At 37.7% G+C, this 144,179-nt stretch overlaps 2 protein-coding genes and 2 pseudogenes across 4 annotated transcripts; all 4 read left to right on the top strand.

Annotated features, from left to right (window-relative positions):
- The first annotated feature begins 6,375 nt into the window (after positions 1–6,375).
- ZRANB2 (zinc finger RANBP2-type containing 2) lies at positions 6,376–22,788 on the top strand. 2 transcript variants are annotated; one of them, XM_030865952.3, is made up of 11 exons: positions 6,377–6,567; positions 9,004–9,056; positions 9,147–9,255; positions 10,301–10,383; positions 15,447–15,523; positions 15,823–15,957; positions 17,119–17,288; positions 18,839–18,925; positions 20,884–21,042; positions 22,098–22,171; positions 22,691–22,788. In XM_030865952.3, exons 1-10 carry the CDS (start codon positions 6,512–6,514, stop codon positions 22,129–22,131), a joined length of 963 nt encoding a protein of 320 aa, XP_030721812.1. In that variant the 5' UTR covers positions 6,377–6,511; the 3' UTR covers positions 22,132–22,171; positions 22,691–22,788. The 2 variants fall into 2 exon arrangements, with proteins under 2 accessions (XP_030721811.1, XP_030721812.1); XM_030865951.3 differs by lacking the exon at positions 22,098–22,171 and having other exon boundaries at positions 6,376–6,567.
- Positions 22,789–37,806: 15,018 nt separating this feature from the next.
- On the top strand, positions 37,807–107,146 carry PTGER3 (prostaglandin E receptor 3). 2 transcript variants are annotated; one of them, XM_030865946.3, is made up of 4 exons: positions 37,807–39,105; positions 75,296–75,475; positions 104,302–104,393; positions 106,903–107,146. In XM_030865946.3, exons 1-4 carry the CDS (start codon positions 38,212–38,214, stop codon positions 106,904–106,906), a joined length of 1,170 nt encoding a protein of 389 aa, XP_030721806.1. In that variant the 5' UTR covers positions 37,807–38,211; the 3' UTR covers positions 106,907–107,146. The 2 variants fall into 2 exon arrangements, with proteins under 2 accessions (XP_030721806.1, XP_030721809.1); XM_030865949.3 differs by lacking the exons at positions 104,302–104,393; positions 106,903–107,146 and adding an exon at positions 81,477–82,262 and having other exon boundaries at positions 37,908–39,105.
- A 5,145-nt stretch (positions 107,147–112,291) lies between these two features.
- LOC132593819 (protein-L-histidine N-pros-methyltransferase pseudogene) lies at positions 112,292–113,411 on the top strand (annotated as a pseudogene).
- A 13,481-nt stretch (positions 113,412–126,892) lies between these two features.
- Positions 126,893–128,681, top strand: LOC115858263 (eIF5-mimic protein 2 pseudogene; annotated as a pseudogene).
- Positions 128,682–144,179: the final 15,498 nt, after the last annotated feature.

Raw genomic sequence — 144,179 nt, forward strand, 5'->3', positions numbered from 1 at the left:
CACCCCCATCTGATACCTTGATTACTATCTGGTGAGACCCTAAGCAAAAATAAGCCATACTCAGACTTCTGACCAACAGAAACTGACAGATAATGAACTGTGTTGCTTTAAGCTGCTAAATTTGTAATCTGTTAACACAGCACTAGAAAGCTGATATGAAAACCAACTGCCACCCCACAGGTGCAAGTCCCAGAGCTTCTCGGGGACCTGGTGGATCCCATGCACAGTGAGAGGGGGGTATTGTCGAGAGGGTCCTAAAAGGGAGAAACAGGGACTGAGGTCAATAAAATCCTGGTACAGATTTAGGGTGTCCTGCCCAGGAGGGCCTGCTAACCTGGCCAGTCCCCAGCAGACAACAGAACATTTCAGGGCTTCCATTTCCAGGACCCACACAAGACTAGGCTCTGCCTCCCAGGCCCTGCCAGATGGTCCCAGCCACCACAGAGGACTTAGAACATTTGGAGGAAGGTTCTCCAAAGTGTCCCCACACCCCATCCCCCAGAGGTGTAGGGCTGGGTTAAGTAGTCCCTACTGCTCAGGTCTAACGGTGGTAACTGCATCTGTCTGTCGTGGAACTAAGTAGCAGGGGAAACTGGTCAGTAAAAAGAAAATTATGTGTAAGCAGAGACAGCAACAAGAGAGGAGAAAGCATGCTGCTTGGATGCGAGATGACTTCTTTTAGTTTCCTGAATCTGTGCTGTATTCTTGCCTTCCTATTCCATCAAATACCTTCTCTTTATAATATTAATTCCCTTCCCCCTTTCGTGATTTAAGCTATTTTATTTTTATTTTTGTTACTTGTAAGCATACAGAGCTCTAATACAATATTCAAAGCCAGATTCTTAAGTTTGTAGATTCGGAAACTCAAGTTTATCATTTCCACCAGGGCACATTATTAACCTCTTGGGGATCAATATGTTAAGAGGACCCATAAAAAACTAATATGCACCTCAGAATGTCAATTTATCAATCTATAAAGAGAGCTTTATCTAGAAAGAAAAACTTGTATGGAGAATTCACTCTGGGTATTTCACCATGATAGGTTAAATGCACTCAGGAGAGGAAATTACTAATCACAGGGTTGTTTGGTGAGCATACACAGTTGTCCCCTGGTGCCCTCGGGGGTATTGGTTCCTGAACTCTAGGCATATACTAAAATTGGTGGATGCTCAAGTTCAATAGTTGGTCTTCCCGTCCACATCCGCAGATTCAATCAACCTGGGTTGTGCAGTAGTGTGTTTATTGAAAAAAAAATTGTGTATAAGTAGACCCGTGCAGTCCAAATTCTTGTGTTCAGGGGTCAATGATAATTAGAAGAGAATGAGTACTCTTGAGGGATTTTTCTTTCAAGTTAGGATAATTGAAATTCCTTCTCTACTCTAGGAATATTTCTCTTTGAAAATTTAGTTGTAGTCCTTGAACTCAAATAGCTTTCTATTCTGGTCATTGCCAGATATATTCTTATATTTTGTCTACTGTTATCTTAGACTTATCTCAAGTCACCTTTCCGTTAACATATGATTCTGCCATAAAAATTTTACTAACTATAGTTGATTAACTTTTTGGAACTTTAACTGCATGTTATTCACCACCTCTGGCATCTATTACCTGTGAGCCTTTAGTTGAATAATAATAACCATTATTTATTGAGTTCTGTTTATCAGGCACCTAAGTAAGCTTTCTCACTTAATCCTTTTAGCAATTCTAAAATACTGATACTATTACCATTGTCTCTGTTTCCTAGATGAAGAAGCAAAATACAAATAGTTTAAGTGATTTGCCTAAGCTCACATAGTTAGCAAGTAGTAGAGCTGAGATTTGAACCCAAGAAATCTGACTCCAGAGTCATCATATATTACACCTTATGGCCTTTCACAAGGTCCTTACAGTTTCTAAACCTTGATTTCTTATCTGTAAACAAAGCTAATAATATCCTTCCTAGGGGCTCCCCTGGCAGTCCAGTGGTTAGGATTCCATGCTTCCAAGGCGGGGGTGGGGTGGGGTCGGGGTGCGTGTTCCATCCCTGGTCGGCTGGTCAGGGAACTAGGATTCCACAAGCCATGCAGTGAGGCCAAAAAAAACTTTCCTAAAGACTGCTGGGAGTCTAAATGTGACAATGGATGTAAAGCTCTTAGCACACTACCAAATATACAGTAAACAGCTATTATTAAAATAATTCCCTCAGGAATATGGATTGGATTTGGGAGATTCCCGTTCACCTTAATATCACCAACACAAACCAGATTTTAGAGTGAGTTAATTCTATTTTCAGATGGCTGATCTAAACAGTCACATGCTAATCCTTCCAACCTCAATTCCAAATGATACTTTATTACCCAATTTCTAATTCTGAGTGCCTTCTGGAGGCCACAGCCACCCAGCCCTCCATCTTGCAGATTGCACATATTGCTCTAAAGCTCAGTCACAACTTCACACACTCCCCAACTTTGCCTAGGGTAACTGCTGTCCTAGTGACCTAAGAAGTGACTTTCACTTTCCACAAATTCCCAGATTAAAATTAGAGAATTACTTGGTTATGAGTATTAAGTTCACAGATTTATTTATTTATTTAAATTCCTTGTTCTTCTGAGTAAGACCTACTTATTTCAAGAACAAACATTTTATGGTTGCTTGTTAAGTTATAATTCCAGATATTTTAGAACACAAGGATTTATATATTATAATTTTTTAAAAAAATTCTGGTCAGTTAAAAAAGCATTATTTTAATATATTTCAATTGTAACTCATGCAGGGAAGTTAAGATTTGGAACTTTATAAAGTTATTTTTCATTGTTTTTGAATAGCAGATTTTTTTCCTGCATGTGTCTGAACATACAAGAACAAAATCTGCTTGATTTTTCTGTATTTTAAGAAAATTCTCTTAGTTTAGAAATGTAAACCTCAGAAGTTAGATCATTGCCACCTCAAACCTTCAGTTAACCGTAGAACTGAGAACATATCTTTTCTTAATAGCTTTGTAACACTTCTTGGTTTTTTTTTTTTTTGCGGTACGCGGGCCTCTCACTGCTGTGGCCTCTCCCGTTGTGGAGCACAGGCTCTGGACGCACAGGCTCAGCGGCCATGGATCACGGACCTAGCCGCTCCGCGGCGTGTGGGATCTTCCCGGACCGGGGCACGAACCCGTGTCCCCTGCATCGGCAGGCGGACTCTCAACCACTGCGCCACCAGGGAAGCCCTGTAACACTTCTTAATATGAGTTATGGCGGATTCAACATCCCAACTGCAAGAAACCTCAATCGCCATTAGGGCCAGAAGGTATCCCTGTATCAATCATACTCGGAATCTCACAGGGTGGTCTGTGATCACTCCCTTTGCCCCTAAAGTTAGTACAATATTTAGCCAGGATCTACTGAATGAGAAGGATAGATGGGATATGGTGAAATGGGCAAATTTATTTATTTGTTTACACTTATTGAAGTTTTAAGAAAATGCCTAAATCATAAGTGCCACAGTTAAATGAATTTTTATAAAATGAATATACCTATGGAACCAAAACCCAGACCATGACAAAGAATATTACCAGAACTCCAAAAAGCTCATGTCCCCTTTCAGTCATTATCTCCTCCCCACTCCCTAGGGTAACCATCATCTTAGATTAGTCTGGCCTGCTTTTGAACTTCATGTAAATGGATCATATAGCATGTGCTAGTGTGTAATTGGCTTTTCCAATTCAATGTGTGTGTGTGTGTGTGTGAGAGAGAGAGAGAGAGTAACAGCCATACTCTTCAATGTAGTTGCGATTTGTTTATTGTCATTGCTGTATATAGAATTTCACTGTGTGAACATATAACAGTTTATTTACCCAGGCTACCATTCGTAAGTAATTAGGAACTTCTAGTTTGGGGCTATTATGAATAGTGCAGCAATGAACATTATTATATACATCTTTAGTGAACATATGTGCATTTCTGTGGGGAACATACTTGGGAGTCGAATCTTATGGTCATAGGGTATGCATATATTCAGACTTAAAAGATTCTGAGAAACATTTTCCAAAGTAAACGATCAACTGACACTTCCACTAGCAGTGTATAAGAATTCTAGTTGTTCGACACCCTCTCTAACACTTGGTATTGTCTAAATTTTTCATTTTAATCATTCTGATGGATGCATAGTGGTAATTTGTATTTCCTTGACTTACAGTGCCAGCCAAAATGGAGTAAGTCCACTACCGCCTATCTTTCCTACTGATTACAACTAAAAGTTCAGGGCAAAATACAAAAAGCAACTACCTGAGGACTCTAAAAAGTAAACAAAAGTAAACAGATTGGGGAGGAGAGTCAAAACTTAGTAAAATGCCCTGTGTGGTTTTTTTCCTACTTTCTCTCACATCTTTGACCTGAGGTCTGGCACCCAGTGAAACTGTGGTTTCACAAAGGAAGCAAAAACAGAAAGAAATCCCATATTTCTAGCCAGATGAATGGGGAAAGGGAGCCTCTGTGGGGGAATACTTGGCTTTTTTCCTCCTTTTTTCCCTCTGGGTATGACCTGAGAGTTAGGGCCTAGGCTTGGACAGCTACAACCCCAAGAAAAACCCTGTCTTTCTAGACAAGGAAACTAGGAACAGGAGCTTCTGCGGTCCAAAGAATTTGGAGGGAATTCATGTTTTGTTTTGTTTTGCTCTTTTCTCTCACCTCTTTGCTCCAGTGTGGGCCCTAGTCAGATGCTGCAGCTATGGCACAAAGCTAAAACTCCAAGAGAAACCTCATATTTCTAGCAGGAAAAGGAGACTCTGCAAAACAAAGAATATGAGAGGAATATCAAAAAGGGGTGAGCTGGAGAAGGGAACTCCTTAATTCTATGTATGAATCCACATAAGTGCTCACACCTGAACTGACCATCTGCAGGGCAGACAAAAAGCTTCACAGCAAAAGATATGTTAACTGAACTACAATTTAAATTACTACCCAAGTTCCAAAATATTCCTGAGTGTTCTATGTATAGAACAGACTCAAAGAGCACAATAAAACCTTTGAAAACTGAACTCATATGGAACCAGCACCCACAAGTGAGATTCAACTTGAGATAGGAACCGAACTGAATTGACGGCCTCCTAAAACAAAACAAAACAAAAATCAACATTCCCCAAAGATTTTTATCAAGACCCAGAGTCTATGCAACATAAAATCAAAATGTCTTGGAGAAAAATCACAATTACTCGGGAATTCCCTGGCAGTCCAGTGGTTAGGACTCTGCACTTTCACTGCCAAGGGCCTGAGTTCAATCCCTGGTTGGGAAACTAAGATCCCCAAAGATGCGCGGCAGAGGGGCAGGGGATCACAATTTCTCAATATATGAAGAACTGGAAAAATACGGTCAGCTTTTAAGGAAAAATCAACAGCTATCAACTGCTAGATAACCAAGATGTTAGCTACCAACTGCTAGATAACCAAGATGTTACAATTACCAAAGACTTCAAAGCAGTTACAATTAGAGTAGATGAAGATATTGTCTCTAGATATATGCTGTACTCTAGAAAAATTCTTGCATTTTTGTATCCGAATTAATGACAAAACCTGTGAACCAGAAGGGATAAACTGTCACACAAAGTAACATTACCAGTGTAGAGCAGTAAAATTAAGTACAGCTATATACAAATGTATGCAACAACCTAGGATGATTTAAAAGCACATTGCTGAACGAAAAAAAGTTGCAGACGATTACATAACAATAAACTATCCTTGTAAAGCTCAACCGTTTATCAAAGTTAACATACATGTACACAAACTAAATTTTTTTTTTTTTTTCAGACCTACCTGCTAGTTCACAAACTAAATTTTTAAAAGCAAGGGAATAAACCCAAAATACACGAGTGTTACCTCTGGAGGAAAGCAAGGGAATGGAATGGGAAAAGACAGGTAATTTTAACAATACTGGCAATATCCTAGTTCCAAAATTGCTGGTTGGTTTCCACGTGTACAATGCTTATCTGGTATACCTATTCACGTACCCCCAAAAAATAAGTGTTTAAACGACATCCAGTGTCCATGGTGACAGAACAGAGTTCTCGAGCCTTTATTAAAATAACTTCTCCAGAAACACGAAGAGCTCATACACCTCACCCTCTTAATGCAGGAAGAGCAACCCGCCTTTGCCAGCAGATCACCGTCACTTCCGCCCCCGCCTCCCTAACTCCGCCCATCTGAGCAGAAGTACTTTCCTTTCGGGTCCTCCCGCCTGTAGGGGCTCTCCGAGGCTTCTAGTGCCACGGAGGCCTCCTTCCTAGGCTGTCCCGGCGGCGCCTGTTAGTTTAGCTCAGAGAATTTATTTGCATTGTAAGTCTTTCGGCTAGGAAAAAATCTCACAGGCATCTTTTTATGGAAAATAACGTTCAAACTCAATCCAGGCCGAGTGTTCTCACTGTCAAACCCTGTCGCAGTGATGGGAAGGAGTCAGGCAGCGTGGGGACAGCCCCGGAGTGCCCAAAGTCCCCGGCCCGCTTCCTCCTGTGAAGACGCAGCTGCGGGTGGCTGTGGTGGCGGCGTCCAAGATGTCGACCAAGAATTTCCGAGTCAGTGACGGTGACTGGATTTGCCCTGACAAAAAGTGAGTTTATGAAGGGTCCCGAATTGGAGCGGGGTTGATCGGTAGAGGTTTTCTCGAGTCGACTGGGCATCTTCCGTTTTTACGGTCTCTGGTACCACCAGCCGGGTGGAGGCGGTGAATTGCCGGCTCCCGGGCGGGAAGGAGGCTCTTAGTCTCCTCACTATGAGGTCTTTCGGGAGCCTTTGTTTTGAGTATGTTTCCAGCGTCTCCTAGATCATGTCTCTCCAAGTCAGCCCGTCGTTTTCGGGAACGAGATGGCCGCCCTTTTGCCCCACACTCCACCCCCGGCCCCCGACCAAGTTTCAGCGGTAAGGATATCTCCCTAACCGTGGCCACCTCGGTGTCTGATCTCCTCCACGTGACTTTTCCCTGCAGAACTTGACTCTTGTTCGCGGAAAGCGTTCCTTTCTTGAACTCATGTTTTTGCTGCTCATAATTCACCTTTTTTTTTTTTTTCTCCAATTTAAACTTTCCTTACTGTTGATACTTTTTCCTCCCGAACACTATCCTCTTTTGGTTGGGGACATTCTGATTTTTTTTTTATGACCTTTAATCACCCCACAAAAATTGGACCTTTCGCCTCGTTAGAGCCGAAACACATGAGGCCTGTGTTTTTGCCTGCTCAGCCCTGGAGAATGCCTGCTTCAAAGAAGCACGTGTTTAGTAACTCTGTTGAAACCAGTGTGCTCTATTAAATTATTAGTACTATTTTATTGACGGTCCTCAAGTAGGTCTGCCTATTTGGAGAGATACGAAAATTACTACGGAAGGTAATTGTGAGAAAAATGGAATGCACAATTCGTTCCAAAAAAAACATTTGATTTCTTGTCTCTAAGCTAGCCACAGATAGCATGTGGAGTTCATGGTAGTAAAGAGTAAAAGCTTTGAAGCAAATAAACCTAGGTTTAATTCCAGTCCTATTGCTTATAGATCATGGAACTTTAAATAGGTTATTTACCTTTGCTTAAAAAAAAAAAAAAAACCTAGGGTGGAAGAGCTCCTTTACAGTGATATAACATAGACTGTATGTGTAGAGCAATAAGATGTAGCAAATACTGATTGATAGCTGTGGATAGTAGTTTTAAAATCAAATGTCAAAGGAGAATAAGTCCTTATTTCCCCAGCATTTGTCTTCTATTCATATTTTAAGCAGTTTAAGTGAAGCATCATGTTTTTTTACATAAAAAATTGATGGCTCTCGATTGCATAAAGATGAAGATGACTTGAAGGGTCTCAAGTCTAACCATTTTGAATAGAACAAACAAGTGACTTTTGTGTTGTTGGTTACTTGTAGAATAATGTGCTTTTGACAGTGTCATTAATGACAGTATACTCAAATATTTGAGGTAGGTTTTTGTAAGAGTGCATTTCAACTCAGTTACAGATATATGAACAGGGTAACTTCTACAATGTGTATAAATCCAGAAAACATTTTCGGAATATATTTTCAATGCTTATTGGAGTCATAAAGATATTCTTTAGGGGGGAAAAAACAACCTAAAAATTAATTGGAGTGCTTCAGTTTAGTGTCCATTCTGTATTTCACAACTTTATTTCATGCTAGTATAACACCTAAGAAATAATCAGCATTTTAAAATTTAATCTGTACATGTTATTCAGAGCACTTAGCATGCTTTTACTGACATGCAGATGCACTGTGAAGACCATGTTAGTGAACCCAGTAAGTTTTTTGTTTTTGTTCATTAAATATCAGTATAAAGTGATAGGTTACTTGATGTGTTGAGATTATTGGTTGTAGTTTTTCAGCCAGGTTTCAGAGGTTGATAAATATCCCCCAAAACTCAGTTTTCTTTTAATTATTGAACCTATTTATATTTTTAGTCAGTACAACCTATCTCCCTTTGTTTTTTACCATCCCACCTCCTATTTCTAACAAGAGTATTTTATTAAGATCTGTGAAGCTGTATCTGACTTAACTCATTTTCTCCCCCTTGGTTCACCCTTAGGATTTTGTATTTCTTATAATTCTTATTGTATAATCTTATTTTCTATATGAAGAATTACTTTAAAGTTTTTTTGAACCGCCGGTGCTTCATCAGTAATTGTTCAAGTGGACTCACATCTCACTTAAGCTTTGTGAGGGGATTTCATTATAATTAACGATATGTGCTAATAGGACACTGAGGCACAGAGATCCTCAGTGACTTACCAGGATCACATAATTGGTAAGTGAAAGATTGGAGTTTCTTATCCTCGACTTGTGACTTCAAATCTTGTATTTTTTCCACCTAAATTGTGAGGGTTGGTTTTTGGGGTTTTTTTTGTTAACATTGACATTAACATGAAAAGAGATGGTGGTAGAAGTTCTGGACCCAGGTATATAGGGAGGACACATTAAAAAGTTGTGTAATAAGATTTTTTTAATTATATAAGTTTACTAGATGTCTGTATAAATTTTTTTTACTTTATTTTCAGATGTGGAAATGTAAACTTTGCTAGAAGAACTAGCTGTAATAGATGTGGTCGAGGTAAGCATTTAAGGAAGCTTCCTTTAAGACTGTGTATACAGATCATTTCTTTATTTTCCCAGATTCATACTTCATTTTTCTATTCTTCAGAGAAAACAACTGAGGCTAAGATGATGAAAGCTGGAGGCACTGAAATAGGAAAGACACTTGCAGAAAAGAGCCGAGGCTTGTTTAGTGCTAATGACTGGCAGTGTAAAACGTATGTGTTTCAAATTATCGTCCTCACTTTTTCCCATAATAATATATATCTAGCCACTACTTGTTAATATTACCTACTCTTACTAGTCACATTGACAAGCCAAAGTAACCTTTAAATTAAAGGTCTGTTGATTATTATTAAGTATATATCTGACATAGTTTAAAGAACTTTTAAATTCTGTTTTTTAATGGTAATATTAGTTGTTACTAAGATGAATTATGTATACCAGTAAACAGATGCTTAAGGTGAGCTAACATTCAAAAAAAGAAAGAGAGAAGGGTATTTAAAAGCACTAAAATCTATTTCTGTTAAAAAAAATCTCAAAAACTTTTAGCCTGTATCATTAATGTGAAATATACCACAAAATTTATTTTTCCTGTTTGCACAGTAATTTTAGAATCATAAGTTGCATACCGTAGATAATTATTCCTAATTAGGTAGGTTTCTTAATATTTCTGGTTTTCACATGCTGTATTGATTTTTCCAATATCCATCTTTTCTGTTAAGCAGATGAATCAAATACACATGAAAGGAGACTGAATCAGAAGAGGGTCTTACACAAATTTCTGGTCTTACAGATACTAAGTTAGTATTAGATAACTTTCCAGCAAGATTAGTTGCTGAATTTGGGATCCAGTGCTTGAACTGATTCTGCCAAACAAATTTTTTTTAACATTATTTGGAAGGTATAACCTCACTCTTGAGGTGAATTTGGAGACTGGGAAATTAGTAGAACCTTTCATTTAATGTGGTATCTTTTCCCCCCTATGATGGCAGACTCTCTATAGATATAATTTGTCATTGATTTCTCATAAAATGACAAAGGCAGTCTTCATGCTGTATAGGTTTCGCTTCTCTGCTTAAGTAGTTCAGTCTGTTGGAACCATACTCTCTCCAGAATACGTACATTGGTACATATTCTTTGTAGCATCCTTAGTACACATTCCTTTATGATAGTTTACTCTACTTTTTATTTTAAAATTTTAAAAATTTACTATTTGTCTTACGTTATAGTCTACTAATTTGATATTTTTCACTTTTAAAGTTGCAGTAATGTTAATTGGGCCAGAAGATCAGAGTGTAACATGTGTAATACTCCAAAGTATGCTAAGCTGGAAGAAAGAACAGGTAATATTCAAACACAGTCCAACTAAATGATTTTAAAAGAACTAAACATTGAAATTAATAATTGTACCACTTCATAAGAGCACAGTAAATGAAGATTGTTTATTCTGCCCTTTTTTTGTGAGGGGGGGCCGCCACGTTGGGTCTTCGTTGCTGCACGCAGGCTTTCTCTAGTTGCGGCGAGCGGGGTCTACTCTTTGTTGCGGCGCATGGGCTTCTCATTGCGGTGGCTTCTCTTGTTGCAGAGCACAGACTCTAGGCACACGGGCTTCAGTAGTTGCTGAGCATAGGCTCAGTGCTTGCCGCACGCAGGCCCTAGAGTGTGCAGGCTTCAGTAGTTGCAGACCATGGGCTCAGTAGTTGTGGCTCACGGGCTCTAGAGCGCAGGCTTAGTAGTTGTGGCGCACGGGCTCAGTTGCTCGGCATGTGAGATCTTCCTGGATCAGGGATCAAACCCGTGTCCCCTGCATTGGCAGGCAGATTCTTAACCACTGCGCTAGCAGGGAAGTCCCTGCCCTTTTTTTTTTTTACCTTGTTTTTTTTCCCCTCATCCACAAAGTCATCTTTTGTTTGATAATTTCACAATTTACAAAGTACAGCATCAGGAGGCCTTATCCTTACAAGTAGTCAACATTAAGATAGTTTTAGAAATGTTTTATTCCTCACTCTTTCCTCTGCTGGTCTAAATGTTTGTTATTAGTAATGATAGAGTAGTACCATTTTTTTAATTCATTTGATATCCTAGTATGACAAAAAAGAGCATGGGGCACCATTTAAAGTAATTGTCTAAAGTTTAGGCAATAATTATCAAATTTGGCTATACATTAGAATCATTTGAGAAACTCTAAAAATCCAGATTCCAAAACAGAACTATCAAAGTTCTTTCCGGGTGAGTCCCAAAAATCTTCAGGTGATTCAGATAGTGTTTGGTAATCATTGGCCTAAATAATAACCTATCATCTGTGTGTTGTCAGTAGTGGGGTGAAAATATTTGCTAAATAGAATATAGTTTTCCCATTATCATCAGTTAGTGCAACCACATTATCAGTGTACTTCACATCTGATTTTATCATTCAGCAACTTGTACAATCAAAGGCTCCATTCTATATATAGTCACCTTGTCAGACCTAGACTTAGTAAACTATTTCCCTGTTTTATTTTCCTCTGACTTTAGACAATTCCATGCTCTGTATAGACTAAGACCTTTTAAATAAGAGTCTCCCTTTTTTTCCTTCCCTTACCTCTTTAAGGTTTACATTTTTTCCCCTGTATTTTTAATCTATCCCCCCCACACCCCTCTGGTTGTTTATTCTGTCTCCTTTTTGGTTTTATTTTCGTGGCCGCAGAATGTTGGGGTTCTTCAAGGTCCAATTCCTGAGGTCTCTTTTTTGCTCTATATTTTCTAGGCATTTTCTTCTAAGCCCTAAGTTTAAGTGAGCATTGGCACACCAATGAGAACCAAATTTATGTCTCTAGCTCAGACTTCCTTGACCTGTATATTCAGCTGCCTATTCAGCATCACCATGTAAATGTCGAACTCATTATATCCAAACTGAATTCATGATTTTCCCCCAGGACATGGCCCTCTTTTAGTGATCTCTTTCTCATGATTAGTACCACCCACCATATGCTTGTTACATAAACCAGAAACTTAGGTGTCCTTCTTAATAACTCCTTCACCTCTCCTGTACCCCCAAAAGTCTTTTCCATCATTACCCTGGGCAGAGATACCACTATATCTTGTTTCTTGGAAAAAGAGCCATCTTGTTGGTGTCTGTACATACTCCCCTCCTGCTCAGTTGCAGCCAGGGTTTTTTTTTTCCAAACTAAAAACTCCATTTGTGTAAAACCGTTTTGATTGCTTTTAGGATAAAGTCCAAAATCTTTTAACAGTTTTAAAAATTGTAATTCCTAAAAGCCTTTTATTTATTCACATTCTCTTTGACCTATTTTGTGACTCCTTTAAAAGTTTCACTAATGCAAGAGCTGTAGTCTAACAATGGAAGTTGTCAAAGTTTGTTTGATAACCTCACTTTCCTTTACTCATTATCTTTTTTCTGTCATTCCGGTGTCTTGACTCTTTCCCATCTCCCCATATATAAGTAGTTGTCTTTTGCTGGTCACTGTTGAAGATGTGAGCTAATACATACTGTTGCTCTCTAGTTTCTCTTTACTATTTGTTCTGTTTACTAATTAATCAAAATACAGAATCATAGAATTTTCAAGTTAGTGTATCAGTTCTTCCTTTGAAGTACATGTTATATTCATCCCCTTTTCTCTCTTCATTTCCATTGTCACAACCCTAATTCAGGCCAGTTTTAAATCTGTGTTTGATCCTTTACTGGTCCTTGCTCATATTTTTCATTTTTTGAGACAAATTTTAAGATATGATTTTTATTTTAACACTTGCTAAAAACATACAGAGGTTCTTGGTAGCTTGTGTCATCTAAATTGTATTATAAAGCCTTTTAAAAAAAACAGCAAAACTCATTCTTTAAATGGTAGGAGAATTGTGGCATTTCCTATACTAATATATTGAAGAAGTATTTTTTGGCCATTGGGCATGTGCTGGGGATACTTGAGTGAGCAAAACAGACATGTAAAGGCAAGGATCAATGAAGTCTTCTTTGAGAGAGCAATGTTTAAGCTAAGAAATGAAAGTAGCAAGTTGAGAGATCACTTGTAAGCAAGAACAAACAGTTTGTGTGAATCAGGCCCTGAGACTTGAAAGAATTTAGCATATTGGATGAATTCCTAGGAGCTCCAGAAATCACTTCAGAAATAGGCAAAGGCCATGTAAATCATGGTAAGGAGTTTTATTTTATTCTAAATATAATGGGAAGTAACTGAAGGATTTTTAGCAGGGAGTGACACGTCTAATTTTCTTTAAACATTACTGGTTTATGGAAAAAGAATTAGGGGGTAGGAGTGGCAAGAGTGGAAGCAAGAAGACCAATTTTTACCATATTCCCTGAAGAGCTTCAAACCAGTAGAATGAAGGAAACACACATAAATAAGCCAGTTATTCCTCTAACTCACTGATCCTGAAGTTTTTTTTATGATAGAGCTATATTTCCCACGTATAGGGAAAGAGTTTGTGAGGTGTATTTGTTGTATGGATTCAAACAGCATACCTTAATAATCTCTTTATTGTTAGCAGATTGTTTAGGTTCTTTTTTATGGCCTATGTGAGTGAACATGAAAATAGCTTTGTATTTGCTATCAAACTCACTTTAAAGTAATTTTACTTACATACCTATGCAAAATCTACCTATATGAGTTACAGTTCACTTTCTAAATCTTGGTATAATTGACTCTTTAGCTCCCCATATTTGCCATACCATTTTTTAGCTTTAGATTACTGACTAAACAAAGATCTCTACTAAAAGCCTTTTAAATAGGATTTTAATATAGGATTGTTTTAATATGTTTACATTTCCACATATAAATAGTCCAGTTTATCAGGCATTTTTCTGCACTGGCCTTAAAAACAATCATTCTGTTGTATCGTATTTTTTCTTTTTTTTTCTTATGTGAATCATTTTCCATCTAGATCCCGTGAATATTTTTGTCTTAATTTTTCACCAACTTCAAAGTATTTTAAGGTTTAGGTCTTTACTATTAGTCATCTCTTACAATTTGTTTATCAAACAACTCGTACCTTAGTCTCAGGACATACTGATATAATATTAAACATATATGTAGAGACAGGAAGTTGTATTGTTGAATTATAACTTTCTACAGTGTTTATATTCCAGAATTAACATTGAATTTGAGCTGTTTTGAGGTGAATATATACCCAGTTGTACTTGTTTCTGTTTCTTTATATTTGATACTCTGAAAAACTAGAGCCAAGAGTTTACTAAGGAAAAGTTGTTATTGGTATTTAAGACACTTTTCACTTTTGTATCATATTCATAAAAACAAAAGGAAATTCTTGTGTATTACAGTTGGAGTCTGTTTTGTGTCCAGAACAAGGGTGGAGGAGGAGGAAAAAAGGGATGATATAAAGTGATATCCAAGGATAAACACTGATACATTGCAGTTTTCACTGGTACAAAGTACAGTGAAGAAAGGAAGGATTTTGTATTAACGTGATTTTTTTTTAAGAAAGTTAATTTTATTACATTATTTTGTTGGGGCAATTACATGCTCTCTACTATTTGTTTGTGGCTCTTTTATGAAATGATGAGAGGGTAAGTGATGAGTTTTTTTTTTTTTTTAATGTCCGTGATTGACAGATTTAAAGTCACAAATCTTGAATTTTTAAAAAATACTTTTTTATCTATAAGTTTATTTAACGTTTTGCTGGTTCATTAAATCCAGGAATCACTCTGTGTGCTAGTACTGTTCTGAAATATGAGGTAGTTAGATTATGTTACTTTTAACCACATCTCCATCTGTCAGTCTAAATTGTAGATATTAGTTGTGACAGCAAACAATAATGGTTTGCTGATCCTGATTGCTTTTTAGTAGCGTATTTTCAGTTGGGAAGTTACTGGCTTCTTCAGAAAACCTGAGTGACTTTTAACTGTATTTAAAACCAATTTGGATGTCCTTTATTGTGTCATTATATTTGTCTATATAATTAAAAATTTTCCAAGCTCTAGCTACATTTTAGCCCAGCAAAATTTCAGTTATCAAAAGATTTCAGACCATTTTCAACTAGTAAACAGTAAAATTTGATAGTTGGTCCTTATTGAACCCACTTCTCCCAGAAGAATTAGGATAAACTACAGAGGAAAGTCCTTTTAAAAGTTGGTTATAGCAGAGGTTTAAGGAGCTGTTTTCCACTCATTACATGCATTACTAAAATCATATAGGACGTTTTGAAATTGAGAAGAGCTGTAAGTGTAGCCACGGGACTTTTCCAGCTATGGTATATAACTTGGAGACTTCTCTATAGTGATTTGGTGGTTTTTTTTTTTTTAGACCAGTAATTTATTAAAGGGATAGACAAATGTCTTTGATAAGATTTTCTTTTTTTCTATTGCTTGTAAGTGATTCTGACATGTTTTTGTTACTTTGATGAATTCTTATAACAGTATATGCCCCCCCTTTTTTAGGATATGGTGGTGGTTTTAATGAAAGAGAAAATGTTGAATATATAGAAAGAGAAGAATCTGATGGTGAATATGATGAGGTAAGCTATACATTAGTGTGCAGGTTGAAAGCAGCTTAGAGAAACATGTTAGAAAATACCTTGCAAAAGGAAACTGTTAAATGTATCTCATTTTTGTAAGTACACTTTGAGTCTTTTACAGCAGCTTACCATTTTGTAGGAAATCCTAATGGATTTAAAACATATAACTGACATAAAAATGTATGTTAACCAACATAAAAATGTACATTAACCTAAATATATAAAAGTAATTTCTTTGAAAAAAAGTATTTATATTAACAGTTTCAGCTAACAGAAGTGTTATGAAACTTTTTCTATAGTTTGGACGTAAAAAGAAAAAATACAGAGGGAAGGCAGTTGGTCCTGCATCTATTTTAAAGGAAGTTGAAGATAAAGAATCTGAGGGAGAAGAAGAGGATGAGGATGAAGATCTTTCTAAATATAAATTAGATGAGGTAAATTATTTCCTTATATTTCCCCTTTGTCTTATTCAGGCTATGGGATAACATGTGAATGTCTTTGACAACCTTTGGCCTATGGTGAAGATGCGTTCTCCAATGTAATCATTTGTTTTCACAAAGATTTTGAGCTTCTGCTCTGCCAAGCATTATTCTGACTCCGGAGATACAAAGTGACTGAGACACAACCACCCTTCTCTTAAGGGAACTTAAATTCCAGAGGGGGAAAGGCATAAATGAAAGATAATTTAAATAGCAATACTGTGGTGTAGACACATGTTGTGATAGCAGAGCATTAGAAGAGCTACTTTGTTTTTAGTGGTTGGGGGATTTCTGAGGCAGTGGAATTTGAGCTGAAATTTGAGTGACAGAATGATATGAAGGAGCCTGCTGTAAGAGCTGGGGTCGGAGCACTTTTAAGGCAGGGAGGACAGCAAATAAAGTTTCCCCTAGCAGGAAACAAGCCAGCACCATCCAAAAAATCATACATAGGCTAGTGTGGTTAGAGCAGAGGGAAGAATGTAATGGGGGGGTCAGCAGCCACATTAGGTCTGGTGATGTTTTTTCTGTGGGGCCTGAGTGTAAAATGTTATGGATGAATAGATCCAGATTAAGGGTACTTTGGGGACTGAGCATAGGATGCCCTTGAATGCAGCTGAACAAATCAATGCAAAACAAGTTTTAAAAACAAACAAATAAGGTATATTTATCTGATCTGTGTTTTAGAGTGATGACTGTCAACATATTGAGATACTTGGGAGGCAGAATGGATTCGCGGTTAGGGAGACTACCTAAAAGGTTATGGTAGTATACTAAAGAATGAAGTTCTGAACTAAGACTGAGGGAGCTGGATTCAAGAACTTTTAAGGGAGTAAAACTGAAAATTCTTGACAGCTCATTTGGAAATACATTGTGATGAAAAAGAAAATAAGTATGACTTCTACATTTACTTCTTTAACTGTCTGAGACAGTCATTAAGTCTCTTTAGCTGAGGTGAGGAATGTAGTAGTCAGATTTCAGGACTGAGAATGAATTTGCTGAGGTGTTAGCTATATAATAAATCCATATGGAGATGTCCAGTACATAGAACTATTCATCATTCCTAGATAGCATGGATATCTAAATGTCTAAATATAATTGACTCTGAGTTTTCGTTAGGATGAGGATGAAGATGATGCTGATCTCTCAAAGTATAATCTTGATGCCAGTGAAGAAGAAGATAGTAATAAAAAGAAATCTAATAGACGAAGTCGCTCAAAGTCTCGGTCTTCACATTCACGATCTTCATCACGCTCATCCTCCCCCTCCAGTTCAAGGTCTAGGTCCAGGTAAACGGGTACAGGTCAAGGGTAACACCAGTCAAAATGTCAGTATCTAACTTCTTTACTTATAAATTTTGTTTTTCTTGACTAAATAAGCTTTCCTTTTATTTCAGAGTTTTCATTCAAGTCATCTTTTATAAGATAATTTTTTCTGTCTTAGTGCCATGAAGTTATTGTCCAGTATTTTCAGAAATACAAAATTTTAATATGAAACTTCCTTAGTTCCATTTTAACACCATGCCTTTTATTAAAATAGACTTTAAAAATTCAATTAAATCATTATATATAGTGATACTGAGTTATCTAAGGAGATGGTTTACATTTAGAAATTTTAACGTAAATAAAGTGAAGATTTACATTTCCACTGATGATTTTAAACACTAGTACAAAAATTTTCTAGGCATTTAAGTTGTTGCTTACTATTACTACACAGTGTTTTATTTGGTATATGTGTTCTGAATAAAGAAGCAAATTCATCTGTATTCTATTATCTTAATGCTTATACTTTAGAGCTGTCCAGGAATAAATCAGAAGATTTAATTTGTGTTGTACTTGAATATTATTTTGTTAGTAATGTAAAGTTTTAATTGAAAAGTCCCTCATTGTGCAGTTGACAATAAAAATGAAGTTTTGGTTGAGAAAAAGTAATACCTTATGTAAGCAATCTTCCCTTGAAGAACTATTTAGTTAAGTGAAACTATGTGCAATGAATTTTAACTGTATTGGGGAATAAAATATTAGCTAATTGAGTAATTAATAATTAGATAATTGTTAATTGAGTACTGTAAAGCCTGAAAATTTAAAAGAGTGATTATAAAGATAATTTTAAGGTAAAAATTATTGCTTTTCTGCAGATTATTATTTTCAGGGACAAATTAAGTATATAAATTAAATGAAATTTATTTCATTTCTTGACTTTTTAAATTCAAATGGACCATATCTCCCCTATGTCATTTTTCAGTAATATAATTACGTAAAACAGTGACAGGATTGTCAATGTAGTTTCTCTTTAATTCTCTAACCTTTGAGTAGACAGAAAAACCTGTGGATTTAAAAATGTACACATATCAACATTTAAGCTTTATGCTAGATAGTGACTAAGAAAATAGAAGGATTTTTAAATTGGAAAAGGGAAATTGATGGAAATATTTCACAGAAGTTAAATATAAACTGCAACATCCAGTATTTCTGGATGTGTAAGTCCCGGGATACTTCTAAATATTTGTGAACATATAAAGTATTCAGTGTTAATAAAGTGATAATGCTGGACGTTTTTATTTGTACAATCTCGAATGATTTTTAGAGAAGTTTTGTCAAACTTGGAAAGTAATAGTTGATTATTTTCAAAAATTATTACCTTAAGTTTTGACATAAGTATTAATACAGAATAAAAGTTTAAAATAAACCTTAAAATACTGTATTTTGAAAATATATGTCCCAAATAGTATTCTTACTATATGAAAATGAATTCTAATACATATTTTTCTTTCAGTGTTCGTATCACAAAGCTTAATTAAATGGTCCTGGAAAAAAAAAATCCTTCCATGTTGTTCCAGGTCCCGTTCAAGAAGTTCTTCCAGTTCGCAGTCAAGATCTCGTTCCAGTTCCAGAGAACGTTCGAGATCTCGTGGGTCGAAATCAAGGTGAATGAGGTAGCTTCTCTCTGTAAAGCAGAGAGAAAAAATATTTAAAGGCTGCAGAAGGCGTTGCTTTTTTTCCTCTTATTTTGCTTCTACTTGTCAATTTTATTTTAGCATTAGAAAACTAATGCACTTGCCTCAGCTTAATTTTCTCACCGTGAGACGTTTCCATTGCCAGCAGTGTGCCAAGACATTCCCATGATTGAATTAACATGGTTATTTTGCATTATGCAAGGTTTGCTATTTTTGTGCTAAACTGTGATGAAGTAGGAAGATGGAGCCAAGTTTTATCACCAAATGTCTGTTCATTAAAGTTATTTTGCAGTAGTAGTTAAAATAAATTGAGATATGCAAATAAAAAGTTTACTCCATATTTTAAAAGGAAGAAAAAGAACTGCCTCAAAACAAATTTTGTTTTGCATGGCAATTGTTTAAATATTTATAGAAACAATTTTTTCATTTATATTAGATGAAGTTTCTGGAGGGTTTTATTTTCATTTATCTGTAATATAACACAGAATATTTTACACAGTATGTATAGTATGTAAGAAATATAGACACTTCTTAAATTCCACAAATTAAATCAAGAAGTTTGGTTGGTTAGTCTAAGTAGGATGTGATCTTAAAGTAAGCATTCTTGTTAACTTCAGGTTGCATTTAGTTAGACCTGCAGAGGGAAAAAAATTTGTAGAGAAGCAAGTGAGAAACTAGTTTTTAGTCTCTTGAAGTTTTTTCTAGTCTTGGTCAAAATATACTGCCTTTCTTTTTAATTTAATTTGTTTATCTATTAAAGGCAGCTAACATGAATAAGAGAACAACGAAAATTCCACTTGTGTGGAAAACACTGAAGTGTAGTGGTAGCTATTTTGGTAAAAATAATTGCTTAATAGCTTATTTTAGAGCCAATCTGTAGCATTAGAGGGCAACTGTAATTTGAGAACATTAAGGAGAAAAGAATGATATGCACACTTGTATTAAGCCAATACAAAATAGAGAGTAAGTGAGATTATTGTTATTATTATGTATTATCAATGTTTCATTTCTTTTATTTGAGTGCTTCTTAGGTGAAGATCCTTAAGTCCTAGTTCCCTTTGGGAAGCACTTTAATTAAGGTTTACAGAACAGCCTTCATAATTCTTTTCAAACATTTTTTTCATTGCTTATAACTTTCCAAAGAATTCTCCTTTTGGGCTTTCTGATTTTATTTTAAGCCCAAAGGTGAATTTTTTGGGAAGTTTGAGCTAAATTACTTCAACCAAAAAATGTAAATGAAGAAAAAAATTGTATTTAAACATTTGTGCATTTACCTCTGCCTGAAACATGTGAATGTCAACACTTCATACTTCATGGATAGTAATCCTTCATAAAAATAAATATTGTTAATATAAATCAAGTTTTAAAGTTATTCATTTTATTTTCCTTTGAATACTTAGCAATTTAATAGCTACTGTTCTTTGTCATTTTGTTCCCCTATCCCTGCTTTTTCTACAGCAGCTTAACTAATAAGTTGCATAATTCCACAGCAAATTGTTATGCTTACTTTCCTCAGGAAGTTGTATGATACATATTTTTTCCCCAAATGGAAGGATGTAGTTTCTAGACATAAAGTCATGCAAATGCCCACCTGTTAGCTTTGCTATTTATGTATACTTTAAAATGAAAGCCTTAAATTTTAAAAGAAGTATTTAATTCTACTTTAATACATTAAGCTGGTTTTTAATTGTAAGTAATGAGCACTTATCTTAGAATTTTTTAAAGTGATGAAATTAAAGTAAATTGTTTAAGTAGAATTATTTCATGGTTGAACCAGAGGTCTTCTGTTGAGTAAGCAGTAAGTATTCTTCCTTATAAAATTTTTATAGTTATAAATTCTGTTTGTTTATTTTTGGAGCTATTAACTAAACCGTCTGCCTGACTTCTTCTTTTAATGAAATGTTTGATTTGTTTCTCAATCAATGAAGATCCAGCTCCAGGTCCCACAGGGGCTCTTCTTCCCCACGAAAAAGATCTTACTCAAGTTCATCATCTTCTCCTGAGAGGAACAGAAAGAGAAGTCGTTCTAGATCTTCTTCATCTGGTGATCGCAAAAAAAGACGAACAAGATCACGGTCACCTGAAAGGTTTGGGTTTCTGTAGAAATAAGAATGGGTGTTCTTAAGTGTGTTTAATAGAGTAACTGAACTTCTCAGTCAAGGATTAGATTTTCGTTACCTCCTTCGTTCCCACTTCAAATTATTCTTTTCAACTTTGGACTTCAAAAAACAGATAATTACTTTGTTTATCCTTTGTTCTTTGATCAGGTTGTTTAGAAAAGATCAAACCACTCTCTTCCACTATTTGATCATTTTGTTTAAATTTTTATTTTCATATATAATTATTATAGCCAACTCTCGGTTATTTCTGTCTCTTCAGATTTTAATTCAGAAGCTGTGTGTTGACGTAATTTAGAGGTTGATTTTTATCGGTATTAATTTATGCTCTTGATTTTACATTAAATATTAGAAACCGTAGGATTCTAGGGCATCTAATAAGAAAATTAACTATTACAGATCATTGGAAATCTGTCCTAATTTAAATATGTATCAATGCATTTCCACAACAAATTATTGTTTCATGCCCTTTATAAGGAAATTGTTCTTGTAGCTAATACATTTTTCATCTTTCAGTCCAAATCCTTTTTTTTTTGTAGAGAAAGACCTTTACTAGATTACTTTATCTGTGTTGACATTTTTAAAAGTGGGAAAGTGTGTCATCTGTCAGCCTTTTCTGCAGCAGGCTAATTATTCGGATTTATTATTTTTCTCTTGGTTCTCAATGTCTACATAGTCATTTTAATGGCTTCCTTAATAATCTTTACAAATTTTTATATCCTTTCAGCTTGTGAAAGTAAGGATTAGATAAAATCTGATTTTTGCTGTGTTCAGTGCTAGGATTACCTCTCCTTGTACATAATGACTGGTTTTGCATCTTCCCATTTTGGAGTTTAGATGTTAAGGTTACACACAAGTAGTCTCATTTCTGTGCATTTGTTCCTTTGTAAGAAAATTACTCCATACTTCAATGAAACTCATTCTGTTGCTTTTTTTCCACGTCTGCAAATTTTTATCTTAGCCACATATAATCCCCCTAGTTTGTTGTCATCTAAACTTAATGAACATGTTCTCTATTCCATAAGCCAGGTGATTGGTGAAAACACTAAACAACCCTGAGCCCAGGGCCAACCCCTCGGAACACCACTACTTTACCCAGGTTGATATATTGCCTTATTCATATTAGCTGCATGAATATAATCCTGTAACTAATTGTACAATCATCTTGTGTGACCTAGATTTCCAAAACATAATTATTTATGGATATATATTTGCATACACAGAAGCCTTGCTATATCTATTTTACATATAGACTTACCACATTATATACAGTGTATCACAGAGAACGATTAAGTCACGCTGCCATCACCAAGTTTATATGTCTTTGTTGTATTAATCTGTAGTTTTATACAATTTTGCAAGGCTTTCTTTCATTACCTTAAATAATTGAGAGGTGGCTATATCGAGAGATTTTTAAATTATGATTGCACTGCTACTGGGCTCATATCCAAGGTCTAAGTACTAGTTAATTTTATGTGTATAAGTTTATATCTCAGATTTTAATTATTCCTCTTACCAGTGTAATGAGGTTTAATTTTTCATATTCTCAAAGTTTTACAAATGCTGATATTCAGCTCCAGCTTACCAGATTACCTGCTTTCTCCATTATGTCTTACAGGCACCACAGGTCACCTTCTGGATCATCCCATTCTGGTTCCCGTTCAAGTTCAAAAAAGAAATAATGAATTAAAATTTACATCTTAAAAAAAAAAAAAAGTACAGTGCATGAAGCATATTTTTTAAGAAGTTGGTGTCTTACTTGGTCAGAAGTGCTAAATCTGCTAGTAGAGGTGCATGCCTTTCATTGCTTTTCAGAACAATACAGCTGTGTTTATTTGTGAAATTAAAAGTAAATGGTATTTTAAGCCATAATGTCCCAAAATAGATGCTTTGTTTATCATTCGTTATTTACAACCATTTGCTTCATTTAAAACCATCTCAGCTATAACAAAGTACTTTGTTTTTTAATTTGAACTCTTGTTTTTCTCATCTCCAAATATGAGCATTACCTAGACTTGTCTGGACTTTGGGCATGGAAGCAAGACTGTGGTAAAGTAGTTGGAAACAATCTGTTTATGTTAATCCGGGAAAAAAAGTCAACCTGTTTATGTTAACCTATGTCGAAGTGATTCTTATTAACTAGTTGTAAAACAGTCAACTGGAAATTTCTTTATTTTAAAATTCCCTATTTTAAGGGTGCCTTAGAATCGTTGTTTCTCTTTTATCCAGTTTTACTTTTTGCACCACCAAGTTTAATACAGAAAAGTTTTGTGAATTGGAGAGGAGAAAGGTGTTTATTTCTCCTTTCCTGACACGTAATTTGGAGCAAGAATGCCAAACAGTTCATCTCTACTAATATGGTTGATGAGAAAAACATCTTACTTTAAAATGTTTAATATTTTTAGGAGTTTTGTGTGATATCCTTTAAAAATCTAGTTATCACATTATAGGGTAGACAGTTAAATCATAGTTAATGAGGGACAAATTGAAGAAAGTTTTTGAAGTATATTTCTCTTTGGGTGAAAGACCAACAGACTTTGTGAATTTAAGTGAACATTTGCTTTGAGATGTTTACTTTTAAACACATTGCATAAAATTTTCTTCTGAGTTAAAGATGAATGCTTATTTCCTCATGACATAAGCAGAAATAATTGTTCCTATTCACTTGAAATTACTTATGGCTTAAAATACTTTCAAGGTTTATTTCTCAAAATTAAAATCTGGTCATTTGAGCTCTGTTCTGTCTTCTGGTTTTAAAAATGGTTTCTCTTAACAGTATCTTCAGTGACAATGCAAGGTAAGTATATTAAGGGAAGTTGACAATTGTGCTTGGGAACTTTTTGTCATGGAGATCAGTATCCACATTTTTTGTTTTGGGTGGGGGGTTTGTTTGTGTTTCCATAATATTAATGTCTACTGCAACTAAAAATTAAAATGTTTTAAGGTACTTAGTAGACAGAGCAAAATGATATTTGTTTTTTTATTTTGAAACGAGTGATTTTTCTCTTCAACTCATCTAAAGATGAAAGCGAAATAGCTTAAGTAGAAATATTTTGATAATATTTTTACAATGAACTTCCCCTGCTTTTTTTATGTCTTAAAATTTTCTTTGCTACATTTACTGTAGGTTGCACAAGAACTTTACTCTCTTGTAATTGTGCCTCAGACTTCTTGAAAGTCCACCTTCTAAATTGCCCATATGATCTTCTAGATTCTACATGTTATCGTTGGTTTATTCTTGTGCTTTCTGTATTTAAAACTTTGGCTGTACTAATAAGTAAATGCAAGGTTATAAATTTAGCTACTAGTAGTTTACAGACAATTCAAATGATTATGATTTTATTTGGTTTAACTAAGCTGTACTAGTTCATTTCGTAAGGAAATGATGCTGTAGACAAATGTAAATAAAGCTTGTGAGTCGAGCATCAAGTGGTGTTTGTTAGAAATAAATTAGAATTTTTAAGCTCTGATTTAATGTTCATTTTTAAGCTATTTACAGTCTGGTTTGTTTTTTGATTATGCATCTTAAACTCCCTATATTCACTTACCCTTTATGTAAGGTCACCTTATTTTTATATATGAATGCTTGGTTTAAAACATTCCAAAGCCATGATCACTATAACCTTGGGCACTGAACAATTTTTGTGACTTTTTTAAACAGAAGAGTACCCAAATTAGTTGAATATTTTATACCAGAACATAACCTTATTCCATGTGGCAAAAAACATGCCATAGTGTGCTTCCATTAAAACTGTCACTTTATAGCACTCAACAAGTATCCCTTTTAACTGCCAAGGGTTCTTAAATTTCCATGTAGAATCCTTCATCTAAACAACATTGAATGGTTGGTATCTGATAACAAATGTTCAAGTTCAGAGCAAGCTCTAAGCATAAGACCATCTCTAGGCATACTTACCAAGGTAAAACTAATATTTGATTTTTTTTTTTTTTTTCTCATGTCTTCTTGATATTTGGCATCCACAGCTAGTGTTGTAGATGCTGGTGAGAAGGTAGGGAATTTCTCCCTTCTGCCCCACCTAACAATTTTGACATAATCGTTAGTTGTTTTGTTTTGTTTTTTAATAGAAATAGCATTATAGCTTTCCTGAACTGGAAATAGTTTTATTTCTGGAAAACAGTGGAGAGTTTTAATTTAAAGACAATTTAAGGTATATAATAGTGATTTGCAGGCTAATTCTTCCTGTCACCTTTATACACTATAGTATATCATCCCCTGTTTTACAAAAAGGAAGATTACAGTTTAAGGAAATTAAAAACTTGCCCAAGGGAGCCATAGGAGTAGCATAATGGGGATTCAACCCCAAGTCTGATGGCAGATTTCAGTATTACCTCTAGTAACAACCAAATAACATGTTTGAGAAGATAAATGTTAAGCCAAAATGGTCAGATGTTTTTTAATCTGATTTAGTAAGAAGGTGTTAATTTCAGTCATTTATAGGTAGGCAGGTTGGTAGACAGGCATACTATTTTGAAATATCTTTAAATATACAGGAAAGTTGCAAAGGTTGTATGGAGAGTTCCCATATACTCCCACCGAGTTTCCACCATGGTTAGTGTATTACCCTGTGATTTTGTCAAAACTAAGAAACCAACATTCATGTATTACTGTTACTTACAATCCAGATTTTGTTTGAATATCAGCATTTTTCTATTACTCTAATCCAGGATACCATATTACACTTTTTTGTCACGTTTCTCCAGTCTCCTCTGGTCTGACAGTTTTTCATTCTTTCCTTGCTTTTGATGACTTTGACAGTCATGAGGAGTACTGGCTGGGTATACTTTAGAATGTCCCTCATTCTGAGTTTGTCTGGTTTTTCTTGTGATTAGACTGGAGTTGTTGGTTTTTAAAGCAAATACCACAGAGGAAAAGTGCCCTTCTCACTACATCATGTCAGGGATACATGATATTCATATGACATCACCGGGGATGTTAACCTTCATCACTTGATTAAGGTAGGAATTGCCTGAAATCACCATTGTAGTTCATTTTTTTCCCTTAATTTATTCCATTCTTTGGAAGCAAGTTACTAAGTATAGCCCACCTTCAGAGTAGGGATAGGGAGAATTCAACTCTACCTCCTGTGGTGGAAGGCTGTCTACTCATATTTGTAATTCCTCTGTTACAAAGATTTGTCTCCTATTTATTTACATCTGTATGGACTTCCACATATTTATCCTTTAAGTGAAAGTTCAATGCTATGTTGTTTTATTGCTCAAACTGTTCCCAGCTTTGGCCGTTGAGAGTCCTTTGACATGCCTCCATTCTCCAATAGAATGGAAGGAAGGAAAGGAAGAATTGTTGAAGAGGGAGGTTTATCATCAAGTAGGTGAGGGAATAGAATCTAGACCTGTGGTGGTGGTAGTAATGATAGCTTTGACCTTATAGTTTCAGGAAGGATGAATCCAGGTAGCATTAGAGCCAAGTTTATAGTCACTGAGAGTGACCAGTAAACACAGTTGTTTTTATTTCCCCAGCCACATTGAACCACATGGATACTTACAGGAGGGTAGAGGGTGTTGAAGCATTGCACACAGATAAAAGATGAACGTGTGATAACTCATAGTTCCCAAATGCCTGTATTTAGCAAAATAAAAGGTACTAGCATAAGAAAAATATTTACAATAACTGGTAAATTCCTAAATACATAAATGAATGATTAAAGTGTATCTAAGATGAAGAATGCTATACAGCATTATCCAAGAGAATAAGACCTGGGGTTTGAAGCTAAAATATATATATGACAACCCCTTTCGCATAATCTCAAATCTAGTGGGGGAGTGCTCTTATAAAAATACTTCATGGTAGAAATGAAGTCTGCTAAAGTGGGAAAAAAAATCAGTCTTGTCTGAATGAAGAGGCAAACTCTTAAGGAATTGACTTGAGCAGTCTTGAAGGACAAGTTTATTGATGAATAAGGTGAGCTTTAATTTCTTTGACTCCCCTGGAGTCAAAGAACCAGATTTGAATTTTTACATCATGGTACCTGTATGACCTTGGACATCGTTATGCCTTGCACACAAGTATACAGCAAATATTGGCTATTAATTTCACTCCCTACTTAATGTTTTCAGTTATTTCATATATACTAATACTCAAATGTTTATTTCCTACTTACTCCTTTCTACAGCACCAGATCCATTTCTCTCAATGCCTACTGTGTATCTCCTTTTAAATATCAAACAATTCCACCATACCTAAATTCTCCCCATGCAATCTCTCCATCAAAACTAGTATATTTCACATCGATAAACACCATTATCAGTGACTTTGGGGATCCTCTTAGATTTCTCTTTTGCCTCCCAACTCCATACCAAATAAATCTGATTTACCCCAGAATCGATAGTTCTTAACCCTCAAGCCTGCACTGCTCCATTACTACTATCACTGCTTTGGTTTATGGGCTAAGATAACTACAGTTGCCTCCTAAATGGTCATTTGGCCTCCAGTCCTGTCTGGCATATATAGTAGGTTTTCCACAGTATTTGCCAAATGCTATTTAACCAAGCAGTGATCCTTTCATTACTCATACCAGAGTGGTCTTATTAACAAGCAGTTTCTGTTCATGTAATTTCCTTGCTTAACATCTTTCCTATGGGTTTCAGGATTAAACTGAAATCCTTTGTGTCACCGTCCCTTCCCCCAGCCCTGTCAATTCCAGCAAGCTTGGGCACATAGCCTATATAGCTAGCCACATGAGCCATGCTGAACTACTTGTGATAGATTTTCACAAGAATCTATCACAAGATAGATTTTTCCTATGCCTGAAATGCCCTGCACACTCCTCATTACCATCCCTTTTTCACTTGGCCTTCATGACAATTCAGAATACTAGGATGCCGTCCCTGGTTCCTGAGTTTCCATAGGAATTAGGTGAATTTCTTGAAAGGCCTTACCCAGTATTTCTGGCCCTTTCAGTGTTCTCTCACAGCAAGCACTTGGTGTTTGGCAAGGGTGTCAATATCTGTCATGTTTCTTACAAGGTTTTAGTAATTTGTTTTCATCCAATGCTACTAATGAATGCTTATTCTTTACTGGAAAACATTTGATTGCAGGAGTTTTTTCCTGAAGTTGTATCATGACAGCCAGTTACCAAACAGGTCTCAATTTTTTTTTTCTATTAAAGTTTAATAGGTCCATTTCTTCACAAGCTGATAAGGTTTGAATTTACTTATCCAGCTATGCTTCAGTGTAGTATAGAATCTAGAAATTGCATGTAAACACTGTTCATTGTCCTCAATGTTCTATTTAAAGTATGCCAACTTACGTTTATTGTAAACAGCTTAGGTAAGGTTGGAAACAAAGCCTCACTGGTATACATTTTGAAATCTGTTTTAGTTTCTTTTTATATCACCAAGGACAGAAGCACTAAAAATTTTTCTGGAAGTAAGATTTTTTTTGTCAATTATTGGTTTTTTCCTAACATGCCTCTGCAAAAATACTAACCTAAGCAACTTTGCTTATGAATTGGTAAATTGAGTTCCTTTAGAATGTATGACTCTTGAACTAAGTGCATTGGGGTGCATCATATGCAAAATAAGCAGTGAATTTAAGAATTAGCCTTAGTGTTCTGGTGTAGGACCAGATAATAGAGGTCAAAATGGTTTAGTGTGTATTAAAATAATGTCATAAATGTACTTGGGTATTTAGAACAGTAAACGTATTACGTACTACTTATAACCATGTTTAATAAGTTTGGCTTTAAGGCCTTAAAAGCTTTTAGTAGAAGAAAATAGTGTAAAATATTATTCATTGATAACTACACCAGTGAAGTTCAATTTACTGGCAAAAATGATTTGGACATTTATTATTAGAAAAGTAAATTATGAGTTATTTGCTCATTAGTGAAATGAAAACCTGAAAATCAAAAATGGAAGTGGTTTGGATGAAACGAGTGTGACAAATTAGTCTTTAATTATATTAATCCTCTTAGTGACATTATTATCTCTGTATACAATCTACCTGTTGACTTCAAGCCTGCTGAAAATGTTGCCTTTTCAATGATTAAATACTTCACATCAGAATTCTGAGCAGGAGGATAAATCATCTGCATTCTTGTAATTTGGAATCTGCGGCTATTAGAGCTTAAGAATTTTAATGTGATTCTAGTGACCATGATCAGAGAAAATGAAATATTTGCAACTCTGTAAATGGTGTGGTTGGAATCACAAAATTGCGTTGCCCTATATTACACTGTTCTTAATACATTGGAATCACCAAAAAGGAAAGGTCAAAAAGTGTTTAGTTCATTTTCTACCAGAAATGAAGACCACATAAGTACTTCTCAGGCTACGTATTCAGTGCTGCAGTACCTGTAGTACTAAAACCCTACAATGGAAAAAATGCTGAGAGAAGATTGGGACGTTTCACTTGTAGTAGTTATGTTTTAATATTTTCCCCAAATTAATAAATGAGTTTAAATCCTTTCAATTAAGTTAAATCCTTGAGTTTAAATGCTTCTCACAAAGCATTCCATATCAAGGTCTAAGCATAGACATGAAGAAAATTAGAGCAGAACTATTCATAATCAAATTGTTCAAAGCCTGTGATAAAGATGAAAAGCAGCCAGAGAAAAAGATGTTTATACAGAAATGGTAAGAATGACAACCAACATTGTCAGAGCAATGCAAACCAGATCGTGCAATTATCAGCCTATTCTATATTTACTCCTTCAAGAATATAAAAACACAAACTTTTCAGCTACTCAAAAGCTTTATCTCTAATACAAAGTATTGAGATTCTTTTGGCAGAAGAAAACTGGTATCAGATGGAAATTGGGTCTACACAAATAGCACAGAAAGTGCTATGTGGCTAAATATAGTTATGGGGTTTTTTCCCACTTACTATTTAAGTCTCTTTAAAAGGTAATTGTTTAAAGCAAATACACTGTGAGACTTCTATGTACGAGTAAAATATACAGCAAAAATTGCTCACAGGTCCAGAGGGGAGAAATGGAAGTGAGCTATTGTAAGGTTATATACAAAGTTGCAGACATCTTGAAGGTAGTCTGGTTAAGAGAGATGCTATAAAAGCAACCACTGAACATAACGAAGAGTTATACATAATACACTTATAAAGGAAGGAAAAAGTGGAATCACAAATACTCAATGCAAAAGGAGGTAGAAAACAAATAGGCTTGTAGGTTTAAACCCAACCACATCAATGATTGCATTAAATATAAATGATCAAACACCCTCAATTATGAAGTACTGATTGTCAAACTGGATAAATGAAGCAAGACCTACATGATCTTACAAGAAACCCACTGTAAACAAAGACAAATAGGTTAAAAGTGGAAGGGTGGAAAATACTATAATTCTACTAAAAACTGAGAGCAAAGAATAGAGGTAAAGAATGTCACGTCATATTAAAGTCAATCACAAAAGCATAGCAATCTTAAACGTTTATGAATGTTGTAGTCTTAAAAAATATATGAAGCAAAAATTGATAGAACTGAATGGCAAAAATAGGGAAATCCACAATTACAGATTTCTACACTTCTCAGTAATTGATAAAACAAGCAGGAAAGTCAGGATATAGAAGATGACAAACTATCAATCAACTTGACCTAGTTGATATTTATAGAACACACTACCCAATAACAGAAATCATTCTTTTCAAATACACGTGGGACATTTATGGAGATAAACTATCTAGAGCACAAACAAGTATATACATACTGTATGATTCCATTTCTATGAAGCCCAAGAACAGACATTTAATTGTTGTGATGGAAGTCAAAATAGTGATTACCTTGTGGGGCATTGTGCTGGTTATTGATTGGGTAGGGGCACAAGAAACCTAGGTTGCTGGAATTGTGTATAAATCTGGATGGTGGTTACAACTGTGTATATATGTTTTTAACAATCACTGATCTATAGAGTTAAGATTTTTGCACTTCGTGTATGAATGTTATACCTCAAAATAGTATTCACCTAGAAATACAAATAGCAGAATAGAATAAGGAATTACAGAGAAGAATACACACGTATATAGGAATTTTAAATAACTTTATTTGGGGAATAATTTTAGATATATAGAAAACGTACATACCCTTACAGTGTTAATATTTTACATTACCATAATACATTTGCAAAAACCAAGAAATCAATATTCAAACATTACTGTTAACTCCAGATTTTTTTTGAATTCCACCAGTTTTTCCACTAATGTCCTCTTTCTATTCCAGGATCCAATAGAGGGTGGTACACTGCATATAGTTATGTCCCCCATTTTCTTCTGGTTGGTGACATTTTCTCATTCTTGTTTTTCATGACGTTAACAATCTTAAGGAGTACTGGCCAGGTATCCTGTAGAATGACCCTCATTTGGGATTAATCTGTTACTTTCTTTTCGTGATTAGACTGGAAAGATTACTACAGGAGTGAAGTGCCCTCTCCTCATCACATATCAGGAGGTGCATAATATCCACATGACATTACTGGTGATGTTAACCATCACTTGGTTAAGATAGTGTTTGCCAGATTTCTCCATTGTAAAGATACTATTTTTTTCTTTTCATACTATATCATTTAGAAGTACAGGCATACCTTGGAGATGCTGCAGGTTCGATTGCAGACCACCACAATAAAGCGAATATCACAGTAAAGTCAGTCACACAAATTTTTTGGTTTGCCAGTACATATAAAAGTTATGTTTATGCTATACTATAGTCTATTAAGTGTGTGATATCATTATATCTAAAATAAAATGTACATACCTTAATTTTAAAATACTATATTGCTAAAAAATACTAACCATTCTCTGACAATGCAGAATTGCCACCAACCTTCAATCTGTAAAAAATGCAGTATCTGCAAAGCTGAATAAAACAAAGTACAATAAATTCCTGAAAGTCATGAAGTCAAGCATACCCTCAAGGCACAAGGGGAATTATACCTCAGTTCTGGAGGGGGTAATATCTACATATATTAAGGAGGTTTGCCTCCTCTTTCCCATTTATTTAATAAATCAGTATGGACTTAATGTATATTTATTTTATATCTGGATTACATTCAATATTACATTATATATTTTGTTGCTCAAATTGTTCCAGTTGGCCTTTGGGAATTCTTTCAGGTTGGCTTCTGTGTCCCTTGCACATGTCCCCATCCTTTTGTCTTTTGAGCACTTCTTTAATTTTTGGTAATACAAGATGCTCTAGGCTCATGTTATATTTTCCCTGCCACAGCCATAAGTCAGCCATTTCTCCAAGGAGCCCTGGTTGTTCTTACTGGAGAATGATATTTAGAAAGCAAGATCTAGATTCTAGGCTATATGGAAATGTATTATTTGATAAAATGGTATTTCAATTAAGAGAAGAATTATGATTTAGCTAATAAATGGTGCTAGCTATTCATATAACCCATCAAAAAAATTAAGCTTCTGTCTTATTACCATTTGCTAAAATGTAAGAATTTAAATCTATCTGATTAAAAGGTATGACTATTAAAGCAATATTTTACAAAATGTAACTTGAGTGTAGAAATTAAGAAGGAGAAACTTTCTTAAGCAGTAATCCTAAAAATCATAAAGGAAAAGATGAACATTTTTCTGAATAAATTTTTTAAATATGGTAATAGACAAAAAGTAAAAAAGGAAATGATAAGGTAGGAAAATGAGAAACAGGCGGTGTCTAACTATCCAAGGAGCTCCTGCAAATTAATAGCATAATGATAATCCAATAGGAAATGCACAAAGATCAATTAGTCGAAGAGGAAGTTAATAGACATGTGAAAATGGATTTAACTTCACTAGTTAGGGAGATCCAAATTAACCGTAAAATATATTTCATTCAGATTGTAAGTATTTCAGACAGCAATAATATACAGAGCTGGCAAACAGAGAAGCAGAAACCCATGTATTTTGAGTGGATATATCTTTGTATGAGCATGAAGAAAAATCTGAAGGAATATACCCCAACCTGTTTATATTGGTTAATTTGGGAGTGAAAATGAGGACGAAGTAGAAGATATCATTAACTTTTAAAAATGTAATCTACATGCTGTTTAAACTTTTTTTGGTTAGCTTATTTTGTTAAAATTTAAAATGATAAAATCAAGGTAATTAAAAAAAAAAAAAAGATTGCAGTAGATTAGGTAAACGATGGTAGTGACCTGAACCAGGATAGTAGCTGTGGAGATGGAGACAAGTGAATGTACCTGAGATATATTTTGGAATTAGAATTAATATTACTGGATGATGGATTGGAAGACAGTGATAATGGAAAACAGACTCAAGGATGGCCATTGGATTTCTGGCTTGAGTAAGTGGATGGTATTATTATATACTGCAATGGGGAATCCTCAGGTAGAACCAGGAGTGGGGAAGAAAATTTGAAGTTCCGTTTGAACATATTGAGGTGTCAATGGGCTATCCAAATGGGATGACAAATAGTCAGTTGGATATATGAGGCTGGAATTCAAAGGAGAAGTATAGGCTGCAGATATAAACTTGGGACACATCAGTCCTCTTCTAAGGATTTATCATGTAAAAATAAGCCGCACAGATATATACACCAATATATACAAAAATGTTATTGTACCATTGCTGCTTATAGCAAAAATTATAAATAACCCAAACATTCAGAAAAAATTTGTTAGACTATTCTTGGTATTTAAAAAGATTATGAAGAATTTCTATACAAACTGACCAAAGAGATAATCACATTTTGTTAAATTTTTAAAAGCAAAGGACAAAAAGTAAGTTGCAGAGTACTTCCAGTAACAATGGGTAGGTAAAGAAATCACAAGGATTTTTCTCCTGTTTTAATCTAGAAGATTTATAATTTTAAAATTAAATGTAATTACACTTCATGTATAACCCATTTTGTGTGTGGTGTAAAATAAGGATTGTATTCATTTTTACTTGCATATAGGTACTGTATCCAGTTTTTCCAGCACCATTTGTTGAAAACATTTTTCTGTGTTGAATTACCTTAATACTTTGCTGAAAATTAATTGAATTTGTATTTACATATGTGTGTATACATATCTTTGTATCAATATCTCTGTATATATTTATGTATCTATAAAACCATATACTAAGAAACAGCAGCAGCTATCACAGGAGAGAAAATGTTGGCATTTTGAATCCAGGCACTGCCAGAAGAAGCCCCCCAAATCAATAATCCTCAGAAGAAAAAAAGTGGAATCCACGGTCACTACAGTATACGAACTTCAATGTCCAGTTTTCAATTAAAAATTACTAGGCATGTAAAGAAATCGGAAGAAAAGTTTGGAGAAAAGGCAGTCAATAGAAAAGGACTCAGGGTACCCAGATGTTTGATTTAGAAAAGACTTAAAGCATCTCCTTTATTTTGTTGAAGTGCTAATTATATTGATTAATGTTTGAGTGCTACATCTACCTTGGGTTCCTGAGATAAATCTTATTTGATCATGAAAACTACGTATTTTTTCCACTTTTTCATGAAAACTGTACATTGTTTTTAAAATTGTGTTTCATATAAGATCCTACCTCCATGGCAAATCACAAAAGCCACTGAGATTAGCATTCTTTCTTCTGTTATTTTGGGTAAAAAAAAAAAAAAAATCAAGAGTTTTGCACTAAAATATCAGCTCCATAAATGTAGAGACTTTTGTGTTTTGTATCCCTAATGACTAGTATAGTGTCTGACATAAGAGTAGGTGCTCAATATTTATTGAATAAATGACTTAAAAACATGCTGAAATTAGTAGTTGGCTCTGTGGAGTAAGAATTGCAGAAAAGGGCCTGATTGTATGAAACTAGTTATTAATTTTTTTATCTATATTTTAAGATTTCTTAATAGAAGTTCAGTAGAAGTAAATAGAATAAATTCATCAACACTAGCTAAATATTGACATATGTCGTGAATTTTTAAATTTATTTATTTATGGCTGTGTTGGATCTTCGTTTCTGTGTGAGGGCTTTCTTTAGTTGCGGCAAGCGGGGGCCACTCTTCATCGTGATGCACGGGCCTCTCACTATCGCGGCCTCTCTTGTTGCGGAGCACAGGCTCCAGACGCGCAGGCTCAGTAATTGTGGCTCACAGGTCCAGTTGCTCCAGGGCATGTGGGATCTTCCCAGACCAGGGCTCGAACCCATTTTCCCTTCATTGGCAGGCAGATTCTCAACCACTGCGGCACCAGGGAAGCCCTGTCGTGAATTTTTAAATGTAAGATACAAGAGGGGATTTAAATTTATGGATTAAAATTACTTCTAGGGCATAATATCAGTTAAAAATATATAATGGGTGACTACATGGCTTTAAAATATTTTTTAAAGTTTTTGAATATGTGGTCTTTCAATTATCTGACTCTATAACTTTATAGTTATAGTCTATTGATACTATAGTTATAGTCTATTGATTAAGCAGACACTCAAAGGAAAACAATGACCACAGTTACGTATTAATGATTTAGGCCCCTGCGAAAGATATCAGAGGTTGCTAAGCAAAGCATATATTTGTTATTTACAGATTGCATAGCATGTTATTAACCTTTTGGTCACTAGAGGGTACTGGTGTTTCAGACCCACAATTCAGACTTTTTCTACTCTGACACCAAAAAAATGCCAATCAGAATCCAACTGCCAGCATTCTATTGTGTGACTCTTCAGATCCCCCATTACTTGTTTGCAAAGTGAATAGCTACAACTTAGGATGGGATGAAGCAAAAAGGAGGAAAGTGTTACACAAAAGATCTTAAATGCAACACATTTAAAGCATTGGTGTAGAGGTGAGTTAAGAGAGGCTTAATTCTTCGATAACTGTATGTTCTTATGCTTGTATCTCTTATGAAATCTAATTTGTGTATACTGCAATAGGGGAAACAAGTTTCAAAGAAGTCAAATATTCATAAAAATGAGAATAATTTTTGATGTAACTGGCTTTGCTTTCTTTGATGTATGAATCATAAAAAGGTCTTAAATTTTAAAATAAAATACATAGTCACACTAGAATTTTATTGCTGTAACATTAAATTTTGACATGTACTTTCATCCCATTGTTTTGGATAAAGCTTGTACCTAAAAATACCATCAAAATTATTTTACTTTTCAAAGGACATTTTAGAAAAACATTTTCCCAAGTATGGGTTTGAGAGTAATTGAAATTAATAAGACAAAAGTTTGGGGAAAGATTTAAAAGGCAAACCACTTCATTCCTTCCTAGCTATTGTTTTCATTAGAAACATGACATTTTAAAAGAGAAATAGATTTCAAAAGTGTAAAAAAATTTTAACAGTAAAACGCAAAGTGAAATTAGTGATATGATTAATGTATGTTGTTAAAATAGAGTTTACATTACATTTTTGCTTTTTTCTCCTTTTAAAACTATATAGCCCTATAATGATTTTTTCTTTTTTCAAACTCTCATAAAGAATCAAAACAACAGCATAGAAGGAAAGAATGCAGGGGAACATATTCCATTCTCATTTCCTACCACTGATTTACACCCAATAAGAATATCAACATGAAGAACTGAACTGACCGGGGCTTGCTCTGAAAGTCAAGCTGAAGTCTGAGTAATGGTCTTCATAGTGCTATATGATTAGGTCTAATTTCTTAAATATGAGGAAAAATGAAGTTTGTAAATTTTAAGATCTTTTCATTTCCCGGTCAAGAGGCAGAAAAACCAGGCTTTCCCTAGATTTGCGAACAGCTGGTCTTACCACTGATTTTCACCTGTTGAGAGTGGTTATGGTACCTATGTAAAGAAAACTGTGCTTCAAATAAGAAGATGGAGAATGGAGAATTGCTGAAAGACTTGGGCACATCCTTTAACTTCATGGAGCCTCAGTTACCTCACCTTAAAAGGGGAATAATAATAATAGCAACAGGACCTTGGAGGATGTCTGAAAAAGAATGGGAAAATGGTTGTGAAACATAAAATATTGGCTTAGTAAAAGATGTTACTAGGCGATTATGCCCATTTTCACTAAATGTGAAGGCCTACATAACATCTAAATGCAGTTTCCAGTCCTAATTGCATAGGAATGGGCCAGGGGTGGAGAAAGATAGTTGGAGACTTTGTAAGAACTCGCCTTTTCCCTCCGCCCCACCCTGCCTTCACTCCCAAGGGCAAGCAACCTTTGATTTCAATATCTCAGATGCACTGAGATAGTGGAAGAGTGAGGTAGTGAGTGGCTGCCACCTGCCTCTAGTCACTTTTGCCCTAGCTAACTTTTTTTTTTTTTTAATGACGGGGAAGAATTTAGGCGGGGGATGGGGGTAGGTTTGTAGTTGGGATTTCTTTATTTTTGAATTCGACCATCTGATTTTATTTTGTTTTCCTGTACCTATCCCCTTAAATCTCGAGGCACTATTAGTTTTATAGTTTCAGTGTGCCCCTGGGGACAGAGCAGCTTGGTCCGCTCATGATCATGCTAGAGTCCCGAAGCAGAAAGGGAAAAATGTTCAGGCTCATCTATGCAACGGGAGAGTGTTCTGCTTAGATTGCTCAGCGTCAGGTGAATGACACTTGCCAGGGTTACAAAAGAGCTTCAGGAGGAAGACCTGGTCCTTGCACAAGCTTCTGTGGATGGAGAAGGGGGAGGGCCGGCGCTCAGGTCCGCCTTGGCAACTTGGCTGAGGTGGGGTAGACCAGGGAGACACTGTAGCCCCCGCCGCCCACGGACGCTCCTCTGGCAGAGAACCGGAGGAGGCGCGGAGCCGGGCACGGCGGCCTGGCTGGGCGTCCGCTCTGGCCAGGAGTTGGAACATTTCGAGAGGAGTCCTTCGGGGGATTTGCCGAGCCCAGGCGGCCAAGGCATTGGTCGCGCAGCAGCCGAGAGAGGCGCTCAGTTTCTGCCGCATCCCCTCCCACAGCACTTTGGCCGACACCCACGGGCGCCCCGCCCCCCTCGGGCTTATAGGACCGGCCGGGCACCTCCACACGCCTGGGAGCCGGACGCATCCCGGAGCCGACTGCGCGGCTGCCTGTGTCTCCGGAAAGACCCGCCGCCGCTGCCGAAGTGGCGAAGTGAGGCGGCGGCTGAGCCCCGCATCATGGAGGGCAGCTCCGCCGCGGCCCCAGCCCCAGCCCCAGTCTCCACCGACAACCGCCGCCTCCCGCGTCCAGTCTGCCGGCTCTCGTCGCTGCTCTCAGGGCTCCGTTCCTTCCTCACCTCGAAGACAGTATGAAGGAGACGCGGGGCCATGAGAGTTCCCCTTCCTGCACGCGCCTCAACCACTCCTACCCCGGCATCTGGGCGCCGCAGCGCTCCGCTGAGACGCGGAGCAACCTAACGCGTCCCGTGGGGCCCGGCGAGGATTTCGGCTCGGTGTCTGTAGCCTTCCCGATGACCATGCTGATCACTGGCTTCGTGGGCAACGCGTTGGCCATGCTGCTCGTGTCTCAGAGCTACCGGCGCCGGGAGAGCAAGCGCAAGAAGTCGTTCCTGCTATGCATCGGCTGGCTGGCGCTCACCGACCTGGTCGGGCAGCTGCTCACCAGCCCGGTGGTCATCGTCCTGTACCTGTCCCACCAGCGCTGGGAGCAGCTCGACCCGTCTGGGAGGCTGTGCACCTTCTTCGGACTCATCATGACCGTCTTTGGGCTCTCTTCGCTCTTCATCGCCAGCGCCATGGCCGTCGAGCGGGCGTTGGCCACCCGGGCGCCGCACTGGTACTCGAGCCACATGAAGACGAGCTTCACCCGCGCCGTGCTGCTCGGCGTGTGGCTGGCGGTGCTCGCCTTCGCCCTATTGCCGGTGCTGGGCGTGGGTCAGTACACCATCCAGTGGCCCGGGACGTGGTGCTTCATTAACACCGGGGCAGGGGGCAATGGGACTAGCCCTTCGCACAACCGGGGCAACATTTTCTTCGCTTCTTCCTTTGCTTTCCTGGGGCTGTCAGCGCTGGCAGTCACCTTCGCCTGCAACTTGGCCACCATTAAGGCCCTAGTGTCCCGCTGCCGGGCCAAGGCCACGGCATCGCAGTCCAGCGCCCAGTGGGGCCGGATCACGACCGAGACGGCTATCCAGCTCATGGGGATCATGTGCGTGCTGTCGGTCTGCTGGTCGCCGTTGCTGGTAGGTAGTTGCAGGGCGTGGGGAGTTCGGGGTGGGAGCGTGCGCGCCGGCGGGCAATGGAGACTTTTGGAAATGGCAGCACCTGCAGGGATGTGTTTGCAAGCACAGAAGTTTGGAGAGGGCTCTGCCTGTGCCATCTTGGTCGCGGGTTCAGAGCTGAGCTCCTCACTTACTTGCTGAGCCCCTTCCAAGTGCCAGGCATCGCATTAGGCTCTGATTGTACACGCATGGGGACCACAGGTCTGCTCACGTTCTAACCGGAGAGAGTAAGAGGATACCCAGGTATCATTTCAGTGCTTGTGCAGAAATAGAGGTTTCTCCCGGGTGCATTGGGAGCAGGATGGCGATGACAACGGTAGCTCGGTGCTCTGGGTGTTCTCCTATTTCAAATACCTCTCACAGGTTGAGTCGATTTTCAGTCTGCAGAAGTACTTTACCTGCGACCCACTGCAGACAGGCACAGCCGTCTTGCAGTCTCTGAGCCACTGCTTGCCCTCCCGGAGCAGCCAGCGCTCACGTTGCTTACAGGCTCACTCCTGAAGGGAGGCAGGACAGTGAAGAAGCATCCTGCCGTTCAGGCAGCCTCAGCCCCTTCGAATTGTGCTGCATCCTCTCCCTCTAGGAAATGCTTGAACCGACAGTCAGCCAGTGGGCCCTGAGACTTGGTAACTCCCCCTGACCAGCCTTTGCTTGTCCTTGTGGCTACCGCGCAGGGCTGATGGCAAGGCCAATCCTGGGATAGGAAGTAGAGGTTCCTGCACTTCTTGGCTCCCCACGAGGGCCACAGCTCGGGAGCAAGTGAGTTTCCACATGCTCCTAGTCTAACGCTCTCTCTTACATTCGTACTTTCCATGTTTTCCTCTGGGATACTTTTAGCTAGACATTTTGTGTAAGTGCTGTTTACTAATTCCTGATGAATGGTTGCTTTTTTAGGCCCCAAGCAGCCTGGTTTAGTAGATGTTCCTGAAAGAGCGATCTGGTCACTGTGACAGGGTTATAACAGGTGATATATTGGACCTGGAAATTTATTAGACAGTTGTGAAAAACTCCTGAATCCCATGGCACGGTTTTCAGAACCCACCCACGTATATTTTTTCTTTTTGTTTTCTTTTCTTTTCTTCTGTGTTTTAAATTTTTTGGACAGGCACAGCGGCACCCAAGATCTTACTTCCCCCCACCAGGGATGGAACCCGTGCCCCCTTCATTGGCACCATGGAGTCTTAACCACTGGACTGCCAGGGAAATCCCATAGTTTTCTTTTTTTAATTGTGATAAAATACACATAACATGAAATTTGCCATTTTAATCACTTTTAAGTGTACAGTTAAATGGTATTAAGTATATTAACATTGTTGTGCACCATGTATAGTTTTAAATCCCTGCTATTTTATAAGAGAACTGTAGTTCCTTTTCCCTCTCACCCTCCCCTGCATTTGACAACAAAGATATTATAAAATACCTGTATTTAACTGGTGTAATATATTTAGAGCAGGAGTCTTGGCTCCCAATCAGTAATAGATGGTGACAAGGAGAGTTATGTTGGAACCTCATAGCCCACAAATCGCTGTAAGGTCTCAGTTCTGCATTCCGGGAGCTAGAACCTAGGCTGATGTCATCACCATGGCTTATCAAAGCCAGCACCAATTTTAGACATATTTACTTCTGTAGTGTGTAGGTGGCCAAATAGAAGGAAAAAAAGTTCTAAATAATAAGCACTTTGCTAAAGTTGATAATTAACATAACTTTAAAGGCAAACAGAGTATTTGAATTTTTCACAACAGTCATTTGAGGCCGACATATCTGAGTTTGTTCTATCACACTCTTTATATCTGTACTCTATATATCCAAGAAAAAAGGTAAATGATACAAATAAAATGCTTACTCATACAGTTAACCAGACTTATAGTTGATTTTTTTTTTAAGTAGAAGAGAAACTATGTAGTGTGGTTTTTATTTCAAAACTTTTGATCCTAATATGATAAGCATAGCAACCTTAGGAAGACTTTAGATAAGTTCTGAAAATTGCAATCTAGGATGGCCAAACTCACTCTCTTAAGAAAGACTGTATTTGGAATTCATCTTATTTAATTTCAATTAATAGCTGCAATTAAAATATTTGTTGGTTTGCTGCATTTTATCAGATACTTTATTCATTCAGTTCTCATAAAAACATTAAACTTAAATTCAACATGTCATCGTATCAAAGAGAAGAAATTCGTGGTTTCCAAAATAGGTATTTTTTAAACTAAAGGAAATTATTCTATCTTCTGTTTTGTGCACCATTGAAATTAAATCTCCAACTATCTTCAGAAAGATATACAGTACAAAGTTGGAATTATTTCAAAGGAAAGAAGCTGGCAAAACTGCTTTCTTAATAGGTTAGGGAATTATAAGAATGAAAACACTAGAATTTAGTGAATTGAATTTTCAGTGTATTAATGTTGAAGTGAGAGATTGTCTTTTATACTTTTTTCTAACTATAAAACATAGATTCCCTATTAGCTTTCCCTGAATTGGGCATAGGATACTAATCTAATTATCCAAACTCCTTACTTAAAAAGACCCTGAGTATATCTTATCTTGGAAAACTATCATGACTATAATAATATTCAGTTGTCATTGCTGAAAAACTTAGCAGAGTAGAGATACCATAATAAGAAAACATCCCAACTGCTACAAGTTCCTGCTATGCAAATACTTAAATTGAGGGTTTATCTACGGTGCAAACAAAAGCTTTTTTACCTTTTTTTTTCCCCAGAAACTTTACAAAGTACAATAGAAAATGTGAAATTAAGTGAGACTACAGTGGGAAATTATGTCACCGTTGGTAGATGGACTACAGTTCTTAGTCGATATTTATATGAGGCATCAAATTCTGTTGGAATCAGACAGTTGACTCAGCAATGCAATCTGTTTGACTTATTATTTTCGTTACATTTTTTGATGAACTCACCAAATAGTCCAGCTGTTTGACTTGAAGCCAAGTTTCCAGAAGCAGGAATAACCTGAGGCTGTTGTTTAGAGGAAGCCATGACTACATTTTATACTTTTGTACACCTGGTACTCCTCAAACAGGTAGAACGTGGGCTGTAGCTGTCTTAAAAATAGTAGATGTAAAGCTAACTATCAACATTGTGAAAAGAGAGGTATGAGGAAGAGTTTCTTGTCTACAACTTTGGAACTGGATAAAAGCAGTCTTAGAAACTTTTGCCTTTAATCTTGAACTAGCAAATTCCCTGCTCAACATCCACAGATGCCGACAGGGATGCTTTGATTCAAGGAGATGTTTTGCAATATAGATGTAAGTTTTCTTTTAATTTAAGGTTATATTTTGACAAAGGAAATTTGTCTTAAATATACTTCATGTGATAAATAGATGCAATACATTATTTTACAGAAGTAATGCTATTTTATAGTATTAAAAATATTATCAAATTGCTAATTTTCTCTGCCTATTAATTTCTGCCATGTTCAGGATGTTGCTTCAGGGAAAATGATTAAACATGTGAATCGACATTATAGGAAAAAACTTCTATAATTTGTTTTTATAAGAATTGAGATTACTCAGACTTTTTTTTTTTTTGAGTTTACTACAATACATTTTAAGCACTATGGAAGGGATATTAAGTAGACTTATTAACAACTGGTCAAAGCGTTATAATCTGTTCAGAGAAGTAGAATTCCTACATTTATGAGTGAAAAACTTAGAGAACAATACAAGATTGGATGTAATTAATAGTGCCTTTGGCTCTGGGAAGAAAGTCTCTCTGAATTTGCCAGAGTAGGCTTCCAGGAAGAACTGGGATGGCATAGCTTGACCTCATGGCTGAGAATGTGTGTGTCTGTGGACCCAGCCCATGAATACAGAGGGTGCACACTGGAACCACGGGAGGAATGGTTTGAAAAGGTTCCTGTGGCCGGATTGAGGTAGTTAGGATGAACACAGGATGAGGACTGTGTTCTCTTGCCAGTAAGCCATAGAACCTTTATTTTGGGTTTTTGAATAGGGGGATGAGTTTTGAAAACATTGGCAGGGCTGTAGTGTGTGGATAGATTTGGACTGGAAAATGGGAAAGTGAGATCAGTTACAACTTGCTTCTGCAGGTGGGTTAGGCTCTAAGAGTAGATACTGTGGGAAGAGATAAGTCAGAGAAAGAAAGGTAAGAGAGAACTAATGCTGTTAGAAATGGTCAATTTAAGGAGTGATTGATTCACCAAACATTTCTTACACATCTACTGTGTCCTATTCTTTGAGGTGAATATTTTCACATATATTACCTCATTTAACTGCATGCTGTGAGATTGCCACTATTTTCTACATCATTCAGATGAAGAACTCAAGTATAAAGAATATTAGAACCAGATTTCTAATTCAAGATATCTGACTCTGAGTTTATTTTTAATTTTTTATTGTTGTCGTTGATCTGTTTGTTTAGCTTAGATAAAGGCCAAGAATTCTGATCCTAATAGTAGTACTGGGCAAGTTATGTATCCTCTTATCTGTAAAGTGCAAAAGTAGAGCTGATATCTAAGGTCTTTTTCCATTTGTTATGCTCAGGAGAATTATGAGAGATTTGGGAGAATCATAGTTTAATGATCCAGAATGAGAAGTTTGGGAAGGAGACTGCTTGGTCAATTGTTTTTTTATAAGAATGGGGGCTTCTAGGGTTTTGGGACACCATGCATATGGAGATGGCAGATTATCTAAATGATATATCCAGAAGCAAGTATAACTTGAAAATTAATGGCATAAATCAGGGCTTAAAAATGTAGATTTTTTAAATTTTGAGTTTGTCAGAGAGAGCCAAGAATTAAACAAATTAGTAAGCCATCATATTTGAAGAAATTCAGATGGTCTAGAGTTGTAGCATAATTGTGACTCCCTGCCCTTTCTCTTTTGAAAAAGCTGTAAAGGTCAATAACTCAATTATGAAAGTTTCCATAGGATCAGTTTTCTGGGAATAACACTCAGGAATATGCACTACAGGCATTTGTAACAGAGGATGATTGATGATTCGTCTGGGGGAGCCGAGAGGTAGTAGTGAGGGGTACTGGGTGTCATGTTTCAGTTTTTAGTCCTTGCCTTACAGTGTGGGAAAGCAGGGAGGGAAGTCCTCCCTCAAACTCCTCACATACGGGTAGCATTTTTATAATCCACCAGGATTCGACATGCATCTCATTCTTGCCTTGCAACTCTTAAGATCTACAACTGTAGCATGTCACATTCTGAATCCCCCTTTTCCCCTCAATTCCTTATCATAGAGGTAAGTAAGAAGTTTGTAGTTCAACTCCTACCATGCTTCTTGAGGATTATTAGATGGCCTCTCAAGTCCCCATTTTCCCTAGAAAATGCCAATTTTCATAGATTAATGAAAGTAACCAAAGAAGGAACCTAATTTTGGGGATTCCTCTTATATCTTGTCTCTTGAGTATATGTCAACTTTTTATAGTAAACATAGTAATTCATTCTTACATAGAAATGACAGTTGAACAATGTGTGACTTTTTTCATGAGAGGGACACATGCGCACAGAAGTAGCACTATGGAATGGTGAATCTGTTCCCTTTACTCAGAACACTTTTGTCTCCATTTTCCCACTTTACACTTCACCCCTCAATCATTCAGCTATTGCTGCTGAGCAGTCACCCATCTTGTACTGGTTAAGTTCCCAAGTTAGCAGTCACTTTGTTAGAGGAGCCTTGATTGATCCTCTCTAGAGGATCTTATTAACTGACTATCTGAGCACGTAAATCAAAAGACAGCGTCTGGTCCCAGTGACATACGTAATTCATTGTGTGACCTTAGACAGTTTACTTGATATCTTTGGGAACTATTTTCCTTTTTTTTTTTGTAAAATAAGAGTAAAAACACCTACTCAGCCTATTTCACAAGATTGTAATGAAAACCAAAATAAATGTATATGAAAATAATAGGGAATATTTCTTCCGTATTAGGAATACTACTATGATGTTTTACTGGATGATAATGTTGACTTTTTGTCTTCAGATAGACCTCCCCCCCAGGAAACTGGAGAAAAGAGACAAGTGATGTTTCATAGCTTGATTAGTTATAGTTAACTGGTGGGGAAATGTGGTGGAGAATGTGACTTTTGAGAAAAAAATAGAGAAATGCAAATCAAAACTACAATGAGATATCATCTCACACCAGTCAGAATGGCCATCATCAAAAAATCTAGAAACAATAAATGCTGGAGAGGGTGTGGAGGAAAGGGAACCCTCTTGCACTGTTGGTGGGAATGTAAATTGATACAGCCACTGTGGAGAACAGTATGGAGGTTCCTTAAAAAACTAGAAATAGAACTACCATATGACCCAGCAATCACACTACTGGGCATATACTCTGAGAAAACCATAATTCAAAAAGAGTCATGTACCAAAATGTTCATTGCAGCTCTATTTACAATAGCCAGGAGATGGAAACAACCTAAGTGTCCATCATCGGATGAATGGATAAAGAAGATGTGGCACATATATACAATGGAATATTACTCAGCCATAAAAAGAAACGAAATTAAGCTATTTGTAATGAGGTGGATAGACCTAGAGTCTGTGAAGTAAGTGAAGTAAGTCAGAGTGAAGTAAGTCAGAAAGAGAGAGACAAATACCGTATGCTAACACATATATATGGAATTTAAGAGAAAAAAAAATGTCATGAAGAACCTAGGGGTAAGACAGGAATGAAGACTCAGACCTACTAGAGAATGGACTTGAGGATATGAGGAGGGGGAAGGGTAAGCTGTGACAAAGTGAGAGAGAGGCATGGACATATATACACTACCAAACGTAAGGTAGATAGCTAGTGGAAGCAGCCGCACAGCACAGGGAGATCAGCTCGGTGCTTTGTGACCACCTAGAGGGGTGGGATAGGGAGCGTGGGAGGGAGGGAGACGCAAGAAGGAAGAGATATGGGAACATATGTATATATATAACTGATTCATTTTGTTGTAAAGCAGAAACTAACACACCATTGTAAAGCAATTATACTCCAATAAAGAAAAAAAAAGAAAAAAATAAAATAAGAAAAATGGTGCATAAATTTTTACAAGGTACTGTAATTCATTCCTCCTCTTCTCCCCCTGTTGCCATCAATCTTCTGCATTCTCTCAGCTCTGGAATGCTTTTGCCCACACAGCTGCCAGGTAACCCTCTAAATCTAAAACATGCTGGATCCCATCTCACCCTTCCCTTGAACGTGGAGGAGTGCCCACTACCTCGTGCTCTGAAAGCCTCTGTCTAGAATGTGTCTCTTGTCTTTCCAGTCAGAGACGTGGTGTGCTCAGACCTGTCCTCATGTAAATGAGTCAAATTAATTGTGCATCTAGTTGCTGTCCTAGGTCAGATTACTCTGCAGACCTCTTAAGGATAGAACCTGTGCCTTGGTTGTCCTCATCTCTTCACAGGTGATCAGGAATGTTGGGACTGCACAGAATCTCCACCACTGACTCACAGCCCAGAACTGTGTTCACACAAGCCTTAAATCGGACCACAGCATGAGAAACACAGAGTTGTAAACTGCCTCACAGTTAGACCAGGTCCTGACAAGACATTAATATTATTTGCAATCTGCAAGTAGCACAAAGTGTAATTTTCCCATCCAATGGCCCTCCCAGACTCTTGGGCAACATTTATAAGGAGGACATTTCAGTGGCTGATCTTGTCACTTATTCAAAATCTATATATTATTTTACCATACTGATTTTTATGATAGGTGTTTGAGGACTGTAAATCTAAAAATGAAAGACGCTGGCAGAGACAGAAGAGGAGGTTTGATTTTTCACACTTTAATTCTGTTAGAAAGAAGGAAATTAGATACTAATTAAGGTAAGAGTCATGTAATATAAGTATAGGATAAATTCTACACCAAATAGCATTACTATTTTTAAAAATTTTGATAATACAAAGACAGAAGGGCAAATTGGAACTGGAAGCCTATTTATTTTAAGCAATTATTGATCTAATAAAAATAAAGTATAATTTAAAAAATATACTTTTTACTAATCTTTTATTTCCTAAAAGTAAATTTGATTTTTCTGTCCCTCTTTCTGAATACTCAGTGTGTCATTTTCTGTGGTTGAGAATATGCTGCTCTTGGTGAAATTCATGAAAATTTGGAAAAAGGAGTATGCTGTTAATGCTGAAAGAGAGATTCTGAAAGATACGGCACGTCTTGAAAAATTCACCAGACAGTAGAGTGGAGCTTTCATTGTGGTCTTGATGTATGAAATTTCCCTGATAACATCCTGCTACCAACCACCTTGTTTGGGTCAAGTAGAGCACACACATCCGTATTTCCCCAAACAGACTATTGCCTCAGCAGTCAAAGGCACAAACAGCAGTTAGTGACCTCTGCCTGTGTTTCGTAAGAAGAACAAGAGAAAGTGGTTGCTTCCATGTCCTGGCTATTGTAAATAGATCTGCATGGACCTAGAGTCTGTCATACAGAGTGAAGTAATTCAGAAAGAGAAAAACAAATACTGTATGCTAACACATACGTATGGAATCCAAAAAAAAAAAAAAAAGTTCTGAAGAACCTATGGGCAGGACAGGAATAAAGACACAGATGTAGAGAATGGACTTGAGGACACGGGGAGGGGGAAGGGTAAGCTGGGACGAAGTGAGAGAGTGGCATGGACATATACACACTACCAAATGTAAAATAGATAGCTAGTGGGAAGCAGCCACATAGCACAGGGATCACCTCGGTGCTTTGTGACCACCTAGACGGGTGGGATAGGGAGGGTGGGAGGGAAGGAGATGCAAGAGGGAGGAGATATGGAGATATATGTATATGTATAACTGATTCACTTTGTCATACAGCAGAAACTAACACACTATTGTAAAGCAATTATACTCCAATAAAGATGTTTAAAAAAAAGAAGAGAAAGTGATGGAAGAAGCAGGTGAGGGCCACAGAATAAGGCACTGGAAGGCAAGAGCCCAGGGTTATCGTCTTGGCTTCTTTACCACAGGATAAAAGTCACTGTATCTTTCTGGTTTTCCCTTTCCTCATCAGTAAGATAAAACAGTTACCACTCTAACCTTCCTTCCGGTTCTGACTTCCTGTGGCTCGAAATAAATAAAATCGTTCCTTTTGGACATACTATATTAAATATGTGGGGGAACATACCAAAAGACTTCTTAAGAAAAATCATAGAAATGTATGCAAATGGACAGAGTAGATCATGCATTCTGTTATACAATTATTCTGTGAATATTTACTGCTTGCTACGTGCCTGCCACTCTGGTGATACGGTGGTGACCAGGGCTGACGCCTACGGTTGTAGGTGCTGAACGGTTACATGGCTCTAGGGGGCACTCTTCACATCATGTTCTATGTGCATGACAGTCCTTGTGGAGCAGGGTGCCATCTGTGCTGTACTTGGTAGCCCTGAGAGTGAGCCAAACAGACATGTTAGCTTCTTCCATGAAGCTTTCAATCCACTAAGGTAGACCGACAGTGAATAAACAATCCTTCCAATAAACAAATGTAACCAGTCTGATGGGTCATTACCCTGGTTGCTGTCATTGCCACGTGGTACAGCTTTTGCAGGTTGGCCTTGTCTGGGCTGAAGGGCAGTGCTGGTCCACTGCTGCTGTGAGGCCCTGATGGATCACGTGCCTGTCCAGGCTGTAGTGGGTCCGTGCTTGGGCGCAATCATTAGAGAGCACATTAATTCACACCCATAACTTCAGCCCCAAAGCTCACCAGCAATTCCCTGGAGCACAACCACTGTGCTACAGGGTAAGGACCCAGAGAGTAGCTGACCTCAGGCCACATACTGCCTGGAACCAACCTTCCCTCTTAGGTCCTTAGGCTCTGGGTTGTACTCAGATCATCCCCACACAAGTTTGTCTTTCTCTTCCAGTAAATTTTCTTTTAAGGCTTTCCATGTCTTTTCCCTCTACTGAATGTAGCCAAAGTTACTGTGCTTTAAGTTTCTTGGCTTCAGATATTGGGAGAGGAGGTTAGATTTCTCAGCCTCTTTTTTCCAGAAAATATGATGGTCTACCTCTTCCCAAGTGATCAGCAGTTTATACCAGGTGTGTTGCATGGATTTTCCTTTGTTGTACCACACAAGTTTCCACTGTGTAAATCTACTCATTCTACATTTACCAAAGTAAATGTTTCTTACTTCTGTAACATCTGCTCCAATGTGACTTGCTCTGCCCACTTGAACAGAGAAGAGGGGGCAGCTTCTGACATTCCCTTACATACATCATTAAAACAATGGGTGTGTTATGAAGGCAAGAAAAAGGTGCTTTGGGAAAGTGTCAAAGAGGACCTTCTCTTTATGTATTGGTGGATGCAGTGGTGGTTAAGGAGAGCTTCCCTAAGAAAATGTCATTTATGGTGAATCTTGAAAGATGTTACTTGAGGAAGAAAGAGCAGCTTGCAAAGCCATCAGTGTAGGAAAGAGCTGGAAGCATTAGAGTAACTTAAAGAGGGCCAGATGGGTACATTAGAGTGAGTAAAACGGGTGGTGACTTTAAGGTGAAGCCAGGGAGGTAGACAGGGCCAAACCATGTAGAACCCTGTCATTTTTGTTTGGGAGTTTATAGATTTTTATCTCAAGTATGATGGAAAACAACTAGCTTTGAGTAAGGGAGTGATTTGTTCTGTTTTGTGTATTAAGAAGATCACTCAGGTTGCCTTATGAATTAGAAAAGTGAGGCATCAGAGCCCTTGAGTACTGAGGTCAGTTGGAGATGTAGAGACATTAATAAGGATAAACTTTTTTTCCTTAAGTGTTGCTTTGAAAGAAGGAGAGACATAGCTTGGTATAGAATTGGCAGTGGGAGTGAGAGTCAGTGCAGAAGCACAGAGGGAAAAGTTGAGCCAGGTGTGCTGGAAATAGTAAGCAAATCTGTTTTTGTTGAAGTATGCTTGAGAAAGTCAAGAAATATTATGAGTCAAATAGTGACTGAGGGATAAGGGAGGGAGGAGTGTGTTGGTAGATTGCCTTGAAAATTAGCAATAGGAATTTGTATTTAATCTTGCACAAGCTGTATTTCTTGTCTATACTTCTGTTGTATGTTTGTAAAATAAGAAGGTTGACCTTATAAAATCTCTTGGTTTATAAAAGGTCATTTAGTAAAACAAATGTTTTGTTTGATCTCTTTCTAGAATATTCTTGGTGAAATTGTCCAAGCTTTGTTTGAATACTTTACTTGTAGGAAATGTATTGCTTTTTAAGGGGCACAAAAAATTTTCTTAGAGGTAAGCATTGTGCTAGGTTCTTTCTTTCCTTCTTTCTTTCTTTTCCTTTCTCTCTCTCTCTCTCTCTCTCTCTCTTTCTTTTATGATCAAATGTAATAATATATGTAAAACACTTAAACATCATATCACACTAATAAGCACTTAATAAATGTTAGCTTCATTATCCCACTTCCAACTTGTGACAGATACTTCTTCTCCTCAATTTCCAAAAGTCATCACTATTATGATTTTCCAGAATACTGTTTTAGTATTGTTTGTGTGTATATTACAAAATGGTGTCATATTATACATATTATTCTGCAGTTTGCCTTTTTTCAATTAACAGTGATGTTTTGTGATTTATCCATGTTGACACAAATGAATCTAGTATATTCATTTTAAGTGTTTTTAATATATTATATAAAATATAAATACTATATATTTATTGTATAATACAATATATACAATATAAAATACTACTGTGTATCTTTTTTTCTTCTATTTTTAAAATGTATTTATTTATTTATCTATCTATTTATTTATTTTTGAGGATCTGGAAACAACATTAGGCACACAGTAAATTCTCACCCTCTAATATATTCTTTTATTATTATTATTAATTTTTTTCTTTTTACCTTTTGACCCATTTCTCTCACCCTCACCCTTACCTCTGTTAACCACCCATCTGTTCTGTCTGTCTCTGAGCTTGGTTGTTGTTATTTTTTTAGATTTTACATGTAAGTGAGAACATACGATATTTGTCTTTCTCCGACTTATTTCACATGGCATAATGCCTTGGAAGCCCATGCATTTTGTCACAATTGGCAAGTTTTATTCTTTTTTCATGACTGAGTAACTGAGTAATACTCCATTGTGTGTGTGGGTGTATCTTCTTTATTCATTCATCCATCAGTGGGCACTTTGTTTCCGTATCTTGGCTATTGTAAATAACACTGCAGTGAACATGAGCATGCATATATCTTTCCAAGTTATTGTTTTTGTTTTCTTCGATAACTACCCAGAAGTGGAATTGCTGGATTGTATGGTAGCTCTATTTTTAATTTTTTGAAGAACCTCCATACCATTTTCCACAGTGGTTGCACCAATTTACATTCCCACCAACAGTGCACAAGGGTCTCCTTTTCTTCACATCCTCACTAGCTCTTGTTAATTCTTATCTTTTTGATAATAGCCATTCTAAGAGGTGTGAGGTAATATCTCATTGTAACTTTGGTTTGCATTTTCCTGATGATTAGTTATGTCGAGCATCTTTTCATGTGCTTTTTGGCCATCTGTATGTCTTCTTTGGAAAAATGTCTATTCAGATCCTCTGCCCATTTTTAAATGATTGTTTATTTGCTATTTAGTTGTATGAGTTCTTTATGTATTTTGGATATTAGTCCCTTATCAGATATATGAATTACAATTTTTTTTTTCCATTCAGTTGGTTGCCTTTTCATTGTGTTGATGGTTTCCTTTGCTGTGAAGAACGTTTTTAATTTGATGTAGTCCCACTTGTTCATTTTTGCTTTGGGTGTCAGATTCAAAAAATCATCACGAAGGCCTATGTCAAAGAACTTACCACCTATGTTTTCCTCTAGGAGCTTTATGGTTTCAGGCCTTACATTCATGTTCTGGGCTCTTTCTCACAAATAATTTTCTTTATTTCTTACAACAACCCTATGAGGTTCCAATATACAGATAACGAAGAAACCAAAGCTAAAAGAGGTTGAGTGATTCATTCAAGGTAACACTCAACGTAAGTAGTCAAACTGGGAATCAATGGCCAAGCTCTTTTCTCCAAGCCATGGTGACTCAATGTAGCCCAATTCATCTTGAGCTGTTCTTTCTATTAGAAAAATTTAATTTCCCTTATATTGGTTGAATTGGAGTATTGCTAATTCTTGTCCTTGGTTTATGTGGAACAATACTAAATTTAATTAGAGATATCTTTTATTTTTAAAGTTATATGACACTATACTTCTAAGTTAGGTATCAAGGAGTTCTACTAAATCAGTGTAAATAAACAGTAAAATAACATGAAATTATCTTGACAATGTCAGGGGCAGGAGCCATGATGTGTTAATTCATTTAAGTGACACTTTATTGAATATCAGTTGTGTGCGAGGCACTGTGCTACAACCTGACAGAACAATGGCATGGTCCTTGTCCTCAAGGAATGTGTTGTTTATTGAATGATTCCCTGGAGAAACTTGAGGTTGTGACTCAAAAAAACAACATTATTTTCCATGTCAATTTTGAATATAGGAAAAAAGCTGGGGACCATTCAGAATTTATCCATTCATGCATTCAGTGATTGTTTATTGAGTAACTACTATGTGTTAGTCACAGTTCTAGGTGCTGGAAATATAGTAGTTAAATAGGCAGACTAGTTTCCTGCTCTCGGGGAACATGCATTCTAGTGGAAGGAGAAAGTCAATCACTAAATTAGATGAAAGCCAGATTGTGATAAATACTGTTGAGAAAATAAAGCAATGTGATGTGATAGAGGGAGCCTGGGAAACTTTTGTAGATGGGGTCTTGAGAGAAAGGTGCCTCTTAAATGAGAGGTAACATTTAAGCTGAGATCTGAGTGAAAGGAAAGAACCAGATATGAATGATCTCCAGGAAGAACATTCTAAGCAGAAGGAACAGCAAAGGCCCTCACCTCAAGGTGGGCTCAAGGGATAGAAAGAAGTCCAGTGTGGCTGAAGTGAGATGAACATGGAGAGAGTAGAGTACCATGAATTGAGATCAGAGACCGTGTTGGGATCCAGATTGTGTGAGGCCATGCAGAGGAGTTTTGATATGATTTTAAGAGAACACTGGAAGACTTGAAGCAAGAGAGTGACATTATTGGATTTACATTTTTAAAAGACCCTTCTCAAAGCTGTGTGAAGACTGGATTGCAGAAAGGCCAGAGTGGGAGCAGGGAGACCAGATAGAAGGTGTTGAAGTTCTCCAAGTGAGGGTCGATGACAGCTGAGGCTGGAGTGGAGAAGTGGATATATTCACATAGAGCATTTTGGAGATAAGAGTTTATAAGACATTCTGTGATTTCTCTAACCCTTGTCCTGTAACTATGACAAGAAATAGGGTCCTGTCTTCCTCTCTGAGCCTCTGGTAGGGAGGTGGCTATCTGTCCACAAATGACTTTCCTTGTGACTCCTTAAAATGGAAGTGACCGCGCTAGGCTTACACAGCTAGCAATGGGCAGATTTAGGATTAAGTTCTATCTAATGGGCGCTATTTTTTTTTTTTTCTGAGATGTGAATTGGAATAGTCAGAGAGAAAGGGAAATAAGCAAAGTTTGCTTATACAATAGTAGGATGTTATAAGAATCATTATCCCCAAAGAAGATCCAGACCAAGCTAAAGCAAGCTAGTTTAAGAAAAAAAAAAAGGGTGGGGGGAGGATTTCTTGATTTACATAAATTGCTGGGGGTGCCCAGAGTGGAGGTGGCCTTGTGGAAGACAGAAGCCAGGACTCTGTCTTTCTGTATCTCTCACTTTGACTTCTTGCCTGTGTCAGAATCTCCAATTCAGGCTCTGCTTCTAAGGAACCAACCTAAAATACAGCTTTGCAGCTCATTGGCCAAGTCCCATATACTTTTTTTCAGAGCTTTAGGTTAATAGGTTTATATTTACAGCCTGCATGTAGGGGTTTAATTTTTCCTTTGTAGCAATATAGTATTTCAGTGACAATGTCTTCTTGAAGGACTGTTTCAACAAATTTCTTTTCCTTCCTTCCTTCCTTCCTTCCTTCCTTCCTTCCTTCCTTCCTTCCTTCCTTCCTTCCTTCCTTCTTTCCTCCCTCCCTCCCTCCCTCCCTCCCTTCCTGCCTCTCTTCCTCTCTTCCTCCCTTTGGCCCTCCCTCCCTCACTCCTTCTTTCTTCTTTATTATTATTATTTTTTGTAAGTACAAGAAACAGTTATACATGACATAAAGTTTCAGGACCGCACTTCATCTTCAAAGACTATTGTGAGTTTTGTTAAGCTATGATAAAAGACTTAGGCTCAGAGAATTGTCCAGAAGTGAGCTAATAGTGTAATGTGAAGTTTCCAATGGAACAGAGGTAGCTGTATAAGGCTCTGAAAGCTCACAAATATGCCATCAACACCACAGTGAGGCAACAGGAGAAGAAAAAGGAAGCTCTTTCTTGATTTTTCCATGAAGGGTGAATTGCAGTCTGGGTTTGATGTTAATCTGTGACTTCCTCTTTATAAATCAGTGGATGTGCTAACAGCCCACAGGCTGGGTGGCATATTTTTGAATTTACTTAATGGTAATAATTTCCTCCAGAATAGATTAAGGATTTGGCTGGATCCAGAAGTAAATTTCTTAATTTCTTCTCTTTTGTTCTATAAAAGATATTAGGGACATCTTGATTTTTTTTTCTTTAGCATCTATTTGTAATTAAATTCTGCTGTAGATCAATTTCAGGAAGTGTGGAAATATCCTCTGACATCAGATCTCTTGTCTTCTCCCTCAACTTGATTCTTGGTTGCAAACAGCAGAATCTGACTCCAAGCACAAAGAGCCTATGTGAAAAGGATATCGGAGGGAAAGCTGGCAGGCCAGGTTTAGAAGAGGCAGGACACAGACTATTCTAGATACTGAACATGAGGCCACACTGCCAAGATCTTGCTGCAAAACAGTTTGCTGCATGCTGCTAGGATGAACTACAAACTCCATTGCTCTTTGTGTCTCTGTGTCCTGGGGGCAAACCTGACTGCTTTTTTCCCCCCCGGCTATATGAAGGGGTTACTAGAAGAAGGATTAGGCACGTGCAGCAACTTGTTTTTGAAGTAGGAACTGATAGTGAGAGGTATATGCTGAGATTTCTCTCCCACCCAGAATATATAGGAAAAGTTCGTCAAAATAGGGGCATTAATAATAAAAGATGGGAGTTCACTGTTATCATCTAATTCATCCTTAGAAACATTATGACAGTAATATTGTATCTTTCAACACCTGTATGTGTTGTGTGTATGTGTGTGTTCATGTCATTTATTGGGGAGTTGGAGTGTAGTGAGACTGGTGGAGAGGAACCTGAAGAAACCCACAAAACAAAAGGACATATTTATTGAATGCCTACTATATGCAAGTACTTGAGAATTAGTTTATTACCTCATTTAATCTTCACAAGTTTATCAGTTTGGTATTTTTATCCTCATCTTTTAGTTGCACATACTAAAATTTAAACAATTAAAAAATTCTCCCCAATCCTACCCCTAGAAATTGGTAGCAGCTAGATTTTTTATGCTGTAAAAATCTCTTTCACGTTGGTTGTCTTTTCTTTATTAGTTTACTAAAACGTTTTCAAGTTACTTCATTGAAAATGTCACACAAAAAAGAACAGATTGATTGAGAATAGTCAATAATCACAGAAACTGGATGGGTCATATAATTACAGTGATTAAAGGTTTCCTGCAGTATCTTCGTTCATTCATTAATTGATTGCCCTTCTTAGGAGCTTGGGTTTCTAGAGAACATACTGTCAAAATCCCTGTAGAAATGACAAGAAATTTTGCTTGTCCTACAACAGACAGTTAAAGGATTCCATTCAACATGATACCTACAATTTAGGAGTTTTTTTCTGTTAAGGGGCAGCATCAATTTCAAGCTGTCTGTCTCTTCAGGTTTAGAACACTCACATACAGTGGTAAAGTTTTACTAGGCAAATATTTTTCAGCTAGTACAATTCGCAAATATTACTCTTTTTACTAAACTATTTATAAAACAAATAAAACTGTTTATTGAGTTCTCATTGCTTAGTGGGGAAGTGTTTGACTAAAGTCAAAATTAGAAAATTTGTTTTGACAGTCTTAAAACTTCTAACATGATACAGTACAATTGGGATTCTTGCAAACCTGCTTTCGTCTTTTTTTTTCTTATAATTATAGAGAAGAAAAAGAGCCTGAACCTTACTGAACCTTAGTGTGTTCACAGTGACTCTCTAACATGGAATTCAGGCATGTTTCCATCCAGCACCCTCTTACCCAGATTAAAAGGCTTCAGATTCCTTAGTTTAATCCTTAAGATCTTGGATTTGGCCACATTTACCTCTCATTTTCCATTCCTCCTCCAGCATCCCTATCTTCAGTCATAGAAATCAATCTGAAGTTCCTAGAATGACTCGCACAATTTCACACTTAGAAGTGTGAACTCGGTATTTCAAAACTCTCCAGAAGCTTCTACTGTTTTAGGGGACAGAGCTTCCCTAATCCTGGAGACTGATTCAAATGCTCTGCTTCTATACTCCATAGTGCATGCACATACCCTTTTTACTTAATTATGCACAGTTATATTTACAATTGTCATAGTGTTTATTATGACAGTGAGGATGATTGCCCACAGTAGACAAGTGCTTGCTTTACAACAGGCACTGAGCTTAGCATTTCACAGACATAATCTCATTTTCTTCTGTCAACAGCACTACAAGAGGATACTCTTATCTCCTTTTTCAGATGAAGAAATTGGTTTTGAGATGTTAAGTAACTTTCCCAAGGTCACAAAGTTAACAAAAAGCAGACCTGACCTTCAAATCTAGATTTGTCTGACTTTATAGCCTATGTAATGAACCGCTAAATGAAATGGCCTCCCTCTTGTTAATATCCATTTATTCGTCTGATGTACTATAAACTGTAAACTGCTAAAGAGCAGAGACCTTGCCATATTTGTCTATAAATCTTCGTAGCCCATAGCAGGCACTCAATAAATGATTGTGGAATGAATGAAGAAATGAAGTTGCAATAAACTGAAGAGGACGCTAGATTTGGAATCAGAAAATTGAGGTTTAAATTTGGCCTTAAGAGTTTTACATATGTTACATGGTTTTTAATCTTCACATAAATTTTTCAAGGTAGAAGATATTTATCTATTTTATTTTATTATATTACTTTTTCATTTGCTGGGTAAGAAACTTGCTTTAAGTCCCACAGTTGGTAAATGGTATTGAGCAAATCAAACCCAACTCTTTTTTATTCCAAAGCCACCAGTACAGCTTGTACCTAGTGAAAAATGGTACTAATTTATGCAGTAAAACTGTGAGCATATTTTAAAAAACTCTACACCTTTCCTTTTATTTGTTAACTTTTATTGTTTCCACATCGTTCTTAGTAATAAAAATTCTTGGAAAGACTGAAAAATACAAGGATGGGAGAAATGGCATTGTTTTTGTAAAACAAGAGAGAAGTTATTTAGAAGCAGTGGGTAGAAAACAGCTGTTCCAATGCCTGGTATCCAAAGAAGAAAAAAACAAAAAGGATATTTGGAAAGATGTCCTGGGGATAACATTTAAACAACGAGGAATTTTAGCAACAATAGGGAAACAATAAAACTAACAAAGGAGGGGAAAAACATGCTTCAAAATATGCTCAAAAGTTTCAGTATATTTATGTTGCCCTCAGTTGTTATTAGAGATGGTATAATATGGTATCTTCAGAATAAAAAACATAACTGCAAACCCAGAGTTGAGGCAGCCTTTAGAGTTGATTAATCCAGAAGCTCAGCATTGTCATCCAGCTTGCCCCTTCTTTTGCAGTCTGGCCTCATCCTATGGCTTGTTCCCCTCAGGTAGTAGGATGGTTGCTAGTATATGCTTCCTAGTTCACCTCTAGCAGGAGAGAGAAGCTGTGTTTTTTTCTATGGCTCTCCCCTAAAAATGAAGAAACTTTTCCCCACATGTCCTTAGGGAACCTCCTCATGGGACTCATTTCCTAGTATGGGGTCATATCATCATCCCTGATGCAGACACTTCCAGTAGCTAGGGATGGGGTCAGCCCTGAAGCACTTAGTCTTCAATGAAAATAGATGTGATGGGAGAAGCAGAGATGGGAGACTGGATGTTGAACAGGCAACCAATAATGGACACTATAGTGATGACATCTATGCAGTTTAATTGAGAGAATACAGGTGGAAGGCCGTCAAAAAGTATAAAGCACTAGACATGCACTGTCCCATATGGTAGCCCAGAGCACTTGGTTATTGGACACTTGAACATGAATACTCCAAATTGAGATATAAGTGTAAAATACCTATCAGATTTTGAAGATTAAGTACAAAAAGAAAGTAAAATATCTCATAATTTTTATATTGATTACATGTTGAAATAATATTTCAGATATATTTGATAAATTAAAAATATTATTAAAATCAATTCTACATGTTTCTTTTACTTTTTAAAATGTGGTTACTATAAAACTTAAAAGTATACATGTGGCTCACATTTGTGGCTTGAATTATTTTCTTTTGGACAGAGCTGCATTAGACCAATGATCTTCCAATTGATTTATCTGGGAAAACTACTTCAATAAGTATCTTTAGAGTAACACATACAAACAAAGCTGTTCTGGTTCAATGGGGTGGGGAGCTGGATATTTCCAAGTTCCAATAATACCTGTTCACTAATTCCTGCAAAATTATTCTTGAAAATATTTACATCAAATATAGGTTTTTAAATGAAATCAACAAAAGTCCCTAAGATAATAACAGGAATAATTTTACAATTACTCCTATTAATTTTTTAAGATCTCCCCTGGGAAATTAGTACTGCAATAAAATTCCTCTCGGAACTCACAGGTTAAAGAGAGAGGGAGCTAATGGAGGATCTGTTTATCTTCCCTAGAAGCATATAATTCTCATAAGAGTTTGGCATTTGAGTCATGGGAAAAATAGATTTCTTCCTCATGTTTGCTTAATTCTGGTTCCTATTATTTACTTTGCTGTTGGACCAAATGGTATGAATCCAATTAAATCAACAGATGAGAAAAAAGCAGCTGAATGGGGGAAAACATAGAAAATGAACAGGTTACAAGTTCCATGTTCCTGCATTACATATAATATGAATTTAATCTTCCTCAAACTTTGCTCAAATCTGGTAAAAAATTGTAAGTGTTAACTATAATTTATGTGATTTTGTAAAGTCTGATTTCCTGAAAATGGAAAGGAGAATCTTTTCAGAAGAGTATTTTGAAAAATAAAGTTTATCATTTGTAATGCAAATATCACATGGTACTTGATGGTGTTCATCTGCCATCTACATAGTGCCTGAAAGGAAAGAGTGATTGTGAAGATGTATTAAAAGGCTGCTACATAAACCTTAATGGATGATGGAGTCAAAAAGGAACTTGTACCTCTACTGGACATGGCAAGTTACCATTCTGTCGTGTGTCATAGCCACATTCTTCTTCATTGGAATTCATGTACTAGCTAAGAGGTGACAGTGAAGGGACCTTTTATGCTTCCTTTTATTATATTTAACATCTGAATGTTAATAATACCACAACAATAACAACTAATACTTACACAGTACTTACTATAAGTCAGGTTACAATATACGTCCATATCTGTTAACACAGCAAACCTGGAAGGTGAACGGGTTGCAGGAATCAATGTCTTCAGTGCTGCTACTTGGAAACCCAAAAGGATAGTCATCAAAAATTTTGGTTGTCACTTTCCCCCCTCACAAAGGCCAAGCAATAAAAGTGGAAGTTAAACCCAGTTAACACAGTTCTCTTTAAAAAGGTTGAGGCATTGGAGGCTGAGCTTCCTGTCACAGTCAGGAAATCATAGAAAGTTCTTCTTAATGTCAAAGAAAAAAGGATGCCACTGTGTGACACTTTACTCCCCTCAAGTTGTGGATCTGGCATTGCACAATTACCTAGCTCCTATTTATAGTCAACAACAGAATGAGAATTAACTATAAAGAAAGCTGGTAAATTTTATGAAGGAGTGTTTTGTGTTGGGAAAAAGAAAATAATGTCAGGAAGTTCCCATGCTAATACTAAAAGAATATATATATTCTTTTTCAGATTCTTTTCTGTTATAGGTTATTACAAAATTTTGAGTATAGTTCCCTGTGCTATACAGTAAGTACTTGATGGTTATCCATTTTATATATAGTAGTGTGTATATGCTAATCCCAACCTAATTTATCCTGCCCCTACCCCTTTGGTAACCATAAATTTGTTTTCTATGTCTGTGGATCTATTTCTGTTTTGCTTTTTTTAATCTTTTTATTTTATATTGGAGTATAGCCAGTTAACAATGTTGTGATAGTTTCAGGTGCACAGCAAAGGGACTTAGCCATATGTTACATGTATCCATTCTCCCCCAAACTCCCCTTCCATCCAGGCTGGCCCACAACATTGAGCAGAGTTCCCTGTGCTATACAGTAGGTCCTTGTTGTTTATCCATTTTAAGTATAGCAGTGTGTACATGTTGATCCCAAACTCCCTCACTATCCCTTCCCCCCATCTTCCCCCTCTAGTAACCGTAAGTTCATTCTCTAAATCTGTGAGTCTGTTTCTGTTTTATAAATAAGTTCATTTGTATCTTTTTTTTTTTCAGATTCCACATATCAGTGATATCACATGATATTTGTCTTTGGCTTACTTCACTTAGTATGATAATCTCTAGGTCCATCCATGTTGCTACAAATGGAATTATTTCATTCTTTTTTATGGCTGAGTAATACTCCTTTGTATGTACATATATACGACATCTTCTTTATCCATTCATCTGTCTTTGGACATTTAGGTTGCTTCCATGTCTTGGCTATTGTAAATAGTGCTGCAATGAACATTGGGGCACATGTATCTTTTCAAATTATAGTTTTCTCCAGATATGTGCCCAATATTGGGGCTGCAGGATCATACGGTAACTCTGTTTTTAGTTTTTTAAGGAACCTCCATACTGTGCTCCATAGTGGCTATACCAATTTACATTCCCACCAACAGTGTAAGAGGGTTTTCTCCACACCCTCTCCAGAATTTAACACTTGTAGACTTCTTTGATTTTTATTTTTTATTGAAATGTAGTTGACATACAATATTATGTTAGTTTTAGGTGCACTATATAATGATTTGACATTTGCATACATTAGTAACCACCTGTCGCATACAAAGTTATTACAATATTATTGACCATATTCCTTATGCTGTATATTACATCCCTGTTACTATTTATTATATAACTGAAGGTTTGTACCTCTTAATCCCCTTCAACTATTTTGTGCTCCCACCTCCCTCCCTTCTGGCAACCAATTTTTCTCTGTATCGATGAGTCTGTTTTCTATTGTTTTTTTAGTCTCCATTTCATTTATTTCTTCTCTAATCTTTATTATTTCTCTTCTCCTAATAACTTTGGGTTTTGTTTGTTCTTTACTTTCTACTTCCTTTAGGTGTAAGGTTAGATTGTTTATTTTAGATTTCCGTTTGTTTGTTTCCTGAGATAGAATTGCATTGCTATAAACTTCCTTCTTAGAGTTACTTTTACTATGTCCCACAGATTTTGAATTGTTGTATTTCCATTTTTATTTGTCTCCAGGAATTTAATTTCCTCTTTAATGCTTCAGTCCCCCATTGGTTGTTTAGTAGCATTTGTTTAGCCTCCATGTGTTTGTGTTTTTTGCAGCTTTTTTCTCTTAGTTGATTTCTAGTGTCATTGTGTTGTGGTCAGAAAAAATTCTTGATATAATTTGTTTTCCTAAATTTATAGAGACTTGTTTTTTGGCTAGCATGAGATCTATCCTGGAAAATTTTCGAGGTGCACTTGAAAAGAATGTGTATTCTGTGTTTTTTAGATGGAATGATCTATATATATTTATTAAGACCACCTGGTATAATGTGTCATTTAAGGCCAGTGCTTTCTTATCAGTATTCTGTCTGGCTGTTCTATACATTGATATAAGTGGGGTGTTAAAGTTCCCTACTATTATTGTGTTACTGTCAATTTTTCCCTTTATTTTTGTTAATATATGCTTTATGTAGTTAGGTGCTCCTATGTTGGGTGCATATACATTTTCAATTGTTATATCAATCTCTTTATCATTATGTAATGTCCTTCTATGTCTCTGCTACAGTCTTTGTTTTTAAGTCTATTTTGTCCCTTTTATAAGTATTGCTACCCCACATTTCTTTTTGTTTCCATTTGCATGGGATGCCTTTTCCCATCCCCTCACTTACAGTCTGTGTGTCTTTAGATCTGAAGTGACTCTTTTACAGGCAGCATATGTATGGGTCTTTTTTTCTTTTTTTAATTCATTCAGTCACTATATGTCTTTTGATTGGAGCATTTAGTCCATATACATTTAAATTAATTATTGATAGATATACTTGTTAATTGTGTTCTGGTCATTTTTATAGTTTTTTCTTTCTTTCTTCTTCTTTTGCTCTCTTCTGTTTTTATTTGATAACTATCTTTAGTGTTACGTTTAAATCGCTTTCTCTTTTTTGTGAGTGTATCCATTATAGGTTTTTGGTTTGTGATAGCCACAAGGTTCATGTTTATTATGTTATACATGATTATTTTAAGTTGATGATCTCTTAAGTTCAAACATATTTTAACAGCCCTGTACTTTTACTACCCTCTACCACTTTTAATGTTTTTGACATCATATTTTACATCTTTTTGTTTTGTATATACCTTAACTACTTATTGTGGATATAGATGATTTTACTACTTTTGTCTTTTAACCTTCCTACTAGCTTTATAAGTAGTTGATCTACTACCTTTGCTGTATATTTGCCTTTACCAATGAGATTTTTCCTTTTGTAATTTTCATGTTTATAATTGTGATTTTTTCTTTTCTTCTTAGAGAAGTCTCTTTAACATTTCTTGTAAAACCAGTTTAGTGGTGCTGAACTCTTTTAGCACCAATAAACTCTTTATCTCTCCTTCAAATCTGAATGATAGCCTTTCAGGGTGTAAGTTTTTTCCTGTCATCATTTTGAATATATCATGCCACTCCCTTCTGGCCTGAAAATTTTCTACCGAAAAGACAGCTGATAGTCTGATGGGAGTTTCCTTGTACATACCTGGTTGCTTTTCTCTTGTTACTTTTAAAATTCTCTCTTTATATTTAATTTTTGCCATTTTAATTATAATGTGTCCTCATGTGGACCTCTTTGGATTCATCTTGTTTGGGACTCTCTGTGCTTTTTGGACCTGAATGTCTGTTTCTTTTCCCAGTTTAGGAATGTTTTCAGCTATTATTTCTTTAAATAAGTTTTCTGTCTTTTTCTCTCTCTCTCCTTCTTGGACCTTTATAATGTGAATGTTGGGATGCTTGATGTTGTCCCAAAGGTCTCTTAAACTATCTTCATTTTTTAAATTTCTTTTTTCTTTTTTATGTTCAGCTTGAGTGATTTCCACTACTCTGTCTTCCAGTCCACTGATCCTTTCCTCTGTATCATCTACTCTACTCTTGATGCTTTCTAGTGTATTTTTTATTTCAGTCATTGTATTCTTCACCACTGTTTGGTTCTTCTCTGTATTTTCTAACTCTTTGTTAAAATTCTCACTGTGTTCATCCATCCTTCTGAGTTTGTTGAGCATCTTTATGATCATTATCTTGAACTCTTTATTGGGTACCTTGCTTGTGTCCACTTCTTTCAGTTTTTTTTTTTTTTTGAAGTTTTGTCTTGTTCCTTTGTTTGGAATATATTCTTCTATCTTCTCATTTTGCCTAACTCTCTGTGTTTATTTCTAAGTATTAAGTTGGTCGGTTACATTCCCTGATCTTGGAGAAGTGGCCTTATGGAGGAGATGTCCTATGGGGCCCAGCAGCACACTCCCATCTGCTCACCAGAGCTATATGCTCTAGGGGTACCCTCTCTGTGGGCTGTGTAGGCTCTTCCGTTGTGGCAGGGCCCACTACCATGGGTACACTGGTAGGCAAGGCTGTCTCTGACCCAGGTGGCTGCTAGCCTGCTGGTGGCAGGACCAGGTCCTGGGGCTGCTGGCTGTGGGGAACTGGGGTTGGGGGGTGGTTCTGGGCTGGTGCAACACACTGGTGGGCAGATAAACCCCTGGCATTAATAGGCCAGAGAGGATTCCAAAATGGCACTTTTCAGCACCAGTTTCCTTGTGGTAGAACAAGCTCCCCAAAATGGCTGCTGCCAGAATCTGCTGCTGTCCCCAGAGGGTGTCCCAGTTGCCTCCTCCCTCTCTGGGAGGCTCTCCAAGATCAGCAAATGGGTATGACCCAGGCTCCTTTCAAATGCCTGCCTCTGAGCTGGGATTTGGAGAGTGTGAGATTTTGCATGCACTCTTTTAGAGTGAAGTCCCTGTTTCCTACAGCCCTGTAGCTCTCCCATACACAAGCCCTGCTGGCCTTCAAAGCCAAACATCTGGGTGCTCATCCTCCCAGTGCAGGACCCCTGGGCTGAGGAGCCCTATGTGGGGCTTGGACCCCTCAATCCTTGGGGAGAACTTCTGCAGTTGTAATTATCCTCCTGTTTATGGATCACCTACTCAGGGGTATGAGTCTTGACTATACTGCATCTCCATCCCTCCTACTTGTCTTGTTGTGGTTCCTTCTTTATCTCTTTAGTTGTGGAAAATCTTTTCTCTAGTCTTCAGGCAGTTCTCATAGATAGCGTTCTGTAAAAAGTTGTAATTTTGGTGTGCCTATCAGAGGAGGTGAGCTCAGGGTGTTCCTACTCCATCATCTTACCCACACCTCTGTTTTATTTTAAATATTTGCTTCTCCTGTTGATTTTATAGCCCAACCCTCCAGCCTCTTCCAGGTTACTGCTGTAGCTATGAACATTCTAGTTAAAATTATGAGTAATAAGATGTGCTTAGTTCTATTAATACCTAAATTGAAGCTGTCATCTTGGCTAATTATAATAACAGAAAGGAAAAAAAAAGAGACCAGAGTCTTGAATAAGGATAAATATTAATGAATTTGTTCATTAAGTGAAACTAAAATCTGTTACCCACAAATGGGTACTAATAATAGTAGGATACACTCTACTATTATTAATCATTCATTTGTTAATTCAAAACTATTGATTTATTTTTTAAAGATTTATTTACTTATTATTTATTTATTTATTTTTGGCTGTGTCGGGTCTTAGTTGCGGCATGCAGGATCTTTGTTGAGGCATGCAGGATCTCTCATTGTGGCACGCAGGCTCTTTGTTGTGGTACACGGGCTCCTTTATAGTTGTGGTGTGTGGGTTTTCTCTTCCCTAGCTGTGGCACACAGGCTCCAGGGCACGTGGGCTCTGTAGTTGTGGTGTGCAGGTTCCAGAGTGCATGGGCTCTGTAGTTTGTGACATGTGGACTCTAGTTGAGGTATGCGAGCTCAGTAGTTGTGGCATGTAGGCTTAGTTGCCCTGCGGCATGTGGGATCTTAGTTCCCTACCCAGGGATCGAACCCGCATCCCCTGCATTGCAAGGCAGATTCTTTACTCCTGGACCACCAGGGAAGTCCCTCAAAACTATTTATAAATCTACAGTGTAATATATTCTGGGCTAGGTCTGTCCTGAGATATACCTAAAAGGATAGAAGTAAGCCCTACTCTTGTAACAATTTTCATCTACTAGAAGAGGCTGGCAATTAAGCAACAATATAAAGTGTGTAAGAGTGATAAAAGTAGTCAAGAATTTTGGGAGTACATATTACGAATTATCTGCTAGGCTTTTGGCAGAGGAAACAGCAGATAAATTGATTTTTCAAATATACACAAAAAATAAGTTGGAATTAGTCAAGTAAAGAAGAGGAGAGTGAGAGTTATAGGACCTAGGGATCCACATTTATAAAAGTCTAGAAGAAGGAAGAACTGGCACTTTTAAAGAACTCAAAGAAGTTCAAAGTAATTGGAATATAGGTGTGGGAGTAACAAATGGTGAGAATTTAGGCTAGAAAGCTCTACAGGGGCCAAATGATAATGAGCCTTCAATGCCCATTTTAAAGGGTTTAGACTTTATACTCAGGGCAATTAAAAGCCATTGAAAAAACTTTTCAAAGTGGAATAACACAGTCACATTTTCATTTCAGGAACATCTTGTAAACAGCACGGAGGGGCCCAGAATGGAGGCTAACGAATCATGTAATAGACTACTGTGGTAGTTTATATAAGAGATGATGATGGTCTGAATTTAGGGTCAACGGGAGTGAAAGTGAAAGAAGTGATAGATTTTAAAAGTATTAGGAAGTTCATTGGAGAATTTGTGATTGATTGGATGTGAGGAATACGACTAATGAGGTGGAATGAGAGAGAAAAAGCTAGACAGAGAGGAACGTATGGAGATAAATAAATCAAGATGAAGCAAGGATAACTCTTCAGTTTCTGTTTCAGGGGACTGGGTTTACTGAGACAGAGAAGATTAGTGGAGGAGCAGCTTTGAAGAAGATAATGATTTCAGTTTGAACCTCTGCTGAATTTGATGTCAGACATCTAGGAAGATCTGGGCTTTAGGCAGCTAAATCAATCAATCTGGAGCTCAGAGAAGAGGTACAGCCTAGAGCACATAGATGGGTTTTGAAGTCATTGGGCTAGAAGAAATCGCACAATGAGTTTATGCGTAGTAGCTCCCTCCCATTATATGATATAGGACTGAAAAATGCTAACACTTTCAGGATGGATGGAGAAATAGGAGCCATAAAGGAGACTGCAAAGGGGCACTCAGAGAGGTACCAGGAAAATTAGTAAGAAAATCAGAACAAATGGTAATCTGAATATTTGAGAATATTTGGGTAATGGCAACCTGAACTTATTTGGCAACCTGAATCTTAGGGAAGAGAATGTTTCAAGAAAGGCTGATAAGTGTCTGGTGGATTTCAAAAAGCCCTTCTTGAGGATTTATGGGCACTGAGGTCAGGCTATAGTAGGTTTAGAAATAAATTTGAAGATAAAGAGGATAGACGACTCTTTGGAGAAGTTCAGCTGTAGCTTCTGGAGCAGTATGTGTAGGGAGGTAAGAATTCCACAGGACGTTTTATTTTCTCAAGGTAGGATAAATTTAGATATGTTAAAATGATAATGGGAAAAAGCCAAAAGTTAAAGATAAAAGAGGAAGGAGATAATTGAGAAAATAAGGCTTCTAACATTCATGAAGGATAGGATCCAGGGCACAGACAGAGGCTGGTCTTAGCTAGGAGACAGGACACGTCTTCTGTTTGAACAAAAGGAAAGGAGGAATGGAGAGCTACGATGCTGAATTTGGTCCTAAGAAGGTGAAAAGACCCTAAACAGCTTTTTTTTTTTTCTGTGATGTGAATTAGGACAGTAGAAAATGTGTAAAATAGCCACTGTGGTGAATGAAAGCGAGAGAGAGAGAGAGAGAGAGAGAGAGAGAGAGAGAGAGAGAGAGAGATGAGCTAACTAGGGAATGAGATAAGGAGGCTGGGGATCATGGATTCAAAAACAGATCCCAGTGTGCCCATATTTACCCAGTGCCCATCCCAAGTACATCATGTGTCTATTTGGATCCCCCTATGAGGTAAAGTTCTCCCACAGCACAGATCTAAAACTGAGTGTCATTTTGACACGAAACAAAGTTAAATAAGAAGTTATATCAGGTTAGAATCACAGTATTAGCCTGTGTTGTATACTTACTCTGGCACAAGAGGGGATTCTTTTGCATATCATGGCTGTACTGTCCGTGAATCTCAGATGCCAGTACTTTACCAATAAACATCACATTCCCTTTAATAAATCAAACTGAATTTGTCTATTAAGTTAAATGTTTTGACCCATTGTAAGAGTGTCAGACTGTTTACCTATTAGTTGTTAAATTAGTCACACGTTGACTACCTAAGAATTCAACTTAAAATGACCACGTGATGGTTCTAGGATGGATTGTGACGCTAAAATTTTGCCAATAAATTATATAGGAGGTTATTTTTTATACCTAAGCTTTCAAGTACTCTAATATTAATGCTTCTTTTCGAAGTGTGAAAGTAACACATTTGTTGTGGAGAATTTGGAAAACAAAGAAAAATATAGATAAGAAAATAGAAATCACCCTAATTTCCTACTCAGAGTTAACTGCTTCTAGTATTTTTCTATATATACACACAGAATTTTTTTTAATTGGATTATATTATGTAATAAACATTTGTTTTTGCCTTTCACATCCTGAACATTTCTTCATGTTATTAAATATTCTTCAAAAACATGATTTTAAATGTTAACATTGGAAAGCATACTACATATTATGCACATTGAGAGATGTTCCGTAATTTGAACATTGTCCTTTTGTTGGCCATTTAAGTTTTTAATTTTCTTTTATATTGAGGAGAATATCCCTGCACACAAAACTTAGCCCACATCTCTGATTCCTTCCTTAACCATTTAGCTACTCTTACTTGTCACTAATACTGTGGTTCTCTCTGAGTGTAAGATAGTAGGATAAGAGCATTTGGGGTTTAAATGAAACTATATTTTGGAAGAAAACAAAACTATCCTAATTCTAAACATTTGTAAACATTAATGTTCCTTAAACCTTGACAAAGACATATTGTCTAGACTCTCTTGATACCTGAGATACAAAAGTTTGAAATATAATAAAGATACCTCTTCTGACATGAGTATTACAAAGCTAATCTATCATCCATAATCCAAGGAATGAATGTTTTTATAGAGTAGATTTTGCCTTCCCCCTTTCAGCCAGAATTTGAATACTTGTTACTGACATTTTTTGACTATTCTAATAGAAAGATAAATATCTATCTAGACATATGTACTGAGCTATACTGAGCCACACAGATTTCACAGTTCATACTAATTGAGAGAAGAAAGTAATTCTTAGGTACCAAATAATGTGGTGGCAGGCTGCAGCCTTCTTTACAATTTTGAGTTCCCCTGTGTAGTGATTGGATAATTCTGCATTACCAAACATTTTTAAAGTGCAAATTTGAAGGTTTTTTTGAAATAACTCTACTAGGTAGAAATTTAAGGAAAGCAGACTTATAGATCATACATTCATTTCCTTGCACTATTCCCCTAAGTGTCCCCTATTCTTTCTTTGAACCTCAAAGCATTCTGTTTCTAGAAACCTATACAATAGTGCAGTAGCTTGGGGCTTGGGGAGAGGTATGCTGTGTAGATTGAAGGTGTTAATTATCCTTACCTCATTTTAATTTTCACAACTGCACTACTAGATGGAGAAGATGCTTAGTAAGCATGTATTAATCATGTTTTAGAGAAGAAGAGAAATGAAGATTCAAAGTTAGGTAACTTGTTCCCAAACTAGAAGCAGAGCTGAGTCAGATTTATGGCAGGTCTTTAACTCTTGATCAGTGTGTTTGCCTAAGCCTGAACTTCTAAAATATCTCCTCCTAAAGTTTCATGAATTCTTGTCCCTTGTCTTCTTACACTGTCCACTTTCTAACTTTGTAGTTTTCCTCTCTCTTCCATTTCCCAAAAGACACAATTGGGGTTTTCCTGCAGAAGAGTTTTGTCTTTTGTTCCACATTTTTTACTTTTCAGTTTCTTTTCTTTTTCAAATTAAATCCTTATCCATTTTCCAGTTTTGCCCCAGAATTCATCAGAAAAAATTTAGCCATAGAAGTATATGTAAGAGACCATCCAGTCCAACCCCATGGTTTGCTAATAAATTTAATAGAGCACAGAGAGTAAATGACTTGCTTAAATTCAAAATTGGTGGCAGAGCCAGGGTAGGATTTGCTTCTTCTGATTCTTAGTCCATTGTTGTTTTGAAACATTTAATAAAATTGCATAATAGTAAAGATGAAGTAATGCAACTTCTAGTAACTTTTCTTAATGTGTATGAACTGTTTATTTCCAACTTTTCCAGATTAGATAAAGAGGAGAAGCTTCTGAAACAAAGTCTAGAATGCTGAGATGATTTGGCAATCTGAGAACAGAGTTGTAACCAGATTGAAAAGACTACAATTATTTCTTAAATCTGCAGTGAAACTTCTTCTCATGAAAGTCCTTCAAATTATGTAATTAAGTGGTTCAAAGCTCCCAGACTGGTTTCAATGTATTATAATGTAGCACATTTGTCAAACTATACAGGGAGTTTCCAGTGGAGCAGGTTATTCTCCCGTAACCTGACAACCGGAGATTACGGAAAACAAAACATCATAAATAAAAATTGGCTGTGAGGAAAGTTCTCTTACACATTATATTAGGAATAATCTAGAAATGCATAAAAACCACGTAATGGAGCCTAAGGGAAAATAAAAATTTTATTCCCTCCCCACAAATTAATTTTTCTGGGTTTTCTCATTTATCATCTTCAATAGATATATGTAGCCTATAGCCCAAGGCATATTTGAACCAAGAAATAAAGTACTGAAGGTTTTTAAATGTGTACTTTTAAATCCTACTGTAGTAAAATAAAGTCCAAATGCAGAATATTAAAAACAATCTTCCGGGGATTCCCTGGTGGTTCAGTGGTTAGGACTCCACGCTTTCACTTCCAGGGCCCGGGTTCAGTCCCTGGTCGGGGAACTAAGATCCCACAAGCTGTGCAGTGTGACCAAAAAAAAAAACCAAAAAAAGGTCTCCCTGGTTAGTGTTTTGTACATTTAAAAGATCATTATCACTGTGGAAGGGACAAATCGGACAAATCTTCCTTTAGGATGGAGAAAAGTAATTGCCCTTGACACTAGGCAGGGATGGAGAATTTAGGGGTTACTGATGTAGTTGTGTTCCTCGCTATCACGGTACAAAAAGAACTCTCTCTTCCTGCTGATAACCGGAGGAGAGGCAAGAGGCCTGGGAGAGTCACATGGAGCCTGGAGAAGATGCTGACAGAAGAGCGGCAGCTCTGTTTAACCACAGCTGGTCTCACGGCTCCCTTGACCAGATTGTTATATGAGGCTGTTTAGAAGGAGCAATTGTGCAGCGTGTTTGCTGAAAAAATAGCTTCAGTGGTGGCCAAGCATCCTGGTTTTTGTTTGTCCCTTCTCCCTTGTAGAATGGGACTAATAGGAATAATCTACCAGAAGTCTATATATTGATGCCAAAGTTTTTCTCCCAAAGTCTCATCGTCTAAAATATATTTGCAAAAATTCTCATCACTGTTCAGCTCCTTAAATAGAGGGATGTCTAATATAGGACACCTAATATCAAGGTGTCCACAGGGCTCTATTCACTGCTGGAAGCTCTGCAGGAGCATCGGAGACTCCTTTCCTTGCTTTTTTCATGGATGTTAACTTGCATTTATGTTTAAAATTAAACAGGGAATTAAGAGTTCTACTTCCATCCCTGCTGCCATTTGGAAATGGCGATATCATGCTCACTGCCTCTAATTCCAATTATCTTCATGCTGCACATCTCATGAGTTCTGGGAAAGCTCGAGTGTCTCTTCCCATGTGCCAGCTATTGCTTACAGAGCTTGGTTTCATAATTTCATAATCAGTGCATTGTCATTAGAAAATTATGGGAAATTACAGTGGACTAGCCAATGTAAGGCATATGAAACCTGTATTAGCCTAATAAAAATAATTTTAAATTATTAGCCTCATAAAAATTAATTTTTAAATAATCAAGGAGGACTGTGTAAAATGACTGAAATTCCATTTTAATAAGTAATTTTATGAATTTTCCTGATTATAAAAAGTTGGAGAAATCCAACACTTTATTTTGTAAAAGAAAATGAAAATGTAACTTAAGTGAGTTTTTAAATCATTCTAGATGAGGCTCAGAACACTTCCTGAAAGATGGTAAGTGGTCAAATATATTTAATTATTGGATGAGGTGAGGGACTGAAAGAGTTAGCACCAATAGCTTATAATAAGAAGACAAAAGAATTAATAACCACGTGTTTTTCTTAAAGGCAACTGAACTGAAAATACAGTTTTATACCTTTTAGTCAAAGACTGAGATCTAACTGATGTAACTTGAATAACAGGAATGCATTTTTACATGTTGCAAATATAGAAATTGAGATAATTTATATAAGAGTTAGGATGAAGTTTACTTTTACTTTATGTTAAAAAAAAAGTTTCCTAACAAAGTGTACAAAGTAAGGAAAATTGCTAGGATGTTTTATCTGTGAGAGAGAATAAATTGTTTTCAAGCTCATACCTCCCCATCCCCTTTCAGCATTTGTTGAGAACTCACTCTGTGGGAGTATTAGTTTTCTACTGTAGCTCTTTAACAAATTACAAACTTGGTGGCTTAAAACAATACAAATGTATCTTACAGTTCCGTAGGCTGGAAGCCTGACATGGGTCTCACTGGGCTAATATCAAGGTATGCACAGGGCTGCATTACTTTCTGGAAGCTCTGAAGAAGAATCAGACTTGTTTCCTTGCTTTTTTTTTTTTTCTTTTCCTTTCAATTTCTAGAGGTCGTCTATAATTCCTTAACTCATGGCTCCCTTCCTTCATCTTCAAAACCAGCAACACTGCATCTCTCTGACCGTTCTTCTGTGGACCCATCTCCCTCTGACCACAGCTGGAAAGGTTCTCAGATTTTAAGAACCCGTGTGATTACATTAAGCCTACCCAGATAATTCAGGATAATCGCCCCATCTTGAGGCCCTTAACATTCATCACATGTGGGAGGCAGTGTTCAGTTCACAGGGCTCTGAGCCAGCATCAGAAGATACTAATGTAGATATATTTATTTTAAATAATTTTGGTGTATTTGGTGTATTCATATTTATTAATGAAGGGAATAATCAACTCCCTTTAAACAAAAGACTTTCCTAAATTGCTTGAAATGTTTTTATGTACATAAAAAATTTAAAATAATTTAATAATTGTTTAATAATAATTCCATTGCCTTCTGCAAGTCTACATATTTTACATAATTTAATTGTAATAACAATACAATTATATATACATGATAGTATCTTACATTCTGTTCTTTTCACTTACTTCATATATATATTATTAAGCAAACAGGCTGTATTTTATTAAACTTTACTCCTGATACTAGAGATTTATTTGTTTGCAGTTTCTTACTAGATTAGATAATTCTTCACTGAACATTCATTTATTTGTCCAGCTTTTTCCTTTTATTGAATAAATCCCTTGGAAAAAAATTCTTTGAAAGGAATTACAGAGTCAGAATGTATGCCTACCCATTTTTCTCTTCTTATTTGTCTATAGAGCCATAATTTTGTTCAGGTATTAGGTGGTAAATTGGTCAAGGACCAGAGTGTAAGCCCCAGAGAATGTATTTGTCTTATAAGCCAAACCTGGAAATTTCCATCTCCTGTGCCAGTGATTGGTTTAAGAATTACCTGTGACTTAATTCTGTCCAGTAAGACCAAGCTGACATTTTCATAGCTGGTGAGGATTTGATCAGAGCCGAGATTTAGAACACCGAATCTGTGTAGTGCTGACATCTATTTGCACCATCGGGGTGTTTGTTATCACTATAATTCAGATGAGAGGAGGAGCTGAATGGGGATGAGACTGGAACAAGAGCAAATGGCAGTGCAGAGGACAAGGCAAAAGAAGGATTCGAAGGTGACTCTGACGTGTTGAGCCAGGGTGACTGTGTAAGAAAGAAAGTGCCATTGTTGGGATGGTAGGTTTGTGGGTGTTTGGGATGCCCAGGGATGTTGGGACCCCTTCAATTTGGGATGTGTGACCTGAGGACAGAACATCCAAATAAATGTGAGCCTTAAGAGAGAGACATTTTGGGTTCAGTAGAAATGTACCGTGAGCAACACATACAAATCACATATATAATTTTAAATTTTCTAGTAATGTCGTTTTTTAAAAAGTAACAAGTGAGGCTAATTTTAATAGTGTACTTTATTTAACACACTACATCAAAGATAGTATCATTTCATTAGTCATTACATATCCCAGCATCTCAATTTTCTCCAGCCACGTTTCAAGTGCTTAATAGTCATGTACGTCTAGAAAGACCAGTTTAGGAGCTGGTAATAAAGTCAGCACCTTTCTTTGTTTGCAGGTGTGAACCCATGTTCGGGTTGTTCCTGCTTTTTTTCTGCTGTTACGAACAATGCTGTAATGAACAGTCATACACACAACTTCTGGTGCAGCAGTTAGGGGCAGTGTACTCTTGGGAGTGGGACTTGTGCACAGCAGCAGCAGAGACAGGCCTCACTGTCTTCCCAGGTGGCTGCTGCAGCTCACGCCCCTGCTAGTAGGATGCAAAAGCACCCACATGGCTCCACACCCCAAAGTCACGTTTCATTTTTGTCAAGCTAGTGGGTGTAAAATGGTTTCTTACTCTGTCATAATATTCATTTCTCTGATGATTAATGAGCTTGAATACCTTTCCAGATCCATTTGAATCTTCATTTTGTTCTCTTCTGTGGTAATCACAAATATTTATTCATTCAAATATAAGTATATTTATATTATGTATGTTATAGATGTCATATATTATATTTGTATATGGATCATATATTCATTTACAAATGGTTGTTGAACACCCTCTGCTAAATACTGGTCTAGGTACTGGGAATGAACTAGTGAGGAAAAAATGATATAGTCCCAAATTCTGCCTTATGGAGTTTACATTCTAGTGTGTGTGCAGTGACCAGGGAGAGACCAAAAAGAGGTAAAATGCTGTTTGACGTATGTCAGTGAACCTGGGTTTAAGTCTGGCTCAGCCATTTTACGTCATTAAACCTTGGTTTCTGCAATTGTAAAAAGGAGATGGCAATAATATTTATCTTCTGTTGTTTATTAAATACATATGAAGAACTTGACACAGTGTCAGGCAAATTGTAAGGATTCGGCAAATGCTAATGACAAGAAGAAGAAGGAGAAGAAGAAGAGGAAGAAGAAGAAGAAAAAGAAAATATAACTACTATTTTCCCCTTTCTTGCTTCTATTTTTTCTGCTAGGTTTTTTTTTCTTTTTTTCCAGTTACAACTACTGAAGTTTCAGATTACATATGTTTTGTTTTTTTTTGAAGCATTGGCTCTCATTTAGGTGTCAACCTCCTGGTATTTTCTGCAGCAAGACAGACGACTTTGGCTAATTTTGAGATGTGTTGTTTTCCAACTTCTTAAATCCCAAGAACAAAGAGCCTGAGTACATGTACTTTTAAAAAATCTGCATCACGTTGAATAGGCAAAAATGTGGGAAAATCCAGAGGAATATCTTATATAATTCAGGGCTGTGTTCTGTGAGTATAAGTGTTGCTTGAATTGATCATTTCAATCCAATAACCAATTGATTGTTAATTTATGTGCAAAGTACCGTGTAGGGAGATGCATATGACTTTATTAATCTTTGGAATAATAATTTATCCCTTTTTCTTAGATAATGATGTTGAAAATGATCTTCAATCATACATCAGTTGAGCACTGCAAGTCGTACACAGAAAAGCAGAAAGAGTGCAGCTTCTTCTTAATAGCTGTTCGCCTGGCTTCACTGAACCAGATCTTGGATCCCTGGGTTTATCTGCTGCTAAGAAAGATCCTTCTTCAAAAGTTTTGCCAGGTAGCAAATGCTGTCTCCAGCTGCTGTAATAATGGAAAGAAAGTACAGATGATCTCACTATCCAATGAAATAACACAGACAGAGGCATGAAAGAGAACTCTTAATCAACTTGCATGTTCACAGCTTTTGGCAACAAATAGCCCTAAACCTTACTGTGAATTTAGGCATATCTGGCATGCCACTGTTTATACGTTGAAGTAGAATTTTTGATATAAGGCTAAATGGTCTCAGAAGCATAGATAATCCCCTATGTGCCAGAAGTATTCAAACACAAACAAAGGAAAATAGATTAATAATAGTCTAGTGTTTGGGGGACTCTGTCATTTGTAGCTGAATATGTGATTATTTATTAGGTGAAGACTTTTTCTTCTATATAAATGATCTTGGTCTGTGATGGGGGTGGGATGGGAATAGTTAATATTCTAGTATTCTGAATACATGGGGAATTTAACGCACAGATCGTTGAAGACAAGGTTTGTTTTTGCTCAAAACCTTGGCCTTCTGCTTTCTCTTTTACTCTCTCTTTCTCTCTGTGTCACTCTTATTCCCCTTACATTTTTTTAAAAAGTTGACTTAGGAGTAAAAAAACATCTATAATGTATCCACAAGTGTTCATTGGTACTGATGTTATTTAAATACTGCTCAATTTGTAAATTAGCTGCTAACCTTACAAAGTTTAAGTTTTGGTTGGGTTGGTAATTAGGTTTATTCATTATCTGAATAAGAGTCAGTTCCATTTATTTCAAAAATGACAGAGTTTGTGACCATCCAAATTGCTAAATGTTCTTCCTTTTGATTACATTTTTAATTCCTACAAGCCTGCAGAAGATTCGTAAAACTGTGCTTGGGAGTCAGTGAAGTGATTTTTCAAAATGCTATTTAAGGACTGATTTGAGCACTAAATATACGTACTCTGGCTAATTATCTTCCCTGATTTTCCACCAAAAGTATTCTCTTCAGTATTTTGGGTATTTAAATACTAACTCTGATTCTAACACCAATAAATATTTTGAAGCTTCCATAAAGACTTTCCATAGTTTGGCCTATTTATAGGATTAGGAAATTAATAATATTGATCCCTCACAGCACTTTCTCTGCCCTCTTCTCAAAGTAGCTCTATCTAAATATTTATTCTTAAAATGTTTCTCTCAGGGTCTACATGTGTACAAACCTTGATAGCTAAGCTTGATATCTTTTTTGGCACAAGTAGGTCACTACGTTAAGTTTTGAGAATTACACTTAAACAGAAGATTTCCCCAACAAACACAACAATCTTTCAAATCAGACCTACATAATATGTTCTTCATACTCTTTAGAGCATTCATTTTGCAGACTTACTAACATTTTCTTATGAAGATTTTAATTTGTTTTTTCCTTTATTGCCTTCCTAGTTTGAAGAAACTTGAGATTTATTTATACTCCTTTATAGTAACTACATTTGTGTTTGTGTTCAGTAAGCATTTGGGGAAGAATTAATTTTAAGAGGTACAAAATATCTATTAGATTAATAAGTACACCACTCTAAGTCAATCAGGAGGAATCAATTTAAATGACCATGTCAAATTGAGTGAGACAGCAAGATCTGCTGGGAGCAGAAATAGAGACACAGATGTAGAGAACAAATGTATGGACACCAAGGGGGGAAAGTGGCGGAGATGCGGGGTTGGTGGTGGGATGAACTGGGAGATTGGGATTGACATATATACACCAATATGTATAAAATAGATAACTAATAAGAACCTGCTGTATAAAAAAATAAATGAATAAATATAATTCAAAAATTCAAATAAAAGAAAAAAATCTGCTGGGAGCACTTTTGTAACTCATGATCGTTCCACTAGTCTAGGTTTTGGAAAAAATGATGATAAATAACCTATACTAAAACCCCATTATAAAATCTCTCTATGCCATAGAATTGGATTATCCTACAGGTCACCTCATGGAGGATGAAACAAAACTACATACTTTTTTTTTCAGGAAAAAAGTGCACTTAAATGATCTTATAGTGAAGAGGTTTTACCTCTTGAGTGGTCCTCAGACCCTAGGTTTAGATATACACATAGTATAGACCCAAGTGGTATGAGCTTGATTGGGTTATTTCTTCCAGCACCTAGTACAGCACTTGGAATATAGAAAGTGTTCAATGACTGTTTGCTCAGGGAATGAATGAATCATTATCTGCCAAAACAAAGTGCACATTGGTGGGGCCCCACAATATGGTTGAAGCGCTTCATGCCATTACAGACCATCAAGCTGATACAGTGAATGATCTCTGCTTGTTTAATTACAGAAACACAAATTTATCTTCAGATGTGCAGTGTCATATTGTTGCATAACAAAGAGCGTTATTTGTATTAATAATTTAAGAGACTGCTACTCCCAAGTGGTAATTGAGATTATTGTCAAAGAAATAGCACTTTTCATCAAACCACAGAAATGCATAAAGACAAAACAGCCTAAAACTCATGCTTAACTACAAAACAAATTCCTGCCCAGGGATACATGGTAGTTGTGGATGATGGCAGTTTTTGAACAAGCTTGAAAAGGAATCTAAAAAAAAAAAAAAAAGAGGTTCTGAAGAACCTAGGGTCAGGACAGGAATAAAGACGCAGACGTAGAGAATGGACTTGAGGACATGGGGAGGGGGAAGGGTAAGCTGGGACGAAGTGAGAGAGTGGCATGGACATACATACACTACCAAATGTAAAATAGATAGCTAGTGGGAAGCAGCTGCATAGCACAGGGAGATCAGCTCAGTGCTTTGTGAACACCTAGAGGGGTAGGATAGGGAGGATGGGAGGGAGACGCAAGAGGGAAGGGATATGGGGACATATGTATGCATATGGCTGATTCACTCTGTTGTACAACAGAAAGTAACACAACATTGTAAAGCAATTATACTCTAATAAAGATGTTTAAAAAAAGAAGAATTAATGAATAGGTAAATAATTGAAACAAGTAATTCTGGAAGAAGGATCTGGACATAAGAGGCTATCTTTTTAGTAGAGACTTTAAAATATAATATTATTGTCAAAAAAAAAAAGGAGATGGAAAAGGAAGAATTATGTAAACAGCATGTGAGTTTTGTTATGTAGGCAGCCATTTGTTAGTACGTGGAAAACCTGATAAGAAATATAAGTCCTAAATGATATCAGTCTTTGGATGATAGCTGAAGTTAGATTTCAGAGATGTTGTTCAGAGGCCCTAGATGTGGTTAGGAAGTAAACATCTAAAGTCACTGCAGAAGAGTATGTCAGTTTCCACGTTTAAGTTCATTGGCCTTTAAATTCACTCGCATATACTTAGTTTATCCATGCATATATCTGAGCAGGAAAAAAATGCATGCATAAATTATGAGAATTACAAAACTTCTCAGTATTGGTTAAAAAAAAAAATAGAGACCTAGGAAACTAAATAGAAAGTAGTGAGTGAATGCAATGTAGAAATATATGTAATGTCAGCTGTCGTAGATTTTACGAAACAGTTTTGATTTTTCAAACAGTGAATTTATACCGCTATGTTGTGTCACAGAAGAGAATGATGACATGTCAACCAATTAGAACAGTTTACTTTTCAAATAAAATAAGTATGGTGGATATCTTTAAAATATTTTAAATTGAAGAAACAAAATGTGTTATCCCAAGTTTTATCAAATTTACCTAATGCTATATATGAAGTTATTTTAAATCATGCCAGATTTAAATGATTGTCAATTTTAAAGTGCACATATATACTGAACACTTCTTTATTATATAAAAGACCTTTTGACCATGTTATGGAATAAAATTGTGGAAGCTCATGTAAAAGTTAACTATAAAAGACCCTGTGACCACACTGGCATTGAGTAATAGACAAACTAAAAACTTTGACAAAACAGTATTTTAATAAGGTGGACAATCTGTGGCAATATTCTAATATTAAATTTTCAAGAATTAGGAATTTTATTTATTTAATACTTTATATGTTTTTTGTTGGTTTTGACCCCAGATTAGTGATCTGCTTTCAGTCTTCCCCATGTCAGTTATCATAGTTCTTTGTATTGGGATTAAGTCAGCTACAGAAAATAGGAAAATTTTGTTTTATGAAATTTTAGGCACATATATTACCCATTTATTCTCATATTTTAACCCCAAAGCTTCTCTTGAAATATACAGATTACTAGAAGATGAGTGACACAGAGAGACTTTATTACTACAGAGAGTATTTATTACTACAAACATATAAAAAGCTTAGTATGGAATAATTAAAATTTCCATGATTTACCTCTGTAAAAATTTAGGTCGCCAACCATGCCCAATCTTCATAACTGCTTGTTTATTGCTAGCTTTGTGATTGTGTTATGTCTCAAATCTGCAAAAATTGAGGTCTAAATAAATGAAAAGAATTGTTCAATGAATGAGATTATAACATTTTTTAAATGAAGAGTAATATTGTGGCTAAATCGACAGAACTGTTTTCTGAGTTGCAATACAATGCTAATAAGAGGTGACATAATCTGTGATGTTTCCTAACATAGGTTATGATAGAGTCTATTTACAAAATTTGGAAATCAGTCTAAAACTCACATGCAGATTTGTTAAGAAGCTGCTATCTGTTCAGAATTCTAAGACTACTGACAGGTGGTGATTACGTATGAAGCATGAAACAGAGAATTAGGGAAAATTCAAAAATTAAACTCCATTATACTGGTATCATTAATATAGTTACTAATTACATGTAAAAGTTCATTTCCCCTAGATTTCTCTCATGCAAAAGGTTTCAATTTTATAATGATTCATGTTGTAGTTATTAAGTAAAATTTTTCACATGCCTTCCCTGAATGCCTTTTTTGGATTGAGTCCACCTATAAAACTGAAGAAAGTAAAAAGAATAGTACAAGGTGACTTTGTTCTCAAAGTGACAAAGGGAAAACTGAAACTATACATATTTATGAAAGACTTCAACAAGTCTAGAAGTGAGGCATTTTTTTTTTTCTAAAAGAGGTCAACAATTATTTTTTTGTACGCGGGCCTCTCACCGCTGTGGCCTCTCCCTCTGCGGAGCACAGGCTCCAGACGCGCAGGCTCAGCGGCCATGGCTCACGGGCCCAGCCGCTCCACGGCATGTGGGATCCTCCCGGACCGGGGCACGAGCCCGTGACCCCTGCATCGGCAGGCGAACTCCCAACCACTGCGCCACCAGGGAAGCCCCCATATAGTCTCTATTTTATAATTCCTAAAGTGAGGATTCTATTTAAAGGCTTATAATTTATACAAGTTGAGTTGTAAACCATTACATTATGATACCACAAGACAAGTACATTTTGATTCTCTAGAAATGCAGTTCAATCAGACATATACCATATTTATTCATATATAAATCACACTATCTATTGAGAATGAAAATTATTTTATTTTCAGAAGTTTTACATCAATCTATTTCAAAGCATAACTCAAATATCCACTGGAATGCTTATTTCCTCATTAGGAACGAGACTGTTTCCCCAGTGCCCTTGCCTCCAGCCTGTTTTTCCATTTTCTCACGGAGAAAAAGTAACAGAAATATTTACTATGGTGAAGCTGGGATTGTTTTTAAGAGAGAGAATGGTTTCACATTTCTAATATGCTAATGTCCTAATATATGAAACATCTGAGTCTGCTTTTTAATATCTGCTTTGATGAAATAATTTTATTATGGGAGTAAAGATAAGAAGGAAAGAGATTACCATCAGATACAAATTAGCCTTTTCAGGCTTTCTGAGCATTTTAGAGATGATAGCACTTCTAAATTTTTTTAGAGCAGATCTTAAATCCTTTTGTTAATTGTTTTAGAATTAGAATATTTTGACTTTTTAATTAAAGTGAATCAGATATCTAGCCAAAAGCTAGCTAATCACCAGACTTTAATAGTTATTTGAAAATAGTTTCTTTCTATGGTTTTCAGTTTCTGTAGAAATCAAAGCTGTAATGTTCAGCAGGAGAAAATGTGTATGACTTACTGATGGACTTCAATGTTCTTTCAGCTTTTGAAACGACACTCATATGGAACAGGCATGGAGGGTGGGACAGAGAACAAAGAGAAAGAGGTGAAGGAAAACCTGTGTATTTCTAACTTGTCAAGATTCTTCATCCTTTTAGGCCATTTCACAGAAGCAAGGAGAGGAAGAGGCCACATTTATCTTTTCATAATTGAGCATCAGTAGGACAAAGCGAGGAGTGGCCAGTGTTCTTTTCTGTAAGAGTGAATGTTAAATTCACTCAACTCATCACTGACTGCTAAACTCTTTTTCTTCCCAATCTTCCTGCATATATATGAAATATCTTACCTTCTCCCTCTTCTTTAACCAAACAATTTTGTACAAATAGCATAAAGTTGAACATTTCTTTAAGGAAACAAATTAAAAATAGGCACTGATTATTTTGATCTGTTTACAACAAATGAATATATTATTTTCAAAATGTATCTAAGTAAGAATTGAAATCATTGGCACTTCAATCAATCATGTAAAACTCAGTATAGAAAGTGTACATTTCTCCACCTCTCCTACTCAGCACCCCATCCCTACACACTTGGTTAAATGGGAAGGTATACTGTTGTCACCTTTATGTAGTTAGTTATCTTAAGTGTATTTAAACATATCTTCCAGTATGTTTTAAAGGGTAGTCTTCAATATGGTGGAGACGAAAAATAAAAGAGACTATGAAAAGTACATCAGAATTTTGACGGCATTCTAGTCAGAGCCAGTCTGTGTACTTAACAAATGTACGTTATTTATGTTGTGCTTGTCAATGGAAAATAAAGTCGAATATTCTGAAATGTCCCTGTCTTTCTTTCCTGATGCCAACTCATGTCAGGAATGTTTTACTTATAATCACATTAAGCATTTTGCTAAAATCCTATTTGATGTGCTTTGCCAAGATAACAGCACAATGTAATGCAATAGCATCATCCTATCTGTAACATTTAAATCATTTTGTTTTATATTCCATAATAACATATAGTACAAATTATCACTGATGTGCTATAAACTTGAGAGGTGCTTTTCAATATGATACCTAGTCATGTTATAATCTCAGAATTTTTGTTTTTAATACAAAAACACATTTATAAATTATTCTAAACTTAGTTCTCCTACTTTCTTGTGGCTTTGAGTATAATCTACAGGCAGCCAACATGAGAATTGCCCTTGTTTATAGTCAGCTCCTTCAGCAGACTTGTACCTGTGTATTGGTGTGAGCTGATTACTGGTAGAGATGTGTTGGGCTACCCAACTACCCTATTCCATGTGCTTATTTAGCTCAACTCTACTTCTTCCTCCCTCAGTGATGGGAGAAGTTCTGTAGAACATAGACTGCAAAGCCAAGCTCATTATAAGTAACACGCCGAGCTCGCCCTCCTTCCTCCTAAGAAAAGGCATTTAGGGAGAGTTCTGCTGTAAACCGCTGACCAAATCTTTTTTTTTTTTTTTGGCTCCACTGGGTCTTTATTGCTGCGCACGGGCTCTTTGTTGTTGTGGTACGTGGACTTCTCTAGTTGTGGCGCACAGGCTGCAGTGCGCACGGCCTCAGTAGTCTGAATAGTTGCGGCACACTGGCTTAGTTGCCCCACGGCATGTGGGATCTTAGTTCCCCAACCAAGGATCAGGCCCACATCCCCTGCATTGGAAGGTGGATTCTTAACCACTGGACCACCAGGGAAGCCCCCGACCAGATCTTATGATCTCTACAGTCTTGTAGCATTTGAGGTAAACATCATTATGGCTATCTTCCGGTACACCAAGAATTTCCACTACAACGCTGATGAACCTACATGCCATGGAATGACATTGCCCAGTTTCATGTTCTCAGAGGACAAGGCGTCAGGCATCTTTAGATATCTTGGAGGTTGTTGTGCTCACCTAAAAGTCTTGAGTAAACCTATTTTGGAGGAAGGTGCTCAGAATCCAAGCCAGTCCTCCAGACTTGTTCTTTTCTTCAACATATATTTGTTGGGTACCAATTATGGCCTAAGCATTCTGGTAGGCACTAAGACACAGGGATTTAAAAAACAAACAAAAATACCCAGCTTTCAATGAATTTATAATCTAATAGGGGAATAGCAAATCATTTGAACAGAGCTGCTATTGGGGTAAGCCTATGGTAATGAAAGCATATGGGGGAGGTGATGCTGAAATAAGAAATAGTTTCCTGTAGGAGTTGACATTTAATCTGCATTTTGGAGAAAGGAGTTGCTATTAACCAGGAAGGTGGAGGCACATTTTAAGATATTTTTTCACTCCACTCTGCCCAAAGCAGTACAATTTCCAAGGCATTCAAACTGACTAAATTCTAGTGGCCCTGTAAAAAGTGTGGGTCTGAATCGTGCATACCTCTGTAATCTCACAGAGTGGGGAAAAGTGACTTGGCCTTAGGGCAGGATTTCTGAAACATGGAACTCTTTTCGTTTTTTGTTTTTTTGGGGTTTTTTGCGGTACGCGGGCCTCTCACTGCTGTGGCCTCTCCCGTTGCGGAGCAACAGGCTCCAGATGCGCAGGTTCAGCGGCCATGGCTCACGGGCCCAGCCGCTCCGCGGCATGTGGGATCCTCCCGGACCGGGGCACGAACCTGCGTCCCCCGCATCGGCAGGCGGACTCTCAACCACTGCGCCGCCAGGGAAGCCCTGAACCATGGAACTCTTGACACATTGGGGCAGATAATTCTTTGTTGTGGGGTGTTGTCCTGTACATTGTAAGCTGTTTAGCAGCTACCCTGGCCTCTACTCACTGGATGCCAGTAATATCGCCCTAGTTGTGACAATCAAAAATGTCCCCAGACATTGCCAAACGCAGCATGGAGGACATATTGGCCCCTAGTTGGGACCCTCTGCCTTAGGGCAAGGGCCATGGCCTCTAAGAGGAAGCTATGTGTGAGGGTTTTCAGGACAAGGCCATCTGTGGGATCTTGGTCCTGACAGGCACCATTCTGGCATTTCTCAAGGAAGCAGGCATTAAAATGCCAGTTTGTGTCTGACTGCACAAAAATGTGGCACTACCACTACAGCAGTGCCCTGATCACCGTGGGCCCTGATCCACTTCCGTAATCACATAAACCTATTCACAGACAAAGAGGTACAATTTCTTAGAAAGTATCCTCTTTCTATTGATGCCTCCAATCCCTATTTTGTTCTTGATAAGAGGCCCTAGGGTTATATGTCTCTCAAAGGGATATCTAAAGATGGTCCATTTCTCTCAGGACCTCGAAAATCTGTTATAATTCCTCTTAATTAAGTTCACATTTCCAGGCAGGGTGCGTTAGTAAGAGAGAACTAATTTACCAAATTCTGTCTTTAATGGAATTTTTGCATGTCTGATCTGTGTTACAGAGTTGTAAGAGCTTTATTTAATCTGAGACATAATCTTTATCAAAGAGCAGTCAAATCTGGGGCAAATGTCTCTTTATCAGCCTGTGCCTTTCTGAGTTTGTGCCAGTCTGCAGTACCTCAGGTATAGAGCTATTACCATACATTTTGCTGACAGAGTTCAAGTCATGATCTCTATAACTGACATTTAAACTCTAGTTTGCATGAAATGGGAATTTGAAAAACTTAAACCACAAATCTGACCCAAAATTAAAATGAAAACAAAGGTACTCATTAGTTTACTGTAAATTTCTGAGGCAAAGTAGGGAAGGTCTATGGATAATCAGTGCTTATGCCTAATATTATTATTCAATCCTTTAAAAAGAAGTCTTTGAATATAACATGCAAGGTTGTTTGAATTCAATTTTGAAAAGAACATTGGAAGAAAATAATTCTGAAACCATTACAACCCATTGAGGCCTTTTAAAATTAGATTTAACTAGAAGTACCCAGTGGAACACTGGTTCTTAAACACTGTGGGGTCAGAGACCCCTCTGATAATCTGGTGAAAGTTTTGGATCCCCTTCTCACAAAAAGCACAGAGAATTTTTTTTACAGTGTCAGAGATTGTGCAATCCTCCTAAAGTCTGTCTACAGATGTCTTGGAAATTTATACACACAGGTTAAGATTTCTCAATGTGAGAAAATCTTTGTGATTCAAGGAACCTCACAAGTGTCCATGTTTGGTTTGAAAATTAAAATCGAAAACTGCAGCTAAATCAACATAATTACTTCCCTGTGAATGCCAAAATTCCTTGACATCTCATGTCAAGGAATGACATGCCCATAATAGTCAATCAGCATAATGCCCATAATAGTAAATCAACATAATGGGGGTAGAATTATTAAAAGCAACTACAATCATTTTTTTTTTTTTTTTTTTTTTTTTTGCGGTACGCGGGCCTCTCACTGTTGTGGCCTCTCCCGTTGCGGAGCACAGGCTCCGGACGCGCAGGCTCAGCGGCCATGGCTCACGGGCCCAGCCGCTCCACGGCATGTGGGATCTTCCCGGACTGGGGCACGAACCCGTGTCCCCTGCATCGGCAGGCGGACTCTCAACCACTGCACCACCAGGGAAGCCCAAAACTGCAATCATTTTTTAAAATTGCCATCATGTGGGGAAAAGAAACAACACCATCCCAAACAGAAGAGGAGCAATATAGGTTACTTGCCAAAAACAGGTTGAAAAATGAAAGGACCATTTTTTGGAAAAGAATTACAAGTTATCCAATGACACATTTGCCTTACACAGAGTTTTAGTTTTGCCTTGTGTTGATCCAGCAAGAGAGATTTAAAAACAACTATTAAAAAAAAAAATCAGTTAAAATAAATATCACCTCACCTGAAAAATGCAATCTCTAAAATGGTTAGAATCTAACTTCCAGTTATTTTCTGTTACGTGACTTTATGTTATGTTATGTATATGGATAAATATATTTTTACACTTCTGCATCTACTATAGTGTTGTGTTGCTATTTAGAATGAAAGCAACAAGGAGGACCTATTGATTGAAACTTTCAGTAAAATGCAAGGCATACACTTGCAGACCTTACGAATGTAAAATTAATGATGCTTTAAGCCAATGCTTGAAGCTATTAGTGGAATGCAGTATTGATGTTTATAGTTTGCACTTCTCTAGAGGGAAACATCTGGAGCAATTAATGACATTTATCTTTGCATTTTTCTTGCCTTATTGAGGAAAAAAGTGCCATCTTAGAGCACTGAAATATTTATATTTTGGAAACCCTACACTTTGATACCAGAGCATCCTACATTCTGGATGTGTGTATGTGAATTGGACAGCTGTACATAGTATGCATGAAATTGCAAGTTGATTTTCATAAGTCAGTGGTTTGGAGTCTTCTCCTTAGAAGATCCATGAAAAGCCATTTTTAGAGGAAGAACAATTGCTCTTTGTTACTTATTTTCAACATTCCTTGACCATTAAATTTTTTTGTTTGTTTGCCTGGCCTCTTTATTTTAAGAATTGCAATGACAGAATTAATATTTACTTGAAAAATTTTGGAGAAATAATATTCATTTATTGCCAAGCTCTGAAGGGGAACTGCTACCTTAAATGTTTTGCAGCCCTAGTTAGACATGCATGGCTCCTCTCCTTATGACAGATTTTCTCCCACCATAGCCATTTTGCATATTTCTGCTACTATCCCTTCAACAGAATTGTCATTGAAACCTAAAATAATTCATTTATTAATTTAATTAATTAATATTTGACCACTACTGAGAGATTGCATGTTTAAAGTATTTTAAAGCATTTTTAAAGCAACATCATTTCTCTAAAATGTTCTCTAAATTTTAGTGGGTCATAATGAAAAAGAAAAACTCCCAGTGTTGGACAAGGAGTCAGAACACTTAAGTCTGTTTCTCTAACTTGCTATTCAGTGGTTGTTTGCCCTTGACAATTTACTAAACCTCTCTGAACTTGAATTTTCTTATCAGCACAGGATTATTAGGATTAAATAAGAATGAAGATAAGGACACTTTTGAAAGCACTATACAAGTAGGTAATGGTTAATATTATTTTATTATCTGGATTTCATCAATGGAACATTAAATTTAATTATGACTTTTCTCATCTCAAACCACTATAGTACAGTCTGGCTAACTTAGTATTGGGCATTCACCAGAACACACAAGTGATATTAGAAGTCTAGTTCTGGTCCCACATAGGGAAAGATACATAGCTTTTTTTAAGTGTATTTGCTTCATCTGTACAATCAGAGGTTGGTTGATCTATGTGTTATCCTGTAGCTGAAAAAACATGATTTTCCTTTCTCTCTGGAATGTCATGAAGCTCATCTTGTCAGCTAAACACAGACAAGTTTTTCTCTTTTGAATTTTGAAAAACAGCTCATAGAAAATCTCTAGGCGACATAGACAGAAATGCCCATAAAAGGTTTCTGTTCCTTTTCTCCCTAAAAAGAACTTTTAGTTTTCCAGCCTCCTTCTCCTATGAGATTGTCCTCTTACCAGACTGGAGGATCATTGAATTCAGGGGCCATGCCTTCCATTTCTTAAGTTTTTCTGCCTCCTTTCCTTTTCCTCCTCATCCAAACTACCAAATCCTATAATATTGATTGTTAGATGACAGATCTCATTTACTTCTTTATTTTTGGCTCAGGAAATATTACAAAGATTAGATTGTGTAGATTTTCATACACTTGGGCTTATCAATGTGTGTGTGTATGGGATGTCCATTATATCTCAAATGTGTATTTCTTTTCTTCAGTGTTTCATTTTTAATCACAATATTTTATGTTCATGCCTTTAAAAAGTCAAGTGGCACTAAATGTTTATTATGACAGCTGAATGGATAAAGAAGATGTGATACACACGCACACACACACACACACACACACACACACACACACACACTGGAATACTACTCAGCCATAAAAAAGAATGAAATTTTGCCATTTGCAGCAACATGGATAGACTTGGAAGGCATTATTCTGAGTGAAATAAGTTGGACAGAGAAAGACAAATACTGTCTGATATCACTTATATGTGGAATCTGAAAAATACAACAAACTAGTGAATAAAACAAAAGGGAAGCAGACTCACAGATATAGAGAACAAACTAGTGGTTACTAGTGGGGGATGGGGGCAATATAGGGTTAGGGGATAAAAAAAGGGTTATGGGATTACATGAAATCATGTATGTGAAACTTTTGAAAATTGTAAAGCACTATAGAATTTAAAGAATCTTTCATTCAGTTATAAAAAGCTAATGATACCCACACTCCTCATTCTAACCCTCCCCCCACCAGCCTGCTCTCCAGCTTTTTTTCAACATTTCTTCTGAAATATACCATCATATTTCTAAATAACATATTTATGTTTTTGTATCCTGCATAATCAACTTTGGACCTTGTAGGCTAATTTTCTATTTTGCTGGATTTTACTCTCTCCTCATGCATTGTCCCATTATGGTTCTAACACAATTTTATTAAATCAGAATTCAGTGTTTGTGTTTTTATGACAATGTAAATATTCTTAACTGCAGAATCAGTAGAACTGTCATCATGTTTCTTTTCTTGGACACATTTTTTTATTTTCTAGAGTTAAAAAATTATCAAGTTAAATTTGCTTAACTTTCTTTGTGCTAATGACCAAATCTTAACAGTTTTCCAAGTGCTCAAACCTATCAGATAATCTGTACCTCCTTTAGAGCCTAAGATTTTTTTTAAAGTTCCTCTTCTATTCAGCCTATTGCCTCTTTTTTATTAGATACCCTGTTTCCTAGATTCCACGTTTTGATGTATTTCTTGAATAATTCACTCTTTTGATCACACTGGCTTTAAAATGGGCTTTTTAATAGAAAAAAAAAATGTAAGGAACCAAACTCCTAGAAAAGAAAATGATTTTAAATATACATGAACACTAACAACAATAGTGATAATAACAATAGTGGCAGATATCATTTTATGAGCACCTATATTTTACATATGTTATCAAATTCTCGTGTCAATGCCACAAGGTAGATGTTATTACCACTACTTTCCAGATGAGAAGTCTGAGGCTTGGGGAGGGTAAATCACGTGGCCAAGTCCACAGAGTTAGTGAGAAGTGTTAGCTGCGATTCTCACCTGATTTCAGGTTAGAATGTAATTGCTGTGAATTCACTTAGTGAAGAACTACTACTATGATTATTTTCTGAAACATCAAATTTATCTTGGAGAAATCCTCTAAGTCCCCATGAAAGAAAGGCTTTGACTCTGTTCTGATGCCTGGGCATTTTTTCCGCAGCCAGAAATAATCTTGGGCAGCAGTGGGAAGGTGGTTTTTCCAACAGTACTGATTAGATTCAACAAACAAGATTTTCAGCAAAAATGTAGTCCTTATGTCCAATCTAGGCGTGTGCACACTACTGAGAACATTCAGACCTTCCCTGTTGGATGCAGAGCCGCTTCTGCAGTGGAGAGAATATCACCGCTCGCAGCAGATGGCTGCACAAAAAGAGGGCACTTCCGCTTGCTGCCCAGGCCTGTGAGTTTTGCTAAAAACTAAGAGCTTATCATGATCTGGGTTACTAAGTATGCATCTTTTTCAGTCCTTTTTTTGGTTTCTTTTTTTGTTTTTCCTTTCATACTTTCTCTCCTGCTTGTAAGGTAACTTAGGATCGGGCTTAACGAGAAGGTGTTTTTGCTTCCTAATGACACAGGGACTCCTGGGAGAATTTGTAAAATTCAGGACCGGCCAGAGGGAGAGCCGGTCATTTGTCTGCAGTGAAACCATTCTGTTTATCACCTCCTCCTGTTTTATTTTGAAATTTGCTCTAGCTTCTTCCTGCAAAATACAATGCAGTTTCAGAGCGGAGCATATTTTATCTTTGAGAAAGAGAAAAGCTGTCCCCAGTTTTTGAGTCTTTCTTCCCTTGTTGCTAGCAAGCAAAATCTATTTGGTATATTTGACATTTTATCCCTTTACCAGTTTTCTCTTCAACTGGCTGCTCTGTTTTCTTCAGAACTGGTCAGGCTGATTAGAACAGTGCAGAACATTTTGCTCAAGGGAATAAAATCTCAGCATCTCCAAAACTTGAATTCTATGTTTTCAGATGAATGCAAATGGCAACCCACCTATAGCAGTTTAACTTGAAAAATCGAAAAAAATCAGTGCATCTTGGAATTTATCTTTGGTCTAATTTTGCACATTATCTCTATTATTTCAATTGCAACAATAGTCAGCAATTCTCAGGCATCTCAGGGGTCGATTAGCATCTATTCAGAACGGGCTTAACCCAATTACACGTAAACCTTTATTAAAATATATATTTTTATTTTTTATTATTTTATTATTTTTTATTAGTCATCTCAGCACTGTTTCAGCTTCCTTCTTGATCTCCCTTATAATGCCTTAAACTGGAAAACAAAGGCGCATAGTCACAGATTTAAAAGGTGGTCACTATATTTATTTGGTGCTATTTGCATTTTTTTAGCTCTTGGAGTCTCTACTTTTGCTAAAGGCTAAGGTGATAATTGTACAGTCTAAACTTAGTTATTTTTTAAATGTCTTTAAAAATCTTCTATACAGAACAAAACTTCCTTACAAGTCTATGTTCTCTGCTGGCTGGGTCAGGGGCTGGGAGGTGGAACAGTAGAGGGTAGGTTCTTAAACTTACAGTTGAAGGTATGTTGTCCATCTGTTTTCTCAGTTTGCATTAACTCAGTCTCTTTGAGCGATGTGTTCTTTCTTCATGGTTTCTCCCAGCTCCTTCTTTCCTTAGCCAAGATGGCATCTGTGTGAAGGAATAAACTTATATTCCCTCATGGCAATGGGGGCAGATAGAGAGACAGCTTGTCCACACAGAGGACCTGGTTCTGTCCGCTGGGTCCTCCTTACCCTCTCTAGAGTTGATTTTGGTCTTCCTGGTTGCTGGGTAGCTGCTGGCATCCCCCGTTGATTCAGGGCTGCTGAAGCCTGTGAACTATTTCCTCAGCACACTTGAGCCCTGTGGTCCTACTTTGCTGACTCGGCCCTATTGCTGTCTCACTGGCACAGCAGACCCACAAGGCTCTGCCACTTCCTTCCTCTGGAAACTGCTTTGGGCTGTCTAACCCATAGGAACTGCTATCTCTGCCAGGGTGTCACTCTGGTCCTGAACATAGCAGCTCCATGGCAGCTCCTCTGGCGCTTAGCTTTCTTCTCTTTTCCATGAACCCCAGGGAGACTCTGGGGGACCTTCTCTACCACGTGAGGGCTGGGGGCACCCAGACAATCATCATGGCCTCTCTCTGCTATTCCCCTTCCCCAGAAGTATCCATACATATGTGCCAGGGCACACTCTGAGACTGTGTCCTCAAAGACTTGTAACCATCCCTTCTTTCTACTTGAGGTTTCTATTCTTTTGTCACCCTCCCACTTGTGGGGTTTGATGCTGAGACAGTTGTGGTAGAGAAGTAAAGACATCTCTCCTGCTTCTCTTCCTATATCATCCCCACCTCCTAGCACTAGAAAGGCTTTTGACTGCCTCCATGCCATTTCCTCCTTCTTCAATTGGTCTCATTTGCCTGGGGCTATGATGATGGAACGGTTCCCCTGGCTGTGGGGAGGAAATGGGAAACAATACTTTTACTGATCCAAAAAATAATTAAGAGGTATTTAAAGCTTCAAAGAATATTGTTGTTGTTTCCTCAAAATACTTCCCCTATTTTTCTGAACTGCACAACTTCATTTTTTCCCATCTTTGAAAAAATAAGTTTAAAAAATATTTTCCCTTTCAATTGGCGAGTAGGTTGAGTTCCTAGGTTACCTTTATTTTCTCAGTAATTTTGAATAGTTAAAATAATTTTGTTATTTTGATCAATCTAAATAATGTTATTATTTAAATGAATTAGCAACATAACAGATAACTACAATAGCTAGGCCATACAGTACTGTATACCCAGTAACAACAAGTTTTCATTATTCAAACTGACAATTATGGACATCAATAGGCCTCTGGCCAGCTCAAGTTCTCCATGACAATAAATCCCTGCAGGCCAGGATTTTTCAGGAACCAGGCTCAGATTAAAGTCTATGTCTGGGTATAGGGCTATATCCTCCTGGTTCTGAGAACCAGAAAACTCCAGATGTGGAACAAACCAACCAAATTCAATGAATCAGAGAGCAGCAAGGATGGTGTAGGAAAGGGTTAGTCTCTAGTCTACTATCTTGTTGATGCCAATCAATTGTTCTTCCTTTTGCATGGTTTACCTTTATAGACCTGGGGAGTGCATACAAGATAAGGCAGGTTGTGAATTTGACCAGGTGTGCATGGTTATCACCAAGATTAAAGAAAAAAAATCTCCCTTATACATACATAGTGCATCATAAGTCAGCCAGCAAATACTAACTAGTGCCACTCTGTGTCATACATCATGCTGGGCTCTTTGGAGTTAGTTAGAGAGTATTTTATAATACAGGCCCTGCTTTTAAAGAACTAGAATCTTAATGAAAAGATCATGCATTCATTCATTCACTCAGCAAATATTTATTGAGTTCATCCTTTGTTCCAGGCGCTGCGATATGTGGGCATGATGCAGAAACAAAATAGATGTGAACCCTGCTTCCATGGAACTTACAATCAGGAGATACTGATACTTCTAAGTGACTTTGGCTATGTCCGAATAACCCCAATTCTAGCCAAATGGAAGGAAGAATGTTGCAGCCCACTCACAAATGATGTTCCCAAAGTGGGAAGCCAGGTGTAAGACTGTAATAATTTATCTAACAGCTCTGTGTGATTATACAAATTGCTGTAAATGTACCTGGTAGAATAATCTCACTGAGGAAAAGTTCCTCCTGAGTTGGAACCAGAGGCAGATATATGGTTAAGCTAATGAAGCTCAGGCCTCAAAGCCCCTCATTTCACAGGCCTTTTCCGAGGTCTGGTTTTATATTCATTTCATTGAAGAAAGTTGTATATTCTTCAGGTTCTGCAAGCCTGATCCAGTTCTGTCTGGTATGGTACCCAGGTATGCATGGAGAAAGTGGGATTTGACCTAGCTCTTGAAAGAAAAGTAGGCTGTGCATATTCCCCCAAAGAATGAGAGCCCAACATATATACAATGGAATATTACTCAGCCATAAAAAGAAACGAAATTGAGTTATTTGCAGTGAGGTGTATGGACCTAGATACTGTCATACAGAGTGAGGTAAGTCAGAAAGAGAAAAACAAATACCATGTGCTAACACATATATATGGAATCTAAAAAAAAAAAAAAACAATGGTTCTGAAGGACCTAAGGGCAGGACAGGAATAAAGATGCAGACCTAGAGAATGGACTTGAGGACACAGGGAGGGGGAAGGGTAAGCTGGGACAAAGTGAGAGAGTGGCATGGACATATATACACTACCAAACATAAAATAGATAGCTAGTGGGAAGCAGCTGCATAGCACAGGGAGATCAGCTCGGTGCTCTGTGACCACCTAGAGAGGTGGGATAGGGAGGGGAGGTGGGATAGGGAGGGAGGGTGGGAGGGAGATGCAAAAGGGAGGAGATATGGAGATATATGTATACGTATAGCTGATTCACTTTGTTATAAAGCAGAAACTAACATCACTGTAAAACAATTATATCCAATAAAGATGTTAAAAAAAAAAAGAGGGCTTCCCTGGTGGCGCAGTGGTTGAGAGTCCGCCTGCCGATGCAGGGGACACGGGTTCGTGCCCCGGTCCGGGAAGATCCCACATGCTGCGGAGCGGCTAGGCCCGTGAGCCATGGCCACTGAGCCTGCACGTCCAGAGCCTGTGCTCCGCAACGGGAGAGGCCACAAGAGTGAGAGGCCCGCGTACCGCAAAAAAAAAAAAAAAAAAAAAGACCAAACGCAGCCAAAAATAATAAATAGAAATTAAAAAAAAAAAAAGAATGGGAGCCCATTCAGGATGAGGAGAATTGTAGGGACAGTGTACAGGGTGAATTGGAGGGCAGTGAGTTGATTGATGGGCAGTAAGAATTGCTAAAGTAGGGATCCAATTACCAACTCATCAACTAAGGTGTCTGCAATGGCCAATGTTGTTATTTAGTCTCTTTGCGATGTAAGAAATGGAGCACCACTCAGGTTAGCTCAAGCAAGGGAGGTTTATTATAATGGAATATCATGGCCTGGAGTTGGAGGATCCAGGGAATCAACTGTTGGAATAAATGAGTTCCTTGCTAATCCTCCAGCATCATTGGACCTAGCTATTTTCTACCTGTTTGATCGTGTTTCATTACCAACTGCCAAGTCTTTCTCTCCACTGTCAACATAATTTCTTAACTTTATAATTTTTCTTTACTTACAATATCTGCTTCCTCATGGCACTGGTCCTGCTGCTAACTGCCTTATCTTTTCAACATTTTCAAATTCAGATTCTCAAGAGAGGAACTATCTGCCTTGTCAGCTCATTGTTCCTTGACTGGCAAGGCTATGTCTTAGGTTTGTATACCTTGTCCAACTGGGTATTCCTGGGATATGCAGAATCCTTGTACAAAATATGGTAGCCTGTGGATGTGGATACCCCTTCAGTGGGGCTGTGAGCAGAGGAACTTCCCTTATAAGGGTCTGTAGGTGCAGGTGGTATAACGAATGACATGTCCAATGTAGCTGAAATAGCTAATACTTCCTGAGAGCTTACTCCGTGTCAATTTCTGTTTTAAGCACTTCCTATACATTCTCCCTTTTAATCCTACTGATAATATTATGGGGTAGAACTACTGCTGTTCCCATTTAACTGAGGAGGAAACTGATGCCATGCAAATTCAACTAACTTCCTCAAGGTCACACAGCTGATAACTATTGGAACCAGGATTCTAACCAGGTATATTTTAGAATCCATTTTTTTTCGATGCCATAGGCTGAATGTGGGATTTTATAAGGGCTGGGTTATAGCAGACGCTAGAGGCAGAGAAATCACTTAGGGGACTAAAGAAGGTTGCAGTGACACTGTGGGTGGGTAATAAAGGAGGAACTAAGAAAGATGCAGAATGGTTAGGGAAGAAAGGATTTCCCAGATACATTAAAAAAAAAACCCAAGAATCACTTGGATTTGGTGATAAGTTGGAATTGGAATTTTGAAATAAATATTCAAGTAAAATGTATTATAAGTGCCCTCCTAATGAAAAAAAATCTAGTTGGAAAAGAGATTTAAATTTTCTTAGCAGTGGAAAAATGACTAAATTGGCTCTTGGGAAGTATAGTATCCAAAGATTTTATTGAATGCTGTGGAAGAAACTATTATATTCTTCTTACAGAGAAGTAGTATTCAGTCAAAATTTCCCCACCTCTGGATATTACCCACAAAAGGCTGGCTAGATTTCAGGGTATTGAGAAACTCTCGTATTTCATTTATATAATGTAAGTCAGATTTCTGAAGGGAAAACTTCCCCCCCCCACTTACTTTGTAGCATGAAATAAAGAAAATTTCGGGGGTGAGGTACAACCTCAGTGTTGATCCAGCTTCTCCGAGTCTCCTGAGAAGCCAGATGTGAGAGCAGATGTTGCAGGCACTGTAACAGGTATGGCAGAGGGGTGGATAGTATTCCCTGGGAGCCAGAGGCTAGAGCAACCATTGCTCCCTGTAGAGTCTGGGATGCTCCTCCCAGAATGGGATTTTTTTTTTTTTTTGAATTTTTGAATTTCACTTTATTTTTTTATACAGCAGGTTCTTATTAGTTATCCATTTCATACATATTAGTGTATACATGTCAATCCCAATCTCCCAGTTCATCACACCACTACCATCCCCCTTGGCCACTTTCCCCCCGGCCACTTTCCCTCCTTGGAGTCCATATGTTTGTTCTCTACATCTGTGTCTCAATTTCTGCCCTGTAAACCAGTTCATCTGTACCATTTTTCTAGGTTCCACATATATGCATTAATATACGATATTTGTTTTTCTCTTTTTGACTTACTTCACTCTGTATGACAGTCTCTAGATCCACTCACGTCTCTACAAATGAGCCAATTTCGTTCCTTTTTATGGCTGAGTAATACAGAATGGGATTTTTAACATTTAGCCTTCCTTCCTGCTTCTGGCTACCAGTTATCAGTCTGTAATCCCTCAAATTGTGTCAAAGTCTTAGACTTCTCTGAGGTGGGAAGCCATTCTGCCTCCTCAGCTGCTGCCCAGCTTCACCCAGTCTTAGTCCCAAAGTGAAGTGCCCATTACTGCCAGCTGCACTTGTGCTTTTCTTTCTTTCTTTTCTTTCTTTCTTTTTTTTTTAAATTTACTTATTTATTTAACTTTGTCTGTATTGGGTCTTCGTTGCTGCACGCGGGCTTTCTCTAGTTGCGGCGAGCGGGGGCTACTCTTCGTTGTGGTGCGCAGGCTTCTCACTGCGGTGGCTTCTCTTGTTGCGGAGCACGGGCTCTAGGCGCGCGGGCCTCAGTAGTTGTGGCACGCGGGCTCTAGAGCGCAGGCGCAGTAGTTGTGGCGCACGGGCTTAGTTGCTCCGCGGCATGTGGGATCTTCCCTGACCAGGGCTCGAGCCCGTGTCCCCAGCATTGGCAGGCCGATTCTTAACCACTGCGCCACCAGGGAAGCCCACTTGTGCTTTTCTGACTCTTGTACATTCAAGCATGTGTCTTTGTTCAAGCTTTCCCCCTCCTCCCTACCAATTCTTTTCACACCTTATACCTCTTGATGAAACCTCAACCCCCAAAATAAAAGCCACTTTTATTTCCCTTTCTCTGAATTCTTAGGGTTTCTACAATCTGTACTATTGTGAGGAAAGCAGTGTGAATTACATTTAAGGTCTATTCTCTTTAGAACACATTTTAATGTTTTAGAAGGAGAAAAAGGCAGAACGTCTTTAAAAGACTAGGTTAAAACAGAAGCATTGGAAGTCACATAGCCGAGTTTCAGTGTAATATTTTTGGACTGTAAGGCTGTAAAAACCTGAAGATGAAGTTCTACTGAGGAGGAGATTGTCAGACATTAGAGCCTTTATGTAGCCTTTATGTATGTGCAGATGTATGCTCAGTCTCAGGGAGAGCATGAGGACCATCGTTAGAAAAAAGGCGCTGCACCTACCTCTTTCATCTCTCTGAGAAGAGAAAGATGAAGGGAAGGAAAGCTTTGAAGAGTAAGAAGCAAAACTGTTTCTTTTTTTTTTTTTTTTTTGCGGTACGCGGGCCTCTCATGTTGTGGCCTCTCCCGTTGTGGAGCACAGGCTCCGGACGCGCAGGCTCAGCAGCCATGGCTCACGGGCCCAGCCGCTCCGCGGCATGTGGGATCTTCCCGGTCCGGGGAACGAACCCATGTCCCCTACATCGGCAGGCGGACCCTCAACCACTGCGCCACCAGGGAAGCCCTGTTTCTTCTTCTTGCTAGTGTGGAATAGGAGGACCCAGAGTAGAAGCGATGCCTCACTCCGAGACCAGCAAGTGCATAATGACGGTAGATAAAGCGGTACGCATTTCCTTAGAATGTTGCTGAAGCTTCCATATCTATCTTTATCCCTTATACAGAATAATTAACTGATTTTTTAAAAATCAGAAAGCAATATTTTTACTGTTAGGTAATGAACTAGGAGCAAAAGGCCTAGTTTCTAGTCCTGGATCTAGGTCTAGACTTGAGCAAGTTACTTAACTTTGTTGAGCTTTTATTTATTTTTTTTCATCTATAAAATGGAAACAATATCCACCCACTTGCAGGCACTCTATGTAAAAACACATAGAAACCATTTAAACATTAAACAGTAATTAAGCTGCATTGTGGCAGGCTCTGGTCTAGTCACTGGGGGTGCATCAGTGACCAAAAACAGATAAAAATCTCTGTCCTTGTGGGGTTCACTGACTAGTATAATTGGCCAGGTCACATTTTAGTTTTTCACACTGCTCAGTTATCCACCTCTTCCTTTTTTTATGAAACAAGTGTTTGCTGAATAACTGTTACCCTCTGGGGGTGTTTACAAGTGAATCAAATCTATAGATTGATTATGGGGCCTTATGATGGAACAGAAATAAGGAGACTGAATTCCAGGCAAGACTTTGCGGCAAGCTAGCTAGCTCTATTTTTTAGTTATAAAAAATAACTTTGTCACATATTTGCACTTCAATATTCTAAAATTATCTATATTTTTTCTCCTGGAGTAGGTCAAATTCTGCCCCTACTGACTTACATGCTTTACTTATTTCTTTGATTGATTAACCCCTTTTAAAAAAAAATTATTTATTTTATTTATTTATTTTTGGCTGCGTTGGGTCTTCATCGCTGAGTGCAGGCTTTCTCTAGTTGCGGTGAGCGGGGGTTACTCTTTGTTGCAGTGCGTGGGCTTCTCTTGTTGCGGAGCACGGTCTCTAGGCGCACGGGCTTCGGTAGTTGTGGCATATGGGCTCAGCAGTTGCGGCTCACGGGCTTAGTTGCTCTGCAGCATGTGAGATCTTCCCGGACCAGGACTCGAACCCGTGTCCCCTGCATTGGCAGACAGATTCTTAACCACTGCACCACCAGGAAAGTCCCCAATTAACCCCTTTTTATACATCATGAAAATACAACATTTAGTTCAGCCCTCATCAGAACAATTTGTTCATTCCAAATTAATGAAGTTTCATTATTGTATAAAAAGAGGACAATCTTGTAAATATTAGATCTTAGTATGCAGCATAGGTGTATCTAGCTCAAGTACTACAATACCAGAGATGATAGTAAATTCCAAAGTTTCCAAGAGACTAGTTTTACTGTCACTGGGATGAAATCCAATTATAGAGGACATGTAGAATGTAGTTAGCATGTATTCTGGAACCAGACTGTCTGCATTTGAATCCAAGCTCTGCCACTTACCTATGGGTGACCCTAGACAAGTTATTTTACCTTTCTTTTCCTCAGTTTCCTCATCTGTCAAGTGGAGAGAAGATAGTAGTGCAAACTTCAAAGAATAAACACTTGTCAAATGTTTAGAACAGTGTCCGACAAAGGGAAAGAACTTTATAAGTTGGGGCTGTCTTTTAGGAGGGAGTTGAAGGGAGAGGAAATAAGAGTAGCGGATATATCATGTAGAGAAGTTGGTGGTAAAGGGAGCGAGAGATTGGACCACACTTACAGAAAGGGGAAGGGACAAGCATTCAAGAACAGGTGTTTGTGTGTATTTTATTTCCCAAGATAAGGGAAGCCTATGACTTTTGAAGGCAGTGGAATAGAGCCAGTGAACAGAAAGTTGGAAGAGGGAGGGTTAGCTATAGGTGCAGGGTGATCTATAACAAGGACACAGGTAGTTAGAGATGATGGAAAGTAAGTAATCATCAAATAGGTTTCTCTGTGTTCCTCAGGAATTCAGCTAGCCTTTATAATATATTACACATCTGGCATTGAAATTCTGAAGACAATAGATCAGACCATACACCTCAGCTGTTCAGGGTCAAACAGTGGATGGGGAGAAATTAGTGAGATGATGCGAAGTAAACAGAGAGAACTTTAGCAACAGGCTGAAGAGTAGTCTGAACTCTGTGGTGCAGCTGGGTCATTCTGAAAGGAACCTCACAGACAGACTAATGCAGGGTTCACTAGACAGAGGCAGGGTGGCTCCAGGAACACAGGCATACGGCACCCTCAGCCAAACCACTAACAGCCAGGGTCCACCCACAAGCCATGGCAGCAGACCCAACAACTGGGTTGTGCTCAGGTGACTGGAGTGGCCACTCATACATCAATCTTTTTATCGCAATTGCCAAGGGAAAATAATTTGGTCCAAGAGTCAAATTCAAAGTGAAGATCACACACACACACACACACACACACACACACACACAGATAGTCTTTTCTATCTTAACAGGAATCTTTAAAAATATCCTGTAATAAGGCTGAGTAAATAAAGCTGCTTTAACTGAAAATTTTTGAGTTCTCATATCCAGAGAGAGGACCAGCTATGCTAGCAGCTTGGGTATTATACATATTTGGTAATTTGGGAAGAAGACACAAAGCTATAAGCTTAGCTAAAACAAGAGGAAGAGGACTTATTTTGAGCTGGACAGTATCTTCATGGTGGTAAGAACTAAGATGTCTAAAAGAGGCCCATTAGCGCCTGTAAATCCTACACTCTCAGGAAAGACTCATACTTTGATGTGGATGAAATTCAGTGTCTTAAAAGGGTAAAGCATTAAATGGATTAAACGTAAAAGAGTTTGGCATTGCCTGACATGAATATTTCTACCCTTCCTTCCACCCAAGGTAATTCCCTTTTAAGTATTGCTTCTCAATATAGATTAAGAAGTTTTATCGCTAGCTAAAGGGAGTCCAGGCATCAGTAGCAGGAGTGAAGAAAATTATTTTCAACAGGACACCCCGCTGAACAGAGCTCCCCAGTCTACACACATGGGCAGTCTCCTCCACTACCAGCTAAACTTAACTTGCCAAATATTTGCTTGGAGTGTATCCCACATGACTGGATCCCTACGCAGAACCTGTCGGACCCCGTACACCAGTTCTATACCCAACCCCAGCTTCTGCTTGTTTTGCTGTTAACTGTTCACACCAGTACCTTCAGAGGCTCACCCACAGGCAGAACCAGCATAACCTATGAGTTTTACTCCTCCCCAAAGCAGCAATGACTTATAGGTATGGGAGTAGGAAAGCCCAGACCCTTTGTCTAGAGATGGGATAAACGCTGAAGTGTAGTTTACACTCCAGAGTTTCCCAAAGCTTCAGACTGAGACTGGAATTACCTAAAATCTCACCACATCATGGCTTCTTCTCCTTCTCTGTCCTACTTTCCCACTCCCTTACTGTTTCTCCTGGGAGTGCATCCTTAATAAGTCACTTGCCTACAAGCCCTTGGCTCAGGCTCTGCTTCTGGGAATGCTCAGCACAAGACAGTCCTTACTTATTATTCATTGATTCATTCAAAAAAGTGCACTGAGTGTCTAAGTGCTTTCATCCCAGTCCAGTGAATTAGAGAGATATATAGTTAGGTGAAATGTAACCATGGATATTCTCAAGTATTATATGGGACATACAGAGACTACACATTTCTAGAGTCAAAAGAAACTTAAAATATGAACATATCATCATGCCTGATCGGGTGATTTCTACCTAGTAGGTCCTTATGTGTGCCAAAAGATTTGCTTAGCCCTTGGCCTCATAATGTTGACCACTGAGGAGAGCCAATCATTTCTTAGAATGCTGTATTACTCACAAACATTTATTGGGCTCCTGCTATGAATCAGAAAGTGAGAAATCGACACACTCATAAGTATTGGGTTTGCCAAAAAGTTTGTTCGGGTTTTTCTGTGAGATGTTAAGGAAAAACCCAAACGAACGTTTTGGCCAATTCAGTACAATATAATGAGATAATTACATCTTGAATAATGTATACAATGCCATGGTAATATGATAGAAGGAAAGATACTTTTCTGAGAAAACAAAAGACTGGATCTTGGAGGAAAAGTACAATTGATTCTGGACAGAAGTAGAGAGAGGCATTTTAGAAAGGGAATAGCAAACTCCAGAGTAATTAGGTGTAAAAGAGCATTGGCAGGTTTCTGGAAGTGTGAGTAGTTTACAGGATTGAATCAAGGGTCACACGAAGAGGAGAAGCAGGAGGTAAACCCAGAAGTGGAGGTTGGAACCACTCAGTGGTACACCTTAGGTACTTCAGAACTTTATCCTGTAGCAGTGGGGAACCTTCAAAGATGTTTAGGATTTGCCAAGGTTTGCCTTGGAAACAATACAAGGATGTGTTAGAGAAAAGAAAGACTCCAGTCAGAAACACTAGTTAGTTAGAAGGCTGTTATTAGGTTAAATCAGGTATAATTTCCAATATACAACCATTGTTGATCCAACAAAAATGTGAATTTCATATAGTTCAGGTTGATACACTGGACAAGAAGAATGAGGGTGAGAATCTGAACAATGACGTGAAGACTGGAGAGAAGGAGTGAAATAAAACAGACACACAGGAGAGAAAATTGGCATGAAATGCAGGGGCAGAGTAATCTGCAGAATTAGGTGTGACCGTGAAGCAAAATTTTGTAATGTGAATGACAGAGTGAATCACGGAGAATGTCCATAAGGGAGATGGGTTCCACCAGGGGAGTGGATTAGGGAGTGGAACAGGGCATAATACCATGCTTCAGAACTCACGGCTCTTCACCTATTACCTTGCAGCGCCTCATTTCTCTTTAGTTCCTTCTTTTCCTGCTACTTGACATTAGACAGGCATATGATACCCAAATGCCTACTGTTATATTTGCTCTTAAAGTTGGGCCAACAAATAATGCAATCCCAAGTGTATTTACTTAGTTAAAGCAGTCCTCTAAATGAGAACCTAAGCAGCATGACAGCAGGAAGAGAAACTTAGCGGTCCTCTAGTGAAGGGACCCAACCTAACCAGATTGCTCTTTAACATATGAAGGGTCTTCTCATACATAGGCACACAGGCGATTCTGAAAATCTCAGAGAATGAAGAGGAAAATCTGTTTTGTTTTTCTTTTCTATTTTGACCTCTACTCTGACCATTCTTCCAGATCCACAATGTTTCTATAAAAAGTGTCCCTGAACATCTTGTGTTTGCTCTGAAATAGATATTGGCCAAATTATATTTTTTTGTTGCAATGAAGACATGTCATTTTATTGTCCTTCAAGTAACACTGCCTTCCTAAAATAAAAAAATGTTTATTTGTTTAACACAGTCAAGAACTGGAGAACCACATGTCTGTCTGGACATTTTATATAATGTCACGCCACTTGGGTTGGACATGCTATTTAAGATGATCTTAACTATACTCTTGAGAACAAAAGGACTCTAGCAATCTGATAAAAAAGACTGACTAAGGATACATTGAATTAAATTTCTTTTTGTTCTTTCTTGTAACAATTTCTTATAAGGATTTCATTTCATTTTGCTAGTTGTTGTAAGAGAATTACTAAGAAATGTATAAAAAGGAAAATTTTTCAGGTATATTTTCTTTTTATGTATTTCAACTTTGTCGAAATGTGTATATTTCAATATTTTATTGCATCGAATGAATTTAAGCGATTATTTGTAGAATGCTGTTGAGGGATGGGCCTCAGGACAAATTATGCAGCATTGTTCATTCAGACCACAAATACTTACAGACGGTCACCTATGTGCTAGGCACTGTGGTAGCTGTTGGAGATGCAGTGATAAGCTAAACCAGGCATGGTTTCTGCTCTCAGGAAGCTTGTAACCTAGAGATAATAACTCGTGTTAAACAAATAATCACACAAGTAACTAGTCGTTACAAACTACAATGAATTCTTGAAAAGAAAATAGTGGGTCACACAGTGGGAGACCAGTCCTGGTCAACGGGGTATTCTCTGAGGAAGTGATTTTCCAAGTTAAGACCTGAAGGACAAGTAGTAGTCAGCCAGGTGATGAGGGAATGGAAGAGCACTCTGGGTAGGGGAAGCTTCAAGTGCAAAGGCCCTGAGGTAGGCAGGAGGATGACCCTGTTTGTGATGTTCCTGGACGGCTAGAGTGGCCTGAGCACACGGTAGCAAAAGGTTCAAAACAAAGCTGGAGTTGCAGCTGGAGGCTAGATCAAGCAGATAATGTTAAGAATTTTGATCTGTACCCTAAGAGCAACAGGAAGCCACTGAAAGCTGGAGAATGGTAGAATTAGATTTACGTATAAAGATCATTTGAAGTCAGTGAGCTTTCATTCAGCATTTAACAAATGCTGTGATAAATGTTCTAGGGCTCCTGAAGTCATATTAGACCCGATTTCTGCTCTCAAGTGTGGTGTGCTCTCTGGTGTGCTCTCTGGTGTGCTCTCTGGTGTGTCAGTGTGGGAAGAAATAGAGTGTGGGTCAAAGCACAGAGGCAGGAATGAGACAGTCTCGGGGAGATGATATCTAAAACATCTTTGTTTTACTCGGTCATAACCGATGGGCATTGATGTATGGATTGGGGCTCTGCTGTTTTTTTTAAAATGTTCAGGGAAGTGTCATCTGATGAAAGGAGTCATAATCAATAATTCGTCCACTGAAACCCTCTGTCTGTTCACAGATCAGGCACCACACAAACAACTATGCATCCAGCTCCACCTCTTTACCCCACCAGTGCTCCTCAACCTTGATGTGGAGTGACAACTTGGAAAGGTGAGATATAGAAGCGGTCTGGATCTACAGCTTAGCCCTCCCCCATCTCTCTGTTCTGATCCGAGTTCATGTTACAAAGGCAGAATACCTCTAAGAATTAAAATGCAAGCTAAGCACACACATCTGATTAAGGAGGACTAGATTCCCCAGAGGAGCTACTGTTGTTTTTTACAACTTCACTTACATTTCCTCCAATTAAGCTTTCTGAGACTGGCTCCAGGCTGCTCTTGGAACTGACCAACTCTCATGTAGTGAAAGAGCCTGCACATCACTTTTCATAGTAAGAACAGTCTCCAGGAGTATTTCTTAAATTTTTTAAAAATTGAAGTATAGGTGATTTACAATGTCATGTTATTTTCAGGTCTACAGCACAGAAATTCATTATACATACATATATTATATATATATATATAAAAAATATATATATATAAAATATATATATATTATTTTTCAAATTCTTTTCCCTTATAGGTTATTACAAAATACTGAGTATAGTTCCCTGTGCTATACAGTAGGTCCTTATTGGTTACCTATTTTGTACGTAGTATTGTGTATATGTTAATCCCATCCTTCCAGGAGTATTTTAAAGCTAAGTGACCCCTGTTTTGCTTAGGCACCAGAACTCAGCATGTTCACCATGTGTTTAGCACACTCTTACTTGCTCTTTCGATTATATCTGTTTTGTATAAAACGTATATTTCAATGAATGCACATTGCAGAAAGCAGAACATAATGCCAAATGTGATGCACGTTTGGTCAGACTAAATTTCGAGCATTAATTTCCTCCCTCAAACATTTCCTTTCAATATTTTTGTTACTGACTGTAGGGTTAACTGAATGAATAGTCTTCTGTGTATCATTGCATTGTGTGATCTTTTTTGTTTTAATGAGAGCATGTAAAAAGTTTTAATTTATTTTCAAAGATAGCACATGTCTTTTCAAATAAGTTGAACCCTTCATTTTTAATGGAAAGTCAGCATGTTCGTTTTATTTCATTCCCTGGGTGCAGCTGGGTACAATAGCTCCTCTACTCAATATAAGTTGTTATAACGGATGTGGACATTCAAGCAGCTCAATTTCTTTGACCATTTGTTCTCCCATAGTGGCAGTAACTGAGAGATAATCACTTCTGTTCTTCAGGGCAAGATCTAAATGTGTTTTTCAATAAATACTGTGCAACAATGCCCAAAGGATAAGAATAAGCTGGTTGCTTCTGGAACATACCTCAAAAATCACAAGGCCAATAAAGTTTTTACTCAACTCACTTTTACGATCTTATATCCTTCCCCTGGATATCTGCCTGTAATATACATATTACAGGCACTGTTTTGCTATGAACACAGATCCCTTGGAAAACAAAAGAAGGGAAAAGAAGGGAGATACCCAGCTCCCATCTCATTATTGGTAGGTTCATGCTAATTCCACCTTTAATTTTTTAAAGTAAATCTTATCGTACTTCGTCTCATTATATAAATAAGCCAGGCTCTCTATAGGAACTTTGGAAAATAAAGAAAATTAGAAAGAAAGGCAACTTACTAAACTTTACTTCCACTACTCAAGAAAAACCCACCATCATTTTAGTGTATTTCTCTCTTCATTTTCCCCTACACTTTCCTTGATTTAGTTTTACATACTTATGATAATATATACTCATTATTGTGTCTTGTTTTTTTACTTCATTTAACATAAAATAAGCATTCCTCAGATTATTTACAAATTATTTTTAAACTAACTTTAATATTTATGTAATAGCCTATTAAAAGAATATACTATAGTTTACTTAATCATTATGTATGTTCAAATTTGGCACCATGACAAATAGAGTTGTATCTATTACCCAAAGACTGAAATGCAGAATTAAAAAAAAAATTTGTGATTGTTTTTACCAAAAGTATACTTTAAGGAATAAATAATATATAAATATTTAATATTCTTGAAAGATGCCTATAGTCTGTCTGCTTTCAAAAAGAATTACTAGAGATTTAAAATTTCTTCAGCAATGTGTGAGAGTTTCTACTTTGCTTTTATTCTAACCAGCACTGTATGTTATCTTAAAACACACAAACAATACTTTGTTGGTTTGATAGGAGGAAAATTGTATTTCATGGCTCTTTTAATCAGTACTCTTCTTGATGTTTTTAGAGTGTGGTTATATACTGATTAGGGCTTGTTTTTAAGGCAAGATTATTTGACCATTCAATGTTTATACAATTGATATAGTTTTATAATTTGATTATTCTTCTGGATTACAATCTTGGAAACCAGAAAAATTGCTCAGAATGAAAGCATACACTTAGTGTAATTAAATGAGCTGGAGGCTTACATGATCCCAAATCCAGAATTATTTAAATTGCTTTTATTTACAAAACACAGATGTAATTACTTCAAACAAGAATGTTTTGATGTCTAGGACATTATATTTCACACTTACATCTTAGTCCTCACACCATACAAAAACAAAAGTATTCCTATCCATGCTTACTATATCTTTTTCTCTTTATTCTAACAGATAATGAAAGAACGGAGTTGGACTTTTTATTGCAATTCCTGCTTCCCTGAGTTTGTGTATTTCTTCCTACTTGAGAAGGAGAATTTTATATTTTGATTTGGATTTTTTCTTCTTTTTCATCTTTTAAAAAATTTTAATGTTTTTTCTTGTCAGTAATATCCACTGAGACCAAGTTTATTACTGTAATATGTGTCTTTGAGTATTAAAAACTGGTTTCTGGGACTGGATTTTGGGTATATATTTAAGAAGCTGGGCACAATTGCACAGGTGGTGACTGATGAAAAAAAGAAAACCCCATCCTTCATGAGTTTTACCCCAACTTCAAACCCTTATGTGAATCTCAACTGATGTGGATATCTTTACATTTTATGGTAGTTTTGATTTTACAATATGAGTTTGTAAAATCAGTAAAAGATTTTGTCAGTGAAAAGTCAACTTACTGAGAGCAAGAATTCAATTAATAAGACATAAACTTCACGAGATAGAAAAAGATGCCAAATGAAGGCAGGAGGGTACCATGACCAAAGATATTTATGCAAAATGTGTGATTAATGTTTTGGAGATGTGTTCTTCTGGGCTAAGCTGGGAACTAAAATCCTTAAGTCTGTATTCTGGTTATATGTCATTTAGTAATTCAGGAATCAGCATAATTGTTATTTCTCTGTCTTTGAAGACTGAAAGGTGTGATGCAACGAAGAGCTGTCTTGAAATGTCATAGAAAATAATAATGAAACTAAGGGGTGAACTGTTGAGTTGGAGCATTAAAAAATCCAGGTGCAGCCTCTGATCCACCACTATCAATTCAGCATTTCTTACAATTTCTTCTTGGGTGGCATACAAAAGACAAAATTAATAAATGACATAGTTATCAACTATCAAGTTTTGTTACTTTTTTTTTTTTTTTTTCGGTACGCAGGCCTCTCCCGCTGCGGAGCACAGGCTCCGGACGCGCAGGCTCAGCAGCCATGGCTCACGGGCCCAGCCGCTCCGCGGCATGTAGGATCTTCCCATGACCGGGGCACGAACCCGTGTTCCCTGCATCGGCAGGCGGACTCTCAACCACTGAGCCACCAGGGAAGCCCAAGTTGTGTTACTTTTTTATGAAATAAAAGGGTCTAGTTTGTCTGAAATAAGAAATTCTGTGAACTTTAAAAAAATACTTTGAGTCATCTACTATCTCTCAGCTAATGTACACTTACCTGCTCATAAATTCAACCAACATTTCTTTCTCTTGTCTTTCTTTCCCACTCCTTTCCTCCTTCTTTTCCCTCACCCCATTCACTTAATTCAACACATATTTATTGAGTGTCCCTTCTTTAGGCACTTAAGGGTCATGCTGTCACCTACGAGGATATCTTAGAAAGAGATGATAATATGGTACCAGTAGTTTTGCAATAGGAGCCTATACTGTGACTCTATTGTCAGTTCTGTCAATGAGATGAAACCAAAATAGTTGAATCATTCCTTCTGGCTAGTTGAACCAGTGTGAATTAGCTTCAAACTACAATTATTTTCATTAAATATGTATTGAAATTCAAGCACCATGTAACTGGCACGAAACTGATGCTGTACACAATCCCTTTATTCAGGTTTAAATTCAACATACTTTATTGAGCAAGTAGAATTTACAGACCATCAGTAGGAATATCCATACTCCTGTTACCTATCTGTCCATCATCTAGCTATGTGGTTGTCTAGCTGTCATCTATTTACTATTTTATTTTTACAAAAGAGGGTAAGGTTTACAGAGGGCTTGCCCAATGTCACTTAGCTAACATAAGTAGGAATTCAGATCCAAGTTTAAGTTTTTTGATTCCAGGTTTACTGTTCTCCCTACAGCACAGTGGGATGTGACACTTATTACAATGATATTCCATTTATAAGACAATGTGATCTAGTAATAAAAGCATGGGTTTTGGAATCAAACTTGGATTTAAATCTGGCTGTGCCACTCATTAGCTCTGTGAACTTGAGAAAGTTAATTAATTTCATTGAGCCTCAATGAATTAAACTGTAAACTAAAGACAATAATACTTACCTGTGAGGTTATTGTGAAAAGGTACGTAAAGTGAGTGTAACACAATAGGTACTCAATAAGTAACTCAGTAATTAACTGTGATTAATTCTTTATCTAGACTTACCTCCAACTGTATAATATGAGTTCTCACTTTCAACTATAAACTGGCTTCCTGACTGTAGGTTGAAATGTCATGGACAGAATCAACGTTATGTAACAACAGATCCCTGGATGCTATTCTTCTTGATTCTAATACCTCATGGTTACTTTTGCCCACACAAAACCTACTCATCTCCCACATGTTCGAATCTCACCTTGTCCTTAGGCCTTGGACAATTTAAGTACAGAAGCCCCTCCTTATCTGTGATTTCAGTTACCAGTGGTCAAGCGCAACCTGAAAATATTAAGTGGAAAATTCCAGAAAAAAACAATTCATAAGTGTTAAATTGCATGCCATTCTGAGTAGGCGTGATGAAATCTCCTAGGGTTCTGCTCTGTCTTACCTGGGATGTGAATCATCACTTTGTCCCCTGTATCCCACTCATTAGTCACATGGTAGCCCACTCAGTTATCAGATCCACTGTTGAGGTTTTGCAGTGCCTGGGTTCAAGCACTTAATATGCTTTTTACTTAATAATGGCCCCCAGGGAATTCCCTGGTGCTCCAGTGGTTAGGACTCCGCGCTTTCTGCCACCAGCCTGGGGTTCAATCCCTGGTCGGATATCTAAGATCCCCCAAGCTGTGAGGTGTGGCCAAAAATAATAATAACAATAATAATAATAGCTCCAAAGCCCAAGAGTAGTGATGCTTGGCCATTCGGATATGCCAAAGAGAAATTGTAAAGTGCTTCTTTAAGTGTAAAGTGCTTCCTTTAAGTGAAAGTTCTCAATTTAAAAAGGAAAGAAAAAAAAATATGCTGAGGTTGCTAAAATCTACATAAGAACTCTTCTATTCTTGAAATTGTGAAGAAGGAAAAAAAGCTAGTACAATAACGATTGGTTATTATCGTTAATCTCTTACTGTACCTAATTTATAAATTAAACTTTAAAAGAGGTACTTATGTATAGGAAAAAACATACTATATATAGGATGCAGTACTATCTGTGGTTTCAGTCATCCACTAGGGTCTTGGAATGTATTCCCTGAAAATAAGGGAGGACTACTATGTCTTTGTTATCTGCTTACCTCTCTCCCCAGCTCTGAAGTTATATAGTGCTCATTTCGATAATTACTGTATTATTCCTTAAATATTTTCATTATGCCTGTCTTTTTTCCCTTGACAAAATTCTATTTCATGGTTGACAGACACATTTCTTATATTTTCTTCATGGGTCTCATAGCTCTAGTACAGTATTTGACACCACAAAAAATGGGCTGTATAGACCTGGTTCCTGACTACATATAGACCTATGACTTTTGCATTGGAAGAAATAAACTCCTGCCTACTTCTAACAACATTCTATTGCAGAGCCAGTGATTTCATTCAGCACCACTGCAACCCAGTGTGAAACAAAATAAAAAAAAGCAAAAAAAAATCCAGCTATGCTGTTCCCAAACGAGGTTGGGACAGGGTAATGTGAAGAGGCATGCCAAGCCATGCTGAGATCTCAGAGCCAGGGCAAGGAAAGGAAACAGGGAATATTAGAGTTAGAAGACTGAGCTTCCATCAGAAGTTATATTTATCCAAATTCTCCCAAGGAAGGAGGAGTTAAAGTCATTATCTTTTGTATGTAAATGTGTATACGTATCTTATAAGGGGACATTGGTCCACGAAATATATGAAAATTCAGACAGTGTTGAATTGGTCTACATTTTTAGTGTCTACAAGAACGACTTTTAAAAGTTAAATAAATAATGAAAACTAGGTTATAAGGAAACCATATAAGCTACTTAAGAGAACAAATTTTTTTTTCAACATCTTCAGTAGTGGAAGCACATTTAAAAGAAGTCTATTGTTAAGATAATTGTAATTATTCAGACACCTTAAGGATCTGAATAAAATATACCTTGCTTGATATGCTTTTAATTAATTACTATGAATACTTAAATGTTTAACAGCTGTCTTAAAAAATATTTGTACTTATATGTTTCATTAATCCAGGCTTTTACTAAATATTTTAATTCAAAATATGCCTAGGCTTACCCCATGGATTAAAATGTTTCTCTCTTTATTCATGTTCTAAGACTTTATTTTATTGTCATTATCTGAAATGCTTTTTTATATAAAAATAATTTGTACAATATTCATTTTTAAGAGCTTTTGTAGTTTTTTTTTTTTTTTTAATACTCAACCATATTGTAAGCCCCTTATGAGCAGGACCTCTGCTTTTGTACCTACAGAGCCTAGCACTGTGGTAAGCACAGAGAAATTGCTCAATAAAAATTTGATGGCAAGTCTAAGTGGCCAGACTGCAATCTGAGTGATGCTTAAGACACTAGGTATGCACAATATGGGGAAAGGTAGCATTTAGTTGATAGTTGATTCTTTATTTACTTTTCCTCTTTGATGTGCTGTTTTGGTCAGTCTTTAAATCTGAGTGGTGCAGAGAGTCTTCTTTAGACTTCTTGAAGAAAACAACTGCAAATATTTGTTGAATATGGGGTGATTGCTGTTAGAAAAAAAATAAGTGAGATAGAAACTACATATAAAACTAACTTGTCTTTTGGTTAGCTAAGTTATTTCTTACATTGGTATATGAGCTGAATTTTACTACACTTAGAAGTAAATGAAGGTATTGCTGAAGATATATAGGCTGTGGAATAAAATGAACATAATTTGCACATATGAGGGCAGTAGAAAATTTTCATTTTATTACTTTTTTGAGCAAAGTATAGTGTTTTCCTTTTCGAAATAAGTATACCAGAGCCATAGTAAATGAATAAGAGTCATTAGCTGATTTCTTAAAGAAAGTTAGTGGTTGCTGATCATGTTTTTTTATCAGTGTATTTAACTTATAATTGAAATATTAAATCTTTTTAAATGCTTTGGAAATAGACAAGAAGTACTTATTCAGAATTACTTAGAGAAAATAATAAAGAATAAAATTGCAGGTATACATAGAAAACATGAGAACTTAAGTAATAAGCACTAAAATACTATGGCACAGGAAGGGAAGAAGAGATTATACACTAAAAAACCACAATGCCATGTAAAATACAGGGTTAAACCAAACAGAGACTACCAATAGAAATTCAGGATTAAAACAAAGGGATGTAAATTTGTTATAAAACTAGACAAAGTATGATTTAGTAATAAGTGCTCCATAACTACTTGCTGATTGTTGTGGTGGTGGTGGGAGAGGCTCCTGCTTCTTCTGGTAAAGAAATAGATGTTCGGGCCTCGTCCCTGAAGGGGATGGATGGGCGAGTTGGGCGCAATGGCTCGATCCTGGGTGGCGGCGGCGGCGGCTGGAGGCGGTGGCGCGTCCTCCTCCTTGCCCCGGCGCCGGCGGTGATCCGAGCGAGTGGCCGCGGCCCCCGATGAGACTGCTCGCGGGCTGGCTGTGTCTGAGCCTGGCGTCCGTGTGGCTGGCGCAGAGGATGTGGACCCTGCGGAGCCCGCTCACTCGCTCCCTGTACGTGAACATGACGAGCGGCCCCGGCGGGCCGGCGGCGGCGGCCGCCGCGCGCGGCGGGAAGGAGAACCACCAGTAGTATGCGTGCAACAGAGAGAAATTATGTGAATCACTCCAGGCTATCTTTGTTCAGAGTTACCTTGATCAAGCAACACAGATCTTCATAAACAACAGCACTGAGAAACCGGGCTGGCCATTTATCCAATTATATCACTCTTTTGTGTCATCTGTTTTTAGCCTGTTTATGTCTAGAACATCTATCAATGGGTTGCTAGGAAGAGGCTCAATGTTTGTCTTTTCACCAGATCAGTTTCAGAGACTGCTTAAAATTAATCCAGACTGGAAAACGCATAGACTTCTTGATTGAGGTGCTGGAGATGGAGAAGTCACAAAAATAATGAGCCCTCATTTTGAAGAAATTTACGCCACTGAGCTGTCTGAAACTATGATATGGCAGCTTCAGAAGAAGAAATACAGAGTACTTGGTATAAATGAATGGCAGAATACAGGGTTCCAGTATAATGTCATCAGCTGCTTGAATTTGCTGGACCGCTGTGATCAGCCCCTGACTTTGCTAAAAGATATCAGAAGTGTCTTGGAGCCAACTAGAGGCAGGGTCATCCTTGCTCTGGTCTTACCTTTTCATCCCTATGTGGAAAACGGTGGCAAGTGAGATAAACCATCAGAAATTTTGGAAATCAAGGGACAGAACTGGGAAGAACAAGTGAATAGTCTGCCTGAAGTTTTCAGAAAAGCTGGTTTTGTTATCAAAGCTTTCACTAGACTGCCATACCTGTGTGAAGGTGACATGTATAATGACTACTACGTTCTGGATGATGCTGTCTTTGTTCTCAAACCAGTATAAACATGTGGAGATTGAAGTCTTCAGAGTCCACCCCAAGAATGTATGCTCCGGAAGAGGGTCTGTGTTCTCAATTATGTGAAGGGAGGACCTTTGGGGACTGCCATTCTAAATATCATGTAGGAATTTTAAAAGCCAAAATACTAATTATTTCTTTGTAGTGTGTAAAAGGAATGTTTTTAAAAATCAAAAACCCAACTCTCTGAGGATTTTTATAAACTCTTTACTCAGTAATGCAGGTCACACTCCGATTATGGAAGATATTTTTTATACTTAATTGCAGTAGGGACTCATTCCCAGGCAAAGCAATAGTCATGACTTCACATGAAACCAATAAATATGGATTGTTTTTAATAAAATGAAGACTGGCAATAAAGCTGTCCATCCAGTTGCAAATATTGGTTATAGGATATAGCCACTGATACTCTTTCATGTTTAGAATTTCTATCATTATTCAAGAAAATGTTTTTAATCATGCTAATAAACTTTTTTGGAGATAAAAAAAAGAAATAGATGTTCAAGCAAAATTAAGTAAATGTCATACTAAGAGAATTTGGAGGGAATAGGGAAAACAGTAATATTTCTAAATATGACTTTGGAAAAAAATTAAAGATTGAGTTAATCTTCTTTCTATATATCTAACCTTCCTTTAAGTTCTATTAATCCTACCAGTATTTCTCAATTCTCTACATTATCACTGCCATGTTTTAAATCTATGCCTCCATCATTTCCCATCTGAATTATCCCAGTAACCCATGTCCTGATTCTGGTCTTGGGCCCTTTAATCATCCTCCATATCTGCTGTCAGAGTAATATTTTGTTAATAAAATGAAAATCTGTTTATGCTATTTTCCTTCACAACATCTTTAATCTTTTCCTATAACCTTAGGGATAAAGTTAAAACAACCTAACTTAGTCTATGGGGCTTTCTACAATCTAGTCTCTGCTGAGCCTCTGGTCTCCTCTTCCACATCCACCTTGTTTTCCAGCAATGCCAAACTGCTGTCCAACCCTTTTGTACTTTCCTCATAATGTACCTTCTCGGCTGGATACTCCCTTCTCCTCTTCTGTACATGATTAATCCTAACTCATCTTCCATGAGTTTCAACTCAAGTACCACTTCTATCAGGAAACCTTCTTCTTGATAAAACGCCCATCTGTGTTGTAATTTGTTGGTGTATTTGCCCATCTTCTCTGCTAGCCAAGGCAGGGATATGTTTTTCATCCCTGAGTCTGGTGTATGGCATAGAACTGGTATTCAATAAGTCCTTGCTGGTGAAAAAAAAGAACAGAAAGAAGATGTGAAACAATCAGCAATGAGACTTTGAGCAAAAGCAAAAGTTCAAGATAAATCAAAGTCCAAACTGTCTTTATGTTACTTAAAGCAGGTAATTAGCCACACTTTCTGAATAACCATCCAATTGTTGACTTTCCAGTCACAGAACTAGGTTTGTATTTACACTTGAAGTTGGCAGAGATTCTGTGGAAGTAACTGACAAAACTGAGAGAGTGCCACAACCTTATCTCACTCGACTGCAGTTTAGATGCAATCTCAGAAACTCAAGAAAAAAATAACAAATTGAAATATTGCTCTCCAACTTGATCCTGAATTTCTTCAAAGGCAGAATACTGTAGTCTTGCAGACACAGCTCAGGCTTTGAAGTTGTAGAGTTGGCCTTGAATCCTGACTGACACTAGCTAGTCATGTGACCTTGAAGATTCTATATTTAATCTCATTTAGCCCCAGTTTCTTTGTTTGTAAAAGAGTAGCAAACACATTTTAGGGTTGCTGAAAAGATTAGATATGATATGTTTGAGGCCACTATTCTTAAGATCACTTTAAATCCCCAGAGGTAAAAGATGGTCCAAAGAAAGCCATTTACAGGATGCCTCACTTTTGAGTAAGTGGCTGCAATTTGGATTTGAGGAATTATATGTGTACCAAAGCAGCACATAGGCATAGTTGGGCCCCAATCAATTTTACTACAAGCTCTTTGCAAATCCCCAACCTCCCTTTAATCAGTTAACTTGAATTACCATCAACCAGCTGCCAAGCCAGTGAGATTTCCTCTGCAGGTGACAGCAAGGATATTCCTGCCAAAAAAAAGAGAAAGTGGTTTTGAAATAAAACTCCTAGAGTATAACTCACACTAAGTACTTGTGAAGTTAAAGAGGAAACAACCTGAGGCTAGAGACCCCATTAATATTGGAAGCAAGGCATGGTTATGGGATAATAAGGAGCAAAAGAGAAGTATTAGAGTCGCCAGCAAAAGCTACATCACCTGGGCCTATTTCAGTGTGGGCTCTGGACTACATCACAGTACCAGGGCCAGTTGGTATTAAGAAAGACTTCTCCCAGGGCATCTGTCCGTGAAGAGAAGTGCAGTTCTATGGTTGGCCTATAGGCAGTATCAACAGATTAGGCTTAACAGAACTCAGTGATTGTGCTATTCTTAACTTCTCGTACAACTATTGCCATATTGCAAAACCCACCCGTTGGTACCATGTGGGAAAATGACAGATGCGAAAAGGGAATTCATGAAGACTTGGTGCAGTGTTTCTCAAACTTGCCTAATCATACTAATCACTCAAAGTTTATTAAAATAGAAAATATTGGTCCCTTCCCTGGAGGTTATGAGTCAGAAAGTTTGGCATGGGACCTAGGATTTTGTATTTTTAAAACAAGCTTCTCCTAGGTGATTCTTCTCAACAAGCAGATGCGACAACATTGATGTAGTCCAGTGGTTCTCAAAGTACATTGCTAGACCAATGCATTAGCATCACCTGGGAATTTATGAGAAATGCAAATTATTTGACTGCATCTGACCTACTGAATCAGAAACCCCAGGGCTGGAACCCAGCAATCTGTGTTTTAGAAGCCCTCCGAGTGATTCTCACACACACTAAAATTTGAGAACTCCATATGTCAAATGTGGTCCAGAGAGCTGGAAGTTGGGAGTGTAGCTGCAGTTTAGGAAACTCACTTGATCCAGATTCTCCTAGGACTAGGAAAGTTATGACTTCAATCCAGGTGCTGACTGCTGCTTTTCCCTTGACATCAGTCCTCCTTTTCTATTTTCTAAAGAGTAGCTTGATTTTGTGGACTCCTTGGTTTTCCAAATGATCAGGGTAGTGCTCCTCTCTCTTTCCTGATTACAAATATACTTTGTTATTTATTTTCCTACTTGAAATCCTCCTGTTGCTTAGCTCCCCCCTTAAAGACACTGGCTGAATGCCCAGTTGGCTCTAACTATTTATGACTGAGGCTCACACTTCTATCAAAATGCTTTTCAGTGTTAGTATGTACCCAGCCAGGGGCTACGATATTTTTTTGGAGGAGGGTGTAAGCAGATAAAAAACTGTCTCCTTCTCTCTTCTAAGTCTCATCTTTTTTCACCTTATGGAAGGCCAAGGCAATGCTGAAAGACAATGTCCTTTTTTCAAACATGTCCATCATTTTGAAGGCTAACTGAGAACACCACTAATGTGCAAAATATTCTCATTTAATGTGTAGGAACAGAGATAAAAAGAGAATCACTAATCAGTCAAGGAGACTATTTGCTGCCGCAGCAGTGAAAAATGTGTATTAGTTTGCTAGGGTTGCCATAACAAAGTACCACAGACTGGAAGACTTAAACAACAGGATTTATTTCTCACAGTTCTGGAGGCTCATAGCCCAAGATCAAGGAGTTGGCAGTGTTGGTTCCCTCCATGGACTGTGAGGGAGATTCTGTTCCATGTTACTCTCCTAGTTTCTGGTGGTTTGCTGGCAATCTTTGAATCTCTTGGCTTGTAGACATATCGCCCCACATAGCATTCTCCTTGTGTGTGTGTCTCATGTCCAAATTTCCCTTTTTTATAAGAACACCAGTCATATTGGATTAGGGGCCCGTTCTACTCTAGCAGGACCTCATCTTAACTAATTGCATCTGCAATGACCCCATTTTCAAATAAGGTCACATTGTGAGGTGCTGGGGGTTAGGACTTCAACATATGGATTTGATTGGGGCAGGGGAACAATTCAACCATAACAGAATGGTTGGTTGATTCAGGGAGGAAGCCAAATCTAAACTCCAAGATCACAAGACCTAAATCATGATGCTTTGGGGATTTAATGGGTTAGGAATAAATATCTCAATGACACATGCCAGCCCTGGATCCAATTAGGAAAGACAATTCAAACGTGATCATATTTCTGACACTGAAATATCTGGAAGTTTTTCCAGATATAAATTTAAAAAACCAGTAAAAAGCTCATAAAACAAGTGGTGGGAAAGATATTTGTGTTTGTACCAGGTTTTAAATGAACAAATTAGATGAAAGTCAAATTACTCTATTTATTTTGGGAAGAGTGGGAGCTTGTAAGAATTCCTGCACTTATGTTATCAACTCAGATTGATTCCACTGCTTAGAATAGTCACATTTTTACTCTGGTAAGTTCCAAATCAGAGCAATATACTTATCTAGAGGTTGAAGTTTGAAGGGAAACCAAATGCTACTCATTTAAAAGAGGATAATTAAGGATTTACAAAGTCATTTGAACAAGTGGGCATTCAAACAGGTATATGATATTATTACTGAGCCCAGAGGGTAATGGTGGTCCAGCTACTGCCTTCTTGAGTCAGCTTGCTTATTGGAGATTTTTATTTATGATTTCATGCCTGTGCAGAGATAAACCTTCAAAAGAGCATCACAAGCAGTGGTACCTCTGTTTTATCTGCTAATTGAAGTCTCATCTTGGGTAGACGGTCAAGTGCCTGTCCTAGTCTCTTTGATGTGTAGGTCTGACTGTTGACACCAGGTCATGTGGGTGCTCTGGAGGTGTCTAAAAGCTATTCATGATCACACAGAACATTGTTCAGTGTTAATCTAATCCTGATTTACAGGTTGTTCCAGTAAAATTCCATTGGCTGTACTTTTTCATTTCATCGCTGTATTTATGTACGCCCCAAATAGTCTAAAAAAAGAAAAATAGTGATTGAAAAGATGTAGACTTATGTTTCTGGGAAGTGATGCAATAGTTTTTGGAAAAATAATGAAACTTCCAGCATATTTCTAAAGTTCTTTTTTGTATCAACACTTCTTGCTGTGTTTTCACAGTCACAGTGGAAGATTCTGCCAACACCCAACTCTGTTACTAATCTAGTACACAGCTGAACAAATCATTTTCTTGAAATGGTTCCCCAGTAAAACCTAATTGTAAATGCCTGTAATTACCTAGGGTATCTGTCTATATACCAATGATTGTTGGAAATAGAGGGAACACATTGATATGATCCATTTGACAACACTCACCACGTACTTAACTATTTCACATTTCACATTTCAGACTCTGAAACTGTATGAGAAACTAAGCCTTCTTTATGGTGGCAATAACTGCCCAAACCCATAGAAGTTCTCCTATTAGGTGAAGATGGAAATAGCTACCTGAGGTGGCATAAACAGCAAAATTTCAGCTAAGACCAGTCCTAGACTGGGTACTGGGAAATTCCTCTGTCTCATAGGTTTACGTTAGGTATCTGGTCAGTTGTCTGAAAGACAAATGTATAATTGTGTATAGTGATGAGATTAGCAGCCCTAAAATATATTTCTGAGAAAATTTAATCCATTAATAAATGACAAAATCAAACAGGGCTAAAACTCTTTCAAGAAGGAGGTTCTGCTTTTGGAACAAATGACCAGTTTCTAGTGATATTGTCAGAAATGTTATAAAGAGGTTATATATCTCTTATGTCTCTCCTGGGGAAAGAGGCCAAGGGCAGAATAACTCCAGGGTCTTCCAATCTCTGCTGATAGAAAAATATCAGGTCATTCAGAGAAGGAAAAGTATCTCTACCCTATTTTTGAATTGTTTTTCTTAATAGGGATTTTTCTTTCATTCCCTCCCTCTCTCCCTCCCTTCCTCTTTCCTTCCTATATTTATTAAGTTAATAAAATCTTGACTGTGTGTTACTTAGGAATAGGAATCAGAGAACAATGTGAATCTATATGATGCAAAGGGAAAAGAGAAGTAACATTTTCTAAAATATACAAAATGCTTTCTCTTCACTATTTCATACAATACTCACTACCGTCCTATGAGAATGTTAATGTAAACTTCCATTTTAAAGATGAAAAACTTGAGGCCCATCTCTAAATTAGGATTTAATTACCTTGCTTTCCCAACATATTAGATGATCAAACCAGTGTTCAAACCCAGGCTTGCCTGGCTACAAATCTTGTATTTTCATTGTATCTTTCAAGATGTTTCCAGTGTTTAAAATTGATTGGGAAGAGATAGAATATTAGAAATTATATTAGCCACAAGAAAATAATTATAGTTTCTTTTATTAATATAAATTTATTGATTTTATTTATTTATTTTTGGCTGCATTGGGTCTTTGTTGCTGTACACAGGCTTTCTCTAGTTGGGGTGAGCGGGGGCTACTCTTCATTGTGGTGTGCGGGCTTCTCACTGCATTGGCTTCCTTGTTGCAGAGCACGGGCTCTAGAGTGCAGGCTCAGTAGTTGTGGCACACAGGCTTCGTTGCTCCACTGCATGTGGGATCTTCCCTGACCAGGGGCTGAACCCATATCCCTTGCATTGGCAGATGATTTTTAACCCCTGCACCAGCAGGGAAGTCCCTATAGTTTCTTAAAGAAATGACAGGACTTAAAAATTTTGCATCTTTCCTCATTTCCTTCTCTTTTCATTAATGTAGGAAGAGATGAAAATTCTCTGAAACTATGGGTATTATTCTCAGCCAGAACAAATTGCTATACAGGATACCTCACTTTAATTTTATTTTCGAGAACATGTTTATAGTTTTTTTTAACCCTGATGTATCTTCTTTCAGTTACTTTCTAAATGTAGAAAGCATAATTTCACATTCCCAAATATATGACTAAAAAGAAAGATCTTCATTTTATAATAGCATGTGCTCTTAAAGTCAAGAGACATTATCAAATTTGCTCCTCCAGGGACAGAAAAAAAAACTGTGATAGTAAAAAGGAGAAAGTGTGTTAGAATTGAAATCAGAGGTACTGGTTTTGGATATATACCCCTCTGCTTCCCATCTATGTGAATTTGGTAAATGATTGAAAAGCTTTAAGCTTTAGTTCTATCATCTGCAATGAGGCTTAATGTGGAGATAGTGTGTAAAGTCACTGTGAATTTTCAAGTCATGCAAATACACAGTACTAGTCTTGCCAGTCCCACTCCTGAGACCATGGAAGACACTGCCAAACTATCATGGTACTTTTTCCAGCAGGTTCTAGACAGACTTATAAATGGAAGCCTTATCAAAGTCTTCTCTAAAGACTACCCAGGAGACCTACCTGGCTTAGTGGATCTAACAGTTTGGGGAATCCTCTTTGCCATCCTGGGTTTGGGTGAAAGGTAGTACTCCACTGCTTTTCACCTGAATACCATGAGAAGAATACCGTGTTGGAGCTTTAGTTTATTAACTCAAGTTATTTCCTGTTAAAATGCAGCTATTTTAATGAATGATTTAATGAGTGATACATGCCTTCCTGGGAGCAGTGTGTAACAGCAGAGTTGGAAGAGGGCAAAGAAAGCATCAGGGTACACAGAGGGAGAGAAAGGCATGCTCATGACTAGGAAGAAACTTGCAGGGGGAGAAGAAAGGGGAAGCGAGGGGATAAATGGCAATTTTCCCCCCATTTCTGCAGTCTCTTCAGATTCAGTCCTGCCTACATGGATATATCCTTCTAGACCGTTAGTCTATTTACCATTACTCCTCCCAAAAATAGCTATTTTCATTGAACATCATCTATGGTTTGGCAACCTGCTAGGCACTTGACATACTAAGTTGTCATAGCACAACTATGCTATTATCTCTTTTTTACAGCTGAGAAAAAGAAGTCTCAAAGAGCAAGTAAGGTACAGAAACTGGATTAAAACCAGGTCCATTTCAATCCAAACCTCCTCATTTTCTGCCAACTGAACTGTCTGTCATGCTTCTCTAATTTGGAAATTTGTATTTTCCTTCATGTCAAGAATGTGAGGAAACCTATAGCAGTCAAAGAGATGAGATTATGTAGCAGCAGCAACAACAACAATACACCTCTAAATCTTAGTGTCTTAAAACAGCAAAGTTCTTTTGCCCTCATACAATATGTCTGTTGAGGGTTAGTTGGGGAGACTCTCTGCAGGTCATCCTCATCAGGGACTCGGGCTAACAAAGGCTCTGAACATCACTAGACCCTGCAGTGAGGGAGGGGAGAACTGTATAGCAGCTCCTAACTACTTCCAGAGCAAGGACTACGTCATGCCAACCCAAGAGGATGAGGAAGTACAAGCCTATCATGCACAGAGAAAAAGAAGAAATGGAAGTACTGGTGAGCAGAATCTCAACAGTGAAGATAGAATAATAATAAAAAACAAAACTGCAGAAGTACTGAGCTTATGAGAGCAAGGTCCTTTCCAGCTTAGCTTTTGAAACCAAACCTGCTTATTTCAAACCTTATTCATGTGTTGATTTACTTGGCGACGTGAGAGATTATCAGCAACCAGTCATTTTAAATATGGGCAGAGACAGGCCTATTTTTAGCAAAGCTGAAAAAACAGTTTGGTCACTCAAATTACCCAATTAAGACTTATGGTAAGAACACCATATGGTTCAGAATTGCTACAGATTGCTGCTTTAGTCAATAGAAAATTTTCCACATGTATGGGGATAACTCAGCACATCCTTGGAAGAAATGCAAGAGTATTTTCACATTTTGTACAGAAAATATATATTGGAGTGCTCATAGAATGTGGTGCCCCTTTCAGATGAAATGAAGTTTTGGATTTGCAAACTGAAAATCTGTAAACTGTCCAGGTAATTAAAGAATATTCTAATTCAAAATCATTTGACTGGCAAATGCTTCTACTTTTAGGACTCTATAAAACCTACATTGACCTTGAATTAATAAAGCAAAGAAGTGTGATGTAGTGGAAAGGGCTTTAAAGAAAGTAGGGTTCATAACCCCATCCTGAAGTTACTATAAGAGTTTAGTTAATCTCCTATTCTTTTAGGCTATTTATCATCTGTTATGTGGAGGATATTAATAAATAAACGTGGCAAGTACTACCACAAAATATATCTCTACCTCCAAAATACATCTTGATACTGTCCACTTCTTTTCATCTTTAATACTCCTAATTCAGGAGAAACTCATCTCTCAGCTAAATCACCACCAATAGCCTCCTAATGATCTTTCCGTTTCTGCTTTTGCCTCCAACTCAGTAGACATAAGAATCTTTCTTATCCCAGGGCCTTTGCACATGCTACCCCACTCTTTTTGCTATTTCCTATCTGGACAGCTCTATTTCTTCCTTTGATTAACAATTAAATCCTTTCTTAAAGCAGTCTTTCTTGATTTTCCTATCTGTTGTTGTTTCCTCTTATTACTTGTTACTTCTGCTCATTTGCTTCCTTCATGGTGTGCCCATCCTAATTTGTCATTTGTTTTTGTTTGTCTGTTTACTTCCTTGTTTTCTGTACTAGAATGTGAGTTTCACAAGGGCAGAGACTAGCTTATTCTTGTTCAGCCTTGTCTCTACCAAGCACAGTGCCTGCCACATTGCAGGTGTTCAAGAAATATACGTGCAATGATATAAGGGGCTGTTGTGAAGAGTAAGTGAGATAATTAAGTGCATAATTAAGTACCTAGGTGGCGCTCAGTAAATATTGGTATTCCCTCCCTTTTCTTTACTAGTGCTGTCCGATCAATCTCCACCTTTTCTAACCTATACATTTCCCTGCTGAAGTTACACTAGCATGTCTCCCCATCACCTATGAATGTCCTAGAACTCTAACTGAATGCAAATGATACTGAAGTACAGAGAACAGAAAAGGTTACTCTTGGCTTTGATACATTTGTCTTTAAATACATCTGTGTTTTTGTGAATTATGCACTTACATCCTTACATGACTTTTTCTATACCAAATTTGGAGATTAGTAATCAGCTAGCAAACATTTATTTCTTACTATCTCTTCCTATAGGTGCTACAGTATCTCTAAATTTGTCTTGATCAATGGTAAGGCAAAATTATTTGAATCTTTTGTTGCCATTTTCTCTTATTTAAAAGTGGAAATGAAAATATAAACATGCATAAACTACTGATTAAAAAGTCAGGGTAAGAATACAATTAAGACAAAGGTGAAAAAAGGACAAAGGTGAAAATAATTAAACATAATGGTTAACATTTAGATTTTATTGGACACATTGAAATTAAAATGATTAATACTGCATTTTAAAAGGAAAAGAATAAATTTAAAGAACAACATGAAATGCTAGAATTTATTTTCAGATATTATGTCTGGAAGGTGAGGCATAATTATGAAATTTACATCAGTTTAGCTCTGTGTGGAACAGAATCTCACTTTAAAATACACTTTTTGCCTGTTTGGCTTTAGTTTATGTTTTTAGTCTGGTTTTGTCTGAAAGTAGTAGTTTGCTAATGGAGTGTGCTCCTTTTTCTCCCTGAAAGATGGGCGAACCCACTCCCTCAGTTTACTTATGAGGAATTTATGACTCAGTAAGGTGAAGGAATTAGTCCTACAGGCCTGTCTTAATTCTTCTTGATCAGTTGCCTGAATTACTTTAGAGTCGAGTTCTGCAGGTAGAGAGACCAGTATTTATTTAAAAGAAACTCCTCATAGTTCTGGACTAATATTCATTTATAAATGGTGTCCATGCACAGCAAAGGAAACCATAAACAAGACCAAAAGACAACCCTCAGAATGGGAGAAAATATTTGCAAATGAAGCAACTGACAAAAGATTAATCTCCCAAATTTACAAGCAGCTCATGCAGCTCAATAACAAAAAAACAAACAGCCCAATCCAAAAATGGGCAGAAGATCTAAATAGACATTTCTCCAAAGAAGATATACAGATGGCCAACAAACACATGAAAGAATACTCAACATCACTAATCATTAGAGAAATGCAAATCAAAACTACAATGAGATATCATCTCACACCGGTCAGAATGGCCATCATCAAAAAATCTAGAAACAATAAATGTTGGAGAGGGTGTGGAGAAAAGGGAACCCTCTTGCACTGCTGGTGGGAATGTGAATTGGTACAGCCACTATTGAGAACAGTATGGAGGTTCCTTAAAAACTATAAATAGAACTACCATATGACCCAGCAATCACACTACTGGGCATATACCCTGAGAAAACCATAATTCAAAAAGAGTCATGTACCAAAATGTTCATTGCAACTCTATTTACAATAGCCAGGAGATGGAAGCAACCTAAGTGTCCATCATTGGATGAATGGATAAAGAAGATGTGGCACATATATACAGTGGAATATTACTCAGCCATAAAAATAAACGAAATTGAGTTATTTGTAGTGAGGTGGTTGGACCTAGAGTCTGTCATACAGAGTGAAGTAAGTCCGAAAGAGAAAGACAAATACCATATGCTAACACATATATATGGAATCTAAGAGAAAAAAACAAAAATGTCATGAAGAACCTAGGGGTAAGATGGGAATAAAGACACAGATCTACTAGAGAATGGACTTGAAGATATGGGGAGGGGGAAGGGTAATCTGGGACAAAGTGAGAAAGTGGCATGGACATGTATACACTACCAAACGTAAAATAGCTAGCTAGTGGGAAGAAGCTGCATAGCACAAGGAGATCAGCTCGGTGCTTCGTGACCACCTAGAGGGGTGGGAAAGGGAGGGTGGGAGGGAGGGAGACACAAGAGGAAAGAGATATGGGAATATATGTATATGTTTAACTGATTCACTTTGTTATAAAGCAGAAACTAACACACCATTGTAAAGCAATTATACTCCAATAAAGATGTAAAAAAAAAATGGTGCCCATTTTGGAGTGGGAAATATTTACCAGTGTACAACCAACTCTTCTAGATGCACAAAACGAAAGACCCTCAAGGTATCTTCTTCACTTGTTTTCTTCTTGGTTGATCGCTTCATAGGCAATAGGATGTTTACTTCCATCTGTTCTCCTTTAAGATTGATGAAGGTCAACCTGTGGGGACCACACCTTGTGTTTCTAAAACAATTCTTCTTCAATGAATCAGGTCTAGAAGAATGTTTGTGACTTTCCTACAAACCTGCTGTGCTCCCTAACTTTTGCCAGATTCTGTGGGAATCTGCCTCTTGACTGTGATTCATTCACTCTCTAGATTTGGCTTGTCCTGCAGTCACCAAAATTGGCCATGTTCTTAATATTACTCTGGATATGCAGAATGGGTTTTGGAATTATGCCCATATTTCCTAACATTTGATCCCCAAAAAGCCCATTTTTCCTTCACTGAAATTACCATCCTCATTGCAGTAGCCTCATTTCAAGTTCTCAATGGATTTGTGAACTGCTAGAATTTATTATCAGGTATTGTGTCTAAAAGGTACAGAAATCTATACTGAACAGAGCTGCTCTGGAGTACACAGAGCTTCACTTATCTGTGCCATGTGTGTCTCTTAACATATGACAACCTGACCAAAATGTGAGCAGCCCTGACTGGAATGCATCAGTGACCACACAACTCTTAGCAAGCTAAATCTCAGTACAAATGTCCTTGACATTTTTCTCTTTTCAGTTAATGATGCATATCACTGCTTTCCAAACTCTTTCACAAAGCTTACAAAATCCATCCTGACCTTTACCATTTGTCTAACTTTACCATCCCTCCTTCCCTTAAAGTGTACTCTTCTGAACTACTTTTCAATCCTTGACTCCAATTTTAAACATGTCATTCCTTTTGTTCGGACTGTTCTTCCGTTCCCACTCAGTATCTCAAGTATACTCTGGTGTTGTGGGACACCTGAAGAGGAGGTCCTCCATCTCTCTGGACAGTTTAGAGATGTGGGGTTAATTTGATGTTGCTTGACTATTCATTTCATTAAACATCAGAAAGCGATTTAGGGCTTAGGGAGAAAATGGAACTGTATTTCACACATAGAAAATGATGAAATACTAAACTTCTTAAGGGAAAATATCTTAACTCTAGGGACTTAAACTGTTCTAAGCGTTTTGCACAGAAACAAACATTTTGTGTCTTTATACCTGTAGGCATGTCCATGTGTGTACATGTGTTTATGTGTATGTGTGCGTGTGTGTGACTCCCTCCCCATCACTAAAAACTTTTCTCTCAAACCCTTTACTCCACACATGAAGAGACATGTGGAGTTCTATGGATAAGGTATAAATTATGTCTGAATCTATTCCAATATTTATTTAACTCTAAGAGCGTATTCTAATACTGGCAGAGCCTTTGAGAAACACGCTGTAATTCATCTTTTTTTTTTTTTTCTTTACGATAGCTACAGATAGAGAAAACGTTTCAGCAGGAGAACCATCCACAGCAAGAGCAGAATTCTCAGGAGTAGCTCAGCTCCCATCTGGGCTCTGGTTCTTCCTTTAATTCACACCTGACCTCTTTCTAGTTAGCAGCATTTAAAGATGAGGTTAAATTGTAGCAAAGGATGCAGAGAGTTGTAATACCCCCACCGAAGATACTTTCTGATTAGTAATCTTAAATAGATTATTACTGGCAGAGGAGACACCGCTGCAGTTGCCGCCACCTCCGGGATTTCTGGCTCTTTTCTCTTCGCCTTAAATTCGTGTGTCTTTTATGAATAATCAAAAGCAGCAAAGGCCAACGCTATCAGGCCAGCATTTTAAAACCAGAAAAAGAGATGAAAAAGAAAGGTTTGACCCTACTCAGTTTCAAGACTGCATTATTCAAGGCTTAACTGAAACTGGTACTGATTTGGAAGCAGTAGCAAAGTTTCCTGATGCTTCTGGAGCAAAACTTGATTACCGCTGATATGCAGAAACACTCTTTGACATTCTGGTGGCCGGTGGAATGCTGGCCCCAGGTGGTACACTGGCAGATGACATGATGCGTACAGATGTCTGTGTGTTCGCAGCACAAGAAGACCTAGAGACCATGCAATCATTTGCTCAGGTTTTTAACAAGTTAATCAGGCACTACAAATACCTGGAGAAGGGTTTTGAAGATGAAGTTAAAAAGCTGCTGCTGTTCTTAAAGGGTTTTTCAGAGTCGGAGAGGAACAAGCTGGCTATGTTGACTGGTGTTCTTCTGGCTAATGGAACACTTAACGCATCCATTCTTAATAGCTTTTATAATGAGAATTTGGTTAAAGAAGGGGTTTCAGCAGCTTTTGCTGTAAAGCTCTTTAAATCATGGGTAAAAGAAAAAGATATCAATGCAGTAGCTTCAAGTCTTTGGAAAGTGAGCATGGATAACAGACTGATGGAACTGTTTCCTGCCAATAAACAAAGTGTTGAACGCTTCACAAAGTATTTTACTGAGGCAGGCTTGAAAGAGTTTTCACAGTATGTTCGGAATCAGCAAACCATAGGAACTCGTAAGGAACTCCAGAAAGAACTTCAAGAACAGATGTCCCGTGGTGATCCATTTAAGGATATAATTTTGTATGTCAAGGAGGAGATAAAAAAAAACATCCCAGAACCAGTTGTCATCGGAATAGTATGGTCCAGTGCAATGAGCACTGTGGAATGGAACAAAAAAGAGGAGCTTGTAGCAGAGCAAGCCATCGAGCACTTGAAGCAATACAGCCCTCTACTTGCTGCCTTTACAACTCAAGGTCAGTCTGAGATGACTCTTACTGAAGATTCAGGAGTATTGCTATGACAACATTCATTTCATGAAAGCCTTCCAGAAAATAGTGGTGCTTTTTTATAAAGCTGAAGTTCTGAGTGAAGAACCCATTCTGAAGTGGTATAAAGATACACATGTTGCCAAGGGGAAAAGTGTCTTCCTTGAGCAAATGAAAAATTTTGTAGAGTGGCTCAAAAATGCTGAAGAAGAATCTGAGTCTGAAGCTGAAGAAGGTGACTGAATTTGAAACTACACCCTCAGTAAAGCAAACAGGAATTGTACATAAAATGTCATGTCTCATGTGTCCTGGATCTTACATCTTCCTACCTCCCTATATCAAGCATGATATAAGGGCTTTCATGGCAAATTTTATTTTAACTGTTTCTATGGTTACTGGAAATGTTGGATTTAGTTTCTAAAACCATGTTTTAAGTAGCTACAGGAGCTATAGATTTGAATCTAATGTTGCATTAGTCTTTTCAGTTATCTTCTACCTCCTGTATTTTCTACTGTAATAATGTAATTTAAGGCCTTCCACAATGAACAGTTCACTTTTTCCCTGGGTTTTCTATATAAAGAGTTTTCAAGATATGATTTGGTTAAAAATAATTTGTTATAAAAATTCTGTTTGCAAATTAAACTGTAAAAGTATCCAGAGTCTCAGAAGGCAGTGATTTGTGTGATGATTTGGTATGCCCAAAGCCCTGCTCATCAAAGAAAATCTCATATACAATAATTAGATTCATTAACATGAATCTCGAGTATTTGGACCACTGCTTGCATGTCGATATTTTCTTGCCTTTTTAACCTCAGATGTACTTGAGCTCAATTGTTTGCTCTCTGATTTTCATTCCTTAAAATGAAGCCATGGAGAACAAACTTGAAAGTGAGGTGTTTGGGAAATTGTATGTGGCGGTGGTGGGAAGAAAAAAGTTGAGCTTTTACCCAATGAGAAACCTCTGCATTCAGTTTGCTTCTTTCTAGACAAAACAAATGAATATTCTTTTCATACCGCCATTTTCAAACATACCTTGGAAAAACCTTGTCATTTAAAGTATTTTACAGTTGTCATACACTTAGATTGGTAAGAAAGGACTCATAAAACAGTATAAGTAAAGCAAATGACTGTACTAAACCCAGAAAATTGTTGAAAGAAAAGTGGTTAGCATGTTCTAATTGGGATTCTAAATATAACTCAGATTTCCTGTTGGCTTAGAGTATTTGTTGCAAAGAATGAAGTGCAGTGATAATGATTATACTACTTGGTCATACTGGGCCAGCTTCATCCTCTTCACAGATTCATACATGACTCAAGCATCTGCCTGTTAATTTACCCCAGTTGCCAATATTTTAAATTGCCATGAGCCAAATCTCTCTTCTGTACAGTTGATCCATTTATTTTAATGGCTGCCTTTTAATTTCCATCTTAATTTTCTTGCTGCTACCCAGCTTTATATGTAGTCATTAGAAAACAAAATGTGGTCACACTTTTTGGTGGAAAGATTTCATGTTAAAAGTGAACATTTTGAAAGCTTTTTTGATTGGTGAAAGAAATGAGCTTGGAATAATGCTGCTGCCAGAGACCGAGTGGGAATTGCCCCTTTCAGAGGTGCCATTCTTAGGAGCTAAAAATTAGGCATTTAAAAGTTTATCTTGAGGGAATAACATGTAATATAGTTTGAAATAAAGGTATAATAACCTTATGAGGAAGAGCATTATAACTGATACCGTTGTGAAGGGGGTGAAATTGTTAAATGAATGACTTTGATAAAACTTTCATGCACAGACAAAATGTATTCACTAGGTTTCTACATAGTGATCTGCTTTTACTTTGTAATTTGTAGTCCTTAAAATACTTTTATAAAAAAATAAAGTCCATCCTTACACTTAAAAAAATAATAAAATAGATTAGTACTAATATATTTGTGTGGATATTAAACATGAGCTGGCACCTCACCCACACTGCTTCTTCATTGGCTTTCCCTGGTCACCCTGTCTCCATCTTTGAGGTACAGAGACTGAGGACAAAGGTCTCTGCAGGAAAGGTCTCTGCAGGAAATGTGTTTACTTTGTGACAAACATACAAGACATTTTTACTCAAGAATTGAGAACTGAACCTGATGTGCATGTCTCAGGTTGGTAAGAAAATGGAGAGAAAACTTAGATTTTATAACACATCTGTAGTTGCAATATCATCCTGAAAATGCAGTGACTATAACAAAGATTTTACAAATCCCATTCAAAGGATCCCAATTTGACCAAGATCAGAATATTCACCTCAATTTTCAGGCACTTGGACCAGGAACTCATAATCTTGATTAAGCCAAGCAGGTGGATCGACTTGAGAAATTCTTTACAATTCAAGTTAAATGCAGCTGATCATTTTTTTTTCTCGGTTCATGCAAGGCCCATTTCAGAAAAGCATGCTTATCTGTTTCTATATAATTAAAAAATATCTTGTTCAAGAAATGAAGTATATAAAAGAATAATCAGACACACTTGCTAAACTAATTGCATGTGGAACTGTGCCAGTCTCCAGTCTCTGTGATTAGATCGTGTCCCTCCACTTTCTTTAAATGTTACAAAAACGAGTGTAAATTAGTATGCAGCTATTTTCAGATTAATGGCAACATGTAAAGCTCAAAGGTTCATGTTCTGTTTTGCAGGGAGTGTTGGTTTTGTATGATAGCATTTACTTGTTCCCCCCAGCAGTGAGGGGTCATCAGGCTCTTTCTCAGGCATTACAGGAAAACTCTACTGTTCCATTACACTCACTACATCTTTAGTCCCAATGAAACCCATGATTGTGTTCTCTGGTACTTAGATTATGTTTTGATTACTATGGACATTAAAAAATATATAATTTGGTTCTCTTAGGATTCCCAAGCACAAACAATCATGCATCCTATCAAAACAAGACAAACCACAGCATGTAAAAGTATAAATTTTTAGAACCCTTATACACAGATAATTAAACAAAAGTGTATGGAGTGTGACTGTTTCTAAATGATATTATGCTGCTAATTTGAGGTGCAAGTACTCAACACTAATGAAGCCATGTGTGATCCCGTCAGCTTTGGTAAGTCCCAGCAATGCAAACTGAAGCTTGATAATCCCAGTCTACAGCAGTGTGAGAACCTGAGTTTGTGTGTGGTCTGATGCAAAAGTTAACTTGTGTTAATTTTCTAGACATATGGAGCTCCCCTTTACTTTTGGAAGCTGAGAGAAAGTCAGTTTGTTGAGCACCTGCTTTAGCCTAAACATGGTGCTAGATATATTCACATATGATACCATGCTTAATTCTAACAATCACCCTAACTGTACAAATTCGTATCCCTATTTTACCAGTAAGAACTAAGTCACTCAGCAGATAACTGACTTCTCAAGAACATGCCACTGAGGTTAAGATTTAAACCCAGGTCTGAGCCCCTCGAGTTTATTCCTGTTCTAATTTATCATGCTACTTCACGTCACCAAAAACCTTCTTATATAGTTATACCTGGAATGATATAAACCTGCCCAAGGACATACAGGACCAAATAAACAAGGGAAAGTAAAGTGTAGCAGTACGTGAAACATAAGAGCTGTGACCAGGCACACATGATTCCTGGAGCAAAACTAGTCAGGACCCCAGCCAAACGATCTGGGGGTCAGATTTGGGCCACAGTCACATTGCAAACAGGAATGTCAAACAGGAAAACTACAGCAGAAGTCCAGGTATGCAGACTGTGCAAGCAGGGTGGGCTGTTGGGGAGAGCTCATGAACAGTCAGGGCCTTCCAGACATACCAGCTTTATAGCAACAGGCTAGTTTCAGAACCCACAGACTGACTGTGGACCTATGCCTGCTATTGTATGATGTTTTGTGTGGATTATCTTAATTAAACCTCACCAAAACCATGAAGAAGAAAAATTATTTGCCACAGTTTACCCTGGCCAGTTGAGTAGAGGTAAAGAGCATGGACTCTGGAACCAAACTGCCTGGGTCTGATTTCTGGCTCTTAACTGGCCTGTACTCTCTAGCTGGGGAAACTTACTTTTTCTGTTACCTAGTTTCTTCATTTGTAAACTAGGACTGATAACGGTGCTCACCTTTTTGGGTTAAGAGTCTAAAAAGCCTCAAATAGTGCCGGGCTCAGTGTAATTGCTAGACAAGTGTTTGGTAAATAAAGGAGGGGACTGAGTAACTTGCATAAATTCATAAAAGTAATTTGTGGTGGAGCAGCGACTCAAGTCCAGATGGCATGAGCCCAGAGCCCAGGTCATAGTCCATGGTATCAAAGTATGGGTTCTGATGGGTACACTCAGACAGCGGTGTCTGCTCATGCGAATGTGGGACCTCAGCAACTTCACCCGTGAGGGGTCTAGGGAAAGCAGATGCCAGCACGATCCTAAGATTACTTCTCATTTCTCTCTCGTCCCATATTGGCTACCATCTCTATGGAAATCATGACATATCTGAAAGTCATTTCAAAATCTCCTTTACCTAAGACGCTTTCTGGTGTTGAATGTACACTTGAGGTATTTAACTTTGCCTTACTGAATCCATCTCATCTAAATTCAACAATATTTAGTACTCTCTACCTTCTGAGTCCACAATGGTTGACTCTGGAGAGAGGTTTCATGGCAAAATATAAAGAATCTTACTGAGTCTGTGTACACCAATAATTCCTTCTCCACGATAAGAAACATGCCAGACGTTTACATCATGCAATGAGATTTTCAAAGGGCCGTTAGGTGTTTTTTTTCATGCACTTCTATGAATCATGTATTTTAAAGATAAATATAGCTTTTTCTGTGAGGAAGGAATTGCTGTTTTGTGAATATTTTCTTGTTAATTTGACATGAAGCAAACAATAGCAATACATAGCTACATTTGTACAGTCTCAGCACTACATGAGAATGTAAACTTTTGGTAAAAAAACATCCGCACCTATGCCAAATCAAGTCAGATTAGGTTGTATAAGATCTATTGTCCTATGACTCCAAGTCCTTGGACAACATCCCAATTTACTCTATTGGAGTCCTTTTCTCTGGATTTCATATGCATAGACACACACCTGGTAGGCAGAGACACAGTCTGAATTTGAGAGCAAGCATTTTGTAATAAAGACCATGTCCCACAGCTCTAAGTGATAGCAAAATCTCTCATGTGTCGCTTTTCACAAAACTGCAAAGCTATAAGGACAACATTAAGTGAAGGGTCTGCAGTAGGGTGTTGGGGTACATTTTCTTGGACCAGATTTTGTGTCTCCCTGTTGTCAGTTTCTCTAAGTTAGAAGGGGCCATGTTTAGTTTGTTTACCAGCTCAGAAAATATAAGAATTACAGAGAGGACCTTCAAGATGGCGGAGGAGTAAAACGTGGAGATCACCTTCCTCCCCACAGATACACCAGAAATACATCTACACGTGGAACAACTCCTACAGAACACCTACTGAATGCTGGCAGAAGACCTCAGACCTCCCAAAAGGCAAGAAACTCCCCACGTACCTGGGTAGGGAAAAAGAAAAAAGGAAAAACAGGAACAAAAGAATAGGGACGGGACCTGCACCAGTGGGAGGGAGCTGTGAAGGAGGAAAAGTTTCCACACATTAGGAAGCCCCTTCGCAGGTGGAGACGAGGGGTGGCGAGAGGGAAGCTTCAGAGCCATGGAGGAGAGCACAGCAACAGGGGTGTGGAGGGCAAAGAGGAGAGATTCCCGCACAGAGGATCGATGCCTACCAGCACTCACCAGCCCAAGAGGTTTGTCTGCTCACCCGCCGCGGGGGCGGGAGCCGGGAGCTGAGACTCGGGCTTCCGTCAGAGCGCAGGGAGAGGACTGGGGTTGGCTGCATGAACACAGCCTGAAGGGGTTAGTGCACCACGGCTAGCCGGGAGGGGGTCTGGGAAAAGGTCTGGAGATGCCGAAGAGGCAAGAGACCATTGTTTTGTGGTGCGCGAGGAGAGGGGATTCAGAGCACCGCCTAAATGAACTCTAGAGACGGGCGTGAGCCGCAACTATCAGTGCGGACCCCAGAGACGGGCATGGGACGCGAAGGCTGCTGCTGCCACCACCAAGAAGCCTGTGTGCGAGCACAGGTCACTATCCACACCCCCCTTCCCGGGAGCCTGTGCAGCCCGCCCCTCCCAGGGTCCCGTGATCCAGGGACAGCTTCCCCGGGAGAACACACGGCGCACCTCAGGCTGGCGCAACATCATGCTGGCTCTGCTGCCGCAGGCTCGCCCCGCACTCCGTGCCCCTCCCTCCCCCCGGCCTGAGGGAGCCAGAGCCCCCGAATCAGCTGCTCCTTTAACCCTGTCCTGTCTGAGCGAAGAACAGACGCCCTCAGGCGACCTACACGCAGAGGCGAGGCCAAAATCCAAAGCTGAACCCCGGGATCTGTGCGAACAAAGAAGAGAAAGGGAAATTTCTCCCAGCAGCCTCAGGAGCAGTGGATAAAATCTCCTCAATCAGCTTGATGTACCCTGCATAGGTGGAATACCTCAATAGACAACGAATCATCCCAAAATTGAGGCAGTAGACTTTGAGACCAGATATAGACTTGGGGTTTGCTTTCTGCATCTAACTTGTTTCTGGTTTTATGTTTATCTTAGTTTACTATTTAGAGTTTATTATCATTGGTAGATTTATTTATTGATTTGGTTGCTCTCTTCCTTTTATATATATATATATTTTTTTTCTTTTTCTCTTTTTGTGAGTGTGTATGTGTATGCTTCTTTGTGTGATTTTGTCTGATAGCTTTGCTTTTACCATTTGTCCTAGGGTTCTGTCTGTCTTTTTTTTTTTAATTACTTTTTAATTTTTTATAATTTTTTATTTTAATAACTATTTTATTTTATTTTTTTCTTCTTTTCTCCCTTTCCTTCTGAGCCATGTGACTGACAGGGTCTTGGTGCTCCAGCCAGGTGCCAGGCCTGTGCCTCTGAGGTGGGAGAGCCAAGTTCAGGACATTAGTCCACAAGACACCTCCCAGCTCCACGTAATATCAATGGTGTAAGCTCTCACAGAGACCTTCATCTCAACACTTAGACCCAGCTCCACTCAACGATGAGCAAGCTACAGTGCTGGACACCCTATGCCAAACAACTAGCAAGACAGGAACACAAACCCACCCATTAGCAGACAGGCTGCCTAAAATCATAAGGTCACAGACACCCCACAGCACACCACTGGACACGGTCCTGCCCACCAGAAAGACAAGCTCCAGACTCATCTACCAAAACACAGGCACCAGTCCCCTCCACCAGGAAGCCTACCCAACCCACGGAACCAACCATAGCCACTGGGGGCAGACAATAAAAACAACAGGAACTACGAACCTGCAGCCTGTGAAAAGGAGACCCCAAACACACTAAGTTAAGCAAAATGAGAAGTCAGAGAAACACACAGCAGATGAAGGAGCAACGTAAAAACCCACCAGACCAAACAAATGAAGAGGAAATAGGCAGTCTACCTGAAAAAGAATTCAGAGTAATGATAGTAAAGATGAAGATGATCCAAAATCTGGGAAATAGAATGGAGAAAACACAAGAAATGTTTAACAAAGACCTAGAAGAACTAAAGAGCAAACAAACAATGATAAACAACAAAATAATTGAAATTAAAAATTCTCTAGAAGGAATCAATAGCAGAATAACTGAGGCAAAAGAATGGATAAGTGACCTGGAAGATAAAATAGTGGAAATAACTACCACAGAGCAGAATAAAGAAAAAGAAAAAGAAAAAAATTGAGGATAATCTCAAAGACATCTGGGACAACATTAAATGCACTAACATTCGAATTATAGGGGTACCAGAAGAAAAAGAGAAAAAGAAAGGGATTGAGAAAATATTTGAAGAGATTATAGTTGAAAATGTCTTTAATATGGGAAAGGGAATAGTCAATCAAGTCCAGGAAGTGCAGAGTCCCATAGAGGATAAATCCAAGGAGAAACACGCCAAGACACATATTAATGAAACGAAAGAAAATTAAATACAAAGGGAAAATATTAAAAGCAGCAAGGGAAAAACAAAAATAAACACACAAGGGAATCCCCATAAGGTTACCAGCTGATGTTTCAACAGAAACTCTGCAATCCAGAAGGGAGTGGCAGGAAATAATTAAAGTGGTGAAAGGGAAAAATGTACAGCCAAGATTACTTTAGCAAGAAAGGATCTCATTCAGATTTGATGGAGAAATCAAAACCTTTACAGACAAGCAAAAGCTAAGAGAATTCAGCACCACCAAACCAGCTTTGTAACAAATGCTAAAGGAAATTCTCTAGGCAGGAAACACAAGAGAAGGAAAAGACCTACAATAACAAACCCAAAACAATTAAGAAAATGGGAATAGGAACATACATATCGATAAGTACCTTAAATGTAAATGGATTAAATGCTACAACCAAAATACATAGACTGGCTGAATGGATACAAAAACAAGACCCCTATATAGGCTGTCTACAAGAGACGCACTTCAGACCTAGGGACACATACAGACTGAGAGTGAGGGAATGGAAAAAGATATTCCATGCAAATGGAAATGAAAAGAAAGCTAGAGTAGCAGTTCTCATATCAAAAAAAATAGACTTTAAAATAAAGACTATTATAAGAGACAAAGAAGGACACTACATAATGATCAAGGGATCAATCCAAGAAGAAGGTATAACAATTGTAAATATTTATGCACCCAACATAGGAGCACCTCATAAGGTACATTTACATAAGGCAAACGCTAACAGCCATAAAAGGAGAAATAGACAGTAGCACAATCATAGTAGGGGACTTTAACACCCCACTTTCACCAATGGACAGATCATCGAAAATGAAAATAAATAAGGAAACACAAGCTTTAAATGACACATTAAACAAGATGGACTTAATTGATATATATAGGACATTCCATCCAAAAATAACAGAATACACTTTCTTCTCAAGTGTTCATGGAATATTTTCCAGGATAGATTATATCTTGGATCGCAAACCAAGCCTTGGTAAATATAAGAAAATTGAAATTATATCAACTATCTTTTCTGCCCACAACACTATGAGACTAGAAATCAATTACAGGAAAAAATCTGTAAAAACTACAAACACATGGAGGCTAAACAATACGTTACTAAATAACAAAGAGATCACTGAAGAAATCAAGAGGAAATCAAAATATACCTAGAAACAAATGACAATGAAAACACAACGACTCAAAACATATGGAATGCAGCAAAAGCAGTTCTAAGAAGGAAGTTTATAGCAATACAATCCTACCTCAAGAAATAAGAAAAAGCTCAAATAAAAAACCTAACTTTACACCTAAAGCAATTAGAGAAAGAAGAACAGAAAAAAAACCAAAGTTAGCAGAAGGAAAGAAATCATAAAGAGCAGATCAGAAATAAATGAAAAAGAAATGAAGGAAACAATAGCAAAGATCAATAAAACTAAAAGCTGCTTCTTTGAGAAGATAAACAAAATTGATAAACCATTAGCCAGACTCATCAAGAAAAAAAGAGAGAAGACTCAGATCAACAGAATTAGAAATGAAACAGGAGAAGTAACAATTGACACTGCAGAAATACAAAGGATCATGAGAGATTACTACAAGCACCTCTATGCCAGTAAAATGGACAACCTGCAAGAAATAGACAAATTCTTAGAAAAGCACAACCTTCTGAGACTGAGCCAGGAAGAAATAGAAAATATAAACAGACCAATCACAAGCACTGACATTGAGACTGTGATTAAAAATCTTCCAAAAAGAAAAAAAAGCCCAGGACCAGATGGCGAATTCTATCAAACATTTAGAGAAGACCTAACATCTATCCTTCTCAAACTCTTCCAAAATAGAGCAGAGGGAGGAATACTCCCGAACTCATTCTACGAGACCACCATTACCCTGATACAAAAACCAGAAAAGGATGTCACAAAGAAAGAAAACCACAGGCCAATATCACTGATGAACATAGATACAAAAATCCTCAACAAAATACTAGCAAACAGAATTCAACAACAGATTAAAAGGACATTATAACATGATCAAGTGGGGTTTATCTCAGGAATGCAAGGATTCTTCAATATATGCAAATCAATCAATGTGATACACCATCCTAACAAACTGAAGGAGAAAAACCATATGATCATCTCAATAGATGCAGAAAAAGCTTCTGACAAACTTCAACACTCATTTATGATAAAAACCCTCCAGAAAGTAGGCATAGAGGTAACTTTCCTCAACATAATAAAGGCCATATATGACAAATGCACAGCCAACATCGTTCTCGATGTTTAAAAACTGAAACCATTTCCTCTAAGATCATGAGAAGATAAGGTTGTCCACTTTCACCACTATTATTCAATATAGTTTTGGAAGTTTAAGCCACAGCCATCAGAGAAGAAAAAGAAATAAAAGGAATCCAAATCGGAAAAGAAGTAACGCTGTCACTGTTTGCAGATGACATGATACTATACATAGAGAATCCTAAAGATGCTACCAGAAAACTACTAGGGCTAATCAGTGAATTTGGTAAAGTAGCAGGATACAAAATTAATCCACAGAAATCTCTGGCATTCTTACACATTAAGGATGAAAAATCTGAAAGAGAAATTAAGGAAACACTCCCATTTACCATTGCAACAAAAAGAATAAAATACCTAGGAATAAACCACCTAAGGAGACAAAAGACCTGTATGCAGAAAACTATAAGACATTGATGAAAGATATTAAAGATGGTACAAACAGATGGAGAGATATACCATGTTCTTGGATTGGAAGAATCAACATTGTGAAAATGACTATACTATCCAAAGCAATCTACAGATTCAATGCAATACCTATCAAACTACCAATGACATTTTTCACAGAACTAGAACAAGAAAATTCACATTTTGTATGGAAACACAAAAGACCCCAAATAGCCAAAGCAATCTTGGGAAAGAAAAACAGAGCTGGAGGAATAAGGCTCCTGGACTTTAGACTATACTCCAAAGCTACAGTAATCAAGACAGTATGGTACTGGCACAAAAACAGAAATATAGATTAATGGAACAGGATAGAAAGCTCAGAGATAAACGCACGCAAATATAGTCACCTTATCTTTGATAAAGGACGTAAGAATATACAATGGAGAAAAGACAGCCTCTTCAGTAAGTAGTGCTGGGCAAACTAGACAGCTACATGTAAAAGAATGAAATTAGAACACTCCCTAACACCATACACAAAAATAAGCTCAAAATGGATTAAAGATCTAAATGTAAGGCCAGACACTATCAAACTCTTAGAGGAAAACATAGGCATAACACTCTATGACATAAATCACAGCAAGATCCTTTTTGACCCACCTCCTAGATAAATGGAAATAAAAACATAAATAAACAAATGGGACCTAATGAAACTTAAAAGTTTTTACACAGCCAAGGAAACGATAAACAAGACGAAAAGACAACCCTCAGAATGGGAGAAAATATTTGCAAATGAAGCAAGTGACAAAGGATTAATCTCCAAAATTTACAAGCAGCTCATGCAGCTCAATATCAGAAAAACAAACAACCCAATTCAAAAATGGGCAGAAGACCTAAATAGATTTTTCTCCAAAGAAGATGCACAGATTGCCATCAAACACATGAAAGGATGCTCAACATCACTAATAATTAGAGAAACGCAAATCAAATCTACAATGAGTTATCACCTCACACCAGTCAGAATGGCCATCATTAAAAAATCTACAAACAGTAAATGCTGGAGAGGGTGTAGAGAAAAGGGAACCCTCTTGCACTGTTGGTGTGAATGTAAATTGATACAGCCACTGTGGAGAACAGTATGGAGGTTCCTTAAAAAACCAAAACTAGAACTACCATACGACCCAGCAATCCCACTACTGGGCATATACCCTGAGAAAACCATAATTCAAAAAGAGTCATGTACCACAATGTTCATTGCAGCTCTAATTACAATAGCCAGGACATAGAAGCAACCCAATTGTCCATCAACAGATGAATGGATAAAGAAGATGTGGCACATATATACAATGAAATATTACTGAGCCCTAAAAAGAAATGAAATTGAGTTATTTGTAGTGAAGTGGATGGGCCTAGAGTCTGTCATACAGAGTGAATTATGTCAGAAAGAGAAAAACAAATACCGTATGCTAACACATATATATGGAATCTAAAATAAAAATGGTTCTGAAGAACCTAGGGTCAGGAAAGGAATAAAGATGTAGACATAGAGAATTGACTTGAGGACACGGGGAGGGGGGAAGGGTAAGCTGGGACAAAGTGAGAGAGTGGTATGGACATATACACACTTCCAGATGTAAAATAGCTAGTGGGAGGCAGCCAAATAGCACAGGGAGATCAGTTCGGTGCTTTGTGACCACCTACAGGGGTGAGATAGTGAGGATGGGAGGGAGATGCAAGATGGAGGAGATATGGAGATATATGTATATGTATAGCTGATTCACTTTGTTATACAGCAGAAAATAACACACCATTGTAAAGCAATTATACTCCAATTAAGATGTTAAAAAAAAAAAAGTGATACATCAGCCCTTTCACATCCTCTCTGACACTTGCATTCTCCCTAGCTCTCTTTGTGTTGCAAGAATGACTGTGTCTGTTCATAAGCCTACAAAACGGATATTTGTTTTGATTTAGATGGAGACTCACTGCACTAATTTATTTATGGTTAGCTGAGTTTTGTACTTTTTGTGGTTCTGGACCACTATAATCCAGTTTGTCAGTGAACAGAGTCTCTAGCCACATCAACAGGTCTTTTTTTTTTTTTTTGTGGTACGCTGGCCTCTCACTGTTGTGGCCTCTCCCATCACGGAGCACAGGCTCCGGACACACAGGATCAGCGGCCATGGCCCACGGGCCCAGCCGCTCCGCGGCATGTGGGATCCTCCTAGACCGGGGCACAAACCCACGTCCCCTGCATCGGCAGGCAGACTCTCAACCACTGCGCCACCAGGGAAGCCCCCAACAGGTCATTTTTGATAAGGAAGGTGCTCCAGGCACACTTGTATGCCTACTCTGCACACAGCAGTACCAGGGATAGAAATATGAGAAAGATATGGCCTTTTCCATTAAAAAGGTCCCCATTCTATGGACTTCCCTGGTGGTGCAGTAGTTAAGAACCCGCCTGCCAGTGTAGGGGACATGGGTTTGATCCCTGGTCCGGGAAGATCCCACATGCTGTGGAGCAACTAAGCCCATGTGCTATAACTACTGAGCCTGTGTTGTAGAGCCTGTGAGCTACAACTACTGAGCCCCTGCACCACAACTACTGAAGCTCACATGCCCAGAGCCTGTGCTCCACAACAAGAGAAGGCACCAACATGAGAAGCCTGTGCACTGCAATGAAGAGTAACTCCCACTCACTGCAACTAGAAAAAGCCCGCATGCATCAATGAAGATGCAACGCAGCCAAAAATAAATTAATTAATTTGAAAAAAAAAAGCTCTCCATTCTAAAAGGAAGACTGCAGTCGAAGATAACGTGTACAACAATAGTATGAATAAGGATTCACAGAGGAGAAATTCATTCATTCATTCATTTATTCATTCATTAATATTTCATGAGGGCTAACTATGTGTCAAATAAAATGATGTTTTGCCCAGATGTGGGATCAGGAAAGATTTTGAAGACAGAAGTGCAAGTGAGCAGTGTTTTAAAGGGTGAAGAGAATTTTACTAGTTGGACTCTGTGGTAGATAATTGGCGAAGATGTCTGCAGTTGTTCCTTTCTTTGTATCTGAGACTGTTTGAAATGAATTCTGTATCTCTTCTCATGAAGAAGTAAAGTCTACATTTTTTCCTACCTTGTTCTTCCCTCCATGGATCTGGGATGGCCACCTGATCTTGCTTTGGCCAAGCGACTACAGGAGAAGTAATGTTGTATCAGTTCTAAGTTTCAACCTCAAGAGGACTTACATGCTTCCACTCTCTCTTTGGAATCCTGAGACAACCGTACAAACAAGTGTAAGCTTGTCTGCTGGATGATAAAAGACATGTAGCTCAACCGCTCCAGATAATAGCCATCCACCTCCAGAAGCAGAGAGCCTAGCTGCAGAACTGCATCAATGATCCCAGCCGAGACCAGAGAGCCATCCAAGTTAGCTCGTTCCAAATTTCTACCACATAGAATCATGAAGCAAATAAATGAGTGCTGTTTCAAGCTGAAAAATTTTGGAAGGGGTTGTTATGTAGCAAAAACTTAATAATAAAACATCACCTGCTAGAGGGTAGAAATAACATATGCAAGGGCACTGAGGCAAGAATCATCAAGAGAGCTTCAAGTGTCTATGAGAGATTCAATGTCCCCATTAGCACCGTTCAAGTTACAAATGTTGGGAATCCAATTCAAGCCAGTTTGAGCCAATAAAGGAAATTTATTGGTTCTCATAGCTGGGAATTGCAAGGGAGTGGATCCAGCTTCAGAAATAATTGGGTATTTTTTTCTAAGTAATGCCATCAAGACCTTGTTCTTCTACACTCAATGCTGTTTTCATCTTTTCAACTAAATGATTATTAGATTCTCTTTTTGTAGTGAGAAGAGGACCATAGAGAAGTTTCAGTCTTCCATTGTCTTCCCTGCTAGTTAGTTCCAGGATGACCCTCTCACCTTCAGTGCTCATCTAGGACTTCTAAAAGTGCTCTGATTGTGAAGGAGGTGGCGCAAAATTCACAAGACCACAGGGAGAAGGAAGAGTTTCCAAAATGAAATGAGGTATTCTATCACCAGAAAGGATAGTTTGGAAGAATGACTGTGAGGAATTACAAATAATAGCCTTCTTCCATTAGTTAATAATTTTTCAATGTCAAGCAATAGAATGCTCATCTCCATCTGATTTATTTAATAAGTAAATTAAAGTAGTTTTTTTTGTTTGTTTGTTTGTTTGTTTTTCTGTACGCGGGCCTCTCACTGTTGTGGCCTCTCCCGCTGCGGAGCACAGGCTCCAGACGCGCAGGCTCAGCGGCCATGGCTCACAGGCCCAGCTGCTCCGCGGCATGTGGGATCTTCCCGGACCGGGGCACGAACCCGCGTCCCCTGTATCGGCAGGCGGACTCCCAACCACCGCGCCTCCAGGGAAGCCCCTAAAGTAGTTTTTTTAATCATGTAACTTAATACAGGCATTTCTAGTTTTATTGTGCTTATTAGCTTTATTGTGCTTCACGGATACTATATTTTTTTACAAATAAAAATTTTGTGGCAACCCTGTTTTTAGCAAGTCTATCAGCACTATTTTTCCAACAGCATTTCCTCATTTCCTTTCTCTGTGTCATCTTTTGGTAATTCTTACAGTATTTCAAACATTTTCATTATTATTATATTTGTATGGTGATCTGTGATCAGCAATCTTTAGTGTTACTACTACGATGCACTGAAGCCTCAGATGACGGTTAGCATTTTTCAGCAATAAAGTATTTTTAATTAAAAAAAGAATTATAGACAAATGCAATAGATAATAGCAGGGAAATTAAGCAAAGATTTTGAAGTCAGGAACCCTGGGTTTGAATATAAACTCAGCAAATAGCTAATTACATGACTATAGTCAAGTTATTTAAACTCTCGGAGCTTTGGGTTCTTCACCTGTAATAGTTCCTCAAAGAGTTAATGTAAAGGTAAATTAGCTAGAGTAAAGCACCAAATATGTAGTCAGTACTTTTTTAAAAAGTCCCCATTAACATTCCTGTGCTATCTTCATAGTTGTGGAGATTTTAATATTAATTGACATGCCGTGCATAGTGTTAGTTCCCTTACATACATCATCTGTAATTTGTATGACAACCACAGCCAGAAACCACGGTTAGATAGAAGTCTCTCATTACATTGTGTTAAATTGGTTGGAGAAGAAAAGGTCTAGAGCCACGGGAATCCATCAAGAGGCTATCACACGTTCAGATGGGAAGTTCTCTTTAAGACGGTAGTAGTGAGATCGAGAAGGAAAAACTACTTAGGACTTGGCATTTGGAGGACAGATGTTGTAACTGATTGGCTATGGTGGCGAGGAATAGTAAGGACTTAAATAATAACTCTTTTCATCTAATCCCTCTGACTAAAAACCACTCATGATAAAGCACTGATTTGGCAGAATATTCTAATGAAGAGGTAAGGCTGTAAAAAGACATACCCCAAAATGACATACTAGGCAGCATTTGACTTCACTCAGTACTAGCAGATATTCCTCAAGTATCTACTATTTCAGAGTCAATGCTAGGCATTAGG

Source organism: Globicephala melas, chromosome 1 (assembly GCF_963455315.2).
Source record: "Globicephala melas chromosome 1, mGloMel1.2, whole genome shotgun sequence".
NCBI classification, from domain to species: domain Eukaryota; kingdom Metazoa; phylum Chordata; class Mammalia; order Artiodactyla; family Delphinidae; genus Globicephala; species Globicephala melas.

Excerpts from the sequence above, each read along its gene's own strand:
- ZRANB2 (XM_030865951.3), top strand. The coding sequence starts at position 6,512 with ATGTCGACCAAGAATTTCCGAGTCAGTGACGGTGACTGGATTTGCCCT. Across the intron at positions 9,057-9,146 it reads CTGTAATAGATGTGGTCGAG|AGAAAACAACTGAGGCTAAG; the intron begins GTAAGCATTTAA and ends TCTATTCTTCAG. Across the intron at positions 15,958-17,118 it reads CTAAATATAAATTAGATGAG|GATGAGGATGAAGATGATGC; the intron begins GTAAATTATTTC and ends AGTTTTCGTTAG.
- PTGER3 (XM_030865949.3), top strand. The coding sequence starts at position 38,212 with ATGAAGGAGACGCGGGGCCATGAGAGTTCCCCTTCCTGCACGCGCCTC. Across the intron at positions 39,106-75,295 it reads TCTGCTGGTCGCCGTTGCTG|ATAATGATGTTGAAAATGAT; the intron begins GTAGGTAGTTGC and ends CCTTTTTCTTAG. Across the intron at positions 75,476-81,476 it reads TTCTTCAAAAGTTTTGCCAG|CTTTTGAAACGACACTCATA; the intron begins GTAGCAAATGCT and ends ATGTTCTTTCAG.